Genomic DNA, 144179 nt, shown 5'->3' with positions numbered 1-144179 from the left:
GTGGAGCGGGTTGAGAGCTTTAAGTTCCTTGGTGTCCACATCAACAACAAACTAGAATGGTCCAAACACACCAAGACAGTCATGAAGAGGGCATGACAAAGCCCATTCCCCCTCAGGAAACTAGAAAGATTTGGCATGGGTCCTGAGATCCTCAAAAGGTTCTACAGCTGCAACATCGAGAACATCCTGACTGGTTGCATCACTGCCTGGTACGGCAATTGCTCGGCATCTGACCGCAAGGCACTACAGAGGGTAGTGCGCACGGCCCAGTACATCACTGGGGCTAAGCTGCCTGCCATCCAGGACCTCTACACCAGGCAGTGTCAGAGGAAGGCCCTAAAAATTGTCAAAGACCTCAGCCACCCCAGTCATAGACTGTTCTCTCTACTACCGCATGGCAAGCGGTACCAGAGTGCCAAGTCTAGGACAAAAAGGCTTCTCAACAGTTTTTACCCCCAAGCCATAAGACTCCTGAACAGGTAGTCAAATGGCTACCCGGACTATTTGCATTGTGTGCCCCCCCCCCCCAACCCCTCTTTTTACGCTGCTGCTACTCTGTTTATCATATACGCATAGTCACTTTAATTATGCATTCATGTACATACTACCTCAATTGGGCCGACCAACCAGTGCTCCCGCACATTGGCTAACCGGGCTATCTGCATTGTGTCCCGCCACCCGCCAACCCCTCTTTTACGCTACTGCTACTCTCTGTTCATCATATATGCATAGTCACTAACCATATCTACATGTACATACTACCTCAATCAGCCTGACTAACCGGTGTCTGTATGTGGCCTCACTACTTTTATAGCCTCGCTACTGAATATAGCCTGTCTTTTTACTGTTGTTTTATTTCTTTACCTACCTATTGTTCACCTAATACCTTTTTTGCACTATTGGTTAGAGCCTGTAAGTAAGCATTTCACTGTAAGGTTTACACCTGTTGTATTCGGCGCACGTGACAAAAACATTGATTTGATTAGAAACAAAGTGTTCAGTAAAAATCTGAGGGATCGGGCTCGAGAAATGTAATCCTTCTTAAATTCAGAGTTATGGATGCAAGAGTGACCATCCATGTATAGTTTCATCAATGTTTTGAGGCTTTAGTGTTTGTTTACATTTACTTTGTTTATAAACATTGGAGTAAAACATGCATATATTTTGGGTTCTGATGGAGTGTGACAGTTGAACTTAGCTCATGAGACATTTATAAGTTATATTCTTCAAGAATCAATGGGTACATATTAGGGGTAAAGCGGTTCACAAAACTCACGGTCAGTTGGGTACGATATGGTACAGTGGTGTCACGGTTCGGTGTCATGGTTCAACAAAATAAATGCCTGAGAAATATGTCATTTGTATTTAGATTTTCCATTTATTATAATAGTATACATGGGTAGTGTCACGTGTTCTCCCTCTCCAGCCTCTAGGTCACCAGGCTGCTTGTTAGGGCACACACACCTGTCACCAGCGTTAGGTGCATAATGACACTCACCTGGACTCCATCACCTCATTGATTACCTGCCCTTTATATGTCACTCCCTTTGGTTTCTTCCCCAGTCGTCATTGTTCCTGTTTTATGTCGGTGGGCCGTTTGTGTTTCTTGATTTACTAATGAAATGTTTTCACTCCCTGAACTTGCTTCCCGACTCTCAGCGCACTCGTTACAGCTGGCTTGAATTCCCAGGAGCATATGGAAACAAAGGGACAACAAAAAACAGCAGTGCCTGCCTTATAACATGAAATAAAAGTCATTTAAAACAGAACTTCAACAAGAGTGCATAGTCCAGCAGCATATATCAACATTAAGTCACATAGCAGTGCCTTAAACAAAATAGGACCACTTGAGACTGGTTACTTGAAAAAAATGTAACTTTATCAGATTTTCAAGTTTTTCTTTAAGAACATTAGTCTATCCACATTATCTGCAGTGAGCACAGATCGGCTTGCTGTGACAATGTCAGCCACTGTGGAGAATACCCGCTCGCTAGGGACAGAGGTCCCAGGCACAGCCAGGTAGTGTCTTGCTAACATGGTAACCTGAGGGTATATTAACTCTTTGGTCTTCCACCATGTAAGTGGATCAGCATCCAGGGGAATACAGTCCACTCCCTGTATGAGGTCACCTCCTCCTCTATGACCTTGACTTGGTTCCCTGCTCCTGGGTCGTGAACAACTCACCAAAAAGCTCAACCATGGCAGACTTTTTTTCTGGAGGAGAACCCCTGTCGTCTGCCGTCTCTGGAGAGGGGTTGGCTCCTGTGGTATCTGTGGCTTGACCCTGCAGAATTATATTATATGAAAATTATTATCTCTGAAGTGGCTTTAAAAATATGATTTGTTTTTAGAAATATATATCAGACACTTATAACAATTACAATTATTACTTTATAATGAATTGTTAAATCACTAATTAATGAAAGTCACATTAACAAAATAAATGCAATACTTGTTGTATATTGGTCAAAATCTCTGCTGTGAGTTCATTGTAGACTCTGACGAGCAGCAGCATCCAGGTGCAGCAGGGACTTGAACCGGGGGTTCAAAGCGGTGCTCTTGTGTAAGAAGTCTTGGACACCACGGCCAGCATATCTAGGCTCCAGGTTAACTCTGATTAGCAGTCTTGACATCCCTTAATGCGGGTTCATCTTCATCAGATGACACCATTGATTTCAGGATCATTGTTTTCATAGGCAGGACCATGGAAACTGATGGAAGGCTCTCAGTGCATATCAGTGTTGTGACTGTTTTGAGAGGTTTGCACACTTTGATAACTTCCTCTGCTAGTCTTATGTTATTTTCAGACAGTCACAATATCTTTGACATTCATCCTCACAGCTTGATCAGTCAGTGTAGAATACACCGCAACTTTCTGCTCAAGGTATCTCTCAGCCATGTCATGGCTTGAATTCCATCTAGTAGGAACATCTTGGATTAGTTTGTGGTTTGGCAGCTCCAGCATCTCCTGTTTTGTCTTGAAAACATGTGCAGCAGTTGTGCTTTTATGAAAGAAGGATACCACCTTCCTGATCTTTGCTAGGAAGCGAGAGATTGGATTCACTGACATTGCTTTTTGAGATTCTAGATTAATAACGTGAGCAAAGCATCCTATCTGTGGCCCCAATCCAGCTAGTGCAACTGCATTTACAATTTTTCTAGTTGTCAGCGGTCATAGGAATCGTTACATTATCCCTCTCCAACAACTTCCCTTAGCTCTTCCCCCAAGTTTACACTGGTGTGACTCCTGTCAAGGGGACGTGTTTGAAGGACATGGCTTTTTATCTCTCCCTCTGACGTAATGAAATGAGCCGTTACAGTAAGGTAGCTCTCTGTAGCTCTAGACGTCCAACTGTCTGTTGTTAGGAGCAACAGACCGCATTTCTGACAACTCACTGTCAAGTTGTTCTTTAGTTTTTTTGTATAAGGCAGGTATTAATGTCTGGGCAAAATGTGTAGGGGAAGGAATAGTGAAGCGCGGCTTGACCACTTTAAACATGTTTCCGAACCCTGCATTTTCTACCACAGAGAAGGGTCTCATATCTGCCGCCATGAATTTTGCTATCTCTGCGTTGATTTCTTTAGCCCTACCGGAGTCAGCAGCATACTGTTGCATGAAGGCTGTGGGGAGAAGTGGTTGCTGTGTCATTTTTGGCCTAGTCCCACCATTTGGCACTTTGGGGTGATGTCGGGGCAAATGAGTAGTCATGTTACTCGTATTGCCACTTGAATAGGCAATCGGCAATGGACAGAGCCTACATGTTGTAGAAGTTTTATCCACCAATCTTTGGCAATCCCGTTATAGTTTACAGGGAAACCGAAATGTTCTCAGACAGCAGACCTGAATGATACTGGGGCGTCTTTTAGTTCTGGCTCGCCAATGCTTGCCATGTTGCTCCTTTGCATTTAGCTTACTGCTAATTCCTTCATAAGCTAATTGCCGCTACGACGGTCTCTCAGCTCTGTTCCTTCATAAGCTAATTGCTGCTTGATTTGTCTCTCAGTCTCTCAGCTCTGTTCTCGCTGGAGTGAAATAACTAATGAGCGGAGCTGCATACAGCTACGAGACGAAACAACTTTATTACTATGTGGATATTTTTCCCACGTTAATTTACACGCCATTGGTTTACGCAATAATATATATTTTTTTACAATGAAATATATATAGATTTTTTCCCCCCTCGCTATAATTTATGATTAATGTATTGTTCGGTTCGCAGTGCGTACCGAACCGTGCGCCGTGGACCCTGTACCGAACGGTTCAATACGAATACACGTACCGTTTCACTCCTAGTACATATCATTAATGTATAAGTACAAAAATGTGTGTAACAACTGCTGGTTGCTTCTTCAACTGTATATCTCAGTACATAACTAACCATTGATTTTTTTTGCTCAATAAAGCTGAACAAAGCTGAAGCAGGTAATTTAAAAAGAACAACATGAGGGTGAATGCAAATAGGCCTGGTTGGTAATTAGTCCTATTGAATCTGGATATCATGTGAACTTCAATTGACTTTGACACCCCTTGGTTGCTTCTGTGTATGATCATGTATAATTATTGAATGTCTGTGACGTGTGGAAACAACATATTTAAATCAATCCATATGTGGCTCTCCAAACTACACACATGCACATGAGCATGCACTTGCATGCATGCACACACACACACACGTGCGCACACACAAACAGAATTTGAAAAATGTGGAAATCATTGTGCGTGAGCTGTTTTTGCTTTTCATTTTTTACCAATGTGTTTCCATGATGGTGGTACAGTGACAGAATATCTCTAGCTAGAAGAGGTACAAAAGCCTCCTATTCTATTCAAGAGTATCATCACATGCACCACTTTATATCTCCACTTTCCATCAGCTTTACGGCCAGTTAACTTTGACTTTCAGTTGACTTTCACATTTTGTTACATTACAGTCATTCTAAAATTGATAAGTGTTTTTTTTCCCCTCATCAATCTACACACAATACCCAATAATGACAAAGCAAAAACAGGTCTTTAGAAATGTTTGCTAACTTATTACAAATAAAATGTTAGAATCACCTTTGGCAACGATTACAGCAGTGAGTTTTCTGGGTAAGTCTCTGAGAGCACACCTGTATTTTTTAAAAATTATATATATATATATATATTCACCTATATTTAACCAGGTAGGCTACTTGAGAACAAGTTCTCATTTACAACTGCGACCTGGCCAAGATAAAGCAAAGCAGTGCGACACAAACAACAACAGAGTTACACATGGAATAAACAAACATACAGTCACAATAATACAATAGAGAAAGTCTATATACAGTGTGTGCAAATGAGGTAGGATAAGGGGGGGTGAGGCAATAAATAGGCCATAGTGGCGAAATTATTACAGTATGGCAAATTAAACACTGGGGTGATAGATGTGCAGAAGATGAGTGTGCAAGTAGCGGTACTGGGGTGCAAAGGAGCAAAATAAATCAAATAAATAATATGGTGATGAGGTAGTTGGATGGGCTATTTACAGATTGGCTATGTACAGGTGAAGTGATCTATGATTGTACAATAGTTGCACATTATTCTTTAAAAAAAAAAAAATTCTGTCAAGTTGCTAGATGATTGCTAGACAGCCATCTTCAAGTCTTGCCATAGATTTTTAAGCCGATTTAAGTCAGAACTGTAACTAGAACATTCAGTGTTGTCTTGGTAACCAACTGCAGTGCATATTTGGCCTTGTGTTTTAGGTTGTTATCCTGCAGAAAGGTGAATGTGTCTGCTGGAAAGCAGAGTGAACCAGGTTTTCCTCTAGGATTTGTGGCAGAAGAATCAGAATTAGTTAGGTATTATAGATAATTATCTGGCTGCGGGATACTCCTTTCTCATTTATCAAGTCTCACCTTGTGAGGCATTCCACACATCTGTTGTTTGTCATGTAGACTATGGGGTGGATCTTTGCTATAAAATATTTCTGTAGCCTTTGTGTCGCGGCTCTCAACTAATCATCTGAGGGTGGTTCGTCGACCAGCCATTGCTATTGCAGAGCTCTCACTAATAATGATTCAGTTTAAGCATAACTTGTGGGATAAGTTTGTCTCTCCTCATTTGATAATACAGAAATTAACCACCACAGATTTTGCATGTGCTTAACTCTATTCTGTTATTTTTATCCCCCAAAAAACTCCCTAGTCGTTGCCGATGACAAGCATACCCAGAACATGATGCAGCCACCACCATGCTTGAAAAAATAGAGTGGTACTCAGTGATGTGTTGTTTTGGATTTACCCCAAATATAACACTTTGTATTCAGGACATAAAGTACATTTCTTTGGCAAATATTTTGCAGTTTTACTCTAGTGCTTTATTGCATGTTTTGGAATATGTTTTATTATGTACAGGCTTCCTTTTCACTCAGTCATTTAGGTTAGTACTGTGGCATAATTACCATGTTGTTGATCGATTCCCGGTTTTCTCCTATCATAGCCATTAAACCCTAACTTTTTTAACCCCTACGGGATCGGTGTCCCTAAACCGGGACGGTTGTTGCTAACGTGACCAGAATGACGTTGTATATAACAGCCAACTTTCCGGGACATAGAGATGTCTTATATGGGCAGAAAGCTCATATTCTTGTTAATCTACCTGCAGTATCCAATTAACAGTAGCTATTACCGTGAAAAGAAAAACATGGTATTGTTTGAGGAGAGTGCACAACAACAAAAAACTTTTATCACAGCAACAGGTTTGATACATTCACCTATGAAGGTAAATAATGTACTTACATTTAGTAATCTTGCTCTGATTTGTCCTCCTGAGGGCCCCAGAGATAGAATGTAGCATAGTTTTGTTTGGTAAAATCAATTTTTATGTTCAAATGTAGGAACTGGGGTCTACAGTTTGACGCCACTGCTGTCTCTGGCTACGCATCCACCCCGCCCAGACATCAAGATGTGTAAAAATTAGTGTATAAGCTAATGATCCATCATTATGACACTCGTGGGAGTGTGTAAACTTAAATGTTTTATTACATAGCATTTTTGTATTTTCTCTATAGTTCTATACTTGAAAATGTATCAATTTACTAATTCGGCACATTTGGGCAAACACCTGGCAGACTTAATGTGCAGTAATGTAATTCTTCACAGGATCAGTCTGAAACTTTGTGCACACACTGATGCCATCTGGTGGCCAAAATCTAAATTACACCTAGACTCCTATCTGAAATTATGGCCTTTCTCTTGCATTTCAATGATGGAAAAACTTTTTATTTTTGGAAAAACTTTTTTTTTTGTATTATCTTTTACCAGGTCTAATGTGATATATTCTCCTACATTAATTTCACATTTACACAAACTTCAAAGTGTTTAATTTCAAATGGTATCAAGAATAAGCATATACTTGCTTCAGGTCCTGAGCTACAGGCAGTTAGATTTGGGTATGTCATTTTAGGCAAAAATTTAAGGGTACGATCCTTATTAAAGTCCCTGAGTGGTTTCCTTCTTCTCCGGCAACTGAGTTAGGAAGGACGCCTGTATCTTTGTAGTGACTGGGCATATTGATACACCATCCAAAGTGTAATTAATAATGTCACCATGCTCAAATGGGTCTGCTTTAATTATTTTTTTATATCTACCAATTGGTGCCCTTCTTTGCGAGGCTTTGGAAAACCCCCCTGGTCTTTGTGGTTAAATCTGGGTTTGAAATTCACTGCCTGACTGAGGAACCTCATCAGTGGAGGCTGCTGGGAGGATATAAAGGAGGATGGGTTCATTGTAATGGCTCGAATGGAATTAATCAAACGGTATCAAACACATCAAACATATGGAACCCACATTTTTGACTCTGTTCCATTTATACAATTACAATGAGCCTGTCCTCCTATATCTCCTCCACCCGCCTCCACTGGACCTTACAGATAATTGTTTGTGTGAGGTACAGAGATGAGGTAGTCATTCAAAAATCATGTTAAACACTATTATCGCACACAGAGTGAGTCCACGCAACTTATGTGACTTGTTAGGCACATGTTTACTCCTGAACTTATTTTGGCTTTCCATAACAAAGGGGTTGAATACTTATTGACTCAAGACATTTCAGCTTTTAGCTTTTAATTCATTTGTAAAAATGACAAAACATAATTCCACTTTAGCATTATGGGGTATTGTGAGCAGTCCACTAACACCATTTTTTTTATTTTACACATTTTAAATTCAGGTTATAACTCAACATTTTGAAAAAGTGAAGGGGTGTGAATACTTTCAAGGCACTGTATATTTAAAAAGTGATATTGAATTGTGTTTGGTTGTCAACGCAACCAAATATCAACCTTTTAAGGAGATGTATTTTCTGCTTGGATAGTTCCATTTGTTACACTGACTTAAATTCCAGTTTGTCTACAGCTTTCATCTCAACCAAAAATCGAACTTATAAAATAGGACTAAATCAATTCTAATTGAACTTTAAATGCACTTTAAATAGATTTTGGGTTGAGATGGAGATGTGAATCCAAGTATATATATATATATATATTTATTTATTTATTTGTAGACAAACTGGAATTAAAGTCAGACTAAGTCAGTGGCACTGATGGAACTATCCAAGCAGAAGATAAATCTCCTTCAAAATGATGATATTTGGTTGCATTGACAAACAAACAATTCAATATGACTAAATATAATTACATTGGAAATCAACCAGAGCTTGAAACCCTAAGCCTATTGTATTGTCAATTCTTTGTTGAATTCTGGGTTGAACTCAAACAATTGCTGTTGAATTGTTGATTACTTTTCAAATGCTATATAGGCCTAAATGTTATCATTAATGATTGATAAATTATGGTCACATTTAATTTCCCAGTAAAACCTACCTTTTGGAATGACTTTGATAGCAATTTAGTTTTTAAGTGGAGACCTCGCAAAAAATCATTCTCACAATAGCAATGGTAATAGTAAAGTGACAAATATCATAGCTAAGCAGGGCTAGGGAAGATTAAAATCTTAGATGGGAGACCAAAGTGTAGCTGTAGATTGATAAATTCTCCAGTAGGAGGTGCTGCCCAGCCTATTTTGTTTCTGATAGTGGATATAACTTAGAAAATCTGACATTGTTTTAAAGGTACAAATTCAACATATTTTATACAAGGTTTGTATATGTTTGTAACGCAGACGCGGGGAGTCAGGAAGCAGGTGCAGTCGGTGAGTTTTATAAGAACGAACATAGAGTAGCATCTGATCATAAACATAGAAACAATACTGCCTGATGGGTGATAACAGAATGCTAGATAAAGGGGGAGTAATCAGGGAAGTGATGAAGTCCAGGTGTGACTAATGAGGTGCAGGTGTGCATAATGAAGGTTGTGCATAATAATGGGTTGCCAGGACCGGTTGTTAGTAGACCGGCGACATCGAGCGCCGGAGGAAGGGAGTAGAAACTATGGCGCCGACAGAGACAGTCGCCTCACTTCTAGTCCTGAAGAAACTATGCGGTATTTAGTTTTTTTTTATATTGTTAGCCCAGAAAATCTGAAGTGTTATTACATACAGCCGGGAAGAACTATTGGATATCAGAGCAACGTCAACTTACCAACATTACGATCAGGATTACGACTTTCCCGAAGCGGATCCTTTGTTAGTACCACCACCCAGGACATTGGATTTAATCCCAGAGTCCGACCCAAAACAACGTCGTCTTAGAAGAGGTGGACGGAGTGGCATCCTGGTCAGACTTAGAAGGCGTGCACACCACCCACCGCTTCCGAGTATATTACTCACCAATGTTCAGTCTCTAGACAACAAGGTAGACGAAATTAGGGCAAGGTTGCTTTCCAGAGAGACAGAGATTGTAACATTCTCTGTTTCATGGAAACATGGCTCTCTCGGGATATGTTGTCGGAGTCGGTACAGCCACTAGGATTCTTCATGCGTTGTGCAGACAGAAATAAACATCTTTCTGGGAAGAAGAAAGGTGGGGGCGTATGCTTCATGATTAACGACTCAAGGTGTAATCGTAACAGGAACACAAGTCCTTTTGTTCACCTGACCTAGAATTCCTTACAATCAAATGCCGACCATACAGTGCCTTGCAAAATAATTCACCCCTCTTGGTGTTTTTCCTATTTTGTTGCATTACAACCTGTAATTTAAACGGATTCTTAGTTAGATTTCATATAATGGACATACACAAAATAGGCAGAATTGGTGAAGTGAAATGAAAAAATAAACTTGTTTCAAAAAATTATGAAAAATAAAAAAATTAAGTTGTGAGTGCATATATATTCACACCGTTTGCTATGAGGCCCCTAAATAAGATCTGGTGCAACCAATTACCTTCAGAAGTCACATAATTAGTTAAATAAAGTCCACCTGTGTGCAATCTAAGTGTCACATGATCTGTCACATGATCTCAGTGTATATACACCTGTTCTGAAAGGCCCCAGAGTCTGCTACACCGCTAAGCAAGGGGCACCACCAAGCAAGCAGCACTATGAAGACCAAGGAGCTCCCCAAACAGGCCAGGGACAAAGTTGTGGAGAAGTACAGATCAGGGTTGGGTTATAAAAAAAACATATCTGAACCTTTGAACATCCCACGGAGCACCATTAAATCCATTATTAAAAAATACGGCACCACAACAAACCTGCTAAAAGAGGGCCGCCCACCTAAACCCACAGACCAGGCAAGGAGGGCATTAATCAGAGAGGCAACAAAGAGACCAAACATAACCCTGAAGGAGCTGCAAAGTTTCACAGCAGAGATTGGAGTATCTGTCCATAGAACCACTCCACAGAACTGGGCTTCACAGAAGAGTGGCTAGAAAAAAAATTCCCAAACAAACGGAAGAAGGTACTCTGGTCAGATGAGACTAGAATTTTGCTTTTTGGCCATCAAGGAAAACGCTATGTCTGGCGCAAACCCAACAGCTCTCATCACCCCGAGAACAGTGAAGCATGGTGGTTGCAGCATCATGCTGTGGGGATGTTTTTCATAGGCAGGGACTGGGAAACTGGTCAGAATTGATGAAATGATGGATGGCGCTAAATTCAGGGAAAATCTTGAGGGAAACCTGTTTCAGTCTTCCAGATATTTGAGACTGGGATGGAGGTTCACCTTCCAGCAGGACAATGACACTAAGCATACTGCTAAAGCAACACTCGAGTGGTTTAAGGGGAAACATTTAAATGTCTTGGAATGGCCTAGTCAAAGCCCAGACCTCAATTCAATTGAGAATCTGTGGTATGACTTAAAGATTGCTGTACATCAGCAGAACCCATCCAACTTGAAGGAGCTGGAGCAGTTTTGCCTGCAAGAGACTTGCAGCTGCAATTGCTGCAAAAGGTGTCTCTACAAAGTATTGGGGGGTAGGCAAGTATAAAATGGTAGGCATGTTGTGTAAATCAAGTGATACAAACCCCCCAAATATCAATTTTAATTCCAGGTTGTAAGGCAACAAAATAGGAAAAATGCCAAGGAACTTCACTGGACTCTATGCAAACTGGAAAACATATATCCTGAGGCTACATTTATTGTAGCTGTGGATTTTAAGAAAGCAAATTTGAGAACAAGGCTACCTAAATTCTACCAGCATATTGATTGTAGCACTCGTGTGGGCAATACACAATCACCCCTACTCTAACTTCTGTGATGTATACAAGGCCCTCTCCCACCCTCCCTTCAGCAAATCCGACCACGACTAATTTTGCTGCTACCGTCCTAAAGGTAGAAACTCAAACAGGATATGCCTGTGTCAAGAACTATTCAACACTGGTCTGACCAACCGGAATCCAAACTTCAAGATTGTTTTGATCACGCAGACTGGGAAATGTTCTGGGCAGCCTCAGAGATTGACATCAATTTATACACTGATTCAGTGAGTGAGTTTATAAGGAAGTGCAGGTGATGTTGTACCCACTGTGACTATTAAAACCTTCCCTAACCAGAAACCATGGATAGCAAAACTGAAAGTGCAAACCATCGCATTTAACTATGGAAAGATGACTGGGGACATGGCAGAATATAAACAGTGTAGTTATTCCCTCCGTAAGGCAATCAAACAAGCGAAATGTCGGTATAGGGACAAAGCGGAGTCGCAATTCAACAGCTCAGACACGAGACGTATGTGGAAATGTCTACAGGCAATCACAGACTACAAAAAGAAAACCAGTCACGTCACAGACACCGATCTTGCTTCCAGACAAACTAAACACCTTTTATGCCCTGCTTTGGGGATAGTACAGTGCCACCAACGCGGCCCGCTACCAAGGACTGCGGGCCCCCCCTCTCCTTCTCCATGGCCAACGTGAGTAAGACATTTAAACGTGTCAACCCACGCAAGGCTGCCGGCCCATATGGCATCCCTAGCCGAGTCCTGAGAGCATGCGCAGACCAGCTGGCTGGTGTGTTTACGGACATATTCAATCTCTCCCTATCCTAGTCTGCTATCCAAACATGCTTCAAGATGGCCACCATTGTCCCTGTACCCAAGAAGGCAAAGATAACAAATAAATGACTAACACCCCGTAGCACTCACGTCTGTCATCATGAAGTGCTTTGAGAGAATAGTTAAGGATCATATTAGGATCATATTACCTCCATCTTACCTGCCACCCTAGACCCACTACAATATGCATACCGCCCCAATAGGTCCAAAGACGATGCAATTGCCATCCCTCTGCACCACTGCCCTATCCCATCTGGACAAGAGAAATACCTATGACTACAGCTCAGCATTCAACACCATAGTACCCTCCAAGCTCATCAATAAGCTTGAGGCCCTGGGTCTCAACCCCGCCCTGTGCAATTGGGTCCTGGACTTCCTGACGGGCCACCCCCAGGTGGTGAAGGTAGGAAACAACATCTCCACTTCGCTGATCCTCAACACTGGGGCCCCACAAGGGTGCGTGCTCAGCCCCGTCCTGTACTCCCTGTTCACCCATGACTGCGTGGCCATGCACACCTCCAACTTAAATCATAAAGTTTGCAGATGACAACAATAGTGGCTTGATTACCAACAATGATGAGACAGCCTACAGGGAGGTGGTGAGGGCACTCAGAGTGTGATGTCAGGAAAACAACCTCTCACTCAACGTCAACAAAACAAAGAAGATGATCGTGGACTTCAGGAAACAGCAGAGGGAGCACCCCCCCTATCCACATCGAAGGTACAGCAGTGGAGAAGGTGGAAAGTTTTAAATTCCTTGGCATACACACCATGGACAAACTGAAATGGTCCACCCACGGCGCAACATCCTGTCGAGCTGTATCACCGCCTGGTACAGCAACTGCACCGCCCTCAACCGCAAGGCTCTCCAAAGGGTGGTGAAGTCCGCACAACGTATCACCGGAGGCAAACTATCTGCTCTCCAGGACACCTACACCACCCGATGTCACAGAAAGGCCAAAAAGATCATCAAGGACAATAACCACCCGAGCCACTGCCTGTTCACCCCTCTCCATCCAGAAGGCGAGGTCAGTATAGGTGCATCAAAGCTGGGACCAAGAGACTGAAAAAACGTATATTTCAAGGCCATCAGACTGTTAAACAGCCATTACTAGCACAGAGAGGCTGCTGCCTACATACAGACTCGAAATCATTGGCCACTTTAATAAATGGATCACTAGTCACTTTAATGTTTACATATCTTACATACTCATCTCATATGTACAATTGAAGTCGGAAGTTTACATACACCTTAGCCAAATACATTTCATCTCAGTTTCACAATTCTTGACATTTAATCCTAAATTCCCTGTCTTAGGTCAGTTAGGATCACCACTTTATTTTAAGAATGTAAAATGTAGAACAAATGTAGAACGATTTGTGAGCAAATGTTCAGAAATACCTAACATTTACAACGGTGGAAGGTCAATTTGCGCATTCAAAAAGTGCTTGTGGATCTGTATTCTGTGCTAACAGAATTTATCTTTTTTTTTGCCTGTCCATGTATTATAATCCACAAATGTGGCTTCAGATGAGAGTCGGCAATCTCCAGTCATTTGGATAGTCTTTGTCATTTATTATTATATATTTTTTTATTTAACGTTTAACTAGGCAAGTCCGTTAAGAACAAATTCATGACGCGAAGCAGTGTTTCATTCAGCCATTTCTTGGGAGAAGTTTTTTTTTAGCTAACTATAAAAATAAAGAACAACTTCATGAAATGTGAGTATAATGTTTATTTATTCAAAAAAATGTTAAAATATTAAACTAATGACTTTGATATGAATGTTCAATTTGACCATTGGGGCATGCAACGCAGAGTGTGTGCTTTCGAGATCAGTCCACTAGCCAACCTAGCTAACTAGATGAACAAGCAAAGTTAAATGAACTAGTTCATTCAGGAATGTGTAAATTATTAAGAACCACTCAGTTTTTAAATCCTGAATTGATGATCTGGCTAGCTAGCTAATGAGAAATGTTGGAAATATATTTTTCAATATGTTTTCTTTCAGGGACTAAACAGGGCAATTAATGATGGCAGGATAAAGCACTCTTTCCCGACTGGTGTAGAGGTAAGAAATTGTAACATCATCTGATTAAAAACAGAAATTCTCAGTGGTGTAAAGTACTTCAGCAAAAATACTTTAAAGTACTACTTAAGTCATTTTTTGGGGTAACTGTACTTTACTATTTATATTTTTGACTACTTTTACTTTACTACATTCCTAAAGAAAATGTACTTTTTACTCCATACATTTTCCCTGACTACCAAAAGTACTAGTTAGATTTTGAATGCTTACCAGGACAGGAAGATGGTCCAATTCACACACGTATCAAGAGAACATTCCTGGCATCTCTATTGCCTCTGCTCTGACAGACTCACTAAATACAAATGCTTTGTTTGTAAATAATGTCTGAGTGTAAGAGTGTGCCGCTGGCTATCCTTAAATAAATAAAAATACAAGAAAATGGTGCCTTCTGGTTTAATATAAGGAGTTTGAAATGATTTTGATACTTAAGTATATTTAAAACCAAATACTTTGACTTTTACTCAAGTAGTATTTTACTGGATGACTTTTACTTTAGTCATTTTCTATTAAGCTATCTTTACTTTTTATGACACTTGGGTACTTTTTCCACCACTGGAAATTCAGCTAGCAGTTTTCTGCTCCATGTAGGCTTGCTTGCGAACTAGACAAGCCATGTGTTGTGCATCCTTGGCTACATTTATTAATATGTTGTTTCCTAGTCAATATATGCATTCCATGTTTGATTACAGTCAGTTCCCTCCCTCACTCTATTGTTGCACCATTGGGTTGAGGGACTGGGCAATGTTACCAGTTAAATAAAAGTCATTGTTATTCCATTTGTTATTGGTTCAAGATAATCTGATAATTGTTATGAAGAAAATGTTTTGAAGTATGAAATTACAAATTAAAAGTAAACCTATGACAACTTGCATAATGATTGCGTTGGTGCATAATGATGGCACATTGAAGTGAATAAACAATACATGCACCGATTCACACACATTGACACACCCTGTCATCCATTCACACTCGCACATGGAAGGAGTTAACAAGTGATCAGGAACAGCAACCGTGTGTTATTGGCTTGGGTTCCAGCATTTGGTCTTCTTGTCTCCTTTTGTTTACTTTTATAGAGTGACTCAATAAAATGACTCAAATGTCTTGTTCTGTTTAACAAGTTATCCTTGCTGCCCAGCTGACATATAACTCAATATTGTTATTCTAATGCTACTGTTCCCAAAGAGCTGTCCATTCTGAGTCAACCTAGAACCATGACCCAGCTTGGCAGGTTCTACCACTGACCAGCAGCTTTTGGACCCTACTGCAACTCCCCACTAATCAAGCTCCCGTTTCTTTCAAGCTGAGTTATTTGATCTGACTGCTGACTCTGCCAAAAACCTATAGCAGTGTTTCCCAAACTCGGTCCTGGGGACCCCAAAGGGTGGACATTTTGGGGTTATGCATTAATACGACTACACAGTTGGTTAAAATAACTCATAATAAATATTTAATTATTTTAAATCAGCTGTGTAATGAAGTAAAAAAAATTAAATATGTGCACCCCTTGGGGTGCCCAGATTCGAGTTTTCACTGACCTTAAAAAATATCGTAAAATGTCAGCAGTGTGGTTCAGCATAACTTTAAAATGGCACACCTGTTAATTGAAATGCATTCCAGGTGACTACCTCATGAAGCTGGTTGAGAGAATGCTAAGAGTGTGCAAAGCTGTCATCAAGGCAAAGGGTGGATATTTGAAGAATCTCAAATATAAAATATATTTTGATTTGTTTAACATGAATTGCTGCAAAGAAACTACTACTAAAGGACACCAATAATTAGAAGAGACTTGCTTGGGCCAATAAACACGAACAATGGATATTAGACCAGCGGAAATCTGCCCTTTGGTCTGATGAGTCCAAATGTTTTATTTTTGGTTCCAACCGTCGTGTCTTTGTGAGACACAGAGTAGGTGAACGGATGATCTCTGCATGTGTGGTTCCCACCGTGAAGCATGGAGGAGGTGTGATGGTGAGGCCGCCAGGCCAAACTGAGCAATCGGGGAAGAAGGGCCTTGGTCAGGGAGGTGACCAAGAACATGATGGTCACTCTGACATTGCTCCTCTGTGGCGATGAGAGAACTTCCAGAAGGACAACCATCTCTGCAGCACTCCATCAATCAGGCCTTTATGGTAGTGTGGCCAGACGGAAGCCACTCAGTAAATGGCACGACAGCCTGCTTGGAGCATGCCAAAAGGCACCTAAAGGACTCTCAAGACCATGAGAAACAAGATTCTCTGGTCTGATGAAACCAAGATTGAACTCTTTGGCCTGAATGCCAAGTGTCACGTCTGGAGGAAACCTGGCACCATCCCTACGGTGAAGCATGGTGGTGGCAGCATCATGTTGTGAGGATGTTTTTCAGCGGCAGGGACTGGGAAACTAGTCAGGATCGAGGGAAAGATGAACGGAGCAAAGTACAGAGAGATCCTTCATGAAAACCTGCTCCAGAGATCTCAGGACCTCAGACTGGGGCGAAGGTTCAACTTCCAACAGGACAACGACCCTAAGCACACAGCAAAGACAATGCAGGAGTGGCTTTGGGACAAGTCTCTGATGTCCTTGAGTGGCCCAGCCAGAACCCGGACTTGAAACCCAATCGAACATCTCTGGAGAGACCTGAAAATAGCTGTGCAGTGACACTCCCCATCCAACCTGACAGAGCTTGAGGATCTGCAGAGAAGAATGGGAGAACCTCCCCAAATACATGGTTGCCAAGCTTGTAGAGTCATATCCAAGTACACTCAATGCTGTCATAGCTGCCAAAGGTGCTTCAACAAAGTACTGAGTAAAGCGTGTGAATACTTTTATTTTTATTTGTCATTATGGGATATTTCTTTGTATTATGGGATATTGTGTGTAGATAGATGAGGAAAAAGTCATTCAATCTATTTCATAATAAAGCTGTAACGTTACAAAATGTGGAAAAAGTCAAGGGGTCTGAATACTTTCCGAATGCACTGCATGCATGCATGTATGTATGTATGTATGTATGTATGTATGTATGTATGTATGTATGTATGTATGTATGTATGTATGTATGGGACTGACTTTCTACTCTCTGTAATGTATTGAATCATTTTCCGTGAATATGTGGTATACTGTTTTATCCATGTTTTCAGCATTTTATTACTAAAGAGTTTTATACCAAGGTTCCTGTGTCATCTATCTGGAAGACTGATTGTTATAGGAAACTTACATCACTCCATGCAAAGGACCAACCAACATATGGCGAGCTTGCCAGGAGTGAGTGACCACTGCGTCTGGATGATCTTCATCCCACTGTGCAGCGCATCAAATTATAAGGTAAGCAGACGCCTGTTAAACCAAAAGTCTGATATTAGAAAAAGCAATGTGTGGTTGATGACTCATTTCAGTATGTAAGTGGCACCTCACTCATGGGGTTGATAATTACAGGAACAGTCAATACCTAAATGTATGTACAAGCCCGTAATAGGATGTATATGTGATAAATGACACAGAACGCCAGGTGTAATAGTTAGAAATTCCTGAGGGTCTAATGGAACTTTGTGTGAGGAACTTGGTTATAGACTGGGATGAACCAAGTCAGTGCTGAGGTACTACTGGGTGACAAGTGATTGAAAGTGTTATATGCACATGGTGTTCTTACCTGAGGGAAGACACTGGTTTTATGTATGGTGTTCTTACCTGAGGGAAGACACTGGATTTATGTATGGTGTTCTTACCTGAGGGAAGACACTGGATTTATGTATGGTGTTCTTACCTGAGGGAAGGCATTGGATTTATCTATGGTGTTCTTACCTGAGGGAAGACACTGGATTTATGTATGGTGTTCTTACCTGAGGGAAGACACTGGTTTTATGTATGGTGTTCTTACCTGAGGGAAGACACTGGTTTTATGTATGGTGTTCTTACCTGAGGGAAGACACTGGTTTTATGTATGGTGTTCTTACCTGAGGGAAGACACTGGATTGATGTATGGTGTTCTTACCTGAAGGAAGGCATTGGTTTTGTTTTGATATTTGTATAATTGATGGGATTATAGATTTGGTGTGGGACAATTGTTGTATGAGTTGAGTGTATTTGATAACAGCGATTGATATGCTAGTCAATATCAAGAATTTCTATGTGCAGAAATAAATCTAGACTGGTATAGACAAGTCTTTAAGACTAGTACAAGAAAGGGATATATTTGTGAATTGCGTATTGGGAAAGAGATGTGAGTTTACTCTTCCATTACATCCACAAGAGAGGAGACAGGGAGACCCCCATACTGAAGTTAAAATACAATTGAAACCAATTGTGGTTATTTACCACACATATGTGGAACCATTGACAGTAGCGTGGTTAGTGAATGAATGTAGTGAAACTAAAGAAGAAGAGGGGTTAGAGAAAATAGAACTGCGTTGGGTACAGTTGAGAAATGGGCCAAAATTCACCCAACATATTGTGGGAAGCTTATGGAAGGCTGCCCGAAATGTTTGACCCAAGTTCAACAATTTAAAGGCAATGCTACCAAATACTGATTGAGTGAATGTAAACTTCTGACCCACTGGGAATGTGATGAATGAAATAAAATATGAAATAAATCACTCTCTCTACTATTATTCGGATATTTCACTTTCTTAAAATAATGTGACCTAAAACAGGGAGTTTAAATGTATTTGGCTAAGGTGTATGTAAACTCCCGATTTCAACTGTATATCGTCCTATGTTAGGTTCTACTACCCGCCTTGGGGCGGCAAGTAGCCTAGTGGTTAGAGCGTTGGACTAGTAACCGAAAGGTTGCATGATCGAATCCCTGAGGTGACAAGGTAAAAATCTGTTCCTAGGCCGTTATTGAAAATAAGAATTTGTTCTTAACTGACTTGCCTAGTTAAATAAAAGTAAAGAAAATAAAAATCTGGGGATAGAACTGGGTTTTTCTACAGTACCAATAAAACAAACTTACGGGGCACCATAACAGATTCAACCAAAGGCAGTGCAGAGACAGTGGGTCCCACACCAATGAAACATATTAGTCCTAAACAATATTTACAGGACAAATATCCCTACTTGAAAACCGACCTGGACTGGGTGTTTTGTAAAATGGAATAAATGGACAAACAAAGAAGAAAAGTACACATATCCAGTCACAGGAATATTTGATAAGACTAAGTGTGATGTGATAAGTGACATAGTCAAGGGAAGGCAAGGCAGTAAGAAGAGTAACAAGAAGGTTACCATACGGTCAGCCACTATATTTGGTCTAATTCGGACTGAAGGACAGACATTTTATGCTCAAAGTCAGTTGAAACAGTTGAAGAGTCAAAGGGCGGCGGAACAAGGGAAAAAGAGAGACCCGGTATGTGGGCCCCTTCACCCTACAGCTCCCCCACCTTATGAAGATAAAGAAGGAGGTGTGGAAGTGAGAGAAGGTTTATACCCTTTAACAGCTACTGGTACAAAGATAATTATTAAGGGGGAACTAATGAAAGAAGATGAAGAAGGAGAAGAGGGTGAGAGTCTACAAAAGAAAAATGAATAGAACGAGATGGAGAAAAAAGTTTCAGTAATTGGCGAATTGCGGAATTCGGGTCCCCCGGGTCCTCGTCAACCCCTCTAGGAAACCCAGGCAAAGACAAAGGCAGGAAGATTCCGCTTATGGCCAGCAGTTCATATAAGGGCAGTAGTGGACCCTGGGATCCGGAGAAGTACTGGGAAACAGGCAGTAAGAAAAAGATCTCATACAAACCAGTGAGAACTGCCATATGATGGAAGAACAAAGTTTGAAACGAGTAAAAGAATACTGTGTTTTCGAAGAACAATGGAAAGACTTAAGGTGTAAAGACCGCAAACACCGAAAACCACTGAGGGAACTACAGGATGACGATTCTGAGGAAAACAGGAGACAATGACAAACTAAGGGAACAACTCACGGAAGACGAAAGAATGGAACGTGATATAGAAGAGAAAACGGAAAGAATGAAACTGGAAGAGGAAAAACGTAGAGGACAGAGCGCAAGAAGTTCAGATGACCCAAAGGGCATGTTCCCTCTAGTGTACAAACAAGGCCCGGGGGGGCAAATTTGTGCTGAAAACAAGCCCTAGAGTTTGACATTAAAATTGCTGCTAAATCCCTACCAAGAATGTCGAAAGGAGCCGAAGTCTGGATAAGAGAATTTGAAACAAGGCACGGCCACCAGAACCTATGCCTTGGAGATATGAAGGCAATTTTATCCCGGGCACTCACCCATGGACAGTTCAATGATGTAATGATCCGTTGTGGGTTATTGCCTCAACCCGCTGAGCTGGAGTTAAGCCAGTGCAGACAACACCTATGGGACTGCTTGAGAGATATGTCCCCTACCATGTGAGACAGACTGACTATAAATTTGGACCCGACTCAGATTTCGGAGATTGGATAGATAACCTGAAACAGAAATGGCTTGAGGAATTGGGAGAGTGCCATGACCATTCTGAAGCCACCGAGAACATGTTTTATGACAGAGCCTGCCGCAACCTCCCAGAAAAAGTACAGATGCAACTGAGGGATATCGTGGGCTGGGATAGAAAGGCGGGTGGGGAATGCGAGGATTATATGAGACACCACTGCTAGAACTGGCTTTGTGATAAACAAGCAGAGAAATCAAGAAAACAGGGGCTTGACGGTGCAGTAAAAAAGGCTCAATTGGAGAAGAGTAATAAAGGAGGTGAGCCTGACATGGTGATGATGAACACTCCTGCTCCTACAGCGCCCCCAAGTGGACCTGCACCGCAACCACAGCCTATAGTGCCTTACGTACAATTTCCCCCTCAGACCTATGGGAACCCACAACCATGGGGCCCACCATCACCCAGAATGCCACCTATGCAATGCTGGGGGTGTGGACAATTTGGACACATGAGGAACCAACATGAGGAACCAATGTCCACCTAATCCTCAATATCAAGGATGGGCTACAACACCTGGAGTGAACCGAAGAGGGAGAGGACATTTCAGGAGGAAACCGAGGAAGACACCAACAATAAGGTGGACATCAGCAGCAACCCCAAACCTTGGTATTGTGACAATTGATAGAACTACACACACACACACACACACACACACACACACACACAACCATTACCATATACTTTCTCAGCTCAACAGGCTGAACTTTTGGCACTAACCACTGACTGTAAAATGGGAGAAGGGAAAATGGTTACAATTTTCTCTGTTTCTGCTTATGCAATAGGGGTTTGTCTCTCCTGGTGTGGTGTCTGGAGGAGTAGGGGTTTTCACAATGCTTGTGGAAGTCCTATTCGTAATAGAACTATGGTTTTCGATCTCTTGGAGGCTATGATGTTGCCCTCTGCTTTGGCTATTGTGAAGGTTGCTTCTCACACTGGGGGGAAAGATTTTGTGAATATGGGTAACGCCACGGCAGCTGAGGCTGCTAAATTGGCTGCCTCAAAGTGTCATAGCCACTCCATGTTTTTCTCTGCTACTGTTGGGAAAGACACTGATGATTTGGCATCTAAACAGACTTTGGATATTGGTTCTCATTTGGTATGGCAACAGCGGGGTTGTAAACTTGAACCCGTTTCAAAAATTTGGAGACAGACTGTTTGGCAGACCGTGTCTGCCAGCTTGTCTTATCGCCTCTGTTTGCCAAGTGGCCCATGGTATGGCCCATTTGTCAAGGGGGGATATGATAGAGGCAATTTCTTTGGATTGGTTTTGTCCAAATTTCACTCAGTGTGTGAAACAGTTTCTGCATGCAATTTAACATTGCCAAAGGAACACCTCTGAAACCAGGTCATTTCCCTACGCCAAGAGGACCATTTGTCCATCTTGCCATGGATTTTAGAGATCTTGCAGAAGGAAAAGGTACTGTTTAGTCCTTGTTGACAGGTTCACCAGGTGGGTGGAGGCATTTCCCACCACACACTGTGATGCTAAGATAGTAGCAAAGCTACTAGTGAGGGAGATAAAACCTCAGGAAAACCAAATCTAGGTATTATCTGCAGACAATGGTACCCACTTCACTGGTGATGTAGTGAAGCAGGTAGACATAATGATGGGAGTGGACCAGAAGTTTGTGTCTATCTACCACCCCCAGAGTAATGGGGTTACCGAGAGAGCTAACCAATCCATTAAACAAGGGTTAGCTAAGGCATGCCACTCCACCAAGAAATCTTGGGTGGATTGTTTACTACTGGTGTCAATGAAAATGTGCGGTAGTGTTAACCTCTCTAGGGTAGGTGGCACCAAATCGTCCCACCTACGTAACAGCCAGTGGAATCCTGTGGCGCGTTATTCAAATACCTTAGAAATGCTATTACTTCAATTTCTCAAACATATGACTATTTTACACCATTTTAAAGACAAGACTCTCGTTAATCTAACCACACTGTCCGATTTCAAAAAGGCTTTACAACGAAAGCAAAACATTAGATTATGTCAGCAGAGTACCCAGCCAGAAATAATCAGACACCCATTTTTCAAGCTAGCATATAATGTCACATAAACCCAAACCACAGCTAAATGCAGCACTAACCTTTGATGATCTTCATCAGATGACAACCCTAGGACATTATGTTATACAATACATGCATGTTTTGTTCAATCAAGTTCATATTTATATCAAAAACCAGCTTTTTACATTAGCATGTGGCTAGCATGTGACTAGCATTCCCACCGAACACTGCCGGTGAATTTACTAAATTACTCACAGAACTCCTCTATGCACTTGCTATGTCCGATTTTAAAATAGCTTTTCGGTGAAAGCACATTTTGCAATATTCTCAGTAGATAGCCCGGCATCACAGGGCTAGCTATTTAGACACCCAGCAAGTTTAGCACTCACCAAAGTCAGATTTACTATAAGAAAAATGTTATTACCTTTGTTGTCTTCGTCAGAATGCACTCCCAGGACTTCTACTTCAATAACAAATGTTGGTTTGGTTCAAAATAATCCATAGTTATATCCAAACAGCGGTGTTTTGTTCGTGCGTTCAAGACACTATCCGAAAGGGTAAATAAGGGTGACGAGCATGGCGCAATTCGTGACAAAAAAATTCTAAATATTCCATTACCGTACTTCGAAGGATGTCAACCGCTGTTTAAAATACATTTTTATGCCATTTTTCTCATAAAAAAGCGATAATATTCCGACCGGGAATCTGCGTTTAGGTAAACAGACGAAAGAAAATAAAGCATGGGGTCGACTCGGGCACGCGCCTAAGCCCATAGTACTCTGATCGGCCACTTGCCAAAAGCGATAATGTGTTTCAGCCAGAGGCTGCCTCGATATCGTTCAGCTTTTTCCCAGGCTCTGAGAGCCTATGGGAGCCGTAGGAAGTGTCACGTTAGAGCAAAGATCCTCAGTCTTCAATAAAAAGAGCCAAGATGAAACACAACTTGTCAGACAGGCCACTTCCTGCATGGAATCTTCTCAGGTTTTGGCCTGCCATATGAGTTCTGTTATACTCACAGACACCATTCAAACAGTTTTAGAAACTTTAGGGTGTTTTCTATCCATATTCTAGTTACTGGGCAGGAGTAGTAACCAGATTAAATCGGGTACATTTTTTATCCGGCCGTGTCAATACTGCCCCCTAGCCCTAACAGGTTAATAAAGGCCTGGGGTGTACACCAGATGAAATGTTGACAGGAAGACCCATGAATGTTCCCACACACAGACCCATGACTGACAGACAAATAGACCTCACTCTAGCTGAAGTAGAACACTTGGAGTACATGAAAGAGCTAACTACTATTGTCAGATCTCTCCACTCTCACACTAGGAAAGCTCAGGAGAGGGTACTAGGTGAGGACCCCGACTACCTGCCTGTGGAGTTTGGAGACTGGGTCAAAATCCGGATCCACAAGAGAAAATGGAACCAGCCAAGAAGGATGGGGCCATTTGAGGTAACCATGGCAACACCAAAGGCGGTCAGAGTTCAGGAAAGATCCGGCTGGCACCACCTGTCCCACTGCCAGAAGGTGTACCGCCCACAGGAGATTATGGAGCCAGACACAGCCTGAAACAAGAGACAGAAGCAGATGTGAGTCGAGACCAAAGACTTGAAAAATATGAAGGGCAAGACCAAAGCCCTTAAGAACCAACTGTTTTACATGATCAGCAAGGTTATGTTGTAAATAAACAAACCCTTAGGGGGTATAAGAGAGGGAAGACGACAGCATGTGGTTGTTGGTGGTTGACTGTGTTGGCTCTATCCACACTACTTGTTTGTGTGGGTGAAGCTGGCCCTGTCAACACGTGGAAAAAGTTTGTTTGAGACTTAGGTAGAAAAGCGTCCCCAAACAGGACTGCGGTGTTAATTTTGAATAAACCCAAATCCATGAGAGAGTTGTTTGATTCAATGAGTAGACCAATGGCAGAGACAGATCAGGCCTGTGGAATGTTGTATTTTATGAGGAGGGCAACAGACAAGCAGAGCCAGCGTAATTGTAACCAAGGACTCTTTGGACATGAGCAAATTGATCAGGGTAATAAGAACATATCGAAAGGGACTGGGGGATACAAGATCTGGGGAGGGTGTTTGACAAATGGGAATCCAGAAGCTGTGGATAAAATAGGGACTGTAACTTGTGGGTTTTAGTAAGGAAAAGGCTTATGTGTACTCACCCAGTGATGTATGGTTGGAGTTAAAACCTGGAGACCACTGTGGCTGAACCAAATTTATAGAATCTGAAGTAAGAACGCATTCCGCCATTATGTATCTGTAACAATAGCTCTTTGGCTGTAACAGTGCATTGTAGATCTTATGCAGGCTAATTCCCTGAAGGAGAAGAGCGCTAGAGTGACCTATCTTGCTCTAAACGATGGTATGGGATCACCCTGGGGGTTTATGTGGATTTGCGGCGGTAGAGGTTATCTGGTCATTCCAAATAACTGGCACGGGTGTTGTTTCCTCTGTGAATTGGTGTATCCGCTGGTGTATCCATTTTAGGTAAATTGATTAATAATTTGACTTACTCACTACAAGCTCATTAATTTGACCTACAAGGGTTTTAGCCAGCTCTCCCTGGATGTCCAGAATCTTAAGGCAGTTACGGGTAGGCACAGTTTGGCTTTGGATTACCTGCTGGCAGCACAGGAAGGCGAGTGTAAGGCCCTGGGACTGGACCTCGATGACGAATGCGTAATGTTACTTCCTGACTCCTCCAATAACATGACCAAAATTCTGCTTGATATGTCTAAGCTCTCTAATACTCTCAGCCCTAGTGACGATGATGTTCTGACCAGGATGGGTAAATGGTTCACTGGGAAATTTGGAAATGTTATGGGCATCTTATCATTTGTAGTTCCTGTGTTGATAGGCTTTTACTGTTTTTTTGTTGTCTTGGTAAATGGGCAGTGAAGAAGACCATGCCTGGTTTAATGGTATTGGCTTTACCTGCCTCCTACGATGAACTGGAGTTGACCCCAGCTATGACCCTCCTGCTTTCCCAACTGACCCAGAGGATGATTACTATACTACCTACAGTTGAAGTCGGAAGTTTACATACGCTTACGTTGGAGTCATTAAAACTCGTTTTTCAACCACTCCACAAACTTCTTGTTAACAAACTATAGTTTTGGCAAGTCGGTTAGGACATCTACTTTGTGCATGACACAAGTAATTTTTCCAACAATTGTTTACAGACAGATTATTTCACTTAGAATTCACTGTATCACAATTCCAGTGGGTCAGAAGTTTACATACACTAAATTGACTGTGCCTTTAAACAGCTTGGAAAATTCCAGAAAATGATGTCATGGCTTTAGAAGCTTCTGATAGGCTAATTGAGAACATTGGAGTCAATTGGAGGTGTACCTGTGGATGTATTTCAAGGCCTACCTTCAAACTCAGTGCCTCTTTGCTTGACATCATGGGGAAATCAAAATAAATCAGTCAAGGCCTCAGAAAAAAGTTGTAGACCTCCACAAGTCTGGTTCATACTTGAGAGCAATTTCCAAATGCCTGAAGGTACCACATTCATCTGTACAAACAATACTACGCAAGTATAAACACCATGGGACCACTCAGCCGTTATACCGCTCAGGAAGGAGATGCGTTCTGTCTCCTAGAAATGAACATACTTTGGTGTGAAAAGTGCCAATCAATCCCAGAACAACAGCAAAGGACGTTGTAAAGATGCTGGAGGAAACAGGTACAAAAGTATCTATACCCACAGTAAAACGAGTCCTATATTGACATAACCTGAAAGGCTGCTCAGCAAGGAAGAAGCCACTGCTCCAAAATGATGAAACAAAAATAGAACTGTTTGGCCATAATGACCATCGTTACGTTTGGAGGAAAAAGGGGAGGCTTGCAAGCCAAAGAACACCATCCCAACCGTGAAGAACAGGGGTGGCAGCATCATGTTGTGGGGGTGCTTTGCTGCAGGAGGGACTTGGTGCACTTCACAAAATAGATGGCATCATGAGGCAGGAAAATGATGTTGATATATTGAAGCAACATCTCAAGACATCAGTCAGGAAGTTAAAGCTTGGTCGCAAATGGGTCTTCCAAATGGACAATGACCCCAAGCATACTTCCAAAGTTGTGGTAAAATGGCTTAAGGACAACAAAGTCAAGGTATTGGAGTGGCCATCACAAAGCCCTGACCTCAATCCTATAGAAAATGTGTGGGCAGAACTGAAAAAGTGTGTGCGAGCAAGGAGGCCTGCAAACCTGACTCAGTTACACCAGCTCTGTCAGGAGGAATGAGCCAAAATTCACCCAACTTATTGTGGGAAGCTTGTGGAAGGCTACCCGAAACGTTTGACCCAAGATCAACAATTTAAAGGCAATGCTACCAAATACACTCACTTAGTATGTAAACTTCTGACCCACTGGGACGGTGATGAAAGAAATAAAAGCTGAAATAAATCAAACATTCTCTCTACTATTATTCTGACATTTCACATTCTTTAAAATAAAGTGGTGATCCTGACTGACCTAAGACAGGGAATTTTTACTAGGATTAAATGTCAGGAATTGTGAAAAACTGAGTTTGAATGTATTTGGCCAAGGTGTATGTAAACTTCCGGCTTCAACTGTAAATAGGAATGCAAGAACACAAAACAGCAGGATGTGTAAACATATGCTCTGATAAAAGCATATCAACAAATGCAATAATAATACAGGGTAACAAGGATATTCACACATCAGCAATGTAAACATCCTGAAGGCCAATCGGACTGAGAGGGCCAGCCTTTTTTACACTGGCTGTTGATGATAAGCATATTCCGTTCATATCCATATGTGAACCATTTTAGGAAGCTAGGCGTATGTCGCAAGTCACGACTTCACAGGAGAGCCGTTTGAATGTAAAAAAAAATAAAAAAGGTTTTATCAAAATGCGTTTTTTGGCAGAAATGCCTTCTCGAACATGTGAACTTTCATGCCATCTGTAAATACGAATAAAGTTGTTAAATTACGAGCTTAGTTGGTTTAGCCAAAGAAAAATAAAGGAACCTTCCTGCTAGCCATGATTGGCTGAGATAATGAGTGGGCTGGACATGCCAAGAGATGAGTTTCAGATTGGTCTACGGTGTAACATCTTGTGTCTATAAAATGAGCTGCTCGTTATGCGTACATAATCCTTTCTACTGCAGTTGCTTTTCAAAAGATATTATGTTAGCCATGGAGAACTGCAAATATGTTGCTACTGCTCTCAGTAACATTGCCGCCCTGAATTTATCAGGCGCTATCGACAACGGTCAGTGAAAAAAAGTTGTGATGGACTACTTTCTGGAGGACGATCATGCCATGCTGACTCTCTCGGACTCTGAAAACTGAATCAGACGATGAGGAAATCCCCGATTTAGGTAAAAAAAAATGTATTGTAGAAGACATTATAGAGTCTTCTGATGACAGTGATGGGGAAGGAACGGCGATCAATGAACTGTGTGTAATGTTAGTGATGTTTTCTCAGAGTGCCAGTACGGATTGCTAGTTATTGCCTAATGTTAGCTAGCTAACATTGAACCTATTTGGTTAACTTTAGCTAGCTATGACAATCGGTTTGTATTGCTAGTACCTCTAAGGCTTGGGATTATAGTTCATTGTTTAGCTAGCTAGCTAACGTTAACGTTACATGTCTAAACAAAAGACCCCAAGTTAAAGATTGCTGTTAGCTAACTAACGTTAGCTGAGGTTAGATGGCTGGCATGCTAGCTAACATTAACTTACGTGTATGAACTGTGCAACGTTAGTGATGTTTTCTCAGAATGCCATTTCACATTGCTAGTTAGATTATAGCCTAATGTTAGCTAGCTAACATTGAACTTATTTGGTTAACTTTTTTATTTTACTTATTTTTATTGACCCTTTGTTTAACTAGGAAAGTCAGTTAAGAACAAATTCTTGTTTACAATGATGGCCTACCCCGGCCAAACCCAGACAACGCTGGGCCAATTGTGCGCCCTATTGTGCACCGCCCAATCACAGCCGAATGTGATACAGCCTGGAACTTTAGCTAGCTATGACAATCGGTTTGTATTGCTAGTACTTTATGGATTGGGCTTATTGTTCATTATTTAGATAGCTACACATCTAAACAAAATACCAAGTTAAAGCTTGCTGTTAGCTAGATAACGTTAGATGGCTGGCTAGCTAACATTACGTGTATGAACTGTGTGTAGTGATATCTCAGAATGCCATTTCATATCTATTGTATAACAATTATAAAATATTTGTATCTGGAATTTGTCTTTCAGCATCAGTAGAACATGCCTGACTCTACCCCACCAGTCATACAAGGAGAATGTTCTAATGCCTCCCATCAAAAAGAGAGCTGGCCCAAGCAAGCACAGGTTACACCTGAAGCATGAGGACTTGCAGCAAGTGGTGAACTTCAACAACTACGCAGAGGATAATGCAATAGTATTACCAGGACACCACCCAGGACACAAACTCTTTGGTGGAAAGCTGCTGCCATCCCATGTGACAAAAGCAGCAGTGTGGCGTCTCTACAAGGAATCTGTCTCAGGGGGCCCCTACTGAACCAGCAAACAGTCTGGACCTTCACTTCCAAGATCAAAGGCCACACCAAGTTTGCCCCCGACTGGTGCTTCGGCCTCATCAAGCAGCGCTTCAGAAAGACCAGAGTGAACACTGTCTGAGATTGCTGGTGTTGTGAAGTACAGCACTGTGATAGGGGTCAACATCCCACAGCTGGTTGGACTGGAGGATGATACGGTGCTGGTGGAAAGCTATGGCCGGCAACAACACTTGACTTCGTACTTCAGGCCGCTGCCACAGATCAAGCAGTACCAGCACTTCAGGTGAAAATCATTTTCATTGCATTGTATGAGGTTATTCTTCTTATCTAAACTTGGGAGGTGAATTGATGTTGTGCAATGCTGACCATCCTTCCTCCCATAGATGGTCTGCCTGTACAAGCACCACCTGGACTGGACACAGCTAGACAAACTTACAGTTTTGAGAATATTATATGGACATCACATGCCCTGCACCAAAGTCAGGACAGAAACATGCGTGGTTCAGATGGACCAGTCATTAGCACTATCTGCAGTGCCTCTATTCAAATGACTCTCTCCTAACATATGTTGCTGCTACAATTTTTTCTATCCTGCTGCTCAGCCTCTTTACCCCTGATTGTATGCATATAACTACCTCGTCTATCACTATCTATTGATATTGTTCTTGTACATACTGTATATTATTTTATTTATATTGACACTATTTCTGATATTGCTACGATGCAACTAACCATTTGGCTGTACTGTTTACACCTTCTGTAGAGACCCATCCACTTAGCAAAATATTGATATATAAAATGAATATTGATATGTGTGGTCGTAACATGATTTTGTGACATACCACAACAATATCATGTAACTGTATCAAGTGTCCACCACATATGGCGCATGCATCTTTATGTACATGTGCACCTCACTCAGGTTTCAACTCAGGTTGCATGGCCTTACCATGTGATAAGTGCGTGTGTAACAGTATATAAAGTATGCTAATGTACTGGCGTGAAGGCATTTGGGCAATGGTGTAAAGTACTTTAGTACTTTAAAATATTTTAAAGTACTTTAGTACTTTAAAATATTTTGGGGGGTTATCTGTACATTACTTTACCATTTATATTTTTGCCTACTTTTACTTCATTAGATTCTGAAATAAAATCATGTAAATTTTCCCTGACACCCAAAAGTACATTTTGACAGGAAAATTGTCCAATTCACACACTTATCAAGAGAACATCCCTGGTCATCCATACTGCATCTGATCTGGCAGACTCAATAAACAAATGCTTTGTTTGTAAATTATGGCTATCCATCAATATAAATAAAAATGGTGCAGTCTGGTTTAATAAGGAATTTTAAATGATTTATATTTTTACTAAAGTATGACTATTTAGTACTTTTTCCACCACTGGATGTGGCTGGGGGTTATAGCATTTTTCACATGACCCATCAATTTAGACGAGTGTGTCTGGGTGAGCGTCATCTAATATTTATAAAATATTTTATCTGGACACTTTCTGTTTACCTGGAATTGTTCTTTATTGTAGGCTACTACCACTTTTAATCTTTACTACACTACTCACTGTTTAGCACATGACCTCACATGTGAATCCTTAAAGAGATGGGTGGAGCTAGCTTAAGAGGGTGTGAACAATGCTGAATGGGTGTAGACAAAGCAGAGCTCTCCAGTAGGTACTAAAACATTCAAGGCCCTTTTCTCAAAAGTCAATTTACAAGTTCAACAACTTTCAAAGCAGAATTACTTTACAAGTTTTACTAAAAAATGCAGTGTATGATATCATTTTGTAGCTCTCAGTACCTACTTTTATCCGATGTAAAAAAAACATTTCAAATTCTGCTACATATTATTTGATTCAGTGATTGAAATTAAGACCCCATTCTCAGTAGCCTATTCCATATATTTATATATATTTAATACATTTTAGATGAAGGCGGTAACGTAACAAAATGTGGAAAAAGTCAAGGGGACTGAATACCTTCCGAATGCACTGTTCCTCGAAATTGCCTCGCTATTCATATTGGATAAATTAGTCTCTCAATTTGAACTAAGCAAGCTGCTAAATCATTCAGCTTACTTCTTGCCTAGGCTACTGTAGGCTATCTGAAATTAGATGTAGGCCTATCAGGGACTTTAGTCTACCTGCATCTAGCTAAGCAAATCGTGGCAAAGTTGAAGTCAGTAGTGGTCCATGTATCATCCGTTCATTGGTAATTCCATTCAAACCAGGAAGTACAAAAACTGGAACTAATTAATGTGTTTGGTTTGGTCATACAGTTGTCCATCATTATTCAATAATTGTTTAGCCCAGATAATGCTGTTGTCAAACCAGTTGTGGAAAAACAAAGACTTGTTTTTGTATTTTCTGTCTTTATTATTCCAGATGGTATATCTATGTGGTGAAAAATGTTTGTACATGAGGTTCCAAGTTAGAAGTACTTATGAAAGTTAGCAAGCTTAATAGGGATCTTACCCACATCAAAGTTGCATTTGAGTAAGAATTCTTGACCACCAATCTGTTGGAATATTAAATTAGGGATTATATTCCTAATGCAATCCTTATTTCTTGTGTGACCAATAAAAAAAAATGAGAAATTGGGCATCCTTGTTTAGTTCCACATCTAATGTCGAATCTCTGAAGTTCCATGGGATAATGTAACAGAACTCTTACTATTATTGTAAAGTGCCTTAATTACACTTTGAAAATATTGACCAAAACCAAAAAATCTAAGAGTCAAAAAGTAAATAATGTTCAACTGTATCAAAAGCCTTGTAAAAGTCTACAAATAAAATAAAGCCATCTTCCATAATGTGCTCATTGTAGTCTATTAAGTTCAATACTAGTTGAATATTATTACATGCATGTCTGCCCTTCATAAAACCAGACTGGGTATCATCAATGATTTGGTCAAGACCTTGAAGTCTTTCTGCAAAGATGGATGCAAGTATCTTTCCACCATTGTTCATTAATGTGATTGGTCTACAATATTCTAACATCCTAGGATCTTTGTTTGGTTTGGGGATTACAGAACTGAGGCCTGTCATAGAAACAGGCAGGTCCCCTAAATCAATTGCCTCCTTAAAAACATGAAATATAAATTCAACAATATCCTCCTGAAAATATGTATAGAATCAAGGCCAGCATTCCCTGGAGATTTGTTATCTTTTAACTTGCTGATGAATTTATTTCTATTAATGAAATAAAAAATGTATCACAAGACTTTTTAATGACTTCATCTATGAATTTTGCATAATATTTGACAGAGTCTAGAAAGGCAGATATGTCACTAGTAGGACAGGCATTACTGGTGTAAAGATTTCCATAGAATTCTGAAACATACCTTTGGGGTTTTCATTTTCTTTGCCATCTATATTAAGCTTATGAATAGAGGTAAATTCAGAATTTCTCTCTAAATTGTAAAAGTATTTTGTGTTTTTTTCACCATCAACTAGAGGTCGACCGATTAATCGGAATGGCCGATTAATTAGGGCCGATTTCAAGTTTTCATAACAATCGGTAATCGGTATTTTTGGCCACCATTTAAAAATAAAAAATTTAAACACCTTTATTTAATAACTAGGCAAGTCAAATTAAGAACACATTCTTATTTACAATGACGGCCTAGAAACGGGGGTTAACTGCCTTGTTCAGGGGGGATTCGTTTTTGCAACCTTCGGTTACCAGTCCAACGCTCTAACCACCTGCCTTACATTGCACTCCACAAGGATTAACAGGCTGACTACCTGTTACGCGAGGGCAGCAAGAAGCAAAGGTAAGTTGTTAGCTAGCATTAGACTTATAAAAAACTATCAATCTTAACATAATCACTAGTTAACTACACATGGTTGATGATATTACTAGTTTATCTAACGTGTCCTGCGTTGCATATAATCGATGCGGTGCCTGTTAATTTTCATTGAATCACAGCCTACTTCGACAAACGGGTGTTGATTTAACAAGCGCATTTGCGAACAAAGTACTGTCGTTGCACCAATGTACCTAACCATAAACATCAATGCCTAACAGGAATATTTAGACTTAGCCACCCGTTAGATAAAATACGTCACTGAAAGAAAAAAACTTTTGTTTTCGAGAGGATAGTTTCCGGATTCGACCATATTAATGACCTAAGGCTGGTATTTCTGTGTGTTTATTATATTATAATTAAGTCTATGATTTGATAGAGCAGTCTGACTGAGCGGTGGTAGGCAGCAGCAGGCTCGTAAGCATTCATTCAAACAGCCCTTCGCTGTGCTTCAAGCATTGCGCTGTTTATGACTTCAACCTGGGTGGGTATAATTTGTGGAACATTCCAACAGGAATCTATTCCAAAAACTTCGTAAATAACAAGGTTTCCAAAAAACAACGCATACAAAGTTGTATAGCGGCAGAATAAGATACTGGGTAGGGAGTGGTCTATTTCATTGCGTTTTTCACTCATCACGTTTATTCCGAAAAATGTCTGTCCTCACATGACTGTTTGCCTATGGATAAACATTAAGAATAAGCTACGTGGTGAGTTGATGCCTATTCGGCAGCTAGTTAGCTAGGTTTGTATGCATTGCTACTTTGTATGCGTTGTTGGTTGGCAACCTTTTACTTTACGTTTTTTGGAACAGATTCCTGTTGGAACGTTCCACAAATTATACCCACCCCTTCAAGCCTATCAACTCCCAAGATTAGGCTGGTGTAACCGATGTGAAATGGCTAGCTAGTTAGCCGGGTGCACGCTAATAGCGTTTCAAATGTCACTCGCTCTGAGACTTGGAGTAATTGTTTCCCTTCCTCTGCATGGGTAACGCTGCTTCGAGGGTGGCTGTTGTCGATGTGTTCCTGGTTCAAGCCCAGGTAGGAGCGAGGAGAGGGACGGAAGCTATACTGTTACACTGGCAATACTAAAGTGCTTATAAGAACATCCAATAGTCAAAGGTATATGAAATACAAATCGTATAGAGAGAAATAGTCCTATAATAACTACAACCTAAAACTTCTTACCTGGGAATATTGAAGACTCATGTTAAAAGGAACCACCAGCTTTCATATGTTCCCATGTTCTGAGCAAGGCACCTAAACATGAGCTTTCTTACATGGCACATATTGCACTTTTACTTTCTTCTCCAACACTTTGTTTAGCATTATTTAAACCAAATTGAACATGTTTCATTATTTGAGGCTAAATTGATTTTTTTGATGTATTATATTAAGTTAAAATAAGTGTTCATTCAGTATTGTTGTAATTGTCATTATTACCAAAAAATTTATTCATTGGCCGATTAAATCGGTATCGACCCTTTTTTGGTCCGCCAATAATCGGTATCGGCGTTGAAAAATCATAAGCGGTCGACCTCTACCATCAACCATCTCCTTCTTGATCTTACAAATGCCCCTTTTGCTCTCTCTCCATACATTTGGTCCATTTCTAGTTGTAAAGAGAATAACTGACCCTTTCCTTCTTCATTAAGGGCCTCCATAGAGATTAGAGAAAGTATTTCCCAAGTTGATCTTCCCTCAATCTTTTAAGTTCAACAATTACTTTACCTCTCTTCATGACTGTTTGTCTTATTTCATACTTCATTATTTCCCAATAATGCCAACAAGACTTAAATAGTTGGGCTTTGCTCCAATTTTCTTGTATAATATCTTTGGCATCCATCTTGAAATTATCATCTTCCAACAGTCTACTATTGAGTTTACAATAACTGCGATTTGTTTTATTAACTTCAGATCCATTAATATTTAAAGATACAAATATCACTTTATGATTAGTAAGAATGAATGGTTCAAAGGATACCTTGAGTACAGTGTTATCTAATGAATTAGAAATCAACCAGAACTCATTTCTTGACTGTCTGGACATGTCCTTGTTACTCCAAGTGAAGTCCCTTTTATCTGGATATTTAGATCTCCAATTATTGACTAATCCAAGACAATGATTATTAAATTTAGGATTAACAATGCTGGATATGTTAGGAGGGGGATATGTGTCTATCATCACAATAGATACAGAATTAAAATCTCCACCTAAGATAATTTTGATATCCTGAAATACACATATAACTCCATTAATCTCTTCTTCAAATTCTTGAAATAATATCCTGTTGTTTTGTTTGTTGTTGGATGCATAAATATTCCCTAATAAAAACATTTCACTGTTGAAATTCACTTTTAAAATTAACCAACGTCCAGAGTGGTGTCTTACGACTGATGACCTTCCCTTTAAATGCACCTCTTAAAACTGCTACACCTGCAGAGTGGTTGTTGCCATATGATAACCAGATATCGTTACCCCATAGATTTTTCCAAAAAGGTCGATTGGAAGGACAAGCATGAGTCTCTTGTAGAAAGTAAAAGTCTGCATTAAACCTTTTGCAATACAGGACAATAGCCTTACGTTTGAGTAAATTACAAATACCCCTGATATTAATTGAACAAACAGATAGACAAACTTCAAACAACAACCTTGTTATGCTAATATAAGCTTTTCCTAAGGATATGTATCTCAAACGGTTTCCATACCATTGTTAACCCCTCCAACAAAAAACTAAGAAATACTGGTCAAAAAGTTTCCAAATTGTTCTTACTCCCACAAGGGGGAGACATTGTGTAGACCTTACAATAAGCAGTTATTCACCCATAGTTAGTGTTTACTTTAACAGTTTTCAGTTCATCCTTTTCTCATTCAAGTGTTTGTGTAAATTCTTTACAATGAAAGGCTGCATTTCACCTGGCAATTAGGCAGTGTTTAGGCCTCCCAGTTCTGTCCAAATTAGAGGTCAGATCCTCCGTGAACCTCCATTTTTGCTTGATGAGGAACTCACAATCCAGGGAAGAATTGAGAATTATTCATCAAGCAAAAATTGAGGTTCACGGAGGATCTGGGTGCTTGTTTACAGTTTGGGCTGAGAAAGGGAAAGGGTTAGATAGACATTTGTGTGACAGGAATATAAAAATAGTAATATTAGCTAAGATGCTTAACTTACCATGAAGTTAGCATGCCAATAGAACATACTCAACAACTGAGCAAAGTTGGCTTGCACTACCTGACTAGCTAGCTAGCAGACTGGATAGCCAGCCCTACATGGCTACTGGCTATAGTCATGCTAGCTAGTAGTAACTAGCTAGTGGAAGTAAGTCAGTCCCTCAACCTGCTACAAGATGAAGCTGCCCAGCCAGAGGTACCTGCTACAGAAAGGTGATATTTATACATTACTTTCTGTAGCTAACTTAGCTAGATCTTCTGTCTGGCTGATGCTCATTGATGGAGTAGGCTAATAATTTACTGTAGTTACTGTAAATGGCTATCCCTACCTCTGCGGAAGCACAGTTCCCGCTCAGCCCAGTCAAAACTGTTCGCTGCTCTGGCACCCCAATGGTGGAACAAGCTCCCTCACGACGCCAGGACAGCGGAGTCAATCACCACCTTCTGGAGACACCTGAAACCCCACCTCTTTAAGGAATACCTGGGATAGGATAAAGTAATCCTTCCAACTTGTTACCTGTGTGTTAAAATACTGCATCCCTTTCACATAATTTAATGATCCCTCCACTGCCACATGCTCTCGCGCTTTCTCTCCAGCATACATTAGGGGAATTTTCTTTGGTGTTGTCACCAATCTCCAGTGGTGTAAAGTACTTAAGTAAAAATACTTTAAAGTACTACTTAAGTCGTTTTTTGGGGTATCTGTACTTTACTATTTATATTTTTGACAACTTTTACTCCACTGCATTCCTAAAGAAAATAATGTACTTTTTACTCTTTATATTTTGAATGATTAGCAGGACAGGAAAATTGTCTAATTCACGCACTTATGAAGAGAACATCCCTGGTCATCCCTACTGCCTCTGATCTGGCAGACTACTAAACACAAATGCTTTGTTTGTGAATTTAGTCTGAGTGTTGAACTGTGCCCCTGGCTATCCGTAAATTAAAAAACAAGAAAATCTTGTCTGGTTTGCTTAATATAAGACATTTTAAATGACTTATACTTTTACTTTTGATACTTAAGTACATTTAAAACCAAATACTTTTAGAATTTTACTCAATTAGTATTTTACTGGGTGACTTTCACTTTTACTTGAGTCATTTTCTTTTAAGGTATCTTTACTTTTACTCAAGTATAAAAATGGTGTACTTTTTACACCACTGCCAATCTCGTGCTGCCAGACAACATCAATGACTTTATCCCCCTGATCTTAAACTTTGCTAACTCTTGTTCAACTGCTCTTTGATTAAATTGGTTTAATGAAATGTTTACATTAGCTTGAAGTGTGTTTTTTTAACTGAAAGTTGACAGATGACACTGAGTTAGAAGTTTCAAAGGGTAACTTGAAGCATAAAGCCACATTTTCCAGTAGTTTTTTTGCCTCCAAGTAAAACAAAATTACACACACCAATCCCTGTCCTAATTTCAGCAATGTGTACTGATGTGGTATATCTTTAAAAAAAAAAAAAAGTAAATATTGCTCGTGTGCCCCTGGTCTGGAAATTCTGTCATATTTTTTTACATCTATTTTCAACATCAGTACAAAACTGTTCTGGCTGCTCCTATAGGATATCATAATTACAAAAGTGTACAATGCTGAAAGTAGGACTTAGGTTTAAAAGCTCTCGTATGGTGTCTGCCTGATGCCTCTGAACCTGCAGGTAGATACAGAAAGAAATATTGGCTCAACACTCACCAGCCAATCGGTGTTGGCAACTCGGTAGCATTGGAAATGACACCCTTCGAGTACTGAGAAAAATGTCCAAATTAATTAAATTCCCTTAATTTGCATTGTGAATGTTGCTTTGATGGATACTAAATATGACTGGTTGTGATCAACAGCGCGAATGTAAGAGTGGAAATGTAATGACTTACAGCAGCAGTATTTTTATGATCCAGATGGCAGTAATCCACCTTCAATAACTGAGTATCCCAAAGGAGTTGGGGCAGAGTGCACAAGGTTTAGGCTTGAGATCCAACAGCGATAAATTCACACAAAATGTGCCTATAATCCAAATCAAACAGCTTGAGTGCCATTACTTGGGGTTGAAGTCATTAAACCCACACCCACATTTTTGAAACATTTTACCTGCTGTGCTCTGCTTACTATACCCTCACCCTAAAGTGCAACACATCCTCCTGTTTTGTAAAAAGAAATGTGAACACAGAGCAGTTTACAAGGTACATGTAAAATATAACACCAGAATTGGATGACCTTCCCTTAAATATAAATCAAAACCAAAAAACCCTCACTATTGATCGGTAGAAAAAGTGACTGCCAAATATGAGAGAGAAGTCCATTTCTAAACCTGCGTTGGAAACACATGAAATACACTGAGTGTACAAACCATTAAGAACACCTGCACATTCCATGACAGACTGACCAGGTGAAACCTATAATCCCTTATTGATATCACTTGTTAAATCCACTTCAAATCAGTTTAGATGAAGAGACTGGTTAAAGAATGATTTTTAAGCCATGAGACAATTGAGACATGTATTATGCATGTCTGCCATTCAGAGGGTGATTGGGCAAGACAAAATATTTAAGTACCTTTGAACGGGTTATGGTAGTAGGTGCTAGGCGCATCGGTTTGAGTGTCAAGAACTGCAATGTTTTGTACACTCTGTGTAGTAGAGTGATGTTGTTCCCCTAGATTATGCACCAAGTTGCGCACAAGGACAGTTCACGTAGGCCAGGTCAAGAGGGGATGTTAATAAGTTAATAACAATAATAATAATTTAATGTGTTTTCTTTATTTAATTACAGCAGCATAGTTAATGTTATTTTTCAGTGTACAAACATTTTTTGATATCTATATTGTAAATACACCTAATTGTAAAAGTTTGTATATTTTGGTTTGGTCCATCGCGGGTTATCCGTACTTACGTACCCTTTTATCGTTCTCTTTTGCCGGACCTTCAGCTAGCAAGGTATGTTGTCCTTGGCGCCGTAATTTGGCAATATAAAACTGTGGTAAAGTTACATAAAGTGCTGTTACGCAACTATAGGTTTTGTTACAATGTGAACAATTATAAAGATTTAGGTTAACAACTTTCACCAAGCTCGCTAATTAGGGTACCTATTGTAACTTGGGAGTATTTGGGACCGTGTTTGAGTGAGTTGCTATGTGCTCACGCAGGTGCCCGAGAGCTGTGACTGCACCGAGGGCTAACATATTGTGTGTTGTCTCTTCGTGTGCAGGTATGTCTTTTATTTTGTTCCGAATATGTTGTAATATCATTTTAAGTTTGTATAGTGTGCTGTTGGGCACTGAATGTATGTATGCAGTTCCCTTCGCTCTTTTGCCGGACCTTCAGCTAGCAAGGTGCCCGAGAGCTGTGACTGCACCGAGGGCTAACATATTGTGTGTTGTCTCTTCGTGTACAGGTCGAATAAAAATGATTCTACCAACAGAATTCCAGTTGTGGCAGTGTCCTAAATAAAAATACACAACGCAGAACGAACCACGCTACAAACTGGTGCCGTGACCTGCCGACTGGTCAGCTCAAGCCGACCCCCGGGAGCTGTGCATGTGGCTGAGGCGCACGACCTGCGCATGCGCATTTGTTGATGGTTTGCTGTAAGCTAATATATACTGTGAACAGTGAATGTGAGTGTAGCATACTCATTAGATACAGGTATTCGTGCTTATTTGTATGTTTTTGATGAATTTGCTTATTGCAATTTTTTTTTGTATTTGAATGCAGTAAATTACATTGTATTTTAGTGCTCTGTTGAGCCATGGAAGACTCAAGTCCACAAATTTAGTTATGCTGGGGATTTTAGTGTGGGTAGAGGGAGGGGTGTCCTTGCATTTACACCACTTGTACAGTCAGCTCCTGGGAGTAGAGCGTTTGCTAGTCCTGAGTTTGCAAGCGCTGGGAGGGGTAGGCTGTTTGTTCCACCTGACCAGGGTATCCCACCTCTGTCTTTTGATGTACCGTCATCCACAGTCCTCAGTGATAATGGGACGCCTCCGAGTCAGCTTAGTGACATTATTAAGCAGATTGGTTCAGAGATAGGTGAATCTATCAGAGCGAGTTTACTGCAGTCTGGGGTTTCAAGTCTTGCTCCTGCCTGTCCCCCTCACCAACCCCAGCAGTTTCCCCTGCCTGAGCAGTGTGGGTCAACCTTTATTGATGCGTCCAAGCTGAATCTGGTTGTGAAGTCCGATGTTAGTCCTCCACCTTTCTTTAGGGGTGATGGCTCAGATAAGTACTCTGTCCTGGAGTGGGAGGAGTTAATGGGAGTCTACTTAGAGAAGAGGGGTTACACTGGGTCTGAGAATGTTGGGGAGGTGATGTCTAGGCTCATGGGGAGGGCACGGGATGTGACCAAAGTCTGGATGCGTAACAAGCCTGTTGTCACAGATGTTAAGGCGGTGTTCAGTGTTCTCAAGCAACACTTTGGGGATACTGTCTGCTCAGGTATGCCATTAGCTGATTTCTATTCAATCAAACCATATGCTAATGAGGGTCCAATAGATTTCTGGATTAGGCTTAACAAAGCTGCAGAGGCAGCCAAACAGTACCTTGTGAGGGCAGAACCCTACCCAATGAGTGCTCAGAGTTGGCAGTCATGTTTGTACGCAACTGTCCTGATAAAGAGTTGGCCCAAGTGTTCAAGAGCAAACCCCTTCGTGACTGGACAGCCAGTGAGGTACAGAATCAGTTGGATGAACTGTTAAGGGAACGTAAAGCATGTAGAACACAACTTTCACAGCAGGTGGCTGCCGTCTTTGACTCCCCCCAGGAGGGAGTGGGTCCTGTGAACAGACCTAAGGTGTCATCCTTTTCTCAATGTGGCCGTGAACCAGACCAGGCACCATCTATATCTGAGGGTGAGACATTAGAGAAGGTTTTGACTTTGTTAGAGAAGGCTCTGGTCAGCAATACTCAGTCTGTGAACAGAGGGCCCCGTAAACAGTTCCACAAACGTCAGCGTGAGTGCGCCGTCTGTGGAAGCACTAATCACTGGACCAAAGCTCACTGTCAGATGCACCAGCTGTGCTTCAAGTGCTTCTCTCCGGGCCACATGAGCTTTGACTGTAGTGAGGCTGGGCAGCGACAGAGCCCTGGATGTGGACAGACTGGCAGGTCTCAGGAAAACTAGAATGCCTCCATTCTGAGGAGGGCAATGTGGGGCAGTCTTGTTTTTCCTCCACTGATGATGATATTGAATCTGTTTATTCTTACTTTTGTGAGTCAGTACCCAAGAACAACACAGTCATTTTTCAGAACACAATGAGAATTACTCAGAATGAGAAATGAGAAAGAGACACCTTGAGAGCATCATGCCAAACAGGAAGTGTAAAGAAGGTGCTTTCCTTGAAAGACTGGGAAGGAAGCATTCTGATATGTTCTGTCCAGTTGTGCCTCAAACAGGCCTGTAGGTGCCATCAACCAGCCTACATACCATCTGAGTGAGTGAACTGTGAGGATGGCAGAGCGAGACAGCAATAATCACTGTTGAGCGTTTCATTTAAAACTAGTGTAATACTGTTCTAGAGGCAGATTGTCTCAGCACGGTTAGAGAGATATGCAAACTTAGTCATGGGGACAGGCTTTTTGCTTCTCATCAGGGTGTTGTAGGAGGAAGCAGTGTAGGACCTTGAGTTTCTGGATAGAGCTGAGTGACTGGACTGTGTGAATGGTCCTGTGAATGAGCGAGAGGGAGTGTGGGGGAATCAGTAATCAAATAATATCAGACTGAATCTGTATCATTGACTTTCAGCCCCCCTAAAAGGTGGTAGGTAAACATCCAGAATAGCCAATTGTCCTAGCAATTAATTTAGTGCCCACACACATTCCTTTTCTACATCTGCCTTTCAGTAAGCAGGAAAGGTTTGTGAATTATACCCACACCAATAAAAAGGTGTATCTTGTAGCAGGTTGAGGGACTAACTTCCACTAGTTACTTCTAGCTAGCATGACTATAGTCAGTAGCTAGGTAGGGCTGGCCGGCCAGCCTGCTAGTTAGTCAGTGAGTCAGCTTGTTAACTAGTCTGCAGTAACGTTAGCCGGCTATTGCTAGCTATGCAGGTAGTGCAAGCCAACATTTTTCAGCTGTTGTTGAGTTCGTTCTATTGGCATGCTGACTACATGATAAGTTAACTATCTTAACTAATATTACTATTTTTATCTTCCTGTCACACAAATGTAAATTCGCTTTGCTGAGCTGCCGACACTGCAGCACAACCCAGACAGTAAACAAACACCTACTATGTCTATAAATATTCTATTATGGGGTGTGTACTTCCAGGTTTGAACAAAATGAAAAATGGGATACATTTGGAATTTATTTGTTTTCTGTTAATCGATGCACCATTTGGACACCATAAATAAGAAAACGAGTTGATATCCGATTTTCATTCGTAAAATTCTGAAACCAAACAATACACGAGCCATTTCCCCACTTCCTGATTTGAATGGAATAACCAATGAACGGAGGATACACGGACCGCTAGCCTATGCCTATTGAAATGACAAGTCAATCTCGCAAATATGCTAATTATAAGGGCTTGTAGTCTTAATATCTGGCACATAATGGCACAATTGCCAGAAAATAGTTTAACATGTTTATTTCACAGAGATTGAAATGCCTTTATTACGTCACATTAGCGCACACAATTTAGGCTATTCTTTTGATGGAAACCTGATTTTTTCTTTATATGCCGTTTCAAGTTATGTCGATATTGCTTGTTAATTCTCTCGCTAACGTTATGGAAAAAGTGTTTAATGAATAAATATATTTCATGAATAAATATATAACTTTTTCTTGCTGCAAAAAATAAATAAAAATAAAAATGGAGACTAGTTTTCAGTGGTCTTTGAATACAAAAACTTTTGCTAGACCTGGCAACCTTGATCGTGTTTATTCTCCGGCACACTTGCTGAAAATCTGTAAACTCATTTGCAAAGATAGTGGTCCCCGAGACGGAGAACATATAACATTCAATATTTAAATCGGCTACTAGGCCTACCCGTCTAATATATTTTGTCAATATAGGATTTCTGTCTTTAAAAACGGCGAAGGAGTGAACAAGAACCTGAGGTAGTAGGACACAGACTACATCTATAAATAGTTTTATTATTTACACACAATTTGGGAGTTTGGAGCCGCGGTCTAAACTTAAGTTTGTCGCTGCCTCTAAAGCGCGATCTCTGGAAGACGTGTCGCAATGGACCGGTGAGTCGCGTGTCTCATAATATGGATTTTAGATCATGCATATTGTAATATTATTTTCCTACAAACATGGGTAATTGCCATGATAGATTTATTACTACAACTGCATGTCTTGTAAAAAAATAAAGTATAGACGTCCAGGGGCAAAACTCTGATATCAACTTTGGAGGGGACAATTACATGACATTTTCTCAAGAGCAATTCCTGAGGGGGACACCAAAAGTAGTGCTGTAACACACAGCCTACGTTGTAATATGGTAAATGTATATTGAGGAACCAAAGAAATAAGGTGTTTGCTGTACCCCTAACTACCGGTACCCAAAACTACACAACTAATCACAACAGCAATACCATTGCCTTTAACAAATCTTAGTTCAGTCACCAGTTTAAGTTGAGAGTGGGGGTATCCATGGCATTTTCCAATTATGTTCCTATTTTACAAGTCCCCAAAAAAATGGAGAACCTTTCATAATGTTGCCAAACAAAGACTCAACAAACTTACCTGAGACTCCCTGTCTCTGCCAGTCTGTCCCTGCATATCTGTCCCTAACTCTGCTGTCTGTGTGCCATCTGTTGCCTGCTCTGCCAAATGACATCATTGTGAAACATTTCCATTAGCATTTCACTTCTTTCTTATGAACATTTTATCAACTAGTCTGAGATATTAGGCTACTAGGGTTCTTACTTTGCGTTTTGGTGTACTGAAAAATACTCTGATGTCCGTCTTTTTTTCTGCCATTTTTCTACCTGGCTGGCTACACACACAGTGTGTAGGTTATTTACAGTAGGAAATGGGCTTCTATCATCTTATCTTCTATCATTCTATATGGGCTTCGATCTAAAAGGTAGCTAGCAAATGTGAAACGGATTGCAGTGACAAGAGTTGACAGCTGTATGAGTTCACCATTTACACAACATATGCTGCAACCTTTTGTAATTTTAATCGTTTGTTTCATATTGGCTGGCTTCCAACAATAGCTGAATTTGCAAAGCTAGCGAGCACCAATTCCGTTTCAGTGGTGTTTGCTATAATCTTTGCTACCCGGGTTAAATAAAGGTGAAATGAAATAAATAAATAAAAGTTCCCTTTCGACAATTTAGCTTTTGCAACGAGACCATTAAATATATTTAAGACAATGGTAGAAGAGAGTGTAGTTCTGTTCAGTTTGGACTTCAGTTTATCGCTAACCTTATCACAGGGACTTTGAAGCACTAACTTACATCTGCGTGCTGATCTTGGAATAAATTGACGATAGCAAAGATTCCATCTTTGACGACGCCACATAAATGGAATAGGTACTAGCTAGCTTAATAGTTAATATTTGTGCGCTAGCTCTGCAAATTCAGCTAGTGTGTGTGTGAACCCTGCCAACATAAAACAAAACATTGCTATGGCGCGATTGACTGAATTAACCTTACGTCAGTTACGTGCATTGAGTGCCTTTCAGACAGTAGATACGAACCCTCTGTTACCTTGCCAACTAAGGAACTGGCAGTGGATCAAACCATTGTGAGGCAAAGGGTGGGGGGGTTCACAATCTTTTGAAACTTAAAAACGCGCTATTAAGTGTCTATAATCAGCACAATTGCTTTCATTGCGTATTATTAATATTATTTATGTTTACAGTGATATATTGGGGGGGACAAATCATATTTTTCCCAGGATGGGGGGGGGTCGTGTCCCCCCCGTCCCCCCTGGGATTTTCGCCCCTGTAGACGTCATGTGACATGCTATGTTGAAATACGAGCAATATACATGTTAATCTAGGCCTATATAAACTCTAAGTAAGCAATTGTTTAATAATTTGCACCTCTGTTACTTTTACATGATTGATTATCCATTGTAAATGTTCAATATGCCAACTGAACACTAATTTAAGTCTGTTAATTTAAGTCTGGGGGGATGCCTCAGTCCTCAACTGGCAGCTTCATTAAATAGTACCCGCAAAACACCAGTCTCAACTTCAACAGTGAAGAGGCGACTCTGGGATGCTGGCCTTCTAGGCAGAGTTGCAAAGAAAAAGCTATATCTCAGACTGGCCAACAAAAATAAAAGATTAAGATGAGCAAAAGAACACAGACTCTGGACAGAGGAACGGGCCAGCATCCCGGAGTCGACTTGTGAGGCGTCTGTTGTTCAAACTACACACTCTCTAATGTACTTGTCCTCTTGATCAGTTGTGCACCGGGGCCTCCCACTCTTTCTATTCTGGTTAGAGCCAGTTTGCGCTGTTCTGTGAAGGGAGTAGTACACAACGTTGTACAAGATCTTCAGTTTCTTGGCAATTTCTCGCATGGAATAGCCTTCATTTCTCAGAGCAAGAATAGACTGACGAGTTTCAGAAGAAAGAGATTTGTTTCTGGCCATTTTGAGCCTGTAATCGAACCCACAAATGCTGATGCTCCAGATACTTAACTAATCTAAAGGCCAGTTTTATTGCTTCTTTAAATCAGGACAAGTTCTCAGCTGTGCAAACAATCGCAAAAGGGTTTTCTAATGATCAATTAGCCTTTTAAAATGATAAACTTGGATTAGCTAACAACGTGCCATTGGAACACAGGAGTGATGGTTGCTGATAATGGGCCTTTGTACGCCTATGTAGACATTACATAAAAAATCTGCCATTTCCAGCTACAATAGTCATTTACAACATTAACAACGTCTACACTGTATTTCTGATCGATTTGATGTTATATTAAAGGACAAAAAATTTGCTTTTCTTTCAAAAACAAGGACATTTCTAAGTGACCCCAACTTTTTGAACGGTAGTGTACTCCAAAGTGTAATTAATTACTTCACCATGCTCAAAGGGATATTCAATGTCACTTTTTTTTTTTTTCCCAATCTACCAATGGGTGACTTTCTTTGCAAGGTCTTGGAAAATCTCCCTGGTCTTTGCAGTTGAATCTGTTTGAAATTCACTGCTCGACTGAGGGACCATACAGATAATTGTATGTGTAGGGTACAGAGATGAGGTGAAAAATCATGTGATTCACCTGAAGAAGACATCAGCTTGATGTCGAAACGTCCGTCAACTGTTCGCAACCTGTACAATGGATTAAAGTCAGCAAAAATAAATCACTACCTTTTTTTGTCAAGTGCTCCAACTCCTTTTTACCTTGAATTAGTCCTTTTGGAAGTTTTTCTTGGTAAGCATTTCTCATGTTACACACTATTATTGCACATAGAGTGAGTCCATGCAATTTATTATGCAACTTGTTAAGCTAATTTTTACTCCTAAACTTATTTAGGCTTGCCATAACAAATGGGTTGAATAGTTATTGACTCAAGACATTTCAGTTTTTCATTTTTTTACCTTTATTTAACTAGGCAAGTCAGTTAAGAACTAACTCTTATTTACAATGACGGCCTACCCCGGCCAAACCCGGATGATGCTGGGCCAATTGTGCGCCGCCTTTTGGGACTACCAATCAGAGCCGGATGTGATTCAGCCTGGATTTGAACCAGGGACTGTAGTGTCGCCTCTTGCACTGAGATGCAGTGCCTTAGACCGCTAAGCCACTTGGGAGCCTCACTAAATAAGAAGTGATATTTCAGGTGGATAGAAAAGGCATCGGACAGTAGGAATGACCCTTATAATAAAATTACATAAAATGTTATACAATTTAACCCAGTCAACTAAACCTTCTCAGAGCCACAACCAATGGTATTAACTCATTCCCTCTTATACACCCATCCCCGCCTCCCCTCTGCCAGGCCTGCCACCCTCCAGGACTACAAGGCTGCCATGCTGCTGAGTGGGGTTGGCGATGCCCTGGGCTACCGCAACCAGCTGTGGGAGTATAACGATTCAGGGCCAGCCATTCACCAGGTGGGCAATCTGGAAATTACCCTATACAATTCCCAGGAGGACGGGAGCCTGGATCCCGGATCCCAACTGCATTGCACTATTTGACTTTATCGTGAAGTGAAACAGAAACAGTTTGGATTCAGGTTATCATTCTAGGGCATTCAGTACTACTCACATTCATATGACTGGTTCCAAGTTGAACCCTAGGACCTATAGACACCAGGCACTAGTATAAATCTGAAAGGAGTGGATAATGTTTAAGCAGTGAGGGGTATAATGTGTAACCACCTAGCTAGCCTTTTAAAGAGAAAGGTTGAGCTATTATCATACCACCGCTAATAGGCCTACCTATCCAATCTTTCAGTTCTACATGAAGTACCAAGGCCAAGGTGTTGGGGCAAAGCGTTGATTTAGAATTGGGCAACACTCACATCTTTGTTTCCTCAGGAGTTGCAAGAGCTTGGTGGGCTGAAGAACATCACAGCACAGCTTCCTGATTGGCCAGTCAGCGATGACACAGTCTTGCACCTGGCCACTGCAGAAGCGCTCGCCACCGGTGAGGCCAAAATCAAAATTGTTTGCTCATTGTTTACAGATGTCTACGTACCTAAAGGTGTTTGGTTTGAGGTTGTGTTGATGGGTTGCCTCTGTGAATAGGTTTGGTTTGACTCTCTCGCAGGAAAGGAAGGGGAGGAGCTTCTGCAGGATGTGGCAGCTCGTTATGTCGAGGGCATGAAAGACATGGAAGGAAGGAAACCAGGGCCATCAAGCATCTTAGGCAACACATAATATTTTGTCCAAACAATGTTTAGATTTTTTTTTTTTATTCGTAAATCTCCTCTGATATTTTAGTGTACAGTGCGCGTTCAGACCCCTTACCTTTTTCCACATTTTGTTACATTACATATATATTTTCTCTCATCAATCTACACACAATACTCCATAATGACAAAGTGAAAACAGATTGACATTTTTGCAAATGTATTAAAAATAAAAACACAGAAACACCTTATTTACATAAGTATTCAGACCCTTTGCTATGAGACTCGAAATTGAGCTCAGGTGCATCCTGTTTCGATCGACCATCCTTGAGATGTTTCTACAACTTGATTGGAGTTCACCTGTGGTAAATTCAATTAATTGGACATGATTTGGAAAGGAACACACCTGTCTCTATTAGGTCCCACAGTTGACAGTGCATATCAGAGCCATGAGGTCGAAAGAATTGTTGGTAGAACTCTGAGACCAGATGGTGTCAAGGTACAGATCTGGGGAAGGGTACCAAAAAAATGTCTGCAGCATTGAAGATCCCCACGAACACAGTGGCCTCCATCATTCTTAAATGGAAGAAGTTTCAAACCATCAAGACCTGATGGTCACTCTGACAGAGCTCCAGAGTTCCTCTGTGGAGATGGGAGAACCTTCCAGAAGGACAACCATCTCTGCAGCCCTCCAACAATCAGGCCTTTATTGTAGATTGACCAGACGGGTGGCTTCCGTCTGGTCAAAGGCACATGACAGCCCGCTTGAAGCTTACCAAAAGGCACCTAAAGGACTCTTAGACCATGAGAAACAAGATTCTCTGGTCTGATGAACCAAGAGGGAAGTCTTTGGCTTGAATGCCAAGTGTCACATTTGGAGGAAACCTTGCACCATCTGTACGGTGAAGCGTGGTGGTGGCAGCATCATGCTGTGGGAGGTTGTTCAGCGGCAGGGACTGGAAGACTAGTCAGGATCGAGGGAAAGATGAACTGAGCAAAGTACAGAGATCCTTGATGAAAACCTGCTACAGGAGCACTCAGGACCTCAGACTGGGGCGAAGGTTCACCTTCCAACAGAACAACAACCCTAAGCACACAGCCAATGAAGGAATGGCTTCGGGACAAGCCTCTGAATTTCCTTGAGTGGTCCAGCCATAGCCCGGACTTGAACCTGATCGAACATCTCTGGAGAGACCTGAAAATAGCTGTGCAGCGACGCTCCCCATCCAACCTGACAGAGCTTGAGAGGATCTGCAGAGAAGAATGGGCGAAACTCCCCAATTGCAGGTGTGCCAAGCTTGTAGCGTCATACCCAAGAAGACGGCTGAAATCGCTGCCAAAGGTGCTTCAACAAAGTACTGAGTAAAGGGTCTGAATACTTATGTAAATGTAAAATGTAAAAACCTATTTTTGCTTTGTCATTATGGGGTATTGTGTGTAGAATGAGGTGGAAAAAAACACTTTCATCCATTTTAGAATAAGGCAGAAAAAGTAAAGAGGACTGAATACTTTCCAAATGCACTGTATCAAAATGTTTTTCTTTGTTCCTACATTTATTTTTTGTACTGTGACAAACACTCTAGACCTCATTTGCACTCTCTTGTACACTTAGGAGTGTCCCAGTTGAGGCCGGGAACTGAAGGGGGCTTCAGAGTGCCCTACAACCCTGATGGCACCGGATGTGGGGCAGCCATGAGGTCTATGTGCATCGGTCTGAGGTGAGGTTGAGAGTGGTTATATACACTGAACAAAAATATGAACACAACATGCAACAATTTCAAATATTTTACTGAGTGCCAGTTCATAGAAGGAAATCAGTCAATTGAAATAAATTCATTAGGCCCTAAACTAATGAAGAGTAGGAGTGCTGATCTAGATCCAGTTTTGCCTTTTAGATAATAATGAATGAGATTATATGGACAGATCCCAGATTAGCACTCCTACTCTGTGACGCTTTAGGAATATGGGCCAAGGTAATATTATAGTTGCACCACTGAACTCTATTTTCTTTTTTACATATAAGAGACGGTACTTAGTCATCCTTCGTCTGGTAGATGTAAATGCACTCTTACCAACATGGCAGAAAATACACATGGAGCATTCTAGAAATTGGTGTAAGGGATTGGGTCACAATGTAGTCAAACATGCACCTACCACGTTCAGATCCACCACCACGTATCTCCCTTTCTAGGTACCCGTGGCCAGAGCAGCTGTCCACTCTGGTGGCCATTGCTGTGGAAACAGGAAGGATGACCCACCCTCACCCGACCGGTTTCCTCGGTGCTGTGGCGTCGGCGCTCTTCACCTCATACGCCGTCCAGCGCCGACCTATCACGACCTGGGGGCTGGGCCTGGTCAAGGAGGCCTGTCCAATCTCCAAGAGCTTTGTTCAATCGCAGGGCTTTGCTGTCAGGGAGACTGAGAGAGACTGGGGCTACTTCACTGAGAAGTGGGATTGGTAAGACTAGCCAATAACATCAATGATAACATGAAAATCAATAGGGGGCGGGTGTGTTTTGGTTGAGCTGCCATATCATTTTAAATTCGTTTTTTGCTAATTCAATAGACACTTTTTTCATGTTAAGGTCAATAACATTGGATGACATTTATACAGTATAATACAGAATCAAATGACTGGCAACATTCAATTTCAATAATGTGGATGGATACAGATCTTAGCTTATGATTTCAAACCATAACCCTCAGCAAGTCAAGGCAGCTGGCTGAAAGGTGTAATTAATTCCACGCTGATGTACAGTAAATAAGGAATGAAAAAACAAAATCAATGTAAAAGCATTCATGTCTGCTCTGGAGTGACGTTTCCCCAGAGGTATCTAGGATCAGCTTCCCCTCCCCCAATTCTAACCTTAACCATTAGTGGGTAAAATTCAAAAACCGAACCAAGATTATTATATGGGGGCAACTTCACCCACACCTCCATCCCCTTCTATGACCCCCTTCCCCTCCATAGGTACCTGGAGCTGAGAGGCCTCTCCGAGAGGACGGGCCCCGTGCTTTGGCCGGCGTCCTATGGGCCGGCGGAGAGAGACAAGGTCTATAAGAGCTTCAGCCTGAAGGGCTGGGCGGGCCGCAGCGGCCACGACGCTCCAATGATCGCCCTGGATGCCCTGCTTGGGGCGGGGTCAGACTGGGAGGAGCTGATGAGCCGCGGGGGCTTCCATGGAGGTCAGTTCACAGTGCAGTGTTTTGCCTTAGAAAATGATAGAGGCTTCTAGTGGCCAAAAGGCCTTATTAGCATAGGCAGCGCCATTTTAATGTAGTTAACTGGGTGGGACTTCCAACTTCATTGGCTGATCCCTGTTGGAGTCCTGTCCAACTGGGTCATCAGGAGATATCAGCCAATCGTGAAGAAAATTGACTACTTCAAAATGGAGATTGCCTCAATGGCAATGCCCATGCTGTCACAGACGCTATAATGACAAAGATGAGTTCTATCGATCGGCCGCATTCCTGTCTGACTACATTGCTGACGCATGCCAGATCTTACAACATCTGGATAGCTGTTTAAAATTTCAGCTAACCACATCATATGATATAGCAATCTCATGCTCGACTGCGCAGTAAACGACGTGGCATGCAGCCATTGGTTGATGCAATGCAATGTGATCTGCCGGGAATGTGACACTTTCTTGGTAGTGAGTGACTTGATGGCCATCTTAGAAAGGACAATATTGGCAACACTGTCTGAATTGAGGAAATACATAAACTATATGCTTAAATTAAGGTTTGTGTGGTCTCTTGGGCCACTTTTTTTATACTCGCATTCCATGCATTGTTTACTTCACAGGACTTTCTGTAGAGATTGTATTAAATTATAAGTCAGACATTACTCTTCTCTAGATAAAACAATTAAGATCAAATGTATTTATAAAGCTCTTTTTACGTCAGCATAATGTCACAAAGTGCTTATACAGAAACTCAGCCTAAAACCCCAAAAAGGAAGCAATGCAGATGTAGAAGCACAGTGGCTAGGAAAAACTCCCTAGAAAGGCAGGAGCCTAGGAAGAAACCAGGCTCTGAGGGGTGGCCAGTTCTCTTCTGGCTGGGCCGGGTGGAGATAAGAGTACATGGACATTAGGGCCAGATTGTTCTTCAAGATGTTTAAATGTTCATAGATGACCAGTAGCGTTAAATAATAATCACAGTGGTTGTAACAGGTCAGCACATCAGGAGTTAATGTCAGTTGGCTTTTCATAGATGAGCTGGATCAGCTGCACAACCAGGTGGACTGGGGACAGCCAGGAGTCATCTCAGGCCAGGTAGTCCTGAGGCATGGTCCTAGGGCTCAGGTCCGCACACACACAGAGAATAGATTTTGCAGCATAGATACTGGAGGCTGAGACGTGGGGACACTGAGGCCCTGTCCGACGAAACCCCCTGGACAGGGCCAACCAGGCAGGCTTTTACCCCATCTACTTTCCAAAGCACAGCCCCCACACCACTAGAGGGATCTCAACAGACCACTAACGTACTACCCTGAGAAAGCTGAGTATAGCCCATGAAGATCTCCTCCAAGACCAGACAGGAAGATCACGTCAAGTAGAGTATAGCAAAACGTGTAGGTATGTACGGCAGGACCAAATCAGAGAGATAGGTAAGAGCAAGTCCATGTAATGCTTTGTAGGTTAGCAGTAAAACCTTTAACTCAGCCCTAGCCTTAACAGGAATCCAGTGTAGAGAGGCTAGCACTGGAGTAATATAATGAAATTGTTTGGTTCTAGTCAAGATTCTAGCAGCTGTATTTAGCAATAACTGAAGATGATTTAGTGCCTTATCTGGGTAGCCAGAGAGTAGAGCATTGCAGTAGTCTAATCTAGAAGTGTCAAAAGCATGGATTAGTTTTTCTGCATCATTTTTGGACAAAACATTTCTGATTTTTGCAATGTTACGAAGATGGAAAAAAGCTGCCCTTGAAATATTCTTGATATGTTCGTCAAAAGAGAGATCTGGGTCCAGAGTAACACCAAGGTCCTTCAGTTTGATTTGAGACTGTACCAACCATCAAGATTGTCAGCTCAAACAGCAGATATCTTTGTTTCTTAGGATCTAGAACTAGCATCTCTGTTTTGTCAGTGTAAAAGTAAAACATTTTCCGCCATCCACTTCCTTATGGATGAAACACAGGCTCCCAGGGTAGGCAATTTTGGGGCTTCACCATCTTTCATCTAAATGTACAGCTGTGTGTCATCCGCATAGCAGTGAAAGTTGGCATCGTGTTTCCGAATGACATCAAGAAGTAGAATATATAGTGAAAACAATAGTGGTCCTAAAACGGAACCTTGAGGAACACCGAAACATACAATTGATTTGTCAGAGGACAAACCATCCAGATACGAACTGATATCTTTCCGACAGATAAGATCTAAACCAGGCAAGAACTTGTCCTTGTAGACCAACCAATCACCAAAGGTCTAGGAGTACGAGGACAGGTGCAGAGCCTTGGTCTGATGCCATTAAAAGGTCATTTACTACCTTCACAAGTGCAGTCTCAGTACTATGATGGGATCTAAACCCAGACTGGAGTGTTTTGTATACATTATTTGTCTTCAGGAAGGCAGTGTGTTGTTGCGCAACAGCTTTTTCCCAACATTTTGAGAGGAATGGAAGATTCTATATTGGCTTGGTCAAGGTTTGGCTTTTTCAGGAGAGGCTTTATTACTGCCACTTTTAGTGAGTTTGGTACACATCCGGAGGATAGGAAACAGTTACTTATGTTCAACATAGAAGGGCCAAACACAAGAAGTAGCTCTTTCAGTAGTTTAGTTGGAATAGGGTCCAGAAAGCAGCTGGAAGTTTTAGAGGCCATGACTATTTTCGTGAATGTATCGAGAGATACAGGATTAAAAAACTCCAGTGATCCTAGGTCCTGGCAGTTCTATGCAGATTCAGGACAACTGAGTTTTGGAGTAATACGCAAATTCAAAGAGGAGTCCGTAATTTGCTTTCTAATGATCATAATCTTTAGTCGAAGAAGTTCATGAATTCATCACCGCTCAAGTGAAGGTCATCCTCTCTTGGGGAATGCTGGTTTTTAGTTAGCTTTGCGACAGTATAAAACATGGAAAGTGCTGCTTTTTAGTTAGCTTTGTGACAGTATAAAACTTTTATTTTGGTTTGTTTTTATTCTCCTCAAATTTAGGTTGGAAAAGTAGGCTGATCGAGCAGCAGTGAGGGCTCTGCACGGTACTGTCTTTCCAAGCTAGTCGGAAGACTTCCAGTTTGGTGGAGCGCCATTTCTGTTCCAGTTCTCTGGAAGCTTGCTTCAGGGCTCTGGTATTTTCTGTATTCCAGGGAGCAAATTTCTTGTGACAAATATTTTTAGTTTTTAGAGTTGCGACTGCATCTAGGGTGTTAAGCAAGGTTAGGCGGTTAACATATGTTTGTACTCCAACATCCTTCGGTAGGTGGAGGGAGTCTGGAAGGGCATTTAGGAATCTTTGGGTTGTCCAAGAATTTATAGCATGGCTTTTGATCATCCTTGGTTGGGGTCTGAGCAGATTATTTCTTGCGATTGCAAATGTAATAAGATGGTGGTCCGATAGTCCAGGAATACGAGGAAAAACATTTAGATCCACAATATTTATTCCACGGGACAAAACTAGATCCAGGTTATTACTGTGGCAATGAGTTGGTCCGGAGACATGTTAGACAAACCCACTGAGTTGATGATGGCTCCGAAAGCCTTTTGGAGTGGGACTGTGGACTTTTCCATGTGAATATTTAAGTCAAACATTTGAATATTATCTGCCATGACTACAAGGTCCGATAGGAATTCAGGGAACTCAGTGAGGAACGCTGTATACGGCCCAGGAGGCCTATAAACAGTAGCTATAAAAGTGATTGAGTAGGCTGAAAAGATTTCTTGATGAGAAGCTCAAAAGACGAAAATTGTCTTGGAGGGTAAATTGAAATTTGCTGTCGTAAATGTTGGCAACACCTCCTCCTTTGTGGGATGCGCAGGAGATACGGTCACAAGTGTAACCAGGAGGCCTTCATTTAACACAGTAAATTCATCAAGCTTGAGCCATGTTTCAAATCAGGCCAATCACATGAAGTTTATGATTAGTGATTAATTAATTCACTATGACTGTTTTGGAAGTGAGGGATCTAACATTAAGTAGTCCTATTTTGAGATGTGAGATATTGGGGCGGCAGGTAGCCTAGTGGTTAGAGCGTTGGACTAGTAACTGAAAGGTTGCAAGATCGAATCCCCGAGCTGACAAGATAAAATAATCTGTCATTCTGCCCCTGAACAAGGCAGTTAACCCACTGTTCCTAGGCAGTCATTGAAAATAAGAACTTGTTCTTAACTGACTTGCCTAGTTAAATAAAGGTAAAATAAAAACAAAAATGATCACAATCTCTGTCAAAAATGACAGGAATGGAGGTGGTCTTTATTACCAGTGAGATATCTAAGGCGTATACCGCCATGTTTAGTTTTGCCTGACCTCGATCGAGGCACAGACACAGTCTCAATGAGCTGACTATACTGACTGTGCTAGTGGCAGACTCCACTAAGCTGGCAGGCTGGCTAACAGCCTGATGCCTGGCCTGCACTGTATCTCATTGTGGAGCTAGACGAGATAGAGCCCTGTCTATGTTGATAGATGGGATGAGAGCGCCCTTCCAGCTTGGATGGAGTCCATCACTCCTCAGCAGGCCAGGCTTGGTCCTGTTTGTGGGGGTCCCAGAATGCGGGCCAGAAAACAGTTTTCAAACAGTGATTGAGTTATATTGCACTTGGTGACCTCTGTTTCATCCTAACATCGTTGGTACCGATGTGGATAACAATATCCCTATACCATCTACACTTGCCAGTTTTAGCATCAGCCAGCACCATCTTCAGATTAGCCTTTACATCGGTAGCCCTGTCCCCCGGTAAACAATGTATAATCGCTGGATGATTCTATTTAAGTCTAATATTGCGGGTAATGGAGTCACCAATGACTTGGGTTTTCAATTTGTCAGAGCTAATGGTGGGAGGCGTCGGTGGCTCAGACCCCGTAAAGGGTGGAGGAGAGACCTGAGATGGCTCAGGCTCTGAATCAGACTTGTTGCTTAGTGGAGAAAACCGGTTGAAAAGTTTCTAAATCTGCCGAATGAGCGACACTGGTTGTGCATGCAGAGAGCATTTCTTTCCAGAAGCCATGAGAAAATTGTCTGGCTGAGACTGCAGGGGGATTAACAATACTACCAGTATTTACTGGTGGCACAGACGCTGTATCTTCCTTTCCTACACTTAGATTGCCCTCGCCTAACGATTGCGTCTGAAGCCAAGTTTGCAACTCTGCTATCCTCACCACAAGGCAATAGTTCTCCTGTATATAAAGAGTACAGCGACTGCAATGAGAAGGCATAATGTTACTTAGCTTTCTTTTTTTGTCTGGACGAGGTCCTGCAAATCCAATTGTGAGATGCTACCATCCCGCCTTACTAATCAATACCAAATAAGGAGGTGTTTGATTTAGATTGCGTTTACATTTTTGAAACCATATTTCTTTTCATTCCTTAATAATTGTTGGGTGTTTATTGGACAGCTAGCCAGTCAACAAGAGATAGGAAAGATATGTGCCAGAAGGGGAGTGGGACATATTTGTAACTGTGTGCACTGACAGCGGTGTCACAAACTACAAGACCAACCCCAGGCCACATGGTTGCATTAGAATCCACTTCTACATAACTTCACCTCAGTAATTCACCCACCTCCATCTACTTGATTCCTCTCCCGCCTCTTCCTCCCTCATCTATTTTATATTCACTTCTTCATCCATCTCACTCCCCCATTCACCTACCTCTCCCCCCTCCCCCAATTCCAGGTGACAGTGACAGTACGGCGGTGATCGCCTGCTGCTGCTGGGGGCTGCTCCATGGCACGGAGGGCGTCCCGCCCGGCAACTACACCCACCTGGAGTACAGGGAGCGGCTGGAGAGCAGCGCTGAAAAGCTCTACGCCCTATCACACACAGGAGGTGACAAGTACGATTCATAAAGGACTGAGGGGGAGACGAAGAGAGAAAATGTGTGAGAGAAACTGTGTGAGTGAGAGAATGAGATTCTTTAATGTTTTACGTAGATGCCTGGAGAGAATGGTTCCGTCCCACTGACCAAGAGCAAGGTTGCATCCCAAATAGAACTCTATTCCCTATGGGCTCTGTTCAAAAGTAGGGCATTATATGTAGGGAATAGGGTTCCATTTGGGACACATATCAAATCTACACCCAAGTACAATGAGGAGGATTCAGTCATACAAGAGGCTTCCCCCTATTGAGCATTGACAATACATGATAAATTAAGGGAGTACAGTGCATTCTGAAAGTATTCAGACCCCTTGACTTTTTCCACATTTTGTTACGTTACAGCCTTATTCTGAAATTGATTATTTTCATAATTAATCTACACACAATACCCCATAATGACAAAGAAATGTTTGCAAAAAAAACATTACCTTATTCTGACCCTTTACTATGAGACTTGAAATTGAGCTCAGGTGCATCCTGTTTCCATTGATCATCCTTGAGATGTTTCTACAACTTGTTATCCACCTGTGGTAAATTCAATTGATTGGACATAATTTGGAAAAGGAACACACCTGTCTATACAAGGTCCCACAGTTGACAGTGCATATCAGAGCAAAAACCAAGCCATGAGCTCGAAGGAATTGTCCGTAGAGCACCGAGACAGGATTGTGTCGAAAAATGTCTGCAGCATCAAAAGATCCTCAAGAACACTGTGGCCTCCATCATTCTTAAATGGAAGACGTTTGAAACCACCAAGACCTGGTCACTGACAGAGGTCCAGAGTTCCTCTGTGGAGAGAGGAGAACCTTCCAGAAGGAAAACTCTGCAGCACTCCACCAAGTCACGCCTTTATGGTAGAGTGGCCGGACGGAAGCCCCCCCTCAGTAAAAAGGCACACGACAGCCTGCTTGAAATTTGCCAAAACGCCACCTAAAGGACTCAGACCATGAGAAACAAGATTCTCTGGTCTGATGAAACCAAGATTGAACTCTTTGGCCTGAATGCCAAGCATCAAGTCTGGAGGAAATCTGGCACCATCCCTACGGTGAAACATGGTGGTGGCAGCATCATGCTGTGGGGATGTTTTTCAACGGCAGGGACTGCAACACTAGTCAGGATTGAGGGAAAGATGAATGGAGAAAAGTACAGAGAGATCCTTGATGAAAACCTGCTCCAGAGTGGTCAGGACCTCAGACTGGGGCGAAGGTTCATCTTCCAACAGGACAACGACCCTAAGCACACAGCCAAGACAACGCAGGAGTGGCTTCGGGACAAGTCTCTGAATGTCCTTGAGTGGCCCAGACTTGAACCCAATCAAACATCTCTGGAAAGACTTAAATAGCTGTGCAGCGACACTCCCCATCCAACCTGACAGGCCTTGAGAGGATCTGCAGAGAAGAATGGGGAAAAACTCCCCAAATACAGGTGTGCCAAGCTTGTAGCGTCATCCCAGAAGACGTGAGGCTGTAATCGCTGCCAAAAGTGCTTCAACAAAGTACTGAGTAAAGTGTCTGAATACTTATTTAAATGTGCCATTTCCGTTGTTTATTTTTAATACATTTCTAAAAACCGGTTTTTGCTTTGTCATTATTGGGTATTGTGTGTAGAATGAGGAAATAAAACTATTTAAATCAATTTTAAAATAATGCTGTAATGTAATACAATTTAGAATAAGTCAAGGGGTCTGAATTCTTTCAGAACGCACTGTATTTACAATACTCGTTGCTAGATAAGTGGCTAAATTAGGGCTGGGAATTCCCAGGGACCTCACTATACGATATTACCGCGATACTTCGGTATCGATACGTATTGCGATTTGATGTTCCAAACATATTGCTCACTATATATGTCTGCTGCAGAGGGACAAGAGCCATGAGAAAGCAAATTTTGTAGATAAGTGCTCAAAACATGTTGTCTCACTATTTAAAAAGAAGATGGAGAAAAAGCTATATGATGAGAAATACAGCCGACTAGCACTAGCTAACGTTAACTACCTAGCAAATCAATACTCGGTCACAGTATCAATATAAAATTGGCAAAAATGATATCACGATACCCTATACATTTTTTTACGCATTACTACATAAATTGTGAACATTTAAGAACTCTGGGTTGGACTGTCAGTTTGCAACCACGCTTCATGTAATGTGTAGACATGTTTATGTGTGAATGTTAATTGTTAAGCTGCCAAGTGTTAAACGGTAAACACAAAACTCAAGTAAAAGTGTAACCAAAACCTCTTAAGTGACTAAAGTACAATGGATACCCATGACGTAAGAACTGCTTAAAAATCGGTTTTAACTGTGGGAACTGCATTTGGTTGTTTGTTTAAATTACATGATTCATTTGTTAGTGTCTTCTTTACATTGAAATGTGTCTTACAAATGGTTTCCCTTTGGTGTAACATAGTGGTTATTATGAGATAAGACTTGACAACTAACATATTCTTCCAATAAAAAAGGTTATACATTCAACAAACAAGATGTTTCTGTAGTTAAGTTTAAAACTTTATTTTTTGGTCATTGTAGTTTAAAGTATTTTTTTGTATTTTCCATATTTTTATTATTCATAATTCGCTATAAGAGAGAGGAAAGGGGAAGGGTGGGTTGATACCGGGTTAAAGTAAAAATCCAATCTCCTCATTTATGGCATTCCATTCATTCCTCCTTTTTGCGACACTCAACGATTTCTGAGCAAGTGTTTGTATTTCTTCTGTCCATTCGCCCAATATCAAGGAACTTAAACTAAAGGAGTCAGTCTCAAAGCGATTTGATGTTGTCAAACGTTGTGTCCTTCGCTCGTTTGGCGTCCATGTCTTTTCTCTCCACTATGATGATCTCACGTGGTCGTGTCTTTTGTCTTTAATATGGAAGGAGCTGGAAGAGAGAACCGAGACGAAGGTTTGGATTGGGTGCGGCTTCTGTTGACGCCGCTTATCATCATCATCATCAGTTGGGCTATAACCGAGGCTTTAGCGACGATGAAGCTGAGAAGTGTAGCTGACCAATGAGGTCTTGCCGCTTCTCCCTGCAAGCCCATCACTGTGTCACGTGATTGTGTCACTTCTTGGTTGGGTGTGGTCATGTCCAGAGGGCGAGGGGGGGTGGACCGTTCGAGGGACAGTTCTTCTGGGAGGGGAGAACAGAGGAGCTCAGTTTCCAGGAGGGTGGAAGGGAGAGGGGTGCGTCTGTACCTGCATCGCTGTGGGGGAAAAAACAGAAGGAAGATTTGAGTATCGATTAACACAATATTACTATGGACAAAATATAAGATGAGTAGTAGTGTTTCAGTTCAAAGGGCACCATTCACCTATTTGATATTTATGGAGGATGTAATAGTACCTTCAGACAAAATATTCCAAAAGTACTTTTCAACTACAGTCATCACAAAACACATAAGAAACCAGCATTTATAACTTCAGTTTTTAGGAAAGTTCTATATAAACGGCCAACAGTGAGACAATATATATGCGAAGAAGTCCAGATACTGCTTCTCCAATAGAAATCCCAGATCACGCTTGTAGGTGATGTCATGGCGGCTTAGCTCATGCGCAAAAACACATCATAGGGTCCAACGGAGTCGCGCTGAACTGCACATGTGCAAACCCGTCAAATGAAAAGGCACTTATCCGCTATAGTTTTTGACAAATGTAAACGTGTCAGTTTAACTTTCACAAGGTTATAGTAATGACATGTTCAGCTACTTAAGACATTGAATCAGGGGTGAAAGTATATTTCATTTCTTACTGGTACGAGACCCGCAAGCTCGCTTAATTACATATCGAATCCCTATTAATTTCATATATGGTCTTTCTATAAATAAAATGGGGCCAATGTGTCACATTAGGATAAACATTACAAAATGTTTTGAAACAAAAATAAAAAAGGATTTTCATGCAGTTCCACGTGTACTTAGAGGAATATATAAAAGTGAATATATTCAAATTAGCCCATAACTCTACCTATTCAACGACATAGGCCAAGGACTATACATCCTTTAACTTTAAGCAGTGTTCATAAAGACATTGGCAAGTCAAATTCAAGGACATTCAGGGACTTTTTCAAGCACTTCATTGTAATTTCCAAGGACCTCAATGTTCTACAATTGTTGCAATTTATATAATTGTACATACAGTACATTCGGAAAGTATTCAGACCCCTTGACTTCTCCCACATTTTGTTACGTTACAGCCTAATAATGACAAAGCAAAAATAGAACTGGAAATATTTCATTTACATAAGTAATCATTTACATAAACCCTTTACTTTGTTGAAGCACCTTTGGCAGTGATTACAGCCTCGCGTCTTCTTGGGTATGAGGCTACAAGCTTGGCACATCTGCATTTATGGAGTTTCTCCCATTCTTCTCTGCAGATCCTCTCAAGCTCTGTCAGGTTGGATGAGGAGCGTCGCTGCACAGCTATTTTCAGGTCTCTCCAGAGATGTTCGATGGGGTTCAAGTACGGGCTCTGGCTGGGCCACTAAAGAACATTCAGAGACTTGTCCCAAAACCACTCCTGCATTGTCTTGGCTGTGTGCTTAGGTTCGTCAAGAGTGCAAAGCTGTCATCGAGGTTACTTTGAAGAATCTCAAATATAATATATATTTTCATTTGTTGAACACTTTTTTGAAATACCACATATGGAATCATGTAGTAAGCATAGTTTTGATGTCTTCACTATTATTCTACAATGTAGAAAATAGTCAAAATAAAGAAAAACCCTTGAATAAGTAGGTGTTCTAAAACTTTTGACTGCTACTGTATGCCTATTGTAATGACATTCAGCGATTGTTTCATTGAATTGCATCCACTGTTTTCCGCGCACGTCTCGGTCACTCACCTCCGCGTCGTCTCGATCTCGGCCACTCATCTCTGCCTTGGGAAAATGTAAGTGTTCTCGTCGAACCACGAGACAAGTTGGAGCATATACCACCCGGTTCCATTCAAGTTCATTCACTCATATTTCATGCGGCTGACATGCGGTAATGTAAAATAATGATGTAATAGCCTAGTTTTCTTGCTATTTTGTTTTAATTGTGATCGGCTCACGTTTTATCGATACAGCGTACCCCCACTATTTATTTTGCAGGGACGCCGTACCGGCCCGGCTTACTTTTACCCACGCATTGAATCAAATCTAGGTTGTGCCTTTAGATTTAGAGAAAATTAACAACTAAGGATGAATATTTCACTTCTACCATTGACTTCCCAAACCCCGGTCTTTTTCTACTACGGAAATGTCGCACCCCCTAGTATAACACTCTGGTCCCCTTCTCTGCACTAATACAAGCTTAGGGAACCTTCATACCTTGTGGATGTCCTATGTAGAAGTGTTGGTGGGCCCCTTGCTGGAGGCCGTGTTGGGGGTGCTGGGAGACTTGTCCAAGGCCGTGCTGGGGGGGCGGGGCCTGGAGCATCACTACCTGCGGGTGGCTGTGTTGGCCCTGGTGGTGGGGTCCCTGCATGGCCCCTTGGACGTGAGCCTACGGAGAGGGACCAGGGACATACAGTATGCAGAAACATACATCAAATGTGTCACACAATATATAAAACACAGGTAAAAAGACATGATCTGCCTAAATATAAACATTAGGACATTGTGTTCTTACAATCACTCTAAATTCCTTATTGCTTAGACATAGAAATTGATGGACAGTTTTGCTTTTTCATTTTAGTCATTTAGCAGACTAATCCAAAGCAATTTACAGGAGAAATTAGGGTTGAGTGCCTTGCTCAAGGACACAGAGACAAACGTTTTACCTAGTCGGCTCGGGGATTCGAACCAGTGACCTTTTGATTACTGGACCAATGTTCTTAACCACTAGGCTACCTGCCACCCATTTGGGATGGAATAGAGTCATTTTTTTTTCACTCCTTCCAAAAGGTGTTTACTTTACAAATCTGGCATTAGATAATATATTTTTGACGGCTTCGAAAAGATATGCAACACAGAAAAAGAAGGATATCTGTTTGTGGGTTAGCCAATTTCAATTATGAAAGAATAAAGGGTGCTGTCAGAAAAGTGAGGAATTCCTGATAACATCAACAACATTTATCTCTGGTTAGTCATAACCAGGGTTATATGAAGGAAAAAAAATGACTGAAAGGACTGGAGGGACTACCTGGACTTTTCCAATAAGAAAGGCACATTTACATTTTATGTTGCAAAATGTTTTAAGACATGTACCCTAATGAAGAGAACCCAGAGTAACTCCAGCAGTGTAAATGTACCTGTGTTATCTGCCCCAGACCAGGGTACGTGTGCGGGATTCCCTGGTGGCCATGCAGGCTGTAGCCCTGAAGGGGGAACGAGCCCTGGGGCGACGTTTGTCCGGGGGGCATATTAGGGGGGGTGGGGGCTGAGAGCGGCCCGGAGTGATATAGAGACTGGGGTTGGGGTCCCGACTGGGCAGAGATGGAGAAGGAAATCATTAGCATAGGATAAACTTAGAGGAAAAAAAAGCTCAGACTCAGCAATATGACGTGACCACGAGTAGTAGTGTGAAACAAAGATATTGCAGATTGAGATAGCTGTGTGACGACAATAGTTGAGAAGATCCATCTCTTGCTTCACGCTCTTTGTATTGAAAGTCAGCCCACTTGTCCTATCGCTGTCCGAGTATACCTTTAACATGGCCCTTCAAAATGCCCAACAACGCTGTATGTCAATAAAAAACGTGGCCAAGACAAAAAGGGGTATGTTCTAGAACTGGTATGCGGTCCGGAGAGGGATGATGAGATTTGAAGCCGGGATGAGGGGTGTTAGTATTACCTGTCCAGGGCTGGGGGCGTGCTGCTGAGGGGGGGGCTGGTTACACGTAGGGGTGCTGGAGGGCCGGGGCTGGTGCACTGCACCCTGGTGATGGGAGAACGACTGGGGGGCTAGAGAGGGGTGAGAAAGAGAGAGCTGAAGACACTTTCCATTATAAATTTCCCAAAACAATGATCCAGTAGCCTGGTACAAGATCTGTTTGTGCTGCATACACAACTCCTATGGTCGTTGGTTGGCTATACAGCACAAATAGCAAACAGATCTTGGACTAGGCTACCCCCAAAACAATGATCCAGTCTAAATCCAGGATCCAACCAGTTTTGGACTCACCATAGATACCCTGCTGTGGCACCAGAGGCCCCTCACCTTGGCTGGGGAACTGGGGGCCCCCTGGAGGGCCCATGGCCTGGGGGTGACTCCCTCCCTGGCCCAACATCCTCGCACCGCCCTGCAGCATGGAGTACATCGGCTGGGGAAGGGAGAGCGGGTGAGATACATAGAGAAAGACAGAGACATTGGTTTCATACCTGACCGCTACAGTTATGATGACCAAAACTGGATAACCACTAAGGCAAAGGGAGGTGGTTAGATTCAAAACTCTGGGGATAGGAAATTGAGGTCTGACCCCCACACAGTACAGCCATAGACACGGACAAACACACACCTTCCCATCCACCCACACTCACCCACTTCTCCACACACTCACACTTCTCACACACCTTCCCACCCACCCACTGACCTGTCCAGGGTAAGGCGTCATGGCCTGGATGACCTGCTGCTGGCTGTACTGCAGGTAGGGCTGGGGGTAGGGCAACGGCACCAGGGGGGCTCCGGCTGCAGACGCCGCCGCCTGTAGCATGGCCTGCGGCGGGCCCGAGTTGCCATGGTCCGAGCGGGGGGCCCCCACCCCTAAGCCTGGGGGAGACCAAAACATGGCTGCATAACAACGGTGACAGGGAGGAGAACTCGCTCACAGTCACATAGACCACACTGCCCAAAATGACGCACTAGTAGATATGAACATGCTTTAAAAGAACTGATTTGATCCCCAGGGGGAAATTACGTCACATGCTTACGATTTAAACTTCGGAACAAGGATAAATTCACTAGTTTTGCCTGACATTCAACTTTACTATAGAACTACAACAGTTTGCCATGCATTAGTAGATAAAGAAGTTAGAATACAAAGAAGTATTAATAATAATAAGTATTCGTAAGGTAAGTAAGGTATATATATATAAATAAATAATCTTACCTAGGTCCCAGATGTATTTTTCTTTTTTTTACCTTAATTTAACTAGGCAAGCCAGTTAAGAACAAATTCTTATTTACAATGATGGCCTCCCCTAACACGGACAACGCAGTGCCAATTGTGCGCCACCCTATTGGACTCCCGATCACGTCCGGTTGTGATACAGCCCGGGATCAAACCAGGGTCTGCAGTGACGCCCCTAGCACTGACATGCAGTGCCTTAGACCGCTGAGCCCCTGTTTGTAATGTCTTGCCAACTCAGCTTGATACTGACCATAGTAGTTGGCCAGACAGCACAAACAGATCTGGGACCAGGCTAGAGTATGTCAAGGTGTAAACAATGCATGCACACTGGTAGGGCGTCGGAGAGGAGGCGTGCAGAGCGCGCATACCTTTGACTCGGGGGTATTTCCCCTGGCAGACTGTCGACATGGTATACTGGTACATATGTGGAGGCTGGAGGGAAACAGAAGCCAGGAGACAAGAGGTCAACACAAAGTTACAAGCCGCATTGGCTTTCCAATGAGGGGATTTAGGCAATTTTAACATGAAATCGTAATAGATCCTAAAATGCGTTCAAACAATAGTGTAACACTGTATATAGTCACACACCACATCACCACTGGTGAAACTCAAGTATAGCATTGACTATAACTAAGCAATAAGGCACAAGGTGGTGTGGTATATGGCCAATATACCACAGCTAAGGGCTGTTCTTAAGGGGAAACAATGTTCCACAGCATGCAGTCAATTCATTCACAGTGTCAGAAGTGTCTTGTGTGTGTGTGGGTTACCTGTACAGTTTGGATCTGTGTGTGCATTACCTGTACAGAGTGGATCTGGGAGATGTAGGAGAGGTAGGGGGCGTTGTAGATGGGACCCTGGCTGCCTGGGTGCTGCAGCACCACCGCAGGGCTGGGAGGGGGTGGCCGGGGGGGCGTGGGTGAAGGGTTGGGCTTCGTCTGCAGACACAGAGGGAAGGGGGAAGAACCATTTATATCAGTTTGGTAAGTAGATGTCTAGGCAGTGTTTGGTAAACTCCAGGGTGAACTTTCCCCTAGATACAGATAAGATCAGCTTCCCCTCCCCCCAATCTAGGGATGGGCACGGTTATTTGAATATTCGATATCTCCCCAAAATGAATGACATTATTTGAATATTGAAATGATTTCAAATGCCCATCCCTACGCCAATCCTAAATCATTAGTGGGGAAAATGTAAAACGGACACAAAAATAAGTATCTACGGGCAACTTTACCCTACAACAGGAATGGGCAAATATTATTATTTAAAAAAGTTCAGTTAGAATAGTAGAATACACACGGTGCAAATGTTTTTCTGTTGATTTTTGTGCAACAGCAATCTCTTATGTCAGATAGCTAGGTTTCCATCCAATTTGCAACAGATTTTCATGCAAAGTTTAAAATCTGCATAAAATAATATGCGCATTTTCCCACCAGAGATGTGTTTCCATCAAACTGACTTATTGCGAATAAAAGTATGTGCGTGATGACGTTGCGCACATAAACATAACGTTTGCAGTTAAATTCCCCATGTACCGAATGAAAAATACAAGTTAAATGGTTTCCATCGCATTTTCAACTCTGATGGTTTTGTCACAAAAACTGTTGCGTTATATAGCAAATGTGCCCACTCTGGTCTTGGCACGTGTGCTCTAGCCAACAGCTCGCAGATACAGTGCCGTGAAAAAATATTTGCCCCCTTTCTGATTTTCTCTATTTTTGCATATTTTTGACACTGAATGATATCAGATCTTCAACCAGAACCTGACATGCATTGTTAGGTTTCCGCCAGACATAAAATGGACCCATCTCGTCCAAAAAGTTGACTCAAGTTTGCCAAAAGCACCTGGATGATCATCAAGACTCTTGGAAAAATGTTCTATGGACAGATGAGTCAAAAGTATAACTTTTTGGGTGACATGGGTCCCATTATGCCTGGCGAAAACCAAACACTACATTCCACAGTAAGAACCTTATACCAACAGTCAAGCATGGTGGTGGTAGTGAGATGGTTTGGGGATGCTTTGCTGCCTCAGGACCTGGACGACATGCCTTAATAGAAGGAACCATGATTTTTTTCTCTGTATCAGCGAATTCTACAAGAGAATATCAGGCCATCCGTCTGTGAGCTGAAGCTGAAGCGCAGCTGGATCATGCAGCAAGACAATGATCCAAAACACACAATCAAGTCTACATAAAAATGGTTAAAAAGCAACAAATTTGAAGTTTTGGAATGGCCTAGTCATAGTCCAGACCTAATCCCAATTGAGATATTGTGGCAGGACTTGAAACGAGCAGTTCATGCTTGAAAACCCACAAATGTCAACGAGTTAAAGCAGTTCTGCATGCCATATTGGGCCAAAATTCCTCCACAGCGATATGAGACTGATCAACAACTACAGGAAGCATTTGGTTGCAGTCATTGCAGCTAAAGGTGGCACAGACAGTTATTGAGTGTAAGGGTGCAATTAATTTTTCACACAGGGGAATTGAATGTTGCATAAATTTGTTAAATAAATAAAGTATTTTTTTGTTATTTGTAAACTCAGGTTCCCTTTATCTAATATTAGGTTCTGGTTGAAGATCTGATAACATTCAATATTAAAAAATATTCAAAACTAGAAAATAGAAATAGAATAGATAGAAAATAGCAAATACTTTTTCACAGGACTGTACATTATGAGATTATTATGGATAAGAGTGATATTCTTTTTATTTGTCAAACGGCAGCGAAGCATCGATCATCATGTCACAGAAATAAGACCCTAGATATTTTATTGGAAAGAAACATCGAGCTCATCACATGTAATTTCACCACCCTGTGAAGTTCATCATAACTTATTTCATCTGTAGCCTAACAAACTGCATGGTTTTCCAAGTCGTAGTGGGAGAATCACACAACATATCATTGTGTGACTCCAAGTCGACTTCAATATGGCGGTTATTATATCAATATTTGCGCATAAAAGGCATTTCCATCACAATCTCGCATAATTCATTTTACTGACACAACAAAAAAAAAGAGCCCACCAGGTCGAAGAAACAAATTGCATTTATCAAATTGTACCGGCATATCCTCTTTCCATCAGCCAGGCCTTGACTTTTTTCATGCATCAGGTAAATCATCCACATGAAATGGTTAGATAGAAACCTGGTTAGACACTCAAAAAAAGCAAAACACTTAGGGTTCTCAAAAAAAAAAAGAAGTCTGACTGCATGTGTGGGTACGCCGACCCGCGAGCCACTGCTGCCCCTCATAATGAGTTTTTGTGGCCTCCCCCGATCAAAGTTGCCCATCCCTGCCCTACACCATTTCACGCGTAGACCTCTAGACATCGTTTGGTGCATAGGCGTGTCTAGACAGTGTTTCGTAGTATAGATACAGTAGATAGATAGCAGACGCTTTAACCAAAGCGACTTACAGTCATGATGTGTACAAGCGCCATACGTCAAGACAAAGTCATTGTTTGGTTAGTAGACATCAAGACATTTTAGATCCTAATTATTTTTGCTCTTCTTGACATGTCATTACACCTTCTTGCTTACCAGAGTGAGCGCCATTTTGTTTGGGTTGAACTCTTTGGCGTTGGGATTCAGAGTTGACTTCCTGACTTGACTGAGAGAGAGAGAGAGAGAGAGAACACTGTTAGTACTGTATACACAATGATATCCACTGCTCTGTAACCAAATCCATCTATAAACCAGAAAGTAGTGCTGGGTGATGTGCTTTTTGAGGTAGGTTCAGTTTAGATTATTTTTTTTAAAAAATCTCTGTTTTCGATTTAGGTTTAGATAATTTTAAACATAAAATGCATGTAGTATGTGAGTTGAATGCTTTAACAGAATGAAACAATTATTAAAAGTCCCATGATGGTAGTGACTGCCCATTACTGCTTCAATAAAATATTTCTAATTTCTATAGAGCTGCTGTCTATGTATACTTATGACTGCTAAATACCAACTATCAATCACTTAGATTGTGTATTTTCAGGTAGAGATACCTCGTGGAGCAACTGCTCTTTATCCCTCTCGATCGCAAGTCTTCTTTCTCTTCTCTCCATTTCAGTGTCTGGACAAGTAGACGCGCAATGGATTATGGTCATTGGCTAAACTATGTAGAATTTTGGCCTGTTGGGAACTTTCAACTCCCTACTACATTGCACAGTTTGGGCTTGATCTGATTAATCTCTAGAGAAACTGCATGTTGAGCTCACAGAAGAAAAAAAACGAACGAAATGGAATTCTAATAATTGAACCGACGTTGGTCAATTAGTTGTTTAAAAAAATGAAAAATAACTGACATTTTGGTTAATCGCTCAGCACTACCAGAAAGAAATCTCCTTTCAGTCTTCAGCAAAACTCACTCAATCACAACCTCCACTCGCTCTGCCTTCTCCTGTCTGGACTCCTCACTTCCTGGGGTCCTGGCTGACTGGGATTGTCCTGGCGATTGCCTATCTGAAATGGGGCTGGCGTTGGTAGCGGCTGCGCTGGAACTGGGCTCCTTGGCAGGGTCCCCTGAGGGGGAAGCGGAGGGCTGGGAAGTACTTTGGGGGGGCGGGGGTCTGTTTGGAGTCTGAGGAGGCGGGGCTGGGGTACGAGGGGAAGGGCTTGGCCGTGTCAGAGGGAGATACCGCTGGAGCACTGGAGCCACATCCGCTGGGCTGAAGCTGAGGAGAATCACATTAAATCAATATTGATTTATACAGCCATTTCATACAAAGCAAGTGCAACTCAATGCACTCTATGCTAAAAAGAAAGAAACAAGAGGGATATAAAATTACAAGGAGGATGAAACTTTAGTAAGGGGTGCTAGACCACTTGCATTTCTCAAAACACATTTCCAAGTTATTTTACAAACACATGATTAAAAGGGTTTAACAGTAGAAATGGGTTATAAACTAGAAATGTAAGTAATTTATTTCTGACTACTTATAAAAGTGAATAAGCTCAGTAAACTCTCACTGTCAACTGCGTTTATTTTCAGCAAACTTCACATATTTGTATGAACATAACAAGATTCAACAACTGAGACGTGTTCCACAGACATGTGACTAACACAAATGGAATAACGTGTCCCTGAACAAAGGGGAGGTCAAAATCAAAATGAACAGTAAGTATCTGGTGGCCACCAGCTGCATTAAGTATTGCAGTGCATCTCCTCCTCATGGACTGCACCAGATTTGCCAGTTCTTGCTGGGAGATGTTAACACACTCTTCCACCAAGGCACCTGCAAGTTCCCGGACATTTCTGGGGGGAATGGCCCTAGCCCTCACCCTCCGATCCAACAGGTCCCAGACGTGCTCAATGGGATTGAGATCCGGGCTCTTCGCTGGCCATGGCACAACACTGACATTCCTGTCTTGCAGGAAATCACGCACGGTATTGTCATGCTGGAGGGTCATGTCAGGATGAGCCTGCAGGAAGGGTACCACATGAGGGAGGAGGATGTCTTCCCTGTAACGCACAGTGTTGAGATTGCCTGCAATGACAACAAGCTCAGTCCGATGAGGCTGTGACACACCGCCCCAGACCATGACGGACCCTCCACCTCCAAATCTATCCCGCTTCAGAGTACAGGCCTCGGTGTAACGCTCATTCCTTCGACGATAAACGCGAATCCAACCATCACCCCTGGTGAGAGAAAACCGCGACTCGTCAGTGAAGAGCACTTTTTGCCAGTCCTGTCCAGCGACGGTGGGTTTGTGCCCATTGGCGACGTTGATGTAAGGCAGGTCCTCACCAGACAACAGGCCTACAAGCCCTCGGTCCAGCCTCTCTCAGCCTATTGCGGACAGTCTGAGCACTGATGGAGGGATTGTGCGTTCCTGGTGTAACTCGGGCAGTTGTTGTTGCTATCCTGTACCTGTCCTGCAGGTGTGATGTTCGGATGTACCGATCCTGTGCAGGTGTTGTTACACGTGGTCTGCCACTGCGTGGACGATCAGCTGTCCGTCCTGTCTCCCTGTAGCGCTGTCTTAGGCGTCTCACAGTACAGACATTGCAATTTATTGCCCTGGCCACATCTGCAGTCCTCATGCCTCCTTGCAGCATGCCTAAGGCACGTTCACGCAGATGAGCAGGGACCCTCCTGGGCATCTTTCTTTTGGTGTATTTCAGAGTCAGTAGAAAGGCCTCTTTAGTGTCCTAGTTTTCATAACTGTGACCTTAATTGCCTACCGTCTGTAAGCTGTTAGTGTCTTAACGACCGTTCCACACGTGCATGTTCATGGACTGTTTATGGTTCATTGAACAAGCATGGGAAACAGTGTTTAAACCCTTTACAATGAAGATCTGTGAAGTTATTTGGATTTTTATGAATTATCTTTGAGAGACAGGGTCCTGAAAACGGGACGTTTCTTTTTTTGCTGAGTTTATCTGTCCAACTTGGTCCTGCTTCTTGAAATACCACCAGCCCAGGACTTGACAGAACAATTCTTTTCATCAAGAGAATTTAGACTCAGAGGTAATTGCAGATTTCTCGTTCACACATGGCTAAGGAGCAGCGACAGAAGTCTTACCCTGAATTCTTTGCCGAATTTCCGCAGCTCTTCAATTTGTGACCTTTGCTGAATGGAGGGAGCTGAGTGGAAAGGGGGAGAGAAAGGATACAAAAAAAGTTCTCATGCAGGAAAGAATGTGTGTTTTTGGCTGCACTTTTCTTTCTGACAGCACCTTATGGCAAACAAATGCTTTTCTACAGGAATACTCTTCTCATCGACGACAACAGCTAATTGACACACTAACATGCACACACTTTTTGAGGTGAGACACCGCAACGGGCAAACAGTTAAAAATAGGGGGTGGCCACTAGCCATCCTACCGACCAGAATATCTGCTGTCATTTTCTGTTCATTTCCCAAAGGTGTCTACATGTTGAATCAGCGCAGTCACCGTTCATCGACACCCAGGAGGTGCTTTAACCGTTCGTTGTCGAGGTGTGTCTAACCTCTAATACACACATTTCACAAACACACACCTTTACTCTTGCCATCTTCCGTGCTGCCTGGACTCTCTGCTGATCGTTCTTTGGCAGCCATACAGAGAATCTCGTTCACTGTAGAACAGACAGACAGAATGAGAGACAGAGATAGAAAAAAACCACACAGGGGACCAATTAGCCACTGGAAAACCCCAACCACTTGAACAGATTCCCACAAAACACCTGCCTGGTTCTTGTACAGGTGACCCTGTCCTGATGACAGTTGGGGCCCTTTTCATTTCTTAATATAGACTCAATAAGCACAATGAAAACAAACTGAGACCGGACGTGGAAGATGTAGTAGTGCTTTCAGCCAAATGTATCAAAGTTTGTTTTATAAATACCTATTATCATGAGCAATTTCATTGTCGTCACCACTACTCAACTACCACAACCTGTCTCCGCTTGTTTATAAATATAGTTTGTTGATTGTTGTCATTGTTCGAACCATCAATGGGGAAGAGCGGGGCGAGGCCTGATGTTTTCTGGGCGGGCATGGAGACAGATGACGTGTCCAGGTACTGCACTGAGTCCTGCGAGCCAGATTTCGGGGAGCGGGAGGCTGAGGGAGGACAAGACAGAACAGAGGTCAGAATGAAAGACAATGAGTCGTTATAAATGGTTAGCATTTTTGGCTGTGTCTGAAATGGCACACTGTTCCCTTTAAAGTGCACCACTTTCTGCCCTGGCACCCTATTACCTATATAGGGTCAAAAGTATTGCACTATATACAGTTGAAGTCAGAAGTTTACATACACCTTAGCCAAATACATTTAAACTCAGTTTCACAATTCCTGACATTTAATCCGAGTAAAAAAATCCATGTCTTAGGTCAGTTAGGATCACAACTTTATTTTAAGAATGTGAAATGTCAGAATAATAGTAGAGAATTATTTATTTCAGCTTTTATTTCTTTCATCACATTCCCAGTGGGTCAAAAGTTTACATACACTCAATTAGTATTTGGTAGCGTTGCCTTTAAAATGTTTAACTTGGGTCAAACGTTTCAGGTAACCTTCCACAAGCTTCCCACAATAAGTTGGGTGAATTTTGGCCCATTCCTCCTGACAGAGCTGGTGTAACTGAGTCAGGTTTGTAGGCCTCCTTGCTCGCACACGCTTTTTCAGTTCTGCCCACACATTTTCTATAGGATTGAGGTCAGGGCTTTGTGATGGCCACTCCAATACCTTGACTTTGTTGTCCTTAAGCCATTTTGCCACAACTTTGGAAGTATGCTTGGGGACATTGTTCATTTGGAAGACCCATTTGCAACCAAGCTTTAACTTCCTGACTGATGTCTTGAGATGTTGCTTCAATATATCCACGTAATTTTCCATCCTCATGATGCCATCTATTTTGTGAAGGGCACCAGTCCCTCCTGCAGCAAAGCACCCCCACAACATGATGCTGCCACCCCCGTGCTTCACGGTTGGGATGGTGTTCCTCGGTTTGCAAGCCTCCCCCTTTTTCCTCCAAACATAACGATGGTCATTATGGCCAAACAGTTCCATTTTTGTTTCATCAGACCAGAGGACATGTCTCCAAAAAGTACGATCTTTGTCCCCATGTGCAGTTGCAAACCGTAGTCTGGCTTTTTTATGGCAGTTTTGGAGCAGTGGCTTCTTCCTTGCTGAGCGGCCTTTCAGGCTGTCGATATAGGACTTGTTATTACTGTGGATATAGACACTTTTGTATCTGTTTCCTCCAGCATCTTCACAAGGTCCTTTGCTGTTGTTCTGGGATTGATTTGCACTTTTCGCACCAAAGTACGTTCATCTCTAGGAGACAGAACACGTCTTCTTCCTGAGCGGTATGATGGCTGCGTGGTCCGATGGTGTTTATACTTGCGTACTATTGTTTGTACAGACGAACGTGGTATCTTCAGGAATTTGGAAATTGCTCCCAAGGATGAATCAGACTTGTGGAGGTCCACAATTTATTTTCTGTGTCATGCACAAAGTAGATGTCCTAACCGACTTGCCAAAACTCTAGTTTGTTAACAAGAACTTTGTGGAGTGGTTGAAAAACAAGTTTCAATGATTCCAACCTAAGTATGTAAACTTCCGACTTGAACTGTATATAAGGAATAGTGTGCCATATCAGATGCATATGAAATGCGAGTTAGTAGTTAGTTTACTAACCAACATCTACCATTAGTAGCAATTCTCATTGGATTCATTGGACTTAAGTCTATGAGGCAGAATGTCTGTGTCTTGAGTTCTGGAGTGCGTCTTGAAGTGTGTAGACAAAGTGTGAGATAAAAGGCATAGTTGTATGTTAACCTGTGGACTGGGTGTGTGAGTTAGGTGTCCGGACCGGTCGGTTTGACTGGGCGGGTCTCTGTAATTTGGGAGACATCCTGGAAGACACTGAGGCAGGCAGAAAGAAGAGAGGAGGTTCAATTTCCCGACAATCAACTGGCAATATATTATTGTAAGCTTCACCTATTACTTTTCAAGACTGCACACAGTGCAAACTTAAGAAATAAGGCCCGATGAGGACACAGCCCTTAACCGTGGTATATTGGCCATATATCACAAACCCCCGAGGTGCCTTATTGCTATTATAAACTGGTTACCAACGCAATTAGAGCAGTAAAAATAAATGTTTTGTCATACCCGTGGTATACGGTCTAATATACCACGGTTGTCAGCCAATCAGCATTCAGGGCTCGAACCACCCAGTCTATAAAAACAAATAATTCATGACTGCCATGTACACTTTCTGGAGTAACACATCCATGTAGACACACATATATCCCATTACAACAAACAAACACTAATAACTTCACTCACCTCCGTTGACGGGCCTACCAGTGTCCGACAGAGAGTTGGAATGGGGGGTGGGGGGACTAGCTGAAGAGGGGGCAGCGTTGGCCGAGGCCGGACTCCCGGGGGAGGTAGGGGCGTAGGGGCTGGCAGAGCCAGGGCTGCCCTGGGGGTGGTGGGGGGAGTAACCTCGGCCAGAGAGGGGGCTGCTGCACTCCGAGGAGGGGGGATTGGGCTGGGGGACACCAGTGGCCAAGGGCAGGTGAGGTTTGGGGGAGGAAGAGGAGGGAGGGGCAGAGCGGTAGCCGGCGCTCATGCGGTTGTGACCTTGGGGTCCGCCGCTTCCTCCTCCAGGGCCTCGCTCCGCCCGCTCGCGGTCTCCTCGCATGCTGCCCCCCGACACGCCCATCTCCCTAGCTCGCTGGGGTAACGGAATGTATTTGCCTTCCCTGAAAGAGAGAGAGAGATAAACAGAAAGAATGAGGGGGGGGGGTACTGTAGATCATGCTTTCCCCAATCCATCCACTGCTGCCAAAAACTTTCAGCATGATGAGGGGATCAGTTTGAGCAAGGTGAGGGGCAGAATCACTAATCTTGATCACATAATGAGTAGTTAATTGGGATGCCAGTTGATTTGTAGATCAGCCATTCTACTCAGTCCGACTGAAATGTGGTCAATCTCAAATACACAAACCACTTAGCCAATAGTGACACCCCCCACACACTAGCCAAAGGCTACATCCCAATTTTCCACCCTTCTCCCCAAGCGTGGACTTTTTTACTCACCATCATGTATTTAAAAACATGAAATCATTGGCTAGAAAGAATTCATTTCCACCATTGTTGAATCCATGAAGTGCACACTTTTGGAAAAGGGTGGAGAATTGTGACATAGCCAAATAATACAGCCTGACCGGAGCACTCACCTGCTGACTATGCTGGGGCTGTCGCAGCCTTTCTCCCTCTCCCTGGGGCTTCCCCCCCCCCGCTCGCCACTGCGCACCACTGCGCTGTACTTGTCCTCCTCGCTCTTGCCCTCCTCGTTCTCCAACGAGACGCGGTGGCGGTACTGGGGGCTGGACTCGATCTCACTAGCCATGCGGGCGGCACGCGCTTCCCGCTGCCGGAAGCCCTCCGTGCTGCCCCTCTCCAGATGGACCCTGAGGGACAGGGAGGGAGAAGAGAGAGAAAAGGATAGAGAGATGGTGAAGATCAACACTATGCATAGATGCATACAAACAATCTGATAAAATAATTGATCATTTTAAAGATAATGATTAAATAATTCTACCCTGAAACGTAACCATTAGGGATTATAGGTTATGTAGCATGTATAAGGAATAATTAAAATATTAAACATAAGTCTAACTAGGTTGGACTGGGAAAGAGAGGAATGTGTGTGTGTCTAAGAAAACACCGAGAACAATTAAACTGTGTTTGATCCGACCTGGCTAGAACTCTGAGAATTTATGATAGGAGAAGGGAGTACCCGTCAAGGTTTCCCTAATCTCGGGGGAAGGGAACTGTCGGCTGGGTAGTGATATACAGTGTTGAGAACTCTGGAGAAGAAGATAACTCTCCTAAATGTTTGTGTGTGCGTATGTAAGGAGCATGGTATAAAATGGATGTCTTTGTATATGAACTGGAGAGTGCCCTCGTGAATAAACATTGATTTGACTATTGTAAACTGGGAATTCTGTCTCTTTCATTTAAACCAGAACTTTACAAACTCTGGGTTGCAGACTGAGTAGATTAATTGAAGTTTATGAACATTGATAACAAAATTCTATATCACAATCATGTATGACGATCAGATCTGGGTTCAAATACTTTGTGTTTGCTCGAGTCTGCTTGGAGTGCCAGATGGGCGCGATTTGCCATTTTGGGACTTCTCTATTGGATTATTAAAACAGGCATGCTCAAACAGGAACAGATTAAGTATTTGAAATTACCTTTCAAGTATTTCAAACCCAGCTCTCAAACCCAGTCCTTTCGCTTAGACTCTATTTAGGCCTTGAAGACTTATTGTTTTTTTTTGTGTTGACATGGAGGTGGACTTACGTGTACATTGAGAGGCTGGAGTCATAGGTAGACTCGACACCGAAGTTCACCTTGTTGTAACGAAACATTTCGTTGGCATCCCAGCCGTTGGACTGAGGGAGAAAAAACTTTGTGAGTAAGTTGCCAAAGCCTGTGGCGGTAAGCTCCAGGTTGTGTGTGTCAATGGAGGCTCCTCAGAGGAGGAAAGGGTGGACCATCCTCCTCAGTGAATTTCATACAAATTTAAATAGTGAAACTATACTAAATATATTCACATCGCCAAATAATGAATTATAACACACTGTTTTGCAATGAAGGTCAGCAAGTTTCCGTCCTCTGGGCAAACTGACTTCAATACAAAACTTAGGAGGCTCATGGTTCTCACTCCCTTCCATAAACTTACACAATAATTATGATAACTTCCAGAGGATGTCCTCTAACCGATCAGAGCTCTTGCAGCATGAACTGACATCTTGTCTACCCGACCAAAGTAATCGAGAATGAATCTGGTACTGAAAGAATTAGCTACAGGTAGCTACAACTGTAGAGCATAAAATGTGGTGGTTAGTTGACTAAAAGAGAAAGACAATAGTTGAAAAGTTTTGAACAAAATAATTTCTTAAAAAATGGAGAGAACTAGCGATATTTGATTGTATTTATTATTTTATTTTTACTTTCACTTGTTTAGCTAGCGAAGGCAGCTAGTTAGTCTACTCAAACACCTAGCTCAAACAGAGAGGGATACTATGAAAGCTAGCTGGCTATCCAACACTGGAACGCTTCCAAATCAAGGTAAGCTTTTGGTTTTATAAATGTATTGCCACCGGGGCCTGCCGGTGTAACTGCTAAACTGCTTGCAGTACTGCACGATTGTAGCGGGTTTACTAACGCGTTAGTTATAGTAGCGATGTAGACAGTGTGTAGCGTTTATGGTATGAAGTGTTGGGTTTTATTTCACTTATTAGATGTGATGCATTACCATTTACAGTAGATGTAGGCCTAAGTATGAACGGACTGTAATGCACTAAGAGGTTTATATTGTATTAACATAGATTGAGCAACATATAATAGACATGACTAACTGGAGGGTTGCTGGCTAGTAGGAGTGTAGGCTGAGTAGACTCTTGACACACACACACACAATGCCTGGTTGTGGGGCCGCTCAAGGACAGGTGTATGTGAGGAACTGATAGAGGGGAGAATGGCTGTGGCACAAGAACAGGCACTGTCCTTGGGTGTCTGACTCTCGGGTACACACACGAAGATAAGCTAGAAGACAACTATGCTTGGCAACAAAGATGCGTCTAGAGGCTGGGACCAGCCTGCATGCCAACGATAGGCTGGAGTAAGTCTAAACCACACCCAAGCCTCTACTATGACAGGCCCTCAGGGAGAGGGAACTACGTCTGTCAAGAAGTATTTAAGGAAGAACTTATGATGTCATTTCAGTTCTCTGTCTGCCCTGCGAGGTGTTACAGTGAACCCGTTTATACGAACATTGCATTTATCACTATTTACTTAGCTTAATAAACAGCTGTGAAACAGTACTAGAGACCAGAGTTTCTCTTTGTCCTGACACCAGATTCGAATTGACGCAACCTAACATGGTGACCCCGACGTGATCTGCTGTAGGGACTTCGCTGGAATTTGTCCAGCCGATTGGCCATCGCTGTCGTCGGACGGTGTGTTTCACAAATCCTGACCGGTCAACTAAAAAGGTAAGCAGACACCTATTGTGAATAACTGAAGTTCTGCACATTGGCTATTTCCAAATTTATTTTTGTGAGACACCTGTTTGATGTAAGTGACCAAATTTTTATTTTAACATATACAAATTGATTGAAGTATGTATTGAACATTTGGAGTTTGATTAAGTGATAAATGCATTGTTGACAACCGGTTAAACAGTAATGCATGTGACCTATTAAGAACTGTGATGAATGATATGTATTAGGTAATATGATGTGTGTGTGTGGTTAACCTCTTACGAGGACCCGAAATTAATTGACTCATATTTCAGGCTAGGTTTCAGGTATAGGTTCTGAGTTATTTAACCGACTGAATGTGGGTAATTACGAATATAACCAGCGATTGAAATGTACTAGATACTAGGTATCGGTTTGAATGTGGTTGATAAATCTGACTATCAACGGGACTGTGTGAAGTTTGGGAGGCCAACCCAATCGTGTGAATGTAGTACATTGGATATTAGACAGCGATCTGAATATCTGGTTTGAGTGTTTAATATATCGGCTATCCAGTAATGCTTTACAGGGTTGACCATCTTATAGAGAAGGTTCAGGATTAGTTTGATTCCCAGGACGAGGTCCTTTACGAGGTCCTATACAAAGAGGTATAGGCTAGGTTTTAGGCTAGGTTCCAGGTTATATTTGGGGGTTTACCGTGTGAGTGTATTTTGATTCCCTGGACAAGGTCCTTTACGAGGTCCTATACAAAAAGGGTATGGGCTAGGTTCTAGGCTAGGCGAGGTTCCAGGTTATATTGGGGTTTTACCGGGTGGGCATAATACATTGTTAAAACAGGTCTAGAAATTAGCGGGGTAAAATAGATCATAGGAAGGGAGACATAATTCCTCTGTGGAAAAGGTAACGTGAGAATGGGGGATATTGAACCAGAACGGGTGTTGAAAACTTTGAAAGCGACTCTCGAACGGAATGGTGGTCGCGATGGGAAAGAATGGAAGAGGAGAGGCGAAAAATTATTTAAGGGATGGCTAAAATAAGGTAGTATTAATGCACCCAAACGGACTCCCAGTCGACGGGGAGCCCGGTAGAATATTGGAAATGCTAAAACGAAAAACAGACACAACCTGTTCCGAGTGGAAGCAGGAGGGGGAAGCGCGTAAAGGAGGTGCAGGAATTTACGGGAGATGAGCGATACATGGAGTTAATTTTATTTTACAGGGACGATGCACATTAAACAAAGTTGTGTATAATGGCAGGGTATTCCTAGTAAACAGAATGGGCCTGTTTGCAGACAAACTGAAGGGGTTTTAAGGTTTTAAGCAATCTTGGGTCAAATTAGTCAAATAGTACGTTAAAATATGGGGTTTCATAGATTGGAAGTAAAATATTTTATCCAAGGGTAGTGTATGCTCAATTAAAGTACACAGAACCGTTGAGGAAGTTTAAAACAAATGATTAATGATTTGAGGAAGTACAGTGGAGTTATTATTAGGTTTTGTTTGTAGCTAACGTTTGGGTTTCTGAATCGGTGTAGTATAAGGAATGATGACTAAATGTTCGTGGTTATTTTATGGAAAAAGGAGCGCTTAGCTCTTTTGGGAAAAATTCCTAGGGACAGGATATCTTAAAGGGGTATACACACATGGCATTTTGGAAGTTTGGTTTTCTGAGTTTTAATAAACACATGAAATTAGTTTGATAGGGAATGTTCTGGGAACCTGGGATACAAAATGTAGATAAAGTTCTTAGCCTTCATTTGTCTACTATAGTAAGAAACACGGTTCTGAAAGGGTGGTATGACTTTTGACCCCTCTAGTGGCTTCCCTGTGTGGTCTGATCAGCCACATTGAAAAGCCATTTGGATGGTGAATTTAAGGTCATTGGTGATATTGATTGTAAGGGAATTTGTAGAACTGATAATTATGATGGAGTTAAAGTTCTTAGACAATTGATAATTTGAACCAATGAGAAGACTAAAAAGGGCAAAGCCTTAGACTAAGGGTAGGAAGGGCAGACGGAGAAATCCTCCCCTGCACCGCTGAAACCTTGAGGGTTGGGGAGTAGCAGGAAGAAAGGAGGGGGGCCAGCAGGAGTAGATAGGAAGAGAATTTGGTTCACTTAGCTCTAGGATATTAATTCATGGAGAGACTATCGGCTCCGTTGGCAGGCATGTATTTTAGTTTTGATTTTAATTTTATGTTTGGTAAATTCGCTAGGAGGAGATATGATCATTTTATTGAAAGTAATTGTTACCCTAACTAAAAGGACAATGAAAGCTTAGTTGGTTTCAGGTATTGGACACTGAACCATTGCCCAGACACTATTCTGCACAGTAGGCCGAAATAGTAGCATTGACTAGAACCGGTGAAATAAGAAAGGAGAGAAAAGTTACTATTTACACAGACAAGCACATAGACATTTAAAACCATACAAAACAGCACAGATAAATCTTAAAGAAGATAAAACACTTGACAGAGAATTGTTACAGAATAGCCGAGGATGAAGGCCCCAGGGAGAATTGGACATGTGGAAAATAAAAGGGGGCAATCCTACAAGAGAAGGGCTGACGTAAGGATAATTTGTTTAGATACGCAGCAATATTGATACATGGCTTGAGCCATGTATAAATAGGAGGAGTATGGTAGGGCAGGCGATAGAACAGGTTAGGATAATTACTTAAACACATTTTTTTTTTGTAGAATATCCATTCCAACATTTGGAAATGGACTTAGTGAACTATTCCGAATTGAGGGGAAGAAGGGGTGTTTAACAATAATAGATAAGTATAGCAAATGGGTAGAAGCGTTCCCAACTTACTTGGTGGACATGATTATGGTAGCTAGAATATTAGGTCAAGATATTATCCCTAGAGTTGGTTTACTAGGATCTCTCTTTAAAGGATGGATGACATTTTAGCTAATCAGGTAGAGCCTATAGAATGCCAGAGTTAGAGATACCAGAACAGGTAGACATAGAAGTTGAAGTAATACGAACAGAACACATGAGAAGACTGTTTGTTAACCAAACCCGTATGTCCAAGAATTTGTGTCCAACAGGTGAATTACAGGAGAAGGTGATTCACTCAATCCAACCAGGAGACTGGGTGTGGATCCAGTCCCTGAGGAGAAAAGACTGGAAGCAGCCCCGTGGGGAAGGCCCATACCAGGTTCTGTTACACCATTGCCTTTGCCATTAGAAAAGCTGAGAGAGTCACTTGGGTCCACGTTATCCACTGCAAGAAGGTATGTACACATATCCACTGCTGATCACGCACAGAGTTAGGAGAAGAACCGAGTACCAACAGGGTCCGGGGGTTACCTCCTTAACGAAGATTCCCTATCCCGACCGTTCATCACTGTGTGTGCTCCTAGAGGTGTGAGTATGGGGTGGTACCTAGCAGAGAGACTAAGGGCAGGAGAGGGTTGGCGGTTTTTGGGAAGAGTAGGGACTCTGAGCTGCATCATAGTTTTGGTAACCTTTCTGATACATTCAGATCAACCACCTTCCGGTACTAATCATACGATACCGTCGTCATGGAGAAGAAGTAAAAGATAAACTATATAATACACTGACGAGTGACATACAGAATAAGGAATCAAAGAAGATCAAGATGTAGAATTTAAGGTAAACATTAAACAATTTCCTGGGGAAGCAGACAACTGTACAGGAATTGGGGTTGGCCAGATTGAAGTACTCAGCCAACCCACCTCGGTTCACCTTAACTCCTGATGAGCACCAGTGTTATAGATACAAGAATGGCACCGAGAACTTAGATGATTTTAATGGCTGAAAGGTAATCGTGAATGTGACTGACTTAGGTTTGAAAGATGAATAGAAGATGTTTAACCTCACAGCACCTATAACTGATGAAGAGTGGGCTAGTACCAGTAAAGGATGCATACGACAGAAATTACCACAAAGGGTGGTTAGGAACTTGCGCCCTGGGGTTATAGGTCCAACCAGTTCGAGTTAGTCATCAGAGGCCAGTTATAGGAGGCTAAAGTAGGCACAGGAGGAGTTTTGACCAGGATGGAAGTAGCTTTGTCTAGATGGATGCTATTGGCATCCTCAGAGAAGTTCCAGATGAATACAAAGCTATGAATCAAATATGTGAAGGTTTTAACACTACATTATTTTGGTGGGTGACAAATAAAAATGTGGATTGGATTAATGACATCTTTTATAATCAACAGATTCATGAATGAAACCGGGGATGCAGTAAAGAGGTTCTCTGACCAATTATCCGCCACCTCCCTCATGACCTGGTAAAATAGACTGACTCTCGATATGTTATTGGCAAAAGAGGATGGTGTAGGTAGAATGATTAGGTTCATTGCTGTACGTACATTCCTGATAACACAGCCCATGTTTGGGAAATGGAATAGTGTTGTAGGAACTGTATTATGGGCAGCTTTCACCTGTATGAGTGTGTTTGGGTTGTGTGGTTGTTGTTTGGTCCCATGTGCGAGAGGTCTCATTTCCAGGGTTCTGGAGAGATCGATAACGGAGCAGATGGTGAGATACGGACCGAGTCAAAGTTCAGATCAGTGGGACGACAAATACCTACCGCCGAGCCTGGTGGAGGATTCATTCAGTTATGACGAGCCCATGATAAGATGAGACCATCTTTAGAGTTTCCTGAATTAGTTTGATTTTGTGGGAAATTTCTGAATCCAATAAAAATAGATGTGTTATAATGTATGTGAAATATTTAGCCAATCGGGTGGATGTAATGAAAGGTTTGACTAAAAGATTTCACTCAGAAACCTTATAACCTGTTGAAATGTATTAGAGATACAGCTATAATAATGGGTTAAAAACTATATTCCAATACTGTGTGAGTAAGACACTGTTACCAGAATGAGCAGGGCAGAGTTGATAAGACGACCTTGGGAAGGGAACAGGAGAAGAAGCCTCCCTAAGTTAGGGAGAGTAACAACGGCCTGGGAATAGCTTAGTGGGTAGAAGATTAGAAGACAGGTGGCAAAGTTGATAAGGAATGTATGTGTACTGTGGGAAAAATACATCCGCCTAAAGATGGGTTGAGTTCTTTACTGATGTGTGTGTAACAGAGATTTGTTAACTATACTCGCACTGCACTGACAGGTATGGCTGAGCAACTAGAGGCTACCACTAGAACCGCTAGACAAAATAGATTGGAGTTGGATATGATATTGGCTAATAATGGGGGGTGTATAAAACGTTTGGTGAACAATGCTGTACTTTCATCCCTTATAACACTAGCCCTGATGGTAAGCATTACCAAAGCCCTAATGGGACTGGACAAGCTATCTGCTGAAATGAAGGGTGTAGCAGGGGTATACGAGGGGAATTGGCTGAACATCTTTTTTGGTAAGTACACATCTATGGTGGTTACTGGATTTCTGACCCTAGTGCTTATGTTCCTATTATTGATGTGTTGTGCTGCCTGTATAATCCCTTGCTTGAGAAAATATCTTACAGAAGTTGTCAGAGCAACCGGAATGATGTCTTTGATGGAAGTGACCCCAGTGGATACTGAATCAACCTCTGGGCAAAAGACGGGTCTGTCTGAGGACGATCCTTGGGTTGCTGTTGGGGAAGTGGTTGAATAAAGCTTATCCAAAATGTCCTCATATGTATTGAATGTAGTGGCAGGTGGATGTGAAGGTTTTAAGTACTGGGACAAAAAGTCTGTCCCATACCTGTTAGGTGTAGCCACTGCCGCAGGAAGGTCTTCTTTTTATACGTTTTTTTAAATAATATGTTCTGAATTTATCCTGTGTACTATTTGTCTTTCCTTATGTGAAGGTTTGAAGTTCCTGGGTGGCTGGTAGTCAACCTAGTACAAGTGAGGTGTAGCCGGAAGGACTTGAGGGTTTTTTAACTAATCATCTAATCATTAAAATGGCAATTTAAAATTGTGTTGAGTGACACCCTAGGGGGTGTCAAAAGGGGGAATCCTAAATTTCTCTGAAATGTCTTATTGTGGAATGTTCACACCCTTTGGGTGTGAAAAGGGGGATTGTTGGGTTTTATTTCACTTATTAGATGTGATGCATTACCATTTACAGTAGATGTAGGCCTAAGTATGAACGGACTGTAATGCACTAAGAGGTTTATATTGTATTAACATAGATTGAGCAACATATAATAGACATGACTAACTGGAGGGTTGCTGGCTAGTAGGAGTGTAGGCTGAGTAGACTCTTGACACACACACACACAATGCCTGGTTGTGGGGCCGCTCAAGGACAGGTGTATGTGAGGAACTGATAGAGGGGAGAATGGCTGTGGCACAAGAACAGGCACTGTCCTTGGGTGTCTGACTCTCGGGTACACACACGAAGATAAGCTAGAAGACAACTATGCTTGGCAACAAAGATGCGTCTAGAGGCTGGGACCAGCCTGCATGCCAACGATAGGCTGGAGTAAGTCTAAACCACACCCAAGCCTCTACTATGACAGGCCCTCAGGGAGAGGGAACTACGTCTGTCAAGAAGTATTTAAGGAAACACTTATGATGTCATTTCAGTTCTCTGTCTGCCCTGCGAGGTGTTACAGTGAACCCGTATATATGAACATTGCATTTATCACTATTTACTTAGCTTAATAAACAGCTGTGAAACAGTACTAGAGACCAGAGTTTCTCTTTGTCCTGACACCAGATTCGAATTGACGCAACCTAACAGAAGGTTTGGCTTGGAAAGGTTCTCTCACATGGTCACGGATAGCTGTTGTGCAATGAAATTCACAAGTGAAGGGAAAAGGTGAGAGGAGACCGCACAGATGCGAGAAGGAATTATACCACGAGCAAAGTGATCATGCAGTTTGTATATGGCAGCTATGAAAGTGAACCGTGTTTGCGGGTGATCAGTGGTGTATTCATTCCGCTGATTGTGTTGAAAAATGTTTCCTAAACGGAACGGGGATAAACATACCTGAATTTATCCAACAGAAACTTTCATTTTCAACTGTTGGACTAATGATTACACCCTAGATGCAGGCAAGAGTGTGCAAGGCGGTAGAGGGCGGGTCCCTCAACAGAGATCATTGCGGCGCTGTCTGTATTTTTCGTGCTGCGGGCTGGAGCGGGCAGACAGACGACTCTGGGCAAAACATATTTTTGTTGTCCCTCAGATTATGTGGAAACTGTCATCTTTCTTTGTACGCATTAAAGCAAATGTATGCTTGATCCGTAAATGTGGTCGCAATTTTCGGAGCCTCCGGAGGCATGCAGAAGCCAAATCAAGCTCCGTACCGCATCACCGTGCGCCTCTCAAATTGTGAAACAATGCAGAGGGTGCCGTATATCTCTGCATTGACATGATTGATTGACGGTAGGTGGAGGTGGTACGTCCTGTATAAGCACAAACTCACTTCCTTGACAACTTCCAACACAATAGCTCTGCTCCGCTAAGCGCAAGAAGTATGTGTTCAAGAGTTCACCTAGGGGTCATGATAGGGGCTTTACCAAATGATTGATGTATTAGAATAATTGATTATGCTTATATTGTTTTTACCAGATGGGGTTGGGATTATAAGATCCTCCCCCCCTTACATTTATAGGGTCCTAGTCTACAGATTAACAATATATATACATTATGAGGTTTTAATATTGTTCCACAGTTGTTTTCTAGTTCTCTCTCTGCCTCTTATAAAGAGACCCCTCTGAGAAATGTGTGACTGAGACAGAACTCTGCAGGGGAGTGTAGGAGATAAGACTACTCAGACATTCCACTATAAATCAACTTAGACATTTACTGGTAAGTTTTTAGATAACACTAAAAGCCTTGTTTATATAGCTGTGTAGGCTTGGTTTTGGTCACATGAGTAAAAGATAATGACTTAGGCAGTGACATCACTAGGGCTGAACTTCGGGTTTAATAAAACAACATGGGACCTTTTTTTTTATGCAGAACTTACTCGGAAACAGGCGTACTATGTTCCTGATTGTCAACTTCTGTCTAAAATTGCATTAATAAAGCTTTTGAATGATTTAATTAAAGATATTGTCATAATGCTAATTTCACCAATGAACCAATGATTGACAAGGAACAAGGAAACGAACCCCAACATATGAACGCCCTGAAGTCTGGAGGCTGCGCCTCAGTAAACCCTGTACGGCCACTTCGGATGTTGGATGACCATGCAGAGCCTTTTAGCCTACCTATTGTATTAAAAGCACATCTTTTTTGCATTATTCACACACTCAGAATTCACTGCTTCAATTTCAGTAGCCTACCTCTTCTCTCCTAGCTGGGCGTGCGAGTTCATGGGTGGAGAATCATGTGGTAGTTCATTTCATATCAAGTTGACTTAAATATAATTAGACTGTAGTTTACTACAGTGTCTGCAAATAAATACTGATCATGGAAAGAAATGGCGCTCAACCAACGTGAGTCGAGATGTAATCAGAAAATATAATAATTGAAAATGAAAAGGCACAATGTGCCTATAGGTCAGGCTATAATGGTGAGCGAGCACTGCAACTTTATCATTTTCAATAAGTATTGATTACCCATTTATTTGTCTCTGCCTGCAAATCGGCCTCCTAAAAGGTAGCCTATATTCTATATGCAAAATGTAGCAAGTGTCGCGGTCATCATTCTTACTACTTCAAGTTCAGTAGCCATACGTGCGAGGTCCGGTGCGCGTGTGGTTTTAATTAAATTGAGTAGGCTATAGCCTATGTGTGGATGTAGAAGCACAGGGCAGATATCTTTACAATAAAATGTAGAGTTGAAGTCGGAAGTTTACATACACTTAGGTTGGAGTCATTAAAACTCCTGTTTCAACCACTCCACAAATGTCTTGTTAATTAACAAAACTATAGTTTTGGCAAGTCCGTTAGGACATCTACTTTGTGTTCGACAAGTAATCTTTCCAACAATTGTTTACAGACAGATTATTTCACTTATAATTAATTCACTGTATCACAATTCCAGTGGGTCAAAAGTTTACATACACTAAGTTGACTGTGCCTTTAAACAGCTTGGAACATTCCAGAAAATGATGTCATGGCTTTAGAAGCTTCTGATAGGCTAATTGACATCATTTGAGTCAATTGGAGGTGTACCTGTGGACGTATTTCAAGGCCTACCTTCAAACTTAGTGTCTCTTTGCTTGACATCATGGGAAAATTAAAAGATATCAGCCAAGACCTCGACAAGTCTGGTTCATCCTTGGGAACAATTTCCAAACGCCTTTAGATACCACGTTCATCTGTACAAACAATAGTACGCATGTATAAACACAATGGGACCACACAGCCGTCATACCGCTCAGGAAGGAGACGCGTTCTGTCTCCTAAAGATGAACATAATTTGGTACAAAAAGTGCAAATCAATCTCAGAACAACAGCAAAGGACCTTGTGAAGATGCTGGAGGAAACAGGTACAAAAGTATCTATATCCACAGTAAAACGAGTCCTATATCGACATAACCTGAAAGGCCGCTCAGCAAGGATGAAGCCACTGCTCCAAAACCGCCATAAAAAAGCCAGACTACGGTTTGAAACTGCACATGGGGACAAAGTTCGTACTTTTTGAAGAAATATCCTCTGGTCTGATGAAACAAAAATCGAACTGTTTGGCCATAATGACCATCATTATGTTTGGAGGAAAAAGGGGGAGGCTTGCAAGCCGAAGAACACCATCCCAACCGTGAAGCACGGGGGTGGCAGCATCATGTTTTGGGGGTGCTTTGCTGCAGGAGAGACTGGTGCACTTCACAAAATAGATGGCATCATGAGGATGGAAAATTATGTGGATATATTGAAGCAACATCTCAAGACATCAGTCAGGAAGTTCAAGCTTGGTCACAAATGGGTGGCCATCACAAAGCCCTTACCTCAATCCTATAAAAAATGTGTGGGCATAACTGAAAAAGTGTGTACGAGCAAGGAGGCCTACAAACCTGACCTCAGTTACACCAGCTCTGTCAGGAGGAATGGGCCAAAATTCACCCAACTTATTGTGGGAAGCTTGATGAAGGCTACCCGAAACGTTTGACCCAAGTTTAAATTGTTTAAGGAAATGCTACCAAATACTAATTGAGTGTATGTAAACTTCTGACCCACTGGGAATGTGATGAAAGAAATGAAAGCTGAAATAAATCACTCTACTATTATTCTGACATTTCACATTCTTAAAATAAAGTGGTGATCCTAACTGACTTCAGCTCACTGGTCACCATAGCAGCACCCACCCGTAGCACGCGCTACAGCAGGTATATTTCACTGGTCACCCCCAAAGCCAACTTCTCCTTTGACCGCCTTTCCTTCCAGTTCTCTGCTGCCAATGACTGGAACGAATTGCAAAAATCACTGAAGCTGGAGACTCATATCTCCCTCACTAACTTGAAGTACCAGCTGTCAGAGCAGCTCACAGATCACTGCACCTGTACATAGCCCATCTGTAAATAGCCCGTCCAACAACCTCATCCCCATACTGTCATTTTTTGTTGTTGTTGATCCTTTGCACCCCAGTATCTCTACTTGCACATTCATCTTCTGCACATCTATCACTCAAGTGTTTAATTGCTAAATTGTCATTATTTCGCCACTATGGCCTATTTATTGTCTTACCTCCCTTATCTTACCTCATTTGCACACACTGTATATAGACTTTTTTTCTATTGTGTTATTGACTGTATGTTTTGTTTATTCCATTTGTAACTCTGTGTTGTTGTTTGTGTCGCACTGCTTTGCTTTATCTTGGCCAGGCCGCAGTTGTAAATGATAACTTGTTCTCAACTAGCCTACCTGGTTAAATAAAGGTGAAATAAAAAAATAAAAATAAGACCGGGAATTTGTACTAGGATTAAATGTCTGGAATTGTGAAAAACTGAGTTGAAATGAATTTGGCTAAGGTGTATGTAAACTTCCGACTTCAACTGTACTGCCTACATATGATTAGGCTATAGTTTACTACATTGCCTAGAAATAAATATGAAATCACCCATATTTCTCGGTCTAAAAATCCTCCCACTACGAAAAGGTAGGCTTTAAAAATGGCTCAAGAGAAAGGCCAAATCTCTCCAACTATGCTCTCTTAAACTACATTTAGCATATTAGCTGATGTAATACAGATAGCCTAATATAAATGGGCCACGTGAGAATCTCTAGTATGTTAACCTATTTCTTAAGTTATTTTTGTGCATTTGATATTGCCTATGGGGTGCAAAATTGCTGGGACCATGGCGGGCAAGTGAGCTGCGTCACATACGCCTAAAATAATATCGCTGTTTGGGACCAGTTCTCGTGGTAGCGGGTGGAAGTCGGACTGAAAAGGCAGCAGGTGCGGGCGGGGTGTGATATGAAAAGCTGCGGGTGTTGCTGGGAGCGGGATGAAAAAAAACAGTCCCATGCAGACCTCTACAAGGCAGTATTGAATGTGTCACTGTAACCTTGCTTACTCAAATGTATTCTTCTTCTTCGAGAGAGGAAGGCTAGGTTGTAGCAACCTCATGATGGGTATCGGGAAAATTTGAGTATCATGTAGTAGCCTAAACCTATCAATGTTAAATTGAGCTGGGTGAATGGAATATAAATGCTAGTCATCCAATATGCTGAAATAGAAATAAGGCCCATAAAAAATGTAATCATCCTCCCTCATCTGAAAAAGGCACAGACCGCCACTGGTGTTTGTGTGTCAAAAAGAGTGATGGTGTGTGTGATTGTCAGAGTGAGTGAGCGAGTATAAGTGTTGGTATGTGTGCATACATATAAGCGTGTTAGACTCACAGCATCGTTCTCCAAATCGAAGGCCTCTCCGTTGCCATCTCCTCCCTCCCACCTCTGCAGCACCTTCTCTTTGTGTTCCCCATTGACACGGGTCGAGCTGATGGACGTGTCTATGAACGTGTCTGCATGTACAGGGTACAAACACAACAATTATCCAAAAAGTAATGCGTGAGAAGAGGAAGAGGTATATCTCTTTATATGACCCATAAACTGTCCCCACAACGTGCGTTTATCGTAAGCAGACAACACATTACATTCTTACACAATGTAACTATGACCCCATGCAAATTACCCTAACTTCTTATTAGTTTAGCCCTCAGATGTCAACTTGGAATTTTGCCTTAAAGGAATAATCCACTCAAAATCCCATTTACTTGTTTTATTAGTCCATCGTTGATACAGTCCCAAAAGGTTTCGCTTTACAGCAATCATGTTTTCAAGATATAGTACTTTCAAAAAGCAAATTGCCACATCATCATGATGTCACCAGCATCATTCAAATAATAGCCTACCCTCGATATTTATTTGCATGGCGATCATCACCGTGCACTTAACTTATTTCATAACTTCATCATATCTTATTCTACATAACTATGCTTTTCCACATGGTGGTGGAGGAGGTGGTAGTAGTAGTACAACGTAACATATCATTGCGTGACTCCAAGTTTAGTGCGACATGGTTTTTATATAAATATTAGCATATAAAAAGCGTGTCCACCGCAATTGTCGCATAATCTATTTCACCACCCAAAAAGTATCCACTCTTGTCTAGCGTATTTTGTTTCGTCGACATCAGGACATTTTACTGACGAATTTCCTGTTTCCATCAGGGCTGTCGGGACTTTTTATATGCGTCAGGTAATTCATCCAAATGAAATAGTTGGATGGAAACCTGGTTAAAGTAACCATCAACAATTTTTCCATTTTCCATTTAAGTCATTTAGCAGACGCTCTTATCCAGAGCGACTTACAAAATGGTGCATTCACCTTATGATATCCAGTGGAACAACCACTTTACAATAGTGCATCTAAAATAAACAATGACCTACAAATCCATTAAACCACTCATCCCTTACCGGACAATGCAGACAATCTACACGTTGATCAAACACTAACCTATAACACATCCCTCCCTCCGTCCAACCCTCCCGATCCCACTTCTCCCTAGCTGTCTCAATTGCTTCAAAGTTCGTCCTTCTTCCTCTGCACTTGCAAAGTGAAAACAATATGATGGAAGATCATCATTAGGTTGGCTTTCACCTGGTCTGTTCTTATAGATTAGTGAAGATGAAAGAGGTGTGGGGATGACAGATTTTAGACAATTGAGAAAAAAACTCATCTGTACCTCTGGTGGCGTAGTTTAGGTCCACGTCTCGGCAGGTCATGGTGACCACATCGTAAGAGCTGAAGACCATGGTGTCGGTGATCTCCTCCCTCCGGGGCAGGGCAGGCCTCTCGTCTTCGCCTCGCTTGTGGACTGCGTCCACTGCCAGCTCACACTGCAGACAGAAGAACATTTAAGTCAAAGGGAAGTAGGGCTTGTTAACCTCTTGACGGTCGCCTAGGATAGGGGGCGCTACAGCGATTTTTGAAAAAGATTTGTGCCCATTTTAAACGGCCTCCTACTCAAACTCAGAAGCTAGGATATGCATATAATTAATACTTGTGGATAGAAAACACCCTAAAGTTTCTAAAATTGTTTGAATGGTGTCTGTGAGTATAACAGAACTCATATGGCAGTCAAAACCCCGAGAACGATCGTAACAGGATGTGGAATTCTGAATTGCGGACTCAACTTCATCACTTTGCCTATTAATCACACCGTGAGCAATGGTTCATTGAGCACTTCCTATTGCTTCCACTAGATGTCCCCAGTCTTTACAAAGTGGTTTGAGTCTCCTACTGTGAAAACTGACTGAATGAGACGCTGTGGAAAGTGGTCACATGAGGAGGGCCATCACCATTATGACGCCGGCGCCCCTGGTTACCCTCCCCTTTCGAAACGTTTTGAAACACAATGCAATCGTCCCCCTTGAATCTTATTGGAGCTCTGGTTGAAAAAGGCCCTAAAGATTTGTTATACAACGTTTGAACGAACCTAAATTTAAAAAAAAAATGCATTTTATTGAAAGAGTAGTCCCGCAGCCGACGGAAGTTTTGGAGCAGCCTTCAGAACGCGCTAACAAGAACAAGCTATTGGGACGTAAAGGATTAACTTTTTCGAACGAAAATACATTTGTTGTGGACCTGGGATTCCTGGAAGTGCTTTCTGAGGAAGATAATCAAAGGTAAGGGATTATTGACAATAGTATACAAGAGTAGATTTGATATGCGATTGTTCCAAGATGGCGCTGACCTGTAACGGTAGCCTATTTTTCTGAGTATCGCATCCCCTTTTATCGCAAAGTGTGATTACCCAGTAAAGTTATTTTTAAATCTGGCATTACAGGTGCTTTCAAGAGATATTCATCTATAAATCTTAGAATGACAATATTACATTTTAAAAATGTTTTCGAATAGTAATTTAGTAAATTGTAGCGCAGTTTCACCAGATGCATTTGAGGGAAAATAGTTAGTCAACGTCACGCGCCGATGTAAAATGCTGTTTTTATATATAAATATGAACTTTATCGAACAAAAGAATGCATGTATTGTGTAACATGATGTCCTAGGAGTGTCATCTGATGAAGATTGTCAAAGGTTAGTGCTGCATTTAGCTGTTTTTTGGTTATTTGTGATGCATGTGGTTCGTCGGAAAATGGCTATGTGGCTACTTTTACGATATACTCCTCTAACATAATCTAATGTTTTGCTTTTGCTGTAAAGCCTTTTTGAAATAGGACAACGTGGTTCGATTCAGGAGAGGTGTATCTATAAAACGATATAACATAGTCCTATATTTGAAAAAATAATAATAATACATTTTTGTTATGCTAATGGCGATAGGATTTTTCGCTGGATGTCCGTCCGAGCCCGACCAGGGGTTAAGTTCATGTTTTAAGTATCCCTATATTTCTGTTATTACGGTGCTATCACTCAGTCAAGAGTGCGCCTGCACAGGAAGTCTAGTTATTGATGGACCTAGCCTTGAGTGTAATGGCTACCTTGTAGTGTGTTCATACAGTATAGTAAACTTTGTTAACCTTGTCGTTGTGTCATTTCGAGTTAACAGGGCTGACCCCAACAAAAAAAAGACCTTAAATCGACCAAGAGCTGTCAGTTCTTTCGACTAATCGATTGGTTGACATTTAGAAGTGTATTTTTCCATATATAGACACACCCTGTGTGTTTAATTAAATCAACTACACACACACAAAAATATATATACAGCACCAATCAAAAGTTTGGACACCTACTCATTCCAGGGTTTTACTTTATTTTTAGTATTCTCTACATAATAAATAATAATAATGAAGACATCAAAACTATGAAATAACACACATGGAATCATGTTCTTCAAAGTAGCGACCCTTTGCCTTAATGACAGCTTTGCACACTCTTGGCATTCTCTCAACCAGCTTCACCTGGAAACTTTTCCAACAGTCTTGAAGGAGTTCCCACATATTTTTGGACACACTCATCCAAGGGTTTTTCTTTATTTTTACTATTTTCTACATTGTAGAATAATAGTGAAGACATCAAAACTATGAAATAACACACATGGAATCATGTAGTAACCAAAACAGTGCTAAACAAATCAAAATATACACTGCTCAAAAAAATAAAGGGAACACTTAAACAACACAATGTAATTCCAAGTCAATCACACTTCTGTGAAATCAAACTGTCCACTTAGGAAGCAACACTGATTGACAAATTTCACATGCTGTTGTGCAAATGGAATAGACAACAGGTGGAAATTATAGGCAATTAGCAAGACACCCCCAATAAAGGAGTGGTTCTGCAGGTGGGGACCACAGACCACTTCTCAGTTCTTATGCTTCCTGGCTGATGTTTTGGTCACTTTTGAATGCTGGCGGTGCTTTCTCACTCTAGTGGTAGCATGAGACGGAGTCTACAACCCACACAAGTGGCTCAGGTAGTGCAGCTCATCCAGGATGGCACATCAATGCGAGCTGTGGCAAGAAGGTTTGCTGTGTCTGTCAGCGTAGTGTCCAGAGCATGGAGGCGCTACCAGGAGACAGGCCAGTACATCAGGAGACGTGGAGGAGGCCGTAGGAGGGCAACAACCCAGCAGCAGGACCGCTACCTCCACCTTTGTGCAAGGAGGAGCAGGAGGAGCACTGCCAGAGCCCTGCAAAATGACCTCTAGCAGGCCACAAATGTGCATGTGTCTGCTCAAACGGTCAGAAACAGACTCCATGAGGGTGGTATGAGGGCCCGACGTCCACAGGTGGGGGTTGTGCTTTACAGCCCAACACCGTGCAGGACGTTTGGCATTTGCCAAAGAACACCAAGATTGGCAAATTCGCCACTGGCGCCCTGTGCTCTTCACAGATGAAAGCAGGTTCACACTGAGCACATGTGACAGACGTGACAGAGTCTGGAGACGCCGTGGAGAACGTTCTGCTGCCTGCAACATCCTCCAGCATGACCGGTTTGGCGGTGGGTCAGTCATGGTGTGGGGTGGCATTTCTTTGGGGGGGCCGCACAGCCCTCCATGTGCTCGCCAGAGGTAGCCTGACTGCCATTAGGTACCGAAATGAGATCCTCAGACCCCTTGTGAGACCATATGCTGGTGCGGTTGGCCCTGGGTTCCTACTAATGCAAGACAATGCTAGACCTCATGTGGCTGGAGTGTGTCAGCAGTTCCTGCAAGAGGAAGGCATTGATGCTATGGACTGGCCCGCCCGTTCCCCAGACCTGAATCCAATTGAGCACATCTGTGACATCATGTCTCGCTCCATCCACCAAAGCCACGTTGCACCACAGACTGTCCAGGAGTTGGCGGATGCTTTAGTCCAGGTCTGGGAGGAAATCCCTCAGGAGACCATCCGCCACCTCATCAGGAGCATGCCCAGGCGTTGTAGGGAGGTTATACAGGCACGTGGAGGCCACACACACTACTGAGCCTCATTTTGACTTGGTTTAAGGACATTACATCAAAGTTGGATCAGCCTGTAGTGTGGTTTTCCACTTTAATTTTGAGTGCGACTCCAAATCCAGACCTCCATGGGTTGATAAATTGGATTTCCATTGATTATTTTTGTGTGATTTTGTTGTCAGCACATTCAACTATGTAAAGAAAAAAGTCTTTAATAAGATGATTTATTTCATTCAGATCTAGGATGTGTTGTTTAAGTGTTCCCTTTATTTTTTTGAGCAGTATATTTTATATTTGAGATTCTTCAAAGTAGCCAACCTTTGTCTTGACAGCTTTGCACACTCTTGGAATTCTCTCAACCAGCTTCATGAGGTAGTCACCAGGAAGGCATTTCACTTAACAGGTGTGCCTTGTTAAAAGTTCATTTGTCTGAGCCAATCAGTTGTGTTATGACAAGGTAGGGGTGGTATACAGAAGATGGTCTTTTACCAAATAGGTCTAAGTCCATATTATGACAAGAACAGCTCAAATAAGCAAAGAGAAACGACAGTCCATCATTACTTTAAGACATGAAGGTCAGTCAATGCGGAAAATGTCAAGAACTTTGAAAGTTTCTTCAAGTGCAGTCTCAAAAACCATCAAGCGCTATGATGAAACTGGCTCTCATGAGTACCGCCACAGGAAAAGAAGACCCAGAGTTACAGTACCTCCGCTGCAGAGAATAAGTTAGAGTTACCAGCCACAGAAATTGCATCCCAAATACAGCATTCTGCAGCGATACGCCATGCCATCTGTTTTGCGCTTCGAGGGACTTTCATTTGTTTTTCAACAGGACAATGACACCACATACCTCAAGGCTGTTTAAGGGCTATTTGACCAAGAAGGAGAGTGATGGAGTGCTGCATCAGATGACCTGGCCTTCACAATCACCCGACATCAACCCAATCGAGATGGTTTGGGATGGGTCGGACCGCAGAGTGAAGGAAAAGCAGCCAACGACTGCACAGCATATCTGGGAACTCCATCAAGACTGTTAGAAAAGCATTCCAAGTGAAGCTGGTTGAGAGAATGCCAAGAGTGTGCAAAGCTGTCATCAACACCAAGGGTGGCTGCTTTGAAGAATCTAAAATATATTTTGATTTGTTTAACACTTTTGATTCCTACATGATTCCATGTGTTAATTCATAGTGTTGATGTATTCACTATTATTCTACAATGTAGAAAATAGTAAAGATAAGAAAAACTATGAAATGAGTACAGTTAAAGTCGGAGGTTTACATACACCTTAGCCAAATACATTTAAACTCAGTTTTTCACAATTCCTGACATTTAATCCGAGGAAACATTCCCTGCCTTAGGTCAGTTAGGATCACCACCTTATTTTAAGAATGTGAAATGTCAGAATAATAGTAGAGAGAATGATTTATTTCAGCTTTTATTTCTTTCATCACATTCCCAATGGGTCAGAAGTTTACATACACTCAATTAGTATTTGGTAGCATTTCCTTTAAATTCTTTACCTTGGGTCAAATGTTTCAGGTAGCCTTCCACATGCTTCCCACAATAAGTGGGGTGAATTTTGGCCCATTCCTCCTGACAGAGCTGGTGTAAATGAGTCAGGTTTGTAGGCCTCCTTGCTCACACACACTTTATCAGTTCTGCCCACAAATGTTCTATAGGATTGAGGTCAGGGCTTTGTGATGGTCACTCCAGTACCTTGACTTTGTTGTCCTTAAGCCATTTTGCCACAACTTTGGAAGTATGCTTGGGGTCATTGTCCATTTGGAAGACCCATTTGCGACCAAGCTTGAACTTCCTGTGCGATGTCTTGAGATGTTGCTTCAATATATCCACATAATTTTCCATCCTCATGATGGCATCTATTTTGTGAAGTGCACCAGTCCCTCCTGCAGTAAAGCACCCCCACGACATGATGCTGCCACCCCTGTGCTTCACGGTTGGGATGGTGTTCTTCCGCTTGCAAGCCTCCCCCTTTTTCCTCCAAACATAACGATGGTCATTATGGCCAAACCGTTCCATTTTTGTTTCATCAGACCAGAGGATATTTCTCCAAAATGTATGATCTTTGTCCCCATGCGCAGATGCAAACCGTAGTCTGGCATTTTTATGGCAGTTTTGGAGCAGTGGCTTCTTCCTTGCTGAGCGGCCTTTCAGGTTATGTCGATATAGGACTCGTTTTACTGTGGGTATAGATAGTTTTGTACCTGTTTCCTCCAGCATCTTCACAAGGGCCTTTGCTGTTGTTCTGGGATTGATTTGCACTTTTCGCATCAAAGTATGTTCATGCCGGTATGACGGCTGCATACTATTGTTTGTACAGATGAACGTGGTACCTTCAGGCGTTTGGAAATTGCTCCCAAGGATGAACCAGACTTAGAGGTCTACAATTTATTTTTGAGGTCTTGGCTGATTTCTTTTGATTTTCCCATGATGTCAAGCAAAGAGGCATTTTCTGGAATGTTCCAAACTGTTTAAAGGCACAGTCAACTTAGTGTATGTAAACTTCTGACCCACTGGAATTGTGATACAGCGAATAAGTGAGATAATCTGTCTGTAAACAATTGTTGGAAAAATTACTTGTGTCATGCACAAAGTAGATGTCCTAACCGACTTGCCAAAACTATAGTTTGTTCACAAGAAATTTGTGGAGTGGTTGAAAAACTAGTTAATGACTCCAACCTAAGTGTGTGTCAAAACTTTTGACTGGTACATATATATATATATATATATCCCATGTTTCATGAGCTGAAAAAACAGATCGCAATATGCAACAATTTAAAAGATTTTACTGATTTACAGTTCATAAGGAAATCAGTCAAATGAAAATAAATTAGGCCTTAATCTATGGCTTTCACATGACTGGGAATACAGATATGCAGCTGTTAGTCGTAGATACCTTTAAAAAGGTAGGAGCTTGGATCAGAAAACCAGTGACCACCATTTGCCACATGCAGCGCAACATCTCATTTGCATAGAGTTGATCAGGCTTTTGATTGTGGTCTGTGAAATGTTGTCCCACTCCTCTTCAATGGCTGTGCGAAGTTGCTGGATATTGGCGGGAACTGGAACATGCTCTCGTACACGTCGATCCAGAGCATCCCAAGTGAGTATATGCAGGCAATGGAAGAACTGGGACATTTTCAGCTTCTAGGAATTATGTACAGATCCTTGCGTCATGGGGCCATGCATTATCTTGATGAAAAAAAAAGCTGATAGCGGCGGATGAATGGCACGACAATGGGCCTGGGGATCTCGTCACGTTATCTCTATGCATTCAAATTGCCATCGATAAAATGCAATTCTGTTCGTTGTCCGTAGTTTATGCCTACCCATACCATAATCCCACAGCCACCATGGGGCACTCTGTTCACAACGTTTACATCAGCAAACCGCTCGCCCACAGGACTTACACGTGGTCTGCGGTTGTGAGGCCAGTTGGACCTACAGCCAAATACTCTAAAATGACGTTGGAGGCGGCTTATGGTAGAGAAATTAACATTAAATTCTCTGGCAACAGCTCTGGTGGACATTCTTGCATGCCAATTGCATGCGCTCTCAAAACTTGAGACATCTGTGGCATTGTGTTGTGTGACAAAATGCAAATTTTAAAGTGCCCTTTTATTGTCCCCCGCACAAGGTGCACCTGTGTAATGATCATGCTGTTTGATCAGCTTCTTGATATGCCACACCTGTCAAGTGGATTGATTATCTTGGTAAAGGAGAAATGCTCATTAACAGAGATGTAAAAAAAATTGTGCACTATTTTTTTTTTTTTCTGGGATATTCTGGGCCCTCAGAGATTCCCGCGCCAGTGAGCTCGGGAAAGACACAGCTGTAGTCTATTTGTGCAAGGGATAAGAAGTAATCAGGCATTTTATGAGGTTTCCACTGGATCAGAGGATTACATTTTTCCCTTTCATGCCGAGTGGTTATCGAAAGGGAAAGAGATTAAAATTTGTATACATTGAGGAACCATTGTTTTTAGAATCCTTTGACAATGACAGACTTCCTTGTTTGAAAAAAATACATAAAATAAGAAAACAGACTTCCTTTACCTGCTCTTTGAGGTGAATAAAAAAATCCTTAAAGACGCTCCACATCTCATTAGTGGTGGTAAGACAATCAGAAATACTAAATCAGACATCCCCAAATGGGCACATTTATAGGCAGACATTTGCGCACAGGCCAGGTAGCCTAGGCCTACTTGTATATTACTCAACTTTGACAGGAGCACTCCTAACAAAAGACAAATAAATTGACAAAACTCATAAATGGAATGACATAAACCAAAATCTGTTTCACACAAGTGTAGCATAGGTTACGAGCTCTGAAATTAACAGGTCCACTCTGACAATGAGAACGGTAAACGACTGTAATACTTATATATTAAATGCATTAACCAAAAATACTGTAACAAAACAAACATTGTAGATTAGAAATGATGGGAATTAACAGTAAATGTAGGCTACTACTGGTGATACTGTATATGTAATGGGGAATTGATAGACACTAACAATCAAAGGGCAAACAATTTACACAGTGAAGTTATTAAACAATGAATGCGCACAAAGTGGCGAAAGAGAGCCATGGATCTTAGCCACACTCCCCGTCTTGGACTGTCCCATCCCCGCGACCTCCGCAATGGATTAGTCCACTGAGACAGGCCTGAATCGGAAAGGTGTCACGTTTGTCATGAAAAAAAATGCATCTGTAAATCTATTTGCGATTGCTCAACTAAAATAATCTTGGTTGACAAACAGCCTATCTACCAAATGATTGACCAGTCGACTAAATGGAGTCAGCCCTAGAGGGAAGACAACCTTCTTTAGACCATAAGGACTAGTAGAGACATCAGAGCCGCGAACACAAACCCTGGTCAAGAACTACAGAGTGTGGCTTGGATCTTAGAGACTTTCATGTACTTACCCGTGAGCCGAGGGTCTTGAAGATGCCCTCGTACACGTTGCCGTTCTTCACTCTTACGTCACAGGTGGAGCCCTGTAAAGGAGGCAAAAAAGAGAGGGGCATGGAGGGAGGTATGTAGGCAGGAGAATGAGAGAAGGAGCAGGAGATTGAAGAAAATACTATCTAAAACTCTGATGAGCCATTTCAACAACATTATGGTTTGATATAACAAGATGCTAAATGTCCATGCAGACATAGCCCTGAGAAATGGCTGTAGACGCCATTGAATTCTAGCCATGTCTCAGGATTAAAACAGACAACAAAAAAACTGACCAGTGTTAAAAATGACTCACCACCACAGCTGTGAGGAAATGTATCATTCTGGCATTGTTGTAGACGCCCTCAAACACCTAGGAAAGGGACCAGAACATTCACCTTAAAGGAAACTCCATTCATTAGACTGCAGCTTTGTGCAGTATGGCCGATGATTCAGAAATCGATGACAATATATGTGATCTTCAAATATCGACAAAAAATACACACTGCTTTCAAACGGAGAAGAGATGTTGTGTGTCTATTTTTTACTCGATATAATACAACAGTTGATGACATTAAAAAACTGAAAACAACATTGAAATGTACTGAACAGGGATGTATTTCAAAACAAAACCAGGGGGTAATAATTACGTAGTTCTATGGTGTTTTTTTGTTTGTTTGAGTCATACTCACAGGAGAGGACAGGAAAGGTGGCTTCACAGAGGTTCGACTCCTGGGGGGGAGGGGAGTACAATGGGGTTAGAACAGATTTGACATTGAACAAAAATGCAATAGTCCTTTCACTATATAAAAGGCTGGTCCTACTATACAGATTGCAGTAGGTGTGCTAATGTCATAGCAAACCACAAAATTAAGAAAGTCACATTTCTAAATGTACACCTACAAAGTGTAGATAGCTGTAATATGAACTTGCCAAAACTGTGGATGTAGAACAATACAAAGCAGAGGTTTGGTGACTAAACCAATCAGCTAACATGATAAATAATTTCCTTACAAACCTAGCATGACATCATTGGAAAATAGCAAGATAACTTTGTATACCTTTTCGTCTGACAATCTCTGAATTAATTTATGACTAATCTCTTGCTTTGTTAGCAAAAAGTCAGCAGTTAAATTCTTTATTTCGCGCCACAAAACCCCCCCCCCGCTTAGAGTCAACATCCTCCTCTGAAACACAGTGAGCGGTTGGCAGAACGATCAATATCCCATATTCTCCCGCCTTATTTGCTCAAAGCTTTCAAACTTTTTACCCGCCTTACATTATCGTCTATTTGCCCAAACTCAGCCAGTCTTGATATGAAAACTTGGATTAGCTAGTGTGTATGGAGGACCGTTCCCGCCACCCCCAAAATAAAATCTCACTAGGAGCTGTGAGATAGCAAGTCATTATGAGATGGTATGCTCATTTGTGGTCATTTAAAAAAAAAAATTCAATGATTGTCTGAAGAGAGCGCTCTACGCGCTGCTCATTGAACATCATATAGCTCGGAAGTGCCGATGTGAGAGAGTGGGCATGGTGGTTTGACGGTGAGTAGCTTGCAACAGCCAGCGTATTTGAATAAGTAAATAATCAAAAGTATTTTGTACATAGTGTTGCTGCAACAGTCTCTTTTAACCGAAAATAGCTTCTGGTTATCAGATCAGCAGTTACTCACCTCAAACTGAAGTAAGATTTTTTCTTTAACCTCTTGACGGTCGCCTAGGATAGGGGGCGCCACAGCGCATTTTGAAAAGAAATTGTGCCCATTTTAAACGGCCTACTACTCACACTCAGAAGCTAGGATATGCATATAATTAATACTTGTGGATAGAAAACACCCTAAAGTTTCTAAAACTGTTTGAATGGTGTCTGTGAGTATAACAGAACTCATATGGCAGTCAAAACACCGAGACAGATCGAAACAGGAAGTGGAATTCTGAATTGCGAACTCAACTTCATCACGTTGCCTATTAAATCACACCGTGAGCTATGGTTCATTGAGCACTTCCTATTGCTTCCACTAGATGTCCCCAGTCTATACAAAGTGATTTGAGTCTCCTACTGTGAAAACTGACAGAATGACACGCTGTGGAACGTGGTCACATGGAGAGGGCCATCACCATTATGACGCCGGCGCCCCTGGTTACCCTCCCCTTTCGAAACGTTTTGGAACACAATGCAATTGTCCCCCTCGAATCTTATTGGAGCTCTCGTTGAAAAAGGCCCTACAGATTTATGTTATACAACGTTTGACATGTTTGAACGAACCTAAATAAGAAAAAAATGCATTTTGTTGAAAGAGTAGCCCCGCGCACGTTGTAACTTTTGGTGAAGCCTTCAGAACGCGCTAACAAGAACAAGCTATTGGGACGTAAAGGATTAACTTTTTCGAACGAAAATACATTTGTTGTGGACCTGGGATTCCTGGAAGTGCCTAAGGATGAAGATAATCAAAGGCAAGGGATTATTGACAATAGTATACAAGACTAGATGTGATATGCGATTGTTCCAAGATGGCTAGCCTATTGCTATTGCTAGCCTATTGTTCTGAGTATCGCATCCCCTTTTATCGCAAAGTGTGATTACCCAGTAAAGTTATTTTTAAATCTGGCATTACAGGTGCTTTCAAGAGATATTCATCTATAAATCTTAGAATGACAATATTACATTTTAAAAATGTTTTCGAATAGTAATTTAGTAAATTGTAGCACTGTTTCACCGGATGCATTTGAGGGAAAATAGTTAGTCAACGTTATGCGCCGATGTAAAATGCTGTTTTTATATATAAATATGAACTTTATCGAACAAAAGAATGCATGTATTGTGTAACATGATGTCCTAGGAGTGTCATCTGATGAAGTTTGTAAAAGGTTAGTGCTGCATTTAGCTGTTTTTTGGTTATTTGTGATGCATGTGGTTGGTCGGAAAATGGCTATGTGGCTACTTTTACGATATACTCCTCTAACATAATCTAATGTTTTGCTTTTGCTGTAAAGCCTTTTTGAAAATCGGACAACGTGGTTCGATTCAGGAGAGGTGTATCTATAAAACGATCATAATTTGAAAAAATTTTTTTGAAAAAAATAAATTATTACATTTTGTTATGCTAATGGCGATATGATTTTTCGCTGGATGTCCGTCGAGTCTGATGCAAAGGATATAATGTTGCTCCCACACTATTTGCCAAAAGTTAATGTATATTTTTCGTAGCCGTCTATTTACCACAACAAACTGATGCTGGCACTAAAGCCGCACTCAACAAGCTAATAAAAAATAAATAAACTCTAGACTACCTTTACTCCACACACAGACGCGTACAAAGCTCTCCCTCACCCTCCATTTGGCAAAACTGAACATAATTCTATCTTTCTGATTGCTGCTTACAAGCAAAAATTAAAGCAGGAAGAACCAGTGACTAGATCAATAAAAAAGTTGTCAGATGAAGCAGATGCTAAGCTACAGGACTGTTTTGCTAGCACAGACTGGAATATGTTCCAGGATTCATCCAATGGCATTGAAGAGTATTACACCTGTCATCGGCTTCATCAATAAGTGCATCGACGGCGTCCCCACAGTGACCGTACGTACATATTCCAACCAGAAGCAATGGATTACAGGCAACATCCGCACCGAGCTAAAGGCTAGAGCTGCCGCTTTCAAGAAGCGGGACACTAATCTGTACACATAAGAAATCCCACTATGCCGTCAGACAAACCATCAAACAGGCAAAGCGCCAATACAGTACTAAGACTGAATCCTACTACACCGGCTCGGACGCTCGTCGGATGTGGCAGTGCTTGCAAACTATTACAGACTACAAAGGGAAACCCAGCCACGAGCTGCCCACTGACACCAGACGGGCTAAATGCCTTTTATGCTCGCTTCGAGGCAAGCAACACTGAAGCATGCATGAGAGCACCAGCTGTTCCGGACGACTGTGTGATCATGCTCTCCATAGCTGATGTGAGCAAGACCTTTAAAAACAGGCCAACATTCACAAGGTTGCGGAGCCAGACGGATTACCAGGACGTGTACTTGGAGCATGCGCCGACCAACTGGCAAGTGTTTTCACTGACATTTTCAACCTCTCCCTGACCGAGTCTGTAATACATGAGTCTCTATTCAAGCAGACCATCCTAGTCCCTGTGCCCATGAAAGCAAAGGTTACCTTATTTTGTCACGAAATGCGCTCGCGCGTCACCCTTCAGATACTGACCTGAACGCACGAACAAAATGGAGGTATTTGAATATAACTATGGATTATTTGGAACCAAAACAACATTTGTTGTTGAAGTAGAAGTCCTGGGAGTGCATTCTGACAAAGAACAGCAAAGGTAATCCAATTTTTCTTATAGTAAATCTGAGTTTGGTGAGGGCCAAACTTGGTGGGTGTCAAATTAGCTAGCCGTGATGGCCTATAATTCTTAAAATAATTATGTATTTTGTGAACGTTAATGGTAAGTAATTTAGTAAATTCACCGGAAGTTTGCGGTGGGTATGCTAGTTCTGAACGTCACATGCTAATGTAAAAAGCTGGTTTTTGATATAAATATGAACTTGATTGAACAAAACATGCATGTATTGTATAACATAATGTCCTAGGAGTGTCATCTGATGAAGATCATCAAAAGGTTAGTGCTGCATTTAGCTGTGGTTTTGGTTTTTGTGACATATATGCTTGCTTTGAAAATGGCTGTGTGATTATTTTTGGCAGGGTACTCTCCTGACATAATTGCTTTCGCTGTAAAGCCTTTTTGAAATCGGACAATGTGGTTAGATTAACTAGAGTCTTGTCTTTAAAATGGTGTAAAATAGTCATATGTTTGAGAAATTGAATTGAATAGCATTTTTGAGGTATTTGTATTTCGCGCCACGCGATTCCACTGGCTGTTGACTAGATGGGACGCAAACGTCCCACCTTGCCCAGGGAGGTTAATCAAATGGCCATCCAGATTACTTTTGTGCTACTTTTCTTTTTCGCTTTAGTTTATTTAGTAAATATTTCTTAACTGCATTGTTGGTCAAGGGCTTGTATGTAAGCATTTCACAGTATTCATTGCATGTGACAAATAAAATTTGATTTAATTACAGTAGTTAACATTTTCTTGCTAGCTAGCTCTATCTAGCCAGCAAGGTAGTTGGCCTAGCAATCTGTTACTTATGTGCGAACACTGGACTGATGCCAAAGTTAAATCATCCTTGATACAAACACTTACTGTCTAGGCCTATTATATTAGTGGGTTTATTTATATAGTTAGTTTTCTGAAATATGCAATCTGCAAAAAGCAAGACAGTTGGCACAGTCTTATCATTCAGGCCAAGTGCTAGCTTGCATTCATGATAAGATTGTTTGCTAGCTAGCTAGCTAGCTAGCTAGCTAAATTAGAACATCTGCGTGACTAAAACCAGTGTTGCAAGCATTTTCCTGCACAGATGTTTTCAGTCATCAGCGCATGCTATTTTCAGTTGAAATATATAGCTAGCCAATACATTTTCTATTGTATAACAGTGTATAACAGTTTTCAGAAAGAAAATATTTTAGTAAAGAACAGCTAGCATGTGCTTGTCATAGGAAGCTTTTAATGCCATAAAGTGTTTCTATACATGAGCTTTGAATGTTGTAAAGCACTAGTGAATCTACTCAATACTAATGTGACGCTTACGAACTGTGCATTACTGCATAGGTTGTGAACTTGAACAGTTTTAGATATACTTTGAGACAAAATTAAATTAATTCAGCCAGCCACCCCTTGTGGTGGTTTAGCAAAAACACTTTTGCATACTTCTTATCCACTGCCATAGATATACACATCTTTAACTCATACCTATGGAGGTAAACTGAACAAGTGTATTGTATTGATATTGAGTGCCTCAGAAAGTATTCTCACCCTTCGACTTTTTCCAGTTTGTTGTGTCACTGGCCTACACGCACACACGCACACACACACACACACACACACAACCCCATAATATCAAAGCGGAATTATGTTTTTAGAATTTACAAATTATAGTAGTAGTGTCTTGAGTGAACAAGTATTCAACCCCTTTCTTATAGCAAGCCTAAATAACTATGGGAGTAAAAATGTTTAACAAGTTTACATAAGTTCCATTGATTTTTGAATGACTACATCCCTCTACCCCACATATACAATTATCTTTAAGGTCCCTCAGTCGAGCAGTGAAAACACAGATTCAACCACAAAGACCAGGGAGGCTTTCCAATGCCTCGCAAAGAAGAGCACCTATTGGTAGATTGGTAAAATGTTTTAAAAAGCACACATTGAATAAATACAAAAATCTGACATTGAATATGCCTTTGAGCATGGTGAAGTTAATTACACTTTGGATGGTGTATCAATATACCCAGTCACTACAAAGATACAGGCATCCTTCAACTCCATCTTATTCATCACAAAACCATTTGATGTTGCCAATTATTTTAATGATTACTTCATTGTCAAAGTGGGTAAATTTAAGCAGGAAATGCCAACAACGAAGTGAGCCAGCATATTTATGCATAAAAAAAACAAATAATGAAAGAAAAGCATTGCAAGTTTGAATTTTGTAAAGTTAATGTGGGAGAGGTGGAACATTTTTTGTAATTGATCAATAAATGACAAAACTCCTGGCATTGACAATTTAGATGGAAAGCTACTGAGGATAGTAGCTGACTAAAGATATGACAGAAAGGAGTGGCTATAATCTGAGTCTAGAGGAAAGTGTCTGTCATCAGGCCTGGCGGGAAGCCGAAGTAATTCCGCTACCCAAGAGAGGTAAGTAAAGCAGCCATTATTGGTTCTAACACCAGACCTACAGTTGAAGTCGGAGGTTTACATACACCTTAGCCAAATACATTTAAACTCAGTTTCACAATTCCTGACATTTAATCCTAGTAAAAATTCCCTGTTTTAGGTCAGTTAGGATCACCACTATTTTAAGAATGTGAAATGTCAGAATAATAGTAGAGAATGATTTATTTCAGCTTTTATTTCTTTCATCACATTCATCACATTTTGTTTCATCAGACCAGAGGATATTTCTCCAAAAAGTATGATCTTTGTGCCCATGATCTTTGTGCCCAGTTGCAAACCGTAGTCTGGCTTTTTTATGGCGGGTTTGGAGCAATGGCTTCTCCCTTGCTGAGCGGCCTTTCAGGTTACGTCGATATAGGACTCGTTTTACTGTGGATATAGATACTTTTGTACCCGTTTCCTCCAGCATCTTCACAAAGTCCTTTGCTGTTCTGGGATTTATTTGCAGTTTTCGCACCAAAATACGTTAATCTCTAGGAGACAAAACGCGTCTCCTTCCTGAGCGGTATGACAGCTGCGTGATCTCATTGTGTTTATTCTTGCGTACTATTGTTTGAACAGATGAACGTGGTACCTTCAGGCATTTGGAAATTGCTCCCAATAATGTACCAGACTTGTGGAGGTCTACAATTTTCTTTCTGAGGTCTTGGCTTCTTTTGATTTTCCCATGATGTCAAGCAAAGAGGCCTGAGTTTGAAGGTAGGCCTTGAAATACATCCACAGGTACACCTCCAATTGACTCAAATGATGTCAATTAGCCTATCAGAAGCTTCTAAAGCCATCACATCATTTTCTGGAATGTTCCAAGCTGTTTAAAAGGCACAGTCAACTTAGTGTATATAAACTTCTGACCCACTGGAATTGTGATATAGTGAATTATAAGTGAGATAATCTGTCGGTAAACAATTGTTGGAAAAATTACTTGTGTCATGCACAAAGTAGATGTCCTAACCGACTTGCCAAAACTATAGTTTGTTAACAAGAAATTTGTGGAGTGGTTGAAAAACAAGTTTTAATGACTCCAACCTAAGTGTATGTAAACTTCCGCCTTGTATTTTTACTTTGTCATTATGGGGAATTGTGTGTAGATTGACGAGGAAAAAAACAATTTAATCCATTTTAGAATAAGGCTGTAACGTAACAAAATGTGGAAAAAGTCAAGGGGCATTTTTCTGAACTCACTGTATGCTGTCTCGATAGTGGTTATACAAGGCTACTATACAAAGCCTACTAATAATAACGACATGACTTATTATAATGATCATAATAATAATTGTAATAAGGCGATCAAGAAAAAGGAGGGTATAGGAGCGAGAGCTGAGTGCACAAGTGTGAGAAACAGCTGTCGTTAGATGACAAAATTATTTTTCTTCCTGTTTGGAACAGTGTAAACACTAAATACAGAATAAATAATACCAGTCTGTTCTAAAAAATAATAATAAATAGTAAAGCCTTTATTACAGCATAGCAAAGATTAAAAAGAGCCAAATCTGTGATATTGCTTTATCCGACATTTTGTCGTTGTATGAGGCTTGGCGCTCACGGAATCAGTCGGCTATTAAACAGGGAACAGAAGCAAGATCTGTCTGATTTCTGTAGATATACAGTACCAGTCAAAAGTTTGCACACACCTACTCATTGAAGGGTTTCTTTCTTTCACTATTTTCTACATTGTAGAAAAATAGTGAAGACGTCGAAACTATGAAATGACACATATGGAATCATGTAGTAACCAAAAACAAATAAGTGTCAAACAAATCAAAATAGATGTTATATTTCAGATTCTTCAAAGTAGCCACCCTTTGCACACTATTGGCATTCTATCAACCAGCTTCATGAGGTAGTCACCATTTCAATGAACAGTTGTGCCTTGTTAATTTGGGGAATTTCTTTCCGTCTTAATGCGTTTGAGCCAATCAGTTGTGCTGTGACAAAGTAGGGGTGGTATACAGAAGATAGCCCTATTTGGTAAAAGACCAAGTCCATATTATGGCAAGAACAGCTTAAATGAGCAAAGATAAAATTACAGTCCAATATTACTTTAAGAAGAAGGTCAGTCAATCCTGAAAATGTCAAGTACTTTGAAAGTTGCTTCAAGTGCAGTCGCAAAAACCATCAAGCGCTATGATTAAACTGGCTCTCATGAGGACCGCCACAGGAAAGGAATACCCAGAGTTACCTCTGCTGCAGAGGATAAGTTCATTAGTGATAACTGCACCTCAGATTGCAGATCAAATAAATACTTCAGAGTTCAAGTAACAGACACATCTCAACATCAACTGTTCAGAGGAGACTGTGAATCAGGTCTTCATGGTCGAATTGCTGCAAAGAAACCACTACTAAAGCACACCAATAAGAAGAGACTTGCTTGGGCCAAGAAATAAGAGCAATGGACATTAGACCGGTGGAAATCTGTCCTTCGGTCTGATGAGTCCAAATGAGATATTTGGTTCCAACCGCCGTGTCTTTGTGAGACGCAGAGTAGGTGAACGGATGATTTCTGCATATGTGGTTCCCACCATGGAGCATGGAGGAAGAGGTGTGATGGTGCTTTGCTGGTGACACTGTGTGATTTATTTAGAATTCAAGGCATACTTATCCAGCATGGCTAACACAGCATTTTGCAGCGATACGCCATCCCATCTGGTTTGCGCTTAGTGGGACTATCATTTGTTTTTCAACAGGACAATGACCCAAAACAAGGGCTATTTGACCAAGGAGAGTGATGGAGTGCTGCATCAGATGACCTGGCCTCCACAATCACCTAACCTTAAGGCAATTGAGATGGTTTGGGATGAGTTGGACCGCAGAGTGAAGGAAAAGCAGCCAACAAGTGCTCTGCATATGTGGGAACTCCTTCAAGACTGTTGGAAAAGCATTCCTCATGAAGCTGGATGAGAGAATGCCAAGAGTGTGCAAAGCTGTCATCAAGGCAAAAGATGGCTACTTTAAAGAATCTCAAATATATTTTAATTACTTTAACCTCTATGGGCTAGGTGGGACGCTTGCGTCCCACCTACTCAACAGCCAGTGTAATCCCGTGGCGCGTTATTCAAATACCTCAAAAATGCAAAAACTTCAATTTTTCAAACATATGACTATTTTACACCATTTTAAAGACAAGACTCTCGTTAATCTAACCACAATGTCCGATTTCAAAAAGGCTTTACAACGAAAGCAAAACATTAGATTATGTCAGCAGAGTACCCAGCCAGAAATAATCAGACAGACATTTTTCAAGCTAGCACATAAGCCCAAACCACAGCTAAATGTAGCACTAACCTTTGATGATCTTCATCAGATGACAACCCTAGGACATTATGTTATACAATACATGCATGTTTTGTTCAATCAAGTTCATATTTATATCAAAAAACAGCTTTTTACATTAGCATGTGACTAGCATGTGACTAGCATTCCCACCGAACACTGCCGGTGAATTTACTAAATTACTCACGATAAACGTTCACAAAAAGCATAACAATTATTTTAAGAATTATAGATACAGAACTCCTCTATGCACTCGATATGTCCGATTTTAAAATAGCTTTTCGGTGAAAGCACATTTTGCAATATTCTCAGTAGATAGCCTGGCATCACAGGGCTAGCTATTTAGACACCCAGCAAGTTTAGCACTCACCAAAGTCAGATTTACTATAAGAAAAATGTTATTACCTTTGCTGTCTTCGTCAGAATGCACTCCCAGGACTTCTACTTCAATAACAAATGTTGGTTTGGTCCCAAATAATCCATTGTTATATCCAAATAGCGGCGTTTTGTTCGTGCGTTCAAGACACTATCCGAAAGGGTAAATAAGGGTGACGAGCATGGCGCAATTCGTGACAAAAAATTCTAAATATTCCATTACCGTACTTCGAAGCATGTCAACCGCTGTTTAAAATAAATTTTTATGCCATTTTTCTCATAAAAAGCGATAATATTCCGACCGGGAATCTGCGTTTAGGTAAACAGACGAAAGAAAATAAAGCATGGGGTCGACTCGGCACGCGCCTAAGCCCATAGTACTCTGATCGGCCACTTGCCAAACGCGATAATGTGTTTCAGCCAGAGGCTGCCTCGATATCGTTCAGCTTTTTCCCGGGCTCTGAGAGCCTATGGGAGCCGTAGGAAGTGTCACGTTATAGCAAAGATCCTCAGTCTTCAATAAAAAGAGCCAAGATGAAACACAACTTGTCAGACAGGCCACTTCCTGCATGGAATCTTCTCAGGTTTTGGCCTGCCATATGAGTTCTGTTATACTCACAGACACCATTCAAACAGTTTTAGAAACTTTAGGGTGTTTTCTATCCAAAGCCAATAATTATATGCATATTCTAGTTACTGGGCAGGAGTAGTAACCAGATTAAATCGGGTACGTTTTTTTATCCGGCCGTGTCAATAGTGCCCCCTAGCCCTAACAGGTTAAACACTTTTTTGGTTACTACATGATTCCATATGTGTCATTTCATAGTGTTGATGTATTCACTATTGTTCTACAATGTAGAAAATAGTCAAAATAAAGAAAAAAAGCCTTGAATGAGTAGGTGTGTCCAAACTTTTGACTGGTACTGTGTACGAATGATTTATAAAGCCAGGCACATTTAACAGATACACTATTGATTATAGACCTAATTACGTTGGGATTTTCTCTCTCTCCTCAATTTTCTTCGACAATTAGGCTAAACCTTATTCCCACCAGACTAGTATTACTAGAAAATGTTGGTTATGTAATTATCACCCCAGAATATCCATTATTCCAGAGGACGATTCAGACGCGATTAGTTTTTTCCAAACTGCCTCCTCTAATTCTCAGCAGATAGAGATTCAGAAAGAGGGGGAGAGAAAGAAAATCAGAGAGACAGAGAGAGTATGAGAAAGAGATGGAGAGTATGAGATAGAGGGGCACAAATGGGATGGCCGTGTTGGAGAGGGAAAATAAATGAAGATAAGTGGCTACAAACTACAGTTGTGGCCAAAAGTTTGGAGAATGACACAAATATTAATTTCCACAAAGTTTGCTGCTTCAGTGTCTTTAGATAGTCAGATGTTACTATGGAATACTGAAGTACAATTACAAGCATTTCATAAGTGTCAAAGGCTTTTATTGACAATTACATGAAGTTGATGCAAAGAGTCAATATTTGCAGTGTTGATCCTTCTTTTTCCAAGACCTCTGCAATCCACCCTGGCATGCTGTCAATTAACTTCTGGGTCACATCCTGACTGATGGCAGCCCATTCTTGCATAATCATTGCTTGGAGTTTGTCAGAATTTGTGGGGTTTTGTTTGTCCACCCGCCTCTTGAGGATTGACCACAGGTTCTCAATGGGATTAAGGTCTGGGGAGTTTCCTGGCAATGGATCCAAAATATCAATGTTTTGTTCCCCGAGCCACTTAGTTATCACTTTTGCCTTATGACAAGGTGCTCCATCATGCTGGAAAAGGCATTGTTCGTCACCAAACTGTTCCTGGATGGTTGGGAGAAGTTGCTCTCGGAGGATGTGTTGGTATCATTCTTTATTCATGGCTGTTTTATTAGGCAAAATTGTGAGTGAGCCCACTCCCTTGGCTAAGAAGCAACCCCACACATGAATGGTCTCAGGATGCTTTACTGTTGGCATGACACAGGACTGATGGTAGCGCTCACCTTGTCTTCTCCGGACAAGCTTTGTTCCGGATGCCCCAAACAATCGGAAAGGGGATTCATCAGAGAAAATGACTTTACCCCAGTCCTCAGCAGTCCAATCCCTGTACCTTTTGCAGAATATCAGTCTGTCCCTGATGTTTTTACTGGAGAGAAGTGGCTTCTTTGCTGCCCTTCTTGACACCAGGCCATCCTCCAAAAGTCTTCCCCTCACCGTCTTCCCCTCATTCACACCTGCCTGCTGCCATTCCTGAGCAAGCTCTGTACTGGTGGTGCCCCGATCCCGCAGCTGAATCAACTTTAGGAGACGGTCCTGGAGCTTCCTGGACTTTCTTGGGCGCCCTGAAGCCTTCTTCACAACAATTGAACCGCTGTTCTTGATGATCTGATAAATGGTTGGTTTAGGTGCAATCTTACTGGCAGCAATATCCTTGCCTGTGAAGCCCTTTTTGTGCAAAGCAATGATGACGGCATGTGTTTCGTTGCAGGTAACCATGGTTGACAGAGGAAGAACAAATGACTCCAAGCACTACCCTCCTTTTGAAGCTTCCAGTCTGTTATTCGAACTCAATCAGCATGACAGAGTGATCTCCAGCCTTGTCCTCGTCAACACTCACACCTGTGTTAACGAGAGAGTCACTGACATGATGTCAGCTGGTCCTTTTGTGGCAGGGCTGAAATGCAGTAGAAATGATTTTGGGGGATTCAGTTCATTTGCATGGCAAAAAAGGACTTTGCAATTAATTGCAATTTATCTGATCGCTCTTCATAACATTCTGTAGTATATGCAAATTGCCATCATACAAACTGAGGCAGCAGACTTTGTGAAAATGTATATTTGTGTCATTCTCAAAACTTTTGGCCATGACTGTACAGTAGAAAAGCTAAAGTAGAAACAGCAGAATGCCATGAAGGCATTCTTTGAGAAAAGGAGTGTAAGAGGTTACGTTTTTTTCTCGGCATGAAGATATTTCAACAAGTCCAGGCAATAACTGGACTACACTGATAACTCAAGCTAGATTCCAAAGTTTCTAAACTATAGCAAACCATCTTTGGTATAGAGCCTCCGTAATATTTGAATAGAGGAAGTGTGATCATAATCATTAGGATATTTTAGCAAGACGTCCTAAACGTTTAGGTCAGTTGTATGCTGCTGTCATGACGTTGGCCTCTTTTGGTACAGGGAGGACAGTTGACCCCTCCCTTTTGCACCCAATCCACCCTGTGTGTAAAGGGTCGTAAAAACTCTAAAATTCCAGGAGAGTCTCTGGCCACATGGCCCATAGAGAGACACAGGAAATTCTTCCAACTCATAGAATTGGAGAGCCAAGCGACATTTTGTGTTCTGGAGAAGGTATGGAAGATTGGTGAAGAATCCAGCTACGAACTGATCCGCTTGGTACAATTTTGTGATACTCAGAAGAGACAATATAGCCATATTACCATAAAACTGTTTATATAATAGCATCATAATGGTTGTATAGAATGTATTAATAAGGATAAAGCTTTTGTAAGACATTGAGATGCTATGTACTGATGTAATGTGATAGATTTGGTTACAGAAATACAATTCTAACTCAGTCATAGGCACGCCCCCAGGGACCCATACAGGACCAGGCGTCATTTGACAAGCTGTTCTATGGGCACTATAAAACACCCCCTGATTCACATTTCTTCAGACCAGGCCTACACTCCGTGGCCACATAGGTTCTACCATCTAATTCCTCTACTGAAAGTGAACCATACCACGTGGTTAACTTTTAGACTATTGATACCGACAGAATAAGAACAAGTCTTTGATATTAATTATTAGTCTGCAGCTAAGTAAATTATATCATCGAACGCGAAGACCAACGAAACAACCATTCGATGACGACATTAATGAATGTCGCTTTGAAAGATCCATTCTCACCGAGAGAGAGACTCTCCATCAGAACTACTCTCCAACAAGAATCAGAACGACACACTGAGCGTAAATATATATTGATTGCAATTGTTCCCGAATGAGTGAGCCTTCAATTGTCAATTGTTAATATTAATGAACTCTGTGTGCCACAGCTGACCTTTTATGATCCATTGTTCAACAGGCCGACCTGCCTGTTTAGCCCACAAGGGCACATTCCTATACCAATCCTTTGTGACGATAATTACTGTTTGTATGTTTTTCTGTTAATTACTTAGTGTAGTAAATAAATGATTTTAAAGACAATTGATGTATGGATGATTTTAGTAAAGACTGGGTTCGTGCAGATACAACAATTTACGACGTTTGGAATGAGACTGGACTAGAGGTAAAATACACCATTGAAACTAGAAGATAATCGGCCTATACTATAATAGAATATTATAGTACAGGAAAGTTATATTAGGAAAATTATAGCTTTGTAATCTGAATATTCTCCTTGGTGCCCCGATCTCCTAGTTAATTACAATTAAACGATTAATCAGTTTAATCGCGTGATAATAATTACAGGGAGCTAATTGATAAACATATCTTCCGTTTAATGGTACCCCCCAAAGACACGACATATTGGAGGCCCGTGCGAGGAATCTAAGATAGAATTGGACTTTGCTGTGAAATTCTATATATTAATTGTGCAAACAGAATTGTACAAACAGCCTGCTATGTAAACAAAGTGATTGTGCATTTTCCATTGAGAGAAGCTATTTAGAGTAGCTCCGGTCTTATGTCGATAGCAGTGAGGATTAAATTCAAGATTTAGTCCGTTAGGCCAAACGGTACTATTTCTGTCGGTCAATATTAACTTCTAGAGTAAGGTTAGAAATTAGAAGTTAACTGTCCGGTAAACCGAGCCGAATAATTTGCCTACCGCACTAAGACAGTGTGGGCAGACCGTATGCGTATTTTGTATTTAAGTACCGTGTCGCTCCGGTCAGCATAAACGACAGCAGAATATGCTGAATGGGGTTAAGGTGAGACGTCACTAGAAAACCCACCCTTTCCATAAGTGAAAGGATCCTATTTTGGTGCTTGGAAGGATACTCCTGAACCAAGTAGCAATAGCTTAGCATTACGGGTAAGCTTAACAGAGAGGGAACATTTTACCCTCCCCCGTAACACGTTTAAAATTTCTCCGCTAGCGCGCGACAGAAGTCCGACCTTTGTACTTCCGTTTAATTTCAGCATTCTGGTGAAGAATTGCCAGTACATCTCTAGGGGAAATTCAAACGTGGAGCACGGTAACATATCCAGACAATCACAATTGACTGGATATGACGTCTCATTCAATTTAACTAACAAGTGAAATTGCCAGATTTACTTTTTCAAGTGGATCTTTCAAATAATATCCAAAATTGATTGGGCGTCTACAATGAGACATGATTAACTTTTTCAAAACTTAACTTAGATGAAGCAATGCTCTCAGGTTAATTGAAAGTTAATTCCCAGATAGCCTATACAGGTTTGATATATCATAAATAGATTAATCAGTAAAATCTGCTTTAGCAAGGCACAGTCAGTAAAACCCCTTTACGGACGTTCAGCCCCAGGGAGGAGCGTACCCTAGTGGTGAAGGGTCCCAACAGTTGAACTACGGTTTACACTTATGATATCCAATCAATGGAGATTGTATGGATTATCGTCTCATTCAATTTATTTAGTTAAATTGTCGAACATACCTTTCTAGGTTCTTCCAATTAAATGAGACAACTTAAACTTTGCATATTAACCGGGATGAAGCAACCTCTCAGGTAATTCAAGTTTAATACCCAGATAGCCTACCCAGGTAGGACTAATCATTGGCATTGATTAATTCAATTTGCTTTGGCAAATTCATTCACGTCCAACTTCCACAGTACTGTACAGTACTGATGGTTCATTAACGTCTATAAATAGATTAAAATCGTCTTTGCAGTTTTCCACATTCCAAAACCAAATTTTGGAAAATTAGGAAAAACATTTTTTCCTTTCAAATGTTCTAATAATGTGCAGGCTATCAGAGGGGGTGGTCCCCACTCGCCCGCTAATTAGTGAACCTCCACCCGTAAATGGATTGATCTCTGACCTCAGCAGCGATAACAACCCTAATTATGCCATTAGTGGAAAAGCAGACAACAATGTTTTCCAAAATCAACCATCGGGCGCAGGCCTCGTAAAGGTTCTCTCCAGTCTAGCTCTGATGTCTTGCCATCCGAGATTGCCATCTGTCCAATACCGCAGTGCACAGCTGAAGCACGAGCAGGTAGCGGTAGACATAAAGGGACAGGTGGAGAGAACCGGGAAACCAATGACAAATGCAGAAAAGGGAAAAATTCTGCTAGCTATGGAACTGCGTTCGAAAACTGAACAATTAAATGTAATTGCAAAAACGTACGACGATGAACAAGCACAAGCTCTTCAACAAAATCGTTTTCTACAGGAACAAAATCATATGCTACAGGAACAACTCGATTTAGCCAAAACTAAATACGATGATGTCCACGCCAAACTAGATAAATCTGAAGAGTTATCTACAAACAGGAGCGCTCAACTTGACAACATGCATGCTGTTTTGTTGAATGTTACTCAAAATAACACGGTGCTCCTCAAAGCGCTGCAGACCAAAGACGATCAGTTAATGAACACAATGACAAAGTTGGATGATAAATCAGCAGAACTTATTGAAGTCGCTGACCAAATGAATGATGAGAGAACTCAGGTGATGAGGTTGGAAATATTGATTTCTAAGCAAGCAGAGGAAATCTCATCACTGAATCTCTCGCTCCGTACTCAAGACCTCTATCTGCAAACCATGACAGATAAGTTTGAGACCGAAAGGAGCAGGTGTGACACTCACGTGTCCAAAACCAGTACTCTAAGCGCTCAAGTGGACTCTGCAATGCAGCAGAATTCCACCCTTAGGTACCATCTGGAGGAAATCCAGAATGGTCACGCTCTACAGCGCGACTTCCCATCCAAGCAACCGGAGTCCTGTACTCACAAGAGTGAAGACAATAGGTTTCAGACCTTGCCTCCCTCATGTGTCCCTCAGTCTTCTCCTCTTGGCCCTTCGGCACTGAGTAATATGGCGCCTCTTGGCCAACAACAACAAGGCTTGGCTTCTTCTCTTGGCCTTTCGGCCCCAATCTCTCCACAGGATGAAGCCAACCCTCTCCGCCCGCTTGGCGCGGAATACCTTGACAAACTCGTCAAGAATTTCCCCACCTTTGACCCCGTTTCAGGTCAGCCAAACGATACTGAGACGTTCCTAGAATGACATAGAGGACGCGTTGGGTGGCTACCCGAACGCTACGGGTTCTGACAGGGTTTACCTGTTGAAGCGAACGTCGAAGAGACACGTGACGAGGTTCATTCGTCTACAACAGCAACACGTGCTAAATGACTATGCTAAACTTGCCACAGTTTTGAAATTAGAATTCAGTGGTTTTGCGACTCGCAAACACGATAGCTCACTGGCTAACACCGTCAAACAAGCTCGGAACGAACACCCACAAGCTTTCTATCATAGGCTTCGTTCAGCTTACTTTGGCCTACTCACAGAAACAGGAATGGAAGAGCTGTTACCATTCAAACAAATGTATCTGTCAAACATGTATCCCACCTTCATTACCTACTTGGGCCCTGCAGCCCACGTTGGCTTGCCTATCTTACAACTCAGAGAGCTTGCAAGCACAGCTTTTGAGGCATCAAAAGTTCACAACGCTAAGAGCCCTGACCACTCAGTTTTGAAGTTTAACCAGGAGCACTCACTCCAGTTAGAGGGTGCATTATCAGGTATTGGAGCGTCGAGAGATTACGCACAACAACAGTTTCTACCACGAAACCCTGATTCCAATAACCTCCGCGGTCGAAATAACTGTAAAATACGTAGCCATCAACATGACTACCGCTACAATCGACCCGTTCGCTACGTTCCTGCACCCAACCCACCAAAAGTGTCAGAGCACAAGGGTAACAAAGGGTTGAAGGACGATCAAAACGTAGACCAATGTTCTCCAGAAGTCCCACTACGGGAAGAACTTAAGCGAGAACAATTTGAGAAAAGGGTAAAAGATAAGTCACAAGGACTAGACGGGGAATTACCGGACACCGGGTCCGCAGGAATTAACACCCATAGCATGGACGTTAAAGTTCAAATTTCTCCCGCTCTCATTCAAGACCCTATCCAGGGCCCGCTTGATCAAGAAACAAGCCCCCGGGCTCGGTCTATAGACTCTGATACAAAAGTTGCGAAGAAAAAGGTAAAACGCTTCGTTAAAGCCAAGCCCACTCAAAAATCGGAAAAGTCAACCTGCTTCCATCTTGAACAGACATGGCACATCACGTCGTTGCAAACGACCACTCCACTTTGTGGGGAATATGTCCACTAACCACGAATCTAAACGGCCATACCTGGAAACAGTCCTGGAGGACTGCTTAGCTTGTCATGCGCTAATTGATTCGGGTGCGACAATATCACTCATCTCTCAAACATTGTTTGATGATCTCAAAAGGGCTTTGAAGCCAACTAAACGTTGGTTAAAAGTGGAACGATGCGACACTAAACTTCGAGGGGTCACTCAGACTACCTCGCCTCTCACATTGAGAGTCATGCTGAAACTACACTTCCAGGACGTATCGCTCGTTCACCCTGTGTATGTTACCAGCCTCGAAACTGTAACCCTGCTACTTGGAGCAGAATTGATGGATCGGTTACTCCCATTGATGGATTGGAAAACCAACCAGGTATGGTCACAGGCCACAGTGCCTTCTCCACTGACCACACCGTCTCCCCCTAATGCTAGCTGCAACGCAGTCCTTCACGAGGGGTATCTGTCGAAAGCACCCCTTGAGAAAAAGACGTTTAGAAACCTCTTGGTACAAAATCCGATCCACGGAGATAGTACGATATCTCGACACATTCCATCAGCCAACCTGATTGACCATTCTTTTCATGATTTCGAGCCAGCTGTCTCTGTGAATAAGCAACTTCCCTCCTCCTTGCAGTCATGTAATACGGTAGTTGAGATGAACTTTTCTTTCCCTTTGGACACTTCCGCAAGCACTGCGGCCGTCCCAGCAAGAAAAACATTGATGCGCAGAGTATACTCTGCTTCCGATGATACACCTTCCGCTTTGTTGGGGACTGTCACCCCTTACAATGACACTAATGGCGTCAGTCCAGCAACTGACCCGATGACTCCCCCTTGTGAAACACTTTGCGATATCACAGACCGATATCCTCGTCTCAGTTCACAGGTAATGAAGAGGTTGCCACACGCGGACGCGGTGGTGACTGACATGCCTCGACAGCCACTGAGCGTTTTGAAGCACAAACACCAGGAGATTTGGTTGAAAGGTTACAGCCACTCTCATAAAAACGCGGCCGCTGACAACTCGTACATAGGGTCCGACCTTTTCATTTGCGCATCGGGCACCAACACCACCCGCTGGTGGGGGGGTCCCGAGGCACAAAGGGGGGGAATAGTAGCCCAGACCCATGATGAGCCTCATCGAGGCCGGTGGGGGGGTCAAGACTACGGACAACACCGTACGAGGCCGCCAGAGCATAAATCAAATCTAGTTGTAAACTCTCCTATGAGAACAGTGAGGAGCAGACAGGCCCCTAGACGGGGATTATCTTAGAAGACATCTAAGATAGTACTGAGGTGTACCACACTGGTCATAAAGGAAGTCCAGTGGACTTGTCCACCTCCAAAACTAATGGCATCAATAATCATTCTTTGCCATGTGTAGGTTCAACTACAATACAACTAGTAAAATGCTCCAATCATGCGTTCCGGTAGATAATATTTCAGAATAAATCGGTAGGATAACTGGTCCCCTTGAGTACCAGTACCAATACTATCAACAGTCAGTCCAGCTACAATCAGTAAGAAGGTTAGAGACTTAACCAATCAAATTACCATTGACAACAGCGACATAGGAGTCACTCAGAGTGCAACACGTGGAGGGGAATCTCCAGTGCACTCTTCCAATGGTTAACACACATGTCACTAATAAATAGGACCCTCCATTCAGGAGTAAAATTATTAGAAGTCATGAACCATGATCACACCACGTATGACTGGTCCAATACTTAAAGAGTACTTCCGTCGTGAGGTTAGCTCCTCCGTGGATAACATAGCTATGAAATGGACTTCATACCTATCACCACTACAAAGTGGAAGAAACAGTGACTTGTAGAAAAACTACTACAGACTCCCTTGACACCAATTCTGACTGACCTCCAGGCATTGACCTGAAAATTACCTGACTACGTCAGACTCATTCTGAACAAGTTGTAATCTGCCCGGATACTTGGTTTTCTTCCCTTGACATGAGCGCTTGTGTAAGCATAAACGCACATGCACAACGGAACATCCAATTAGGATTTATGCTAGGACCACTTAAGGGCCCAAGCAATATACCAGCCTTAGTAAAGTTGAACATTTACTTCTAGGCCTTTGACTCTACAGCACTCACCAGTTTTCTTCCCAGAAGTCCGTAGGTCATACCTGTAGACTGCCCAAAACTAGTGCATTACAGCTGTAGACTTATCATATAGTTATCAATTTAGGATAGCGCCTAAGCAACACACCAAGTAGGAAAACCCTAGATATGGCATTAGAGACAATGCCATGATAATCATTTTGCCAGAACATTGGACGTATATAGAATACAGTCCAATTAGATGATTTTTTGTGTGAACTATATTTTGTATATTTTTGTTTTGTTTATGCTTTCATTCCTTTTCGGTTCAGTTCCTTTGACACTTAGGAAGTGATAGAGCCATAAACAAAGTCCCCATACAACCATCACTTAGTGCCACAACGCCGCTCATTGGGGAATGAATGTAATTATATATATTTCATGAGTGTGTGTGCGTTGTTAACATCTGCCTAAGTTACTGCCCAGATCTTCCAGTCTGGACGACGGGTCCGGAACGGCGACCCCAAATCCGGACACCCACAGCCTATCCTTGTGGCGGCATGCCCGCTGTCAGAGAGACTACCAAGGTAAACCACCAGAGGGGGGGACCGCAACGGCGATCACCAACCAGGACATCCCCTGGCCCTTCCTGGGGTACTTTACAGCTTCCAGGGAACCTACCAAGGTACACCAATTGAGGAGACCGCAACGGCGATCACCAACCGGACATAAACTGCCCATCCTTGTGGTGGACGGCTCCGCTTTCAGAGAGCCTACCAAGTTCAACCACCAGAGGACTGCAACGATGATCTACCAATGGGACATCACGTGGTCATGATTTTATGTTGATTTGTAACTTGCAGGATAAACAAGATCCAAACCACCAGGGGGGTATGTCATGACGTTGGCCTCTTTTGGTACAGGGAGGACAGTTGACCCCTCCCTTTTGCACCCAATCCACCCTGTGTGTAAAGGGTTGTAAAAACTCTAAAATTTCAGGAGAGTCTCTGGCCACATGGCCCATAGAGAGACACAGGAAATTCTTCCAACTCATAGAATTGGAGAGCCAAGCGACATTGTGTGTTCTGGAGAAGGTATGGAAGATTGGTGAAGAATCCAGCTACGAACTGATCCGCTTGGTACAATTTTGTGATACTCAGAAGAGACAATATAGCCATATTACCATAAAACTGTTTATATAATAGCATCATAATGGTTGTATAGAATGTATTAATAAGGATAAAGCTTTTGTAAGACATTGAGATGCTATGTACTGATGTAATGTGATAGATTTGGTTACAGAAATACAATTCTAACTCAGTCATAGGCACGCCCCCAGGGACCCATACAGGACCAGGCATCATTTGACAAGCTGTTCTATGGGCACTATAAAACACCCCCTGATTCACATTTCTTCAGACCAGGCCTACACTCCGTGGCCACATAGGTTCTACCATCTAATTCCTCTACTGAAAGTGAACCATACCACGTGGTTAACTTTTAGACTATTGATACCGACAGAATAAGAACAAGTCTTTGATATTAATTATTAGTCTGCAGCTAAGTAAATTATATCATCGAACGCGAAGACCAACGAAACAACTATTCGATGACGACATTAATGAATGTCGCTTTGAAAGATCCATTCTCACCGAGAGAGAGACTCTCCATCAGAACTACTCTCCAACAAGAATCAGAACGACACACTGAGCGTAAATATATATTGATTGCAATTGTTCCCGAATGAGTGAGCCTTCAATTGTCAATATTAATGAACTCTGTGTGCCACAGCTGACCTTTTATGATCCATTGTTCAACAGGCCGACCTGCCTGTTTAGCCCACAAGGGCACATTCCTATACCAATCCTTTGTGACGATAATTACTGTTTGTATGTTTTTCTGTTAATTACTTAGTGTAGTAAATAAATGATTTTAAGACAATTGATGTATGGATGATTTTAGTAAAGACTGGGTTCGTGCAGATACAACAATTTACGACGTTTGGAATGAGACTGGACTAGAGGTAAAATACACCATTGAAACTAGAAGATAATCGGCCTATACTATAATAGAATATTATAGTACAGGAAAGTTATATTAGGAAAATTATAGCTTTGTAATCTGAATATTCTCCTTGGTGCCCCGATCTCCTAGTTAATTACAATTAAACGATTAATCAGTTTAATCGCGTGATAATAATTACAGGGAGCTAATTGATAAATATATCTTCCGTTTAATGGTACCCCCCAAAGACACGACACTGCTTTGCGATCTATTAAAAGCAAGGGTTACATTAAATAGGCGCAATATTTTTTACTGATGCATTTGGCAACATTCAACTCATATGCACAAAACATATGAACAAAAGCATTCACTGTGAATGTTGATATATGTAGGCCCTTCATATATAGGCTATGCGCAGCACTTCATTCAATGTATCAAATCAGTTATTGTTTTCTTGCTCAAACTGTGAGCAAAACCTGTCAAACTCAGATATTACTCTGAAAAAACAGGGATGTCGATTCGCACGGGACTAATATTAATAAGAGGACTTTGGAGTTCGCCCCCAAAAAGTTGATTATTCTGGCTAGAACTGTTACTCTCCTGCCATGTACAAATTACTGACATTGCCGATTCGGACGGGATTAAAATGACAGATGTGTTTTGCGCTTGAACACATAATTACATTACCCGACCACCCCCAATAAAAATAATCACATCCTAATAGGGTTTAAAGCAAGGACTGTTGCTCGTCTCTACTGCATCCGCCTCATTGTTCTCAATCCATATGCTGTTTAATTTTGCTACTATGCACATAGCAACATATGAAAAGGCTCCAATTCTACGGCGAACAGAAGATTGTCCGCGGTTCTGAAACAGGGACCATATCCAACGCGGGAGAAAGCGCATTTGATATAAAATAGTAGATTTATTAGTGTTGCACCATTATTTTTGCATAATATAACTATATTTACATTTACATTTTAGTCATTTAGCAGACGCTCTTATCCAGAGCGACTTACAAATTGGTGCATTCACCTATAATATCCAGAGGAACAACCACTTTACAATAGTGCATCTAAATCTTTTAAGGGGGGGGGTTAGAAGGATTACTTTATCCTATCCCAGGTATTCCTTGAAGAGGTGGGGTTTCAGGTGTCTCCGGAAGGTGGTGATTGACTCCGCTGTCCTGGCGTCGTGAGGGAGCTTGTTCCACCATTGGGGTGCCAGAGCAGCGAACAGTTTTGACTGGGCTGAGCGGGAACTGTGCTTCCTCAGAGGTAGGGAGGCGAGCAGGCCAGAGGTGGATGAACGGAGTGCCCTTGTTTGGGTGTAGGGCCTGATCAGAGCCTGAAGGTACGGAGGTGCCGTTCCCCTCACAGCTCCGTAGGCAAGCACCATGGTCTTGTAGCGGATGCGAGCTTCGACTGGAAGCCAGTGGAGAGAGCGGAGGAGCGGGGTGACGTGAGAGAACTTGGGAAGGTTGAACACCAGACGGGCTGCGGCGTTCTGGATGAGTTGTAGGGGTTTAATGGCACAGGCAGGGAGCCCAGCCAACAGCGAGTTGCAGTAATCCAGACGGGAGATGACAAGTGCCTGGATTAGGACCTGCGCCGCTTCCTGTGTGAGGCAGGGTCGTACTCTGCGAATGTTGTAGAGCATGAACCTACAGGATCGGGTCACCGCCTTGATGTTGGTGGAGAACGACAGGGTGTTGTCCAGGGTCACGCCAAGGCTCTTAGCACTCTGGGAGGAGGACACAAGGGAGTTGTCAACCGTGATGGCGAGATCATGGAACGGGCAGTCCTTCCCCGGGAGGAAGAGCAGCTCCGTCTTGCCGAGGTTCAGCTTGAGGTGGTGATCCGTCATCCACACTGATATGTCTGCCAGACATGCAGAGATGCGATTCGCCACCTGGTTGTCAGAAGGGGGAAAGGAGAAGATTAATTGTGTGTCATCTGCATAGCAATGATATGAGAGACCATGTGAGGATATGACAGAGCCAAGTGACTTGGTGTATAGCGAGAATAGGAGTGGGCCAAGAACAGAGCCCTGGGGACACCAGTGGTGAGAGCACGTGGTGCGGAGACAGATTCTCGCCACGCCACCTGGTAGGAGCGACCTGTCAGGTAGGACGCAATCCAAGCGTGCGCGGTGCCGGAGATGCCCAGCTCGGAGAGGGTGGAGAGGAGGATCTGATGGTTCACGGTATCAAAGGCAGCAGATAGGTCTAGAAGGATGAGAGCAGAGGAGAGAGAGTTAGCTTTAGCAGTGCGGAGAGCCTCCGTGACACAGAGAAGAGCAGTCTCAGTTGAATGCCCAGTCTTGAAACCTGACTGATTAGGATCAAGAAGGTCATTCTGAGAGAGATAGCAAGAGAGCTGGCCAAGCACGGCGCGTTCAAGAGTTTTGGAGAGAAAGGAAAGAAGGGATACTGGCCTGTAGTTGTTGACATCGGAGGGATCGAGTGTAGGTTTTTTCAGAAGGGGTGCAACATGTCTTAGAGTGATGGACTGTGCCATCCCCGTGGCCTCCGCAATGGATTAGTCCACTGAGATATGCGCGAATGAGACGGGTGTCTAGTGCACCATGAAAAATGTGTTTCGCAACTGCTCGACTAAAGAAATCTCAGTCTACAACAACCCATCGACCAAACAATCGACTAAATGGGGTCAGCCCTACTAGTTACAGTTTTGACTTAAGCTGGCTTGAAAATCTATGGCAAGACTTGAAAATGGCTGTCTAGCAATGATCAACAAACAACTTGACAGAGCTTGAAGAATTTTTAAAAGAAATGTGCAAATATTGTACAATCCCAGGTGTGCAAACTCAGATGTAATCGCTGCCAAAGGTGATTCTAAAATGTATTGACTTAGGGGTGTGAATACTTACGTAAATTATACACTACATAGCCAAAAGTATGGACAACTGCTCGTAGAACATCTCATTCCAAAATCATTGGCATTAATATAGAGTTGGTCCCGCCCTTTGATGCTATAAGAGCCTCCAATGTTCTGGAAAGGCTTTTCACTAGATGTTGGAACATTGAATGTAAGTCCCACAGCAGCCACAAGTGAGGTCAGGCACTGATGTTGAGCGATTAGGCCTGGCTCGCAGTCAGCGTTCCAATTCATCCCAAAGGTGGTCGATGGGGTTGAGGTCAGAGCTCTGTGCAGGCCAGTCAAGTTCTTCCACACCAATCTCGACAATACATTTTTGTATGGACTTCGCTTTGTGCACAGGGGCATTGTCATGCTGAAACAGGAAAGGGCCTTCCACAAACTGTTGCCACAAAGTTGGAAGCATAGAATCTTCTACAATGCCGTGGTATGCTGTAGTGTTAGGATCTCTTCACTGGAACTAACAGGCCAAGCACAAACAAAAAACAGCCCCAGACCATTATTTCTCCACCACCAAACTTTACAGTTGGCACATCGCTGTCGGGCAGGTCGCGTTCTCCTGGCATCCACCAAACCCAGATTCGTCCGTCGGACTGCCAGATGGTGAAATGTGATTCATCACTCCAGAGAATGCGTTTCCACTGCTCCAGAGTACACTGGCAGCGAGCTTAATACCACTCTAGCAAACGCTTGGTATTGTGCATGGTGAACGTGCTTCAGCACTTGGCGATCCCGTTCTATGAGCTTGTTTTTGGTGGTTATCATGTAAACCACAAATAAAAGATTTAATAATGTTATAATTTAGAGTATCTGTGAACAATGACATTGTTTACAAAGCAGTCACTGTACTCATAATATGCAGAACTATTGGCTTGTGGTGAGGACAGCCGAGTTGCAAGTCCAGCTTCACACGCAATCGTTAGGCAAGGGCAATTCAAGTGTAGGAAAGGACGAAACAGCATCTGTGCCACCAGTAAGTACAGATAGTTGTATTAATCAACCCCCATAGTCCCCACAGCCGGACAATTTTCGCATGGCTTCTGAAAATAAATGCTGTTGGCATTCTCAACCGGTGTCGCTCATTCAGCCAACAGAAACTTTAAACCGTTTTTCCCCCACTAAGCAACGAGTCGGAGCCCAAGTGTTCTCAGGTCTCACCTCCACCCGTTACTGGGTCTGAGCCGCCGAAGCCTCCCCGCCATTAGCTCTGACAAATTGAAAACCCAAGTCATTGGTGACTCCATTACCCGCAATATTAGACTTAAACAGAATCATCCAGCGATTATACACTGTTTACCAGGGGGCAGGGCTACCGACGTTAAGGCTAATCTGAAGATGGTGCTGGCTAAAGCTAAAACTGGCGAGTGTAGACAGTATAGGGATATTGTTATCCACGTCAGCACAAGTGACATTAGGATGAAACAGTCAGAGGTCACCAAGCGCAATAACTTCAGCGCGTAAATTAGCCAGAAAGATGTGTCGGCATCGAGTAGTTGTCTCTGGCCCCCTCCCAGTTTGGGGGGAGTGATGAGCTCTACAGCTGACTTGCACAACTAAATCGCTGGTTGAAAACTGTTTCCTGCCCTCCCAAAATATTACATTTGTAGATAATTGACCCTCTTTCTGGGACTCACCCACAAACAGGACCAAGCCTGGCCTTTTGAGAAATGACAGACTCCATCCTAGCTGGAGGGGTGCTCTCATGTTACCGGTCAAGACAGGGCTCTAACTCCACATTGAGAGGGTGCAGGCCAGGCAGCAGGCTGTTAGCCAGCCAGCCAGTTTAGTGGAGTCTGCCACTAGCACAGTCAGCTTAGTGTTCCCCATTGAGACAGTGTCTGTGCCTCGATCTAGGTAGGGAAAATCTAAACATGTGGTGTTCGCTTTAGCAATCTCACTGGAATAAAGTCCTCCTCAATCCCTGTCATTTTTTTAAGAGACTGATAATACCTCAACTCAAAATAGGACTACGTAAATGTTAGATCCTTCATTTCCAAGGCAGTCATAGTCAATGAACTAATCATAAACTTGATGTGATTGGCCTGACAAACATGGCTTAAGCCTGATGAGTTAAATGAGGCCTCTCCACCTGGTTACACTTGTGATCATATCCTCAGCGCATCCCTCAAAAGTGGAGGTGTTGCTACCATTTGTGACAGCAAATTTATATTTTTAAAAAACAGCTTTTTTGTCTTTAGTCATGAAATCTGTGCAGCCTACCCAATCACTTTTTATAGCTACTGTTTACAGGCCTCCTGGGCCATATACAGTGTTCCTCACTGAGTTCAATGAATTCTATTAGATCTTGAAGTCATGGCAGATAATTCAAATCTTTGGTGACTTCAATATTCACGGAGAAGTCCTCAGACCCACTCCAAAAAGCATTCGGAACCATCATCGACTCCTCTCTCCCAATCAACACCTGTGATTGCTTTATGCCTCGCTTTATGTTACTCTCTAATGTCAATATGCCTTGTATACTGTTGTTTAGGATAGTTATCATTGTTTTAGTTCACTGCGGAGCCCCTAGTCCCACTCAACATGTGTCAGATACCTCATTTGTCCCACCTCCCACACATGCGGTGACCTCACCCAGCATAACTAGTGCATCCAGAGATGCAACCTCTCTTATCGTCACTCAATGCCTAGGTTTACCTCCACTGTACCCGCACCCTACCATACCCGTCTGTACATCATTCCCTGAATCTATTCTACCACGCCCAGAAATCTGCTCCTTTTATTCTCTGTCCCCAACGCACTAAACAACCAGTTTTGATAGCCTTTAGCCGTACCCTCATCCTACTCCTCCTCTGTTCCTCGGGTGATGTGGAGGTTAACCCAGGCCCTGCGTGTCCCCAGGCGCTCTCATTTGTTGACTTCTGTAACCGTAAAAGTCTTAGTTTCATGCATGTTAACATCAGAAGCCTCCTCCCTAAGTTAGTTTTACTCACTGCTTTAGCACACTCCACCAACCCTGATGTCCTTGTCGTGTCTGAATCCTGGCTTAGGAAAGCCACCAAAAATTCTGAGATTTCCATTCCCAACTACAACATTTTCCGTCAAGATAGAACTGCCAAAGGGGGAGGAGTTGCAATCTACTGCAGAGATAGCCTGCAAAGTTCTGTCATTCTTTCCAGGGCTATGCCCAAACAGTTCGAGCTTCTAATTTAAAAAAATTAATCTCTCCAGAAATAAGTCTCTCACTGTTGCCGCCTGTTATAGACCCCCCTCAGCTCCCAGCTGTGCCCTGGACACCATATGTGAATTGATTGCACCCAAATCTACCTTCAGAGTTCATTCTGTTAGGTGACCCAAACTGGGATATGCTTAACACACCGGCAGTCCTACAATCTAAACTAGATGCCCTCAATCTCACACAAATTATCAAGGAGCCCACCAGGTACATCCCTAAATCCGTAAACATGGGCACCCTCATAGATATTATCCTGACCAACTTGCCCTCCAAATACACCTCTGCTGTTTTCAAATCAGGATCTCAGCGATCACCGCTATGGGTCCGCGTTAAAACGACCACCCGTCATCACGGTCAAACGCTCCCTAAAACACTTCTGCGAGCAGGCCTTTCTAATCAACCTGGCCCGGGTATCCTGGAAAGGATATGGACCTCATCCTGTCAGTAGAGGATGCCTCCGTTGCTCTTTAAAAGTGCTTTCCTCACCATCTTAAATAAGCATGCCCCATTCAAAAAATGTTGAACTAAGAACAGATTTAGAAATTGGTTCACTCCAGACCTGACTGCCCTCGACCAACACAAAAACATCCTGTGGCGGACTGCACTAGCATCGAATAGTCCCCACGATATGTAACTGTTCAGGGAAGTCAGGAACCAATACACGCAGTCAGTTTGAAAAAGCTAGCCTTTGCTTTCCTAACAGAAATTTGGATCCTGTAGCTCTAACTCCAAAAAGTTTTGGGACACTGTAAAGTCCATGGAGAACAAGAGCACCTCCTCCCAGCTGCCCACTGCACTGAGGCTAGGAAACACTGACACCACTGATAAATCCACGATAATCGAGAATTTCAATAAGCATCTCTACGGCTGGCCATGCTTTCCTCCTGGCTACCCCTACCCCCGGCCAACAGCTCCGCAACCCCCACATATACTTGCCCGAGCCTCCCCCATTTCTCCTTCACCCAAATCCAGATAGCTGATGTTCTGAAAGAGCTGCAAAACCTGGACCCGTACAAATCAGCTGGGCTAGACAATATGGACCCTCTCTTTCTGAAATTATCCGCCGCCATTGTTGCAACCCCTATTACCAGTCTGTTCAACCTCTATTTCGAATCGTCCGAGATCCCCAAAGATTGGAAAGCTGCCGCGGTCATCCCCCTCTTCAAAGGGGGTGACACTCTAGACCCAAACTGTTACAGACCTATATCCATCCTGCCCTGCCTTTCTAAAGTCTTCAAAAGCCAAGATAACAAACAGATCACTGACTATTTCGAACCCATCATACCTTCTCCGCTGTGCAATCCGGTTTCCAAGCTGGTCATGGGTGCACCTCTGCCACACTCAAGGTACTAAACGATAACATAACCACCATCAATAAAAGACAGTACTGTGCAGCCATCTTCATTGACCTGGCCAAGGCTTTCAACTCTGTCAATCACTGTATTCTTATCAGCAGACTCAACAGCCTTGGGTTTCTCAAATGACTGTCTCGCCTGGTTCACCAACTACTTCTCTGATAGAGTTTATTGTGTCAAATCGGAGGGCCTGTTGTCCGGACTTCTGGCAGTCTCTATGGGGGTACCAGAGGGTTCATTTCTCGGACCGACTCTTTTCTCTGTATATATCAACGATGTCGCTCTGGCTGCGGGTGATTCCCTGATCCACTTCTACGCAGATGACACCATTCTGTATACATCTGGCCCTTCTTTGGACACTGTGTTAACAAACCTCCAAATGAGCTTCAATGCCATACAACACTCCTTCCGTGGCCTCCAACTGCTCTTAAATGCAAGTAAAACTAAATGCATGCTCTTCAACCGATCGCTGCCTGTCCAGCATCACTACTCTGGACAGTTCTGACTTAGAATATGTGGACAACTACAAATACCTAGGTGTCTGGTTAGACTGTAAACTCTCCTTCCATACTCATATTAAACATCTCCAATCCAAAATTAAATCTAGAATTGGCTTCCTATTTCACAACAAAGCATCTTTCACTCACGCTGCCAAACATACCCTCGCAAAACGAACAATCCTACTGATCCTCGACTTCGGCGATGTCATTTACAAAATAGCCTCCAACACTCTACTCAGCAAACTGGATGCAGTCTATCACAGTGCCATCCGTTTTGTCACCAAAGCCCCATATACTACCCACAACTGCGACCTGTATGCTCTCGTCGGCTGGCCCTCGCTACATATTCGTCGCCAGACCCACTGGCTCCAGGTCATCTATAAGTCTTTGCTGTGTAAAGCGCCGCCTTATCTCAGCTCACTGGTCACCATAACAACACCCACCCGTAGCATGCGCTCCAGCAGGTATATCTCACTGGTCATCCCCAAAGCCAACACCTCCGCCATTGCCGCCTTTCCTTCCAGTTCTCTGCTGCCAATGACTGGAACAAATTGCAAAAAAAACATTTTTTTTCATTAATAAAAAAACGCTGAAGTTGGAGACTTATCTCCCTCACTAACTTTAAGCATCAGCTATCTGAGCAGCTTACCGATCGCTGCAGCTGTACACAGCCCATCTGTAAATAGCCCATCCAACCTACCCCATCCCCATATTGTTTTTATTTACTGTTTTGCACACCAGTATTTCTACTTGCACATCATCATCTGCACATCTATCACTCCAATTTTGATTTGCTAAATTGTAATTACTTCGCTACTATGCCCTATTTATTGCCTTACCTCCTTATGCCATTTGCACACACTGTATATAGACTTTTTTCTATTGTGTTATTGACTGTACGTTTGTTTATTCCATGTGTAACTCTGTGTTGTTGTTTGTGTCGCACTGCTTTGCTTCATCTTGGCCAGGTAACGGTTGTAAATGAGAACTTGTTCTCAACTGGCCTACCTAGTTAAATAAAAGGTGAAATAAAATAAATATTGCCACAATTATACCATAGATCTAGTTTTGTCCCGTGGAATAGACATTGTCGATCTAAATGTTTTTCCCTCATAATTCTGGATCGTCGGACCACGTTATTACGTTTGCAATCACAACAAATAATGTGCTTCGACCCCAACCCATGACTATCAAAAACCGCATTATAAATTCTCTAACGCAAAAATTCCTCAATGCACTTCCAGACTCCACCTACCCAAGGACGTCGGAGTACAAAAATCAGTAACCACCAAGGACCTAAACCTTGTGTAATACCCTAGATGCAGTTGCACCGCCAATTTTCTTTTTAAGTAATTGCCTCTAAACATTCCAGCTGTCTACTGGATCCTATTCCAATATGCAGAATATCTAAGCAAACCGCTGGAGGCAGGGCTTTCTCCTATAGAGCTACATTTTTATTGAATGGTCTGCCAATCCATGTGAGAGCTGGAGACTTGGTCTCGACAATTAAGTCTTTACTGAAGACTCATCTCTTCAGTAGGTCCTATGATTGAGTGTAGTCTGGCCCAGGGGTGCGAAGGTGAACGGCAAGGCACTGGAGTGACAAACCACCCTTGTTGTCTCTGCCTGGCCGGCTTTCCTATCTTCACTGGGATTCTCTGCCTCTGACCATATTACCTGGGCTGAGTCACTGGCTTGCTCACGCTCTTCCATCCTTCCTGTCCTTGGACTCGCGCGGTGGAGAGATCTTTGTGGGCGATATTCAGCCTGGTCTCTGGGTAATAAGTTTGTGGCCCACTGATTTCCCTTGGTGGTGTGCGGTCTATGCTTTGCCAAAGTGGGTGGGGTCATATCCTGCCTGGTTGTAACTTTGGAAGGGGCCAGTGTCCCTGCCCCCCTCCAAGTCTCAGTCTCCTGTATCTATGCTGCAATAGTCTATGTGCCGGGGGGCTAGGGTCAGTCTTATATCTGGTGTAATTCTCTTGTCTTATCTGGTGTCCTGTGTGATCTTAGATATGCTCCCTCTAAATCTCTCTGTCCCCTCCTGGAGGACCTGAGCCCTAAGACCATGCCTCAGGACTACCTTGCCTGACAACTCCTGGCTGTCCACATCCCTAGTCCACCTGTTCGTGCTGCTGATCCAGTTTCTGCTGTTCTACCTGCGGCTATGGAAGCCTGACCCCCCCCGGACATGCTGTCTCGACCTCTAAATGCTCAGCTATGAAAAGCCAACTCCCAGTAACTCTTGAGGTCTTGGGGTGCTGACCTCTTGCACCCTTTACAACTACTGATTATTATTTGACCCTACTGGTCTTCAATGAATGGTTAAACATCTTGAAGAATGATCTGGCCTTGATGGCCATGTACTCTTAGAATCTCCACCAGGCTCAGTCAGAAGAGGACTTGCCACCCCTCAGAGCCTGGTCCCTCCCTAGGGAGTTTTTCCTTGCACTCTGGGGTTTTAGGATAAGTTTCTGTATTAGCACTTTGTGACAACTGCTGTTGTAAAAAATGGCTATATAAATACATTTGATTGATTGAATAGTCCTGCAAGTCGACCACTTATTAATGGGTCAATCTGGGATTCAAACAAAAACAAAGCGTACACCTCGCCACTTCATTTGGTAAACGGCTAAGAAATGGGGCAGAAGAAACGTAACCACTGTCAAATACATAGAAGTAAGGACTCTCACATATGGAGGCAATGACTGACCATCCATGAGATCAAAATAATAAATAAAAAAGTGAATCTATACAATGTTTGTAGACCATGCAATTGTAAACAAACACTGTATAGCTTAACATTTGTGTTATTTTGATCTCATGGATGGAGTAAGTAATGGAGTAAAACAAAACTTGCTTTGGGTTCTGATGGGGTAAGACATACCATTTTTTACACTATTAAAATGCTCTGAATTTAAGGAATTGTAACCTCTCCTATCTTTAACTATCAGGAAGCCTGAAAGAACAGGCTGAGTGGGCAGGGATCTTATATTCATGAGCTCACCTTGACTAACAGCTCTTTGATACACCCTTGTGTTCACTGCCAGGTAACAAGGTAAACAATGGGCTACATGTCATTACGAGCCTAAATAGTAGGCCTCAACCCATCTTCTCTGCAAAATGCTCACATGGTCAACAGAGCTGATCATGGACTGTTGGATAGCAGACAAACAGCAGCAATACACAATTGCATTTCCATTGATTTGTAACTAATTACAGAATACAGTTCACTGATAAGCTTCTTCACAAGAATTAGTAAAGCCTGGGTCATCTTAGAAGATTAGACATAAGGGAATGTACATGAAAACAGCATACAATAAGTGTACTGGACAATGTATTGGTGCCTCTACATTAGCATTATATATGACAATATGTTCAGAATTGTATGTATATATATATATATATATATATATATATATATTTATTTGATAATTTACAATAGGTCTGAATAGCAGAAATATTGATCAACGTGAACACTCATGAGAAATAATGGTTAGACATCATTTGACATAAAAATATGTTTTTTCCATAAGCCTAATATTGGGATCCGGCCTTTAAAGTGTGCAGGTACCATTGATAAATAACACTCATCGCCCACCCAAATGCTTAAAAAAAATACAAAGCAACTAAATGTGATATCAAACCAAGTAAAAGTGAATTACTTTGGCTTTAGGAAGCGCAACAAACTAGAGATTGATGGGGAGGGGGACCCACGTACCCCGCTTCAATCAAGCAGGATTCAGATTGAGTGTTTAAGTCACGTGTCATGACTACCATTAATATGATGACTGCTATTTATCAAATAATGACCTAGTCCGTTTAGTTATTACTTGATTAAATTAATCATGTAACAATTAACTCATTAGGAACTTAGTCACTCTTTAAACAACTTTTCCAGTGGTGCCCCATCTCCCGACTTAAACTCTAAAGATGCATAGATCTCTTACATCAATACAGCCAATTATTACCTCAGTCTCATTCTGAACGTCACAAATATCTTAATCCGCAAGAAACCTAGCCTGAGTGATGAATCAGCTATTCATAAATAGTTAGTAAATAAATAAGCCAAACTAAATAATCACACAGAAATACATACACGGTATAGGTTATCGATTACTAACATAAAATGAAAAGTCCCTAGTGGACTAACCCAATATGACAGCTTCTACACTGTGGAAGGGGGGGGGGGATAAAGAGCGAGAGAGCGAGAGAGAGAGAGAGAGAGAGAAAATAAATAAATATAAATATTTAGCACCCCAACAACAACTCATTCGGATTAGAAGTGCAACATATATTTACACGTAGATGTATTTCTCTGTCGTCTCTCTGTTGAAACAACTGTTTATGGCGAGTAGTTCGATGCAAGTCTCTGGTTGTCCACCAGAGGTCAATCCTTAGTTGTAGGCCTCTGTCTTGGAGTGTTAGTTAGAATAGATACGTCAAAAGGTGCACAGTGGGATCTGCACGTAGATGTCCGTTAGAAGATACCTCCGAGGTATCTATGATGGTGAGAGAGTTTTGTCCTTCCCTCTTGTCTTGGTCAATTGTCCTAGACTACTTTACATACCAGCTGCAGAGTGGGAATGTTTTGGTCTAGTCTTCAACTTCTTCACTCGTTGAGAGTTTGAAGGTCTTACCATTTTCTGGTCTTGTAGTTTTAACCATTTTATGACATCCGGCTTACACCGTACACCTGCTTGGTCTACTGTAAATTTTGTTACAAGTCCTTTAAAGCACTCTGGCCAGAAAGGCGGTTCAATCATGTTGACACGAACTCTGAGCTCACTTGGGCGTGGCTACTGATTGTTTTTCGTGTAAAATTTGTGCCAATTCTCATTTAGATGGATAAAATCACATTGCTATATTTATTCATATACGTTCTACAACATTTAGATGTAAATCTGATATACACATTGTGAAAGCTCTTAGTTACAATGTTTCCATTGTAACTTATTTCTGATAAGTTTAATGACATCACAAAATTGACTTATTTTCCATATATCATAATTCCCAACATCTTGATATTGTAATATATTGTCCCAATGTTCAAAGTTTTGGCTTAGTCCCTCTCTGTTGTACTCAGACATTCCATTCTCAATACTTCAAAGCCAAAGGGAGAGTTTCTGCCAGGTATTTACGATCCGGTTAAGTCAACTCCCCCAGGAGAGAGAGTTTGGCTATCTGTCAGCCATTGACCTAGCTGACGGGTCCTTTTGATCCTCACCAAGGAGAGAGAGCCGTGACACATGTACAGGGTTGCATGTGTGAGTGCAGGGTACATTTAAAATCTTAGGCTTCAAGCTCCAACATGCAAGTCTAAGTGGGATAAAATGAATATGGCAATAAAAACAATAGAAATAGCACAACATACAAAACTATGGCAGTGTTGAATAAATAAAATATCCATTGGGGTGGAGGCAGAGTAAAGACTTGAGAGGGTGGGGGGCAATGATCTTAGGGGGAGCAGCACCATTGAGGGGGTGTAGGGACCAACTGAAATAAATAAAATAAAAAAGTAATGCACATTGTCACAACTAACAGTGATGAATGTCATTGGGGTGGGTGCAGAGTAAAATGCCATAGGGGGCAGCAGGAGAGAGAATGTCCATAGGGGAGAAGCAGGTAAGGTAAGTGACCGTTGAGGGTGAATGTCCATAGGGTGTGTATCAGCGGGGAGGGTGGAGTGGTAGGTGACCAGCGGTGGCTATTCAGCAGTCTGATGGTATAAACTATTGGCCAGCCTTCATTTTTGCCATGATGCTCCTGTACTGCCCGCGTCAGATTGAAGCAGGGAGACAAGGGGTGGCTTGGGTCCCTGATAATCTTCTTTGCCTTCCTGTGACACCTGGTGTTGTAGGTGTCCTGTAGGGCAATGGTGCGTTCGGCTGCACATACGGTTGAAGTCGGAAGTTTACATACTCTTAGGTTGGAGTCATAACTCTTTTTTTAACCACTCCACAAATGTCTTGTTAACAAACTATAGTTTTGTGCATTTAAACAGCTTGGAACATTCTAGAAAATTATGTAAATGGCTTTAGAAGCTTCTGATAGGCTAATTGACATCATTTGAGTCAATTGGAGGTGTACCTGTAGATGCATTTCAAGGCCTACCTTCAAACTCAGTGCCTCTTCGCTTGACATCATGGGAAAATCGGCAAAGACCTCAGAAAGAAAATTGTAGACCTCCACAAGTCGTGTTCATCCTTGGGAACAATTTCCAAACGCCTGAAGGTGCCACGTTCATCTGTACAAACAATAGTACGCAAGTATAAACACCATGGGACCACGCAGCCGTCATACCGCTCAGGAAGGGGACATGTTCTGTCTCCTAGAGATGAACGTACTTTGGTGTGAAAAGTGCAAATAAATCCCAGAACAGCAAAGGACTGTGTGAAGATGCTGGAGGAAACCGGTACAAAAGTATCTATATCCACAGTAAAACGAGTCCTATAGACATAACCTGAAAGGCCGCTCAGCAAGGAGCCACTGCTCCAAAACTGCCATAAAAAAGCCAGACTACGGTTTGCAACTGCACATTGGGACAAAGATCGTATTTCTTGGAGAAATGTCCTCTGGTCTGATGAAACAAAAATGGAACTGTTTGGTCATAATGACCATCGTTAAGTTTGGAGGAAAAAGGGGGAGGCTTGCAAGCCAAAGAACACCATCCCAACCGTGAAGCACGGGGGTGGCAGCATCATGTTGTAGGGGTGCTTTGCTGCATGAGGGACTTGTGCAATTCACAAAATAGATGGCATCATGAGGCAGGAAAACTATGTGGATATATTGAAGCAACATCAAGACATCAGTCAGGAAGTTCAAGCTTGGTCGCAAATGGGTCTTCCAAATGGACAATGACCCCAAGCACACTTCCAAAGTTGTGGCAAAATGGCTTAAGGACAACAAAGTCAAGGTATTGGAGTGGCCATCACAAAGCCCTGACTTCAATCCCATAGAAAATGTGTGGGAAGAACTGAAAAAGTGTGTGCGAGCAAGGAGGCCTACAAGCCTGACTCAGTTACACCAGCTCTGTCAGGAGGAATGGGCCAAAATGTACCCCACTTATTGTGGGAAGCTTGTGGAAGGCTACCTGAAACATTTGACCCAAGTTAAACAATTTAAAGGCAATGCTACCAAATAGTAATTGAGTTTGTAAACTTCTGACCCACTGGGAATGTGATGAAAGAAATAAAAGCTAAAATATATATTATTTTTTTAAATATTATTTTTAAAATCACTACAATTATTCAGAAATGTCACATTCTTAAAATAAAGTGGTGATCCTAACTGACCTAAGACAAGGAATTTTTACTTGGATTAAATTTCAGGAATTGTGAAAAACTGAGTTTCAATGTATTTGGCTAAGGTGTATGTAAACTTCCGACTTAAACTGTATCACCCTCTGAAGAGCCTTGCGATCCGTGGTGGTAGAGTTATTTACCATCTCCACAGCAGCCCCGTTGATAAAGATGGGGGCATGTCCAGCCTGGTTCCTCCTGAAGTCTACAATCAGCTCCTTTATTTTGCTACCGTTAAGGGAGAGGTTGTTTACCTGGCATCGCGCCTTTAGAGTGCCTACCTCCTCCCTGTAGGCTGTCTCGTCATTTTTGGCAATCAAGCCTACTACTGTTGTTTCATCAGCGAACTTGACGATGGAGTTGTAACTGTGTGAGTATACGTAGTTGTGGGTATACAGGGAATACAGGAGGGGAGAGGACAAACCCTTGTTGGGCCCCCATGTTGAAAACCAGTGTCGAGGAGGTATTGTTGCCTACCTTCACCACCATGGGGAGGCCCTTCAGGAAGTCCAGGATCCAGTTGCATAGGGAGGAATTCAGACCCAGGGTCATGAGCTTTCTATCGGGCACTATGGTATAGAAGGCCGAGCTGTAGTCGATAATAGTAGACATCTTGAAGCAGGTGGGTATTGAAGTGGGAGACAAATCCAGCTATGGCCTCCTACTTGTCAGGCCTCACACTGGGCAGACAGGGGTCCTGGGATGGACAGCTCGCACAGCTTCCCCACATATGGCGCTGGATCAAGGGTGGCCTGGTTGAAGAGGAGATCCAGGAGCCTGTCTATGTTGCTTTGGGAAATCTGATTTTGTATGACAGCCTTCCTGCTGCGGATGTTGCCTGGGAAGCTGTGCAGACAGAGTAGATGTTGAATGTTCTTTAATGTCTGCTTTAAGATAGTGAAAAGAGAAAAGGAGCTGGAAAGTGAAATAATAACAGCATCCGTATTAGCTTCCTGGTAAGACCCATCAAACGTTCTCCCGAATTGATGAAGCAATTTTGCTCTAAATGTACACTGCACACACGACTGTAATTTTCGGTGCAGCCTGTCCCCCCGAAATGAAAAGCAGACTGCTGTTGGATTTCTTCAGAAAATAGTGTAACGTTAAATTTACACTCTGGCATCCAGTCACAGCACAGCGTGATTTTGCCGGCAAGTAGCTTGCTAGCTAACAGTCACACCACAGATGAAAGGTTACCAGTATCTTTGTAAACAAGGCCAAAGCAAGGTGTAGGCGCACGTGATGACGGTTTAAAAATAAAGATTTACCCATTTTGAATGTTATATTGTTTTTGTGCATCTCTGAGTGATGTTTTTTCGATTCCCTGGGTCATTTCATGTTGTCATGTGTATTTGAGCTATTGCCGTTCAAGCAGGCATAACTTTGGCCAGTATGACGTCGCATTGCGAAAAAGCCACTCTCACTACGCTGAAAATTAATAGGAATATGACTTTTAGATTGCAAAAACGTCTATCATACATGTCAGATTTCAATACTGGCCTATGTCATAACACAGGAGGATGTCTTCTCTTGAATAAGCCATTGATCATATTTTTGTGATATTCCTACCTCGAGAAATGTGTAATATAAAAGAGGGTTTAACAGATTTCCACAGCGATTCTCACGTTGCTTTCAACTTTATTATAACGACAACAGGAAACACTTGTTGACAAAAATATTGTTCTTTACATATTAGTGTTATGTAAAACTAAATTATAGGAATGAGTGGTTTTGGGCTGAATTTTCCTTCAAGGCAGTACATACTTACATTAGTAAAGATAACATGCTACCATTGGTGTACATTTAAAAATGGATGGTAATGCCTGCCTCCTCAATCCAAGTGTTTGACATAGGGGATGGGACCAGTAACTTAATCAAAGTACCAGCTACAGTCATCGCTCATACTTAGGTCACCCTAATTTCAACTGGTTTTATCCAAATATCATCCAATTTGACAGAAAACATGAGTTCCACTGTTGAGGACCTTTAATATACAGCTATTGCAGGCTTCTCCCCAAAGACTTTAAGAGGGGCACTGCACCACCTTGTGGACTAGCTGCGCCACTATGTAAAAACATAAATACAATTGTTTTTATTTGTCACCATTTAAGGCCAGGCACCACACCCTAACACAGTATATATTTTTTGCTGTAGATTGCAGGAAATGGCAGTTACAGGTGTTCAAAAATGCCAAACTCTATGACTTACAGTACTATCTCACAGTAAGTCATACTTCAAGAAACAATAGCTATCCTGTATAGAAATGTGATGTAACAACACTAGATTGCTCCTTTAATGGATTTAATTGAGGGGGGGGGTGAAAGACACTGGGAGAATCGCAATTTCATACTCCTTGTGTCTCTCCTCACCTTCTCAAACCCCATTGAAGGTGGTCAGGGAGGAGGGACCTCTGGCTTTCTCATCTAATGGGTGTTGAGAAAGAAGCAAGGAGAAAGGACAGAGGGCGCGAGGAGTAGGCAATTGAGAGTCTCCCATAGTGCACCGGTGTCCCCTAAGCTAGCTAGCAGCCTCCTTCGGTGGGGTTTTCGGAGGGTGGCATCCAACGTTATTGGTACATTACCGCCACCTACTGTGCTGGAGTGTGGACCAGAGACAGTGCTAGCAGCATAGTGGGTGTGGCATAGTGGGCGTGGTATTTAGTAACCTCTTGTCTGCTGATAGATGACATTACCTTTTCTTGGTGCCTTGAAATAGCTTCCATAGGTATTTGTCAATCACGCACAATATATTTTCACAGGCCCATCAACGAAATCCCATTTCCCACCACAACAAGCTACACATGCTTTGACCGGTAGGCCTTGAAGCCATGATAAAATCCCCAGCCTTTCCTATCTGGACATTCTAATTTCACTCACCTCCCAACCTGTGCTCTGTTGTTGATCCCACTGGCCGTGGAAGTCATACTGGCAGGGCCTGGAGTCCAGTTGGAGGTTTTTTGCCCACCAGAGCTGGGCTGTTGTTTCAACATGGCCAAGAAGCAAGCTTTCACAAAATCAAGTTACAAAACTAAATATTATTCAGCAAATAATTGGAGACAATTTGATACACCTACAACAGGAAGTTACTTTTTCGTAGCAGGTTAGGAGAACTCAAGCTGCATGTTTGGAGAATTAACGTTGAAGGTTAGTATAATAAACTAGCTAGGTTAATGTTAGGAAAAGGGTTAGGGTTAGCGAAAATGCTCTCCTAACCTGCTACCGATGGTCACTTCCGGTCGTAGCTGTATCTTAGTTGAGTGTTTTTAGGGAGTCCCAAATAATTCGTTTAGCCTGTATTAATCTCAATGACTGAGAACTGCCATGCTAACTAACGCTAATAGTAATTGACATCGCAAACTGGAAAGCTAGAGTAAGGCGGCCCAACATTAAAATATACCTTGGTTTCTGATTGTATTCCCTGGCTGGCTACTTTGTAGCTACACAGAGAATAAGTCGATACAAAATAGCAATGTTTTCACACCAGATCGTGGTTTAGGATTCTTCTGATCCAAGCTAGCTACGTTAGCTAGCTGGCAGTCTCTTGGACATTCGCTTGGTAGCTTCCCTGTCTGGATTACTTGCTTCTTTAGGTGAACTTGACGTATTCTTCTTGAAGGTTTAACCTTAGAATCTCAGCTGTGATGCTAATATACTGGTCATAAGCGTTTTTAAATTGTATTTTCTTCAGGTTTCGGGATGAAAACCCGCAGTCGCTCACCACCTCTCGATGTAAGCTTCACTCGATCAAAGCGCTGTTGAGTGGTCGTCACAAGCCAGTAATAAATCAATTGTTCCGGGTCAGGGATTTTTGGAATCCTTCAGAATAAGAGTCCCATCGTGTGTAATAATTAGGTTGAAAATGATGCACAATTATCGATGTATTTTCTACTAGTTATCGTTTTTTTGTTGTTCAAGCCAAAATGGTCAACAATGTGTTTTGTATGTGTACTCCTATCATTTATTCCACTTACACACTTTTCTGTATCTTGTGTTGCAGTAAAAGGGGTGTCCATTATACTCAGGAGCACTTCTAGCTTCTAAATCCACAGAGTTAATATCCAGAGAAGCATGGCTGCTCATTTTAAGGCCCTTAAAGAGTGACCTATCAGCCTAAATCCAATCGTTTTCTTATATTGGGCATATATATTGCACAGTACACAATTTTCTGTATGTTCTGTTGCAGTAAAGGTTTGGTCCATTCTACTCAGGAGGGCTTCTAGTATCCAAATCCGGAGTCTACATCAAGAGGAGCTGCAAAATGAGCAGCGATATTCCTCTGTGTGTAAACTCTGTGGACATGGAAACTTGAAGTGCTCCTGAGTAGAATGGACTCCCCTTTCACTGAGACACAGAGTACCAAAAATGTGGTCTTTGTGGTTGAATCTGTGTTTGAAATTCACTGTTCGACTGACGGACCTTACAGATGTGTGAGGTACAGAGATGAGGTAGTCATAAAAAAAAGTCATGTTAAACAGTCCATACAACTTATTTAGACTTGCCATAACAAATGGGTTGAATACTTATTGACTCAAGATATTTCAGCTTTTCATTTTTAATTAATAAAAAAAAATGTCTAAAACCATAATTCCACTTTGACATTATGGGGTATAAGTTTGTAGGCCAGTGACACAAAATCTCAATTTAATCTATTTTAAATTCAGGCTGTAACACAACAAAATGTGGAAAAAGTCAAGGGGTGTAAATACTTTCTGAAGGCACTGTAGTATGTCCAGTGACAATTTTAGCATGTAAATCTTCGTGGAGCAAACTCAACATTTTTGGGGGGTTGCATGCCAGCAAAGCCACTACACAATACTGAACAATACATTAATTGCACTATAACGGTGACAAATGGTGCCCAAAAACTGTTAGGGTCTACATAAAGCTGTCCCAACAGCAGAGCTTTCTTTTCAGCACCATGAAGTGAATCCTTACCAATGCCACACCTGGCTATCAGTGGAGCCTTGTCTGGCAGCGAAACAGTTCATTCAGCCTCATGTACTGCCGTTTTAAAAACCATAGCAAAACAACCCTCGCAATATCAACTGGAATTACATGGGTCTATTACTGAACTTCTAGTTAAAAACAAACATTTGAATGGGAAGAGACTGTAACTGGCAAACATGGTTACAGACCCAACAACATTATTTAGTATCTCCTCCTCGTCAAGAAAAGCACATGAGCTAATTATAATGCACAAAGTAAGCAAAACAATGAAATCATTCCAACATTGCCTAAAATTATGAATAAGATACTAATGAGATAGACCTATATAAGCAATGGGCCTATAACAATTGAGATGTACAAACTATGCCATAAGGGAATAATGAGCAAATAAGAGGCAATCTGTAATATCGATAAAGACATTCATGAGTGAGCCAAGATGGACTTAGTCAATATAGTTATTTGTTCAATACTTTTTAAACGTACAGCGGCATAATTCAGAACATGGGCCATTCTTACAGTATTCTCCCTGTACACCAAGTCAGAACCATATAATAAATAAAGGAGGCATATAAGCAGACAAAGAGAGCTCTTACAATATACAATGATGACATTTCTCTAAAACAGGCTATAGGCTACATGTGCACTACCAAGTCA

General features: G+C 42.0%; 1 protein-coding gene, 1 long non-coding RNA gene and 1 pseudogene across 4 annotated transcripts; 2 read left to right on the top strand and 1 right to left on the bottom strand.

Moving 5' to 3' along the window:
• Positions 1 to 28003: 28003 nt before the first annotated feature.
• Positions 28004 to 30166, top strand: LOC123728951 (uncharacterized). Its single transcript, XR_006760636.1, has 3 exons — positions 28004 to 28292; positions 29184 to 29750; positions 29851 to 30166. It is a non-coding gene; the product is annotated as an uncharacterized lncRNA (long non-coding RNA).
• A 9617-nt stretch (positions 30167 to 39783) lies between these two features.
• On the top strand, positions 39784 to 57679 carry adprh (ADP-ribosylarginine hydrolase). 2 transcript variants are annotated; one of them, XM_045702603.1, is made up of 8 exons: positions 39784 to 40049; positions 47373 to 47487; positions 47914 to 48022; positions 48146 to 48244; positions 49840 to 49945; positions 50419 to 50685; positions 51199 to 51413; positions 57065 to 57679. In XM_045702603.1, the coding sequence occupies exons 1-8, from the start codon at positions 40000 to 40002 to the stop codon at positions 57235 to 57237; spliced, it is 1134 nt and encodes a 377-aa protein (XP_045558559.1). In that variant the 5' UTR covers positions 39784 to 39999; the 3' UTR covers positions 57238 to 57679. The 2 variants fall into 2 exon arrangements, with proteins under 2 accessions (XP_045558559.1, XP_014014020.2); XM_014158545.2 differs by lacking the exon at positions 39784 to 40049 and adding an exon at positions 43319 to 43657.
• A 1464-nt stretch (positions 57680 to 59143) lies between these two features.
• LOC106579060 (ataxin-2-like protein) lies at positions 59144 to 142349 on the bottom strand (annotated as a pseudogene). The gene is made up of 23 exons (XR_006760770.1): positions 141456 to 142349; positions 101195 to 101234; positions 100819 to 100875; positions 100487 to 100558; positions 91880 to 92033; positions 90535 to 90656; positions 77125 to 77216; positions 75990 to 76223; positions 75091 to 75512; positions 74578 to 74664; positions 72744 to 72857; positions 72293 to 72370; positions 71835 to 71896; positions 69677 to 69982; positions 68859 to 68928; positions 66114 to 66251; positions 65682 to 65745; positions 64777 to 64952; positions 64368 to 64506; positions 64038 to 64147; positions 63497 to 63670; positions 62574 to 62748; positions 59144 to 60466 (listed from the first exon to the last, which is right to left on the bottom strand). The product of XR_006760770.1 is annotated as an ataxin-2-like protein (transcript).
• Between the last annotated feature and the right edge of the window lie 1830 nt (positions 142350 to 144179).

Source organism: Salmo salar, chromosome ssa19, assembly GCF_905237065.1.
Source record: "Salmo salar chromosome ssa19, Ssal_v3.1, whole genome shotgun sequence".
Lineage (NCBI taxonomy): Eukaryota > Metazoa > Chordata > Actinopteri > Salmoniformes > Salmonidae > Salmo > Salmo salar.
Note: the sequence above shows the minus strand (reverse complement) of the source record. Positions and strands in the feature narration are given on the sequence as shown.

Excerpts from the sequence above, each read along its gene's own strand:
- adprh (XM_045702603.1), top strand. The coding sequence starts at position 40,000 with ATGTGGCTGAGGCGCACGACCTGCGCATGCGCATTTGTTGATGGTTTG. Across the intron at positions 48,245-49,839 it reads AGGGCCATCAAGCATCTTAG|GAGTGTCCCAGTTGAGGCCG; the intron begins GCAACACATAAT and ends TTGTACACTTAG. Across the intron at positions 51,414-57,064 it reads CCGCGGGGGCTTCCATGGAG|GTGACAGTGACAGTACGGCG; the intron begins GTCAGTTCACAG and ends CCCCAATTCCAG.